General features: G+C 41.8%; 1 non-coding gene and 1 pseudogene across 1 annotated transcript; one reads left to right on the forward strand and one right to left on the reverse strand.

Moving 5' to 3' along the window:
• The first annotated feature begins 13,592 nt into the window (after window positions 1-13,592).
• Window positions 13,593-13,699, forward strand: LOC128595067 (U6 spliceosomal RNA). Its single transcript, XR_008382756.1, has one exon. It is a non-coding gene; the product is annotated as a U6 spliceosomal RNA (small nuclear RNA).
• Window positions 13,700-47,389: 33,690 nt separating this feature from the next.
• On the reverse strand, window positions 47,390-115,035 carry LOC128594802 (protein ZBED8-like; annotated as a pseudogene).
• Window positions 115,036-144,179: the final 29,144 nt, after the last annotated feature.

Genomic DNA, 144,179 nt, shown 5'->3' on the forward strand with positions numbered 1-144,179 from the left:
CACCTAAAACCTGAAAAAGATCGTGTCTACAAGAAACCTACTGATGTTGCCTTACAAAGAAAAAGTCTGACTGTTGTCAGGAACTTTTTTTCTACTTAGAAGAATTTGACTCATTTTTTTCCTCAAACAGTATTCTATAATGTGGCTCCTCTGAGAGTATTCACATTGAATGAGGAAAGAAAAAGATAGAAATTGTTTGTCTGAAACCGTAGTATCTCCTATGCACAAGACAGAAACCTAAATTTTTTACTGACAAAGAAAACACAGATTTTGGCAGCTCTCTTTCACTCCCAAATTCCCAAGATGAGAAAATGAATAACATACTTTTCATTTTTGTTTATGAACGAACGCAAACTTCCCACTTTTGCATCCAGGAATGACTATTTCTGAACAATTTTAAAACTTTAAAATTAGAATTTTGCCATTTTTAATTTTTTGCAACAACTGAAAAGTTGCTCATCACGAAGGCATAGAATTGTACACAGTTCTACCATAGTCACTGGCTTTCAGTTTGTCTTTTAGAAAAGGAAAAAAAAAAAGGCAAGAAAGGAAAGAACAAACAAATAAAAACTAATTGTAAGTGCATAGTCCAGACTTCTGCTCCTGAATCGTCAAGCTGAGGTATTTGTTCAGAGGCCCACACATCAGCCGAGGGCCCACGGTGCCTTTTCTACACTCGGCGCTTAGTTTGAGATCTGCACGTCATCTGTAAATTAGAAGGGACTTCTAAAAAAGTTTAGAGGCAAATTTTCAGATTCAGCTTTTATGGTTGTATTTGTAAGGTATATTTGAAAAGATGAACTCGTCATACTTGCTTTTTAAAATCTGAAGTGGGTTTGAACACATGTGATACCTAGGCTTTTCTTTTATCTGCAGAAATTTCAATTTATTTAAAAGCTTGGCGTTTAATGCACTACATGACCGCATGAATTTTAGAGAAACACTCTTGTATTTCTCCGTAATCGCGTCTAATGAAAACCTGGGATTTTCCATTATTAAAAAAAAGTGAAAATATAATGCATCTTCATTAGGAAAATTGACTGCTGTGCTCACGACAGTTCTTAATTGAAAAGGCAACCTATTTTAATGGTGTGGTTGAGAAGAAGATTACATACTTTATCCAAACACAAAGACAATTAATAATGAGAAGCAGGCTGCTGCCATTAACTCTAATGCAGTTGCATCACTGTCAGCGGAAAGCGCTCCTACCTGAGATGCTCGGTGCACACTCCCTGGCTCCCTCCTTCCCTAATTCACCCACTCTTTAATTTGAATTTCTTAATGGGCGAGCGCCAGGGCTGTGGTCAGGAAGGCTATTTTCCGGCCAGCGCGGCGCGGGCCGGGCGTCCCTGCCCGCGGGTCGCTGCGTCCCAGGCTGCGTCGCCCCTCCCGAGGCGCGGGGCTCCCGGCTCTGGGTAGACCTGGCGCGCTCCCACTTGCACGCGCGGAGCCGGGTGAGGGCGGCCGCTGCCGCTGCGCGGTGAAGGATTTGGAGGCTCAGAGCCACCTGCTACAATTTTGACAAGTTTAACAAACCAGACTGGGCTGCCTCAGAAACTGCGTTCGGTTCTGATACATTTACAGAAAAGTTACAGGGGAAAAATCTTGTCAATTTAAGGGTATGTTTAGTGGGGACAGTCGTGAGCGCCCATGGTCATCCGGAGAGTCAGCCACGTTTTCCAAAGCGCCCCCTCTCCAGCTCTAGGGCCAGGGGAGCGGAGCGTGCATGGTGCGTGTGCGCGCGCGCGCGTGTCGCACTGTGTCGGCGGGCGAGTGTGCTCGCAAGAGTGTGTGTCTGGGGAGGAGGACAGCACGACCTTTCCGAGATCCTAGAACGTCCCAACTCCAGGCTGGGAGGAAGCCGCAGCGGCCTCTGGTCTTCTCCGTGATGGGAGAGACGCAGGCCAGCGGAGACCTCGCGTGGGCACCTCGGACCCGGGGCAGCGAGCTGGGGGACCCGGGGCATCTGCCCCTGGCGCAGAACTGAGCGGCGGCCCTGTGTGCCTGGCCTTTTCGCGCGGCCACCGGCGCTCTGGGGTGGACTCGAAGGCTAGATCTCCCTTTGTAGTTCCGAGGCCCCGGGGGGCGGGTACAGGTTGGGGAAGGGGCAGATTCTCCTTTTGGGTCTTTACAAGATTCTTCGGTGCTCGCGAAGGGCTAGGCTCCTCTTTCTAGGCGTCCCACGGCCCTTGGAACCGGCTCTACCCTTTCCTCCCCCGCACGGTCTCCCAGCAGAGGCTGGGGCAGTTGGGGAAGGGGGCGCTCCCACAGTACCCTCTTCCCTCCGCCCCAGGCTGAGCCCAGGCGCGGCTGCCGGCTCTCAGGAGCCCAGGCCAGGCCATCGTCACTCCCCTTCACCAAGTGCAGCCGTGGAGCGCGCGCCTTCGAGGAGGGCCCGAGGCTTCTCACTTTGACCACTAGCCACTCGCAGCGCCGGGGAGACAAATATTGCTGGGGTCTGAGCACCGCAGAAGGTGTTTGCCAGAGGGGATAGAGGAGCAAGTAGTCAGATTTTGGTCAGATTTCTGAGGCTGCCCAGGACACTTGCTAGCTTCCGCAGGCCTCACGAAGGAAGAGGAAGCAGGGGCCCTGTCCTCCAAGGCCTAGCTGTACACATCTCCCTCCCTCAGGAAAGCTTCCACGAATGCGCAGTTCCTTCTGCAGCCCTTAGCGTCCCAAGGCCAGCTCTGTTGCCCCTCAGTCAACCCTACCCCCTTTTCCTCTCCGATTCCTGTAGACTGGCCACTTCATGACTCTGTCCACGGTTAGGGAGCTCTTCAAAGGCTCCAAAGACAGTCCTGGAGCCCCCTCCCTCCCGCCCCCGCCCCAGGCGCCTTCTCTGACTCCCTTGGGACAGGGGGTTCTCTGGAGCACCCAGAACCTACTTTGGGGAGGCTTCTCTCCTTTCCCACCTTGGTCTATGACCTGCCTCCTGCATGATGCATCTAGAGCTTTTCCTGTTGCTTTCAAATGCGGTTTTCAGATCCAAGTTGAAGGACTGCGTTGCTATCCATCCACCAAGCCCAGCTTTCTGCTTTTGGTGAGGCCATATATGTCAGTTGCCTGCTAATGAGGAACCCAAATCTCCTGGACCAGGGAGAAGTTGCTCTCTTTCGGGCATAGATGGAACCCTAGGTGTCTTGCCCAACAACGTTAAGAGCAACCACAGACTCCCTCCTACTCTGTGTTTGCGAATCCGTTTCTTGGCATTGAACTTACAGATGCTTGCAGGCATCTTCATTAGCTCACGTCTGACTTTGGATAGCCACTCAGTAATGACATTCCTAATCATTTATTGAATACCATTTAAGCTAGTTCAGCAACAGACAGTAACTCTTAGCCTAAATGGCAGTTTTCTGGAAGCTTATTCAACTAATGAACAAGACAAAAGTGAAAGATATAATTGCTTCCAATACTTAGTCCCTGAATATGACAATGAAAATCATTGCTTTAAGGGACACACAAACCACACCAAATATAGATCATTTGTTCTGGGTTATTTTTGAAAACAGAGTTTGTTTGTGATTTTTTTTTTTTTTTTGGTTATGCTCTCTTGTTTTGATAGACAAAATATGTCACAGAAACCCACTAAAGAAGCAGGCGTGGTCCATAGATATTGAGTATCAACAGAGTCATGGGCTTGCGTTTATTTTATCCCGACTTTCTCCTACTGTTTCAACCAAAAAAAAAAAAAAGGAAGTAGCAAAGGCCTGGATGAAGGCTTTCTCTAATTAAAGGAAATTCTGTAAACACTGGATATTCACCAAGAAATAGGTTGCTTCCAGTAAACCTTTCTCTGTGGTAAACAATTGGAGGAAATCAAACAATACTATTATCAAGAAATATTTTTGGGTGTCCTGGTAGTTGGTATTGGGTAAATACAACCTCAGTCAGCTTTAGGTTCCTAATGAAGATACTCTAATAAAAGCAAAAAACATTTTATATTAGACCATATCTTCTTAAATTCGATTACACATTTGGATCAATTTGGTCTGTTAACCATGGTGTGCACACATGGTAAATAAATACATTTATTTTTAAGTGTGAAAATTTTTATTGAAACTCTAATTTATCTAAAGATGTGTGATCATCAATCCAGTAAGTCTCCAGAGCACAAGTACTTTTTAAAAACTTGACTGAAACACGATCTCACGTTTATTATTTTGACAAGCACACTGGGGGCCTGTGATATATTAGGGCATTATCAGGTATTGATTATGTCTACTGACTCATGCTCAGAACTGGAAGCTAAGTTTTTTTTTTTTCATTTAAAAGAATCAAATAGTTGTAACATACATTTGATTTAAAAGTTTATATATCCACTCTCTTCCCTATACAAAGTAAACCTGAATACATCTGTCAGATGCTCCGGGTTGTGAATACATGTTGGTCATTCATAGTGGTACTCCTCGGGAAAGCAGTAGAAGTTATTTGCATGAACTGACAAAACCATATGACTCTTAATGTTCAAATCTGATTTGCTTCTAAAAAATAAAATCAGAAGGCAAGTGAGTATACAATGTATTATTATGTGTTCAAAAAATAATTGTTTTTTTTTTTTTTTTTTTAGAGACAGAGTCTCACTTTGTCACCCTAAGTAGAGTGCTGTGGCATCATACGTCATAGGTGACAGCAACCTCCAATTCCTGGACTCAAGAGATGCTCTTGCCTCAGCCTCCAAAGTAACTGGGACTACAGGCGCCTGTCATAATGCCCAGCTAGTTTTTAGAGACAGGGTCTCCCTCTTGCTCAGGCTGGTCTTAAACTCCTGACCTCAAGAAATCCACCCATCTCAGCCTTCCAGCCTACAATTTGTTTTTAAAACACTCCTTTCTTGAGCTGGGCATGGTGGCACATGTATATAGTCCCAGCTACTCAGGAAGCTGAGGCAGGAAGATGTCTGGAGCCCAGGAGTTTGATGCCAAGTGAGACCTCCATCTCTAAAAGGAAAAAGTAATAATGATGAAAAACTCTTTCTGGGTTAAAAATAGTTACTATTTATTTTGTTTTTGGCCATTTTAGCTTCAACTGGTTGGTTATCCTGGAAGTTGATGGATTGTTTTCCTTTAAATTTAGGATTGCCCAAGTAACAACTTATACTCAAACACATTCTTTCTGGTAAAGATGCTCACTTCCCTCTCTTTTACTTATTTATTTATTTATTTTGAGACTCTGTTGCCCTGGGTAGAGTGCCATGGCATCATCATAGCTCGCAGCAACCTCAGTCTCTTGGGCTCAATTGATTCTGCTCCCTCAGCCTTCCAAGTAGCTGGGACTACAGAAGGTTAGGTTTTTCTTAAATCCTAAAAATCTCTAAAAATTATTCCTTACTTTCCAATATGTTCTTTTTAATTTCTTTCACAGCTAAGAAGATATGAGAGCCCCTTTGTTCTGGAGCTGCTGATTCTAGTATTCAAGGTGTTTGTTACAGGGACTGCACTTAACGATTTTAAAGTGCCATAAATTCTTCAAACTAAGCCCCTGTAGTCCTCATACCACCTTATAGGCTTAGATTGTTCGATCTTAAGAATGACAAAAAAAGTTTCCATGAGATTAAGTAGCTATTCATATTATAAATATGAATTTATTAAATTTGACTGGCAAAGAGATCTATTGCAAGTAAAGAAGGTGAAAACATAGGCTTAAAATATTCAGGGCTGAGAATAGAACATTTAATTTCTGATTCTCTCTGCAGGTGGGGTATGAAATCGAATGCTAGTGTTGCTGATGCCAGAATGCTTGCCTATTTTTATACTTCCATAAGAGATGTGGGTAATGAAAAGGAATACTTATTGAAATACAACAGGGTTTACGTAAAAATCCATCAGGCTTAAGAAGGGCAATATTTGCTGTATGGAAGAAAGTGGGTCTCTCAATGCCCAAAAGGTATATGAGAAAGATGGTGAAATGAAACAGAGATGAGAGTCCAGACGCTCCATCAGCAGCCTTACCCAGTGACAGACCCAGAGGCAACTCCAAAGCCACCAGGGCAACTGCCTGTTCAGTTTGCCAAAGAGCCAGATGCTGTTGCTTGGAAGAATCTCTTCCACAGCTTGATGTCTGGGTCCTGTGATTGCCATCCAAAGAACAGTGGTGGGGCATGCTGGGATGAATGCAATCCCAGCATCCCACCAGAGTGTTTTCTTTTTAAAAAAGGAGTCATTTTAAATTAAATAAGTTTTAAAACTTACGTATCGTCTTTGAAAATTTAAAAAGGAAATTAGAGGATAATAGTACAAATCAAGGTACAAATCAATAGTACAAATCTATATTTGAAAAAATTCTTCTGCAAACTCAATTTTGCTTATGGGTCATATTTAATTATCTTATGAGGACTGGGACCTTTCAATGAGATGGTCTTTTGACCATCTATCATTCACAAGAATGAAATAAAAATCAACACAGTCTAGAAGAATGATGATAAATGATATTTATTATTTAAGTTATAACTTTCATTATTTATAGTCAATGTAGGTTTTGGAATAAGATTTTGATTGTGGGTGACAGTGAATTAAATTTAAATTTAAAAAAATAAGAAAAATGATTAATGACATTTAAGGGGGAAAATCATGCCTAACAGCGTCTCTGATAAGTCATTAACATCTCTTCTTAAATATTATCAATATTGTTACATGAAGCCACATCCTTGGTTTTCAAAATGTGTGTTAATATTTGCTGTGTTGTAGCTAAGTGAGTAATAGCTGCTATATGATTTGGAGTCATTCAGACTACTTCAACAAATGAATGTAATTTGATCCCAGTGTAAAACCAAAATCTTTGCTCTTTTTATGTAATCTTTTATATTTTGTAATTTTAGGAATTTTTCCCCCCATCATAAGCACCTGAGTACCTTAGTAAATCTATAATTTCTTTAATCATTGTGATCAATTTAATCATGGAATGATTAATGCAGCCAGGGCAATAGGTAACAGTTAAAAGGATAATCAAAATATTTGGATAATAACTTCATAATAACTTACTATAGAATGATGTTTCTCAACCCAGGGTCATTTTGCCCTCCCAGGAGACTTTTGGCAGTGTCTGGAGACATTTTTAGTTGTCACAACTGTCATCTACTGAGTAGAGACCAGGAAAGGCACCAAACATCCTGTGTTGTAGAAAACAGCTCCCACAAGGAAGAATTATTTGGCCCCAGATGTCAGTAATGCCAAGGATGAAAAGTCCTGGTATAGAGAAATGAATAACATGTATAATGACATTGACACTTTTAAATGTTTAGAGATTACCAAAAATATAATTAACTAGATGGAAAGTAAAAAAAAAAACAAAAAACAGGGCGGCGCCTGTGGCTCAGTGAGTAGGGCGCTGGCCCCATATGCTGAGGGTGGCGGGTTCAAACCCAGCCCCGGCCAAACTGCAACAAAAAAATAGCTGGGCGTTGTGGCGGGCGCCTGTAGTCCCAGCTGCTTGGGAGGCTGAGGCAAGAGAATCGCGTAAGCCCAAGAGTTAGAGGTTGTTGTGAGCCGTGTGACGCCACGGCACTCTACCTGAGGGCGGTACAGTGAGACTCTGTCTCTACAAAAAAAAACAAAAAACAAACAAAACTAGTTGCTCAAACATTTTCAAATCGCTTCATATTTGGGAGCATACGGACAGGGCATAAAGCATAATATTATGGTATTCCTCATTCTCACTTCAATTATTATGTAAGCACATCTTGGTGAAATCAACAGGAACTTGAGTTACTGTGCTTCAGTTTCCAAAACAGGATATTAATTCAGTGGGAAAAAAATATATATTAAAGAGTTTTTAGTTTTTAACTTTTTTTCAATTCTAAAGGTTCTTTCCCCCCACATTGGAAAATGAAAGGAATCTTTAATCTTAACATCTTAAGTTTTTGGTTTCTTCAAACTCAAACTTGTGCATATGACATTTCTTAATATAGGACAAAATACCGTTCAAAAAATATTTCATTTTAGTCACATTTTCATGATGTTCATTCCTCCATTGAGTGAAATTTGTAGTAGTTTTCGAAGTTTTTCTGTCAATACCAGTTTCCTGTCCCCCCTTTTGAGTGTGCAATCATTGGAGTATTTTGTTCCCTTTTTCCTTTCCTTCCTTTTTTTATAGTACAATGTGTAGTTGTACTAAATGAAAAGTCTTTCCCTATGGAGAGACTTGCTTGACCCACACACCATCATCTCGCCTCATCTGTTTGTATCTCAGGTGCTGCTATTCTTTAACCCTATGTATTACTTTGTCTACTGGTAATTTTTTCTTAACCCAAATGTTTATGCTGCAGGGCTGAACTTGTTGAACAGGTAATACTTTTGCCTCTGTTGAGACCAGAAATGAAGAGACCATTACCAGGAAAGACGAGGGTGGGGGGTACAGTCATGGTTACCAGGGGGGCTGCGCGGGGAGCACAGGCACAGGGCGTGAAGCCCCGTGTGGACAAATTACAGAAGCAAGGGGACAAATGGAAGTCAGTGGGATAAAGGACAGCCTTTAAACAATAAATTGAGCAACAATAAGTTTGTGCTAGCATTTGGGCCAAGTATGTTTGTATCCCTCTAAAATCCGTATGTTAAAATCCTAACCCCTAATGTGATGGTATTAAGAGGTGGGGACCCAGAGACCCCCACCTTGTAATTAGATCATCATTTACACCTCTTAATTAGGTCATGAGTGGGGAGTCTTCATGAATGGGATTAGTGCCCTAATACTACATGAAAGAGGTTCTAGAGAGACCCTGGCTCTTTCCATCTCTCTTGTGAGAGGAAGAGAGAGGAGGTGCCCTCTACAAGTCAGAAACAGCCTCTCACCAGACAGTGGATCTGCCCTGATCTGGCTTCCCCAGCATCCAGAATGGTAACAAATAAATTGCTACTGTTTTTGAGATACCCAGTTCATGGTATATCGTTATAGCCACACATGTGGACTAGGATAGGCAGTTACATAAGACAAAACTTTTTTTTTCCTGAGAAAGTCTTACTTTGTCGCCCTCAGTAGAGTTTTGTGGTGTCACAGCTCACAGCAACCTCAAACTCTTGGGCTCAAGCAATTCTCTTGCCTCAGCCTCTCAAGTAGCTGGAACTACTAGGCACCCAGCACATTACCCAGCTATTTTTAGAGATGAGGTCTCACTCTGGCTCAGGCTGGTCTGGAACCTGTGAGCTCAGGGCAATCCACCTGCCTTGGCCTCCCAGAGTTCTGGGATTACAGGCCTGAGCCACTGCACCCCGCCCCATAAGACAAAACTTTTTCTTTATTTAAACTATTGATCTTTGGTCTCCTCCTTAGCTTCACATTACCTCTTGCTAAGGAAGCAGAGGAAAGATTTAAAGTGACCCATAACTTTCAGTATTAACTTTTCTGGCATTTTTTTTTTTTTTTTAATAACAATAGAGGCAGTCTTGCCTAGGTTGGAGTAGAGCAGCTACTCACAGGTGTGAGCCCTCTACTGACCAGCACTGGAGTTGTGATCTACTCTGTTTCCAAGCTGAGCTTAGGCAACCTTGGGGGTCCCCAGCATTCCAGGAGATCACCATATTGATGCCAAACTTAGTGCAGACACCTGATCAGCATAACACACTACAGTTTACAACTCCTGGGCTAAGTGATCCTCCTGCCTCAGCCTCCCAGGCCCAGGCCTAAGTCACTAAGTCATTTGCCTTTTCCAGGTTTTTAAAATGGGGACTAGTTTTCAAGCTCCCTCAAGTTCTGTCTTGCACAGTTGATAATGGCAATTTTATGGGACACCCCACCCTTGATATAAAACAAAACTTTCACCGAACAGTTTCTAGAGCAGACCCTATCTCCTTCACAGAATAGGTCTCATTCTTGAGTAATGAATAAGTGGCACATTCAAATAGTAAGAGGCCTGTCTGGGGATGCTCCTTATTAATACTTCATTTCATTTCATTTTTACATATTCTGAACAATAGGATTTAGAAGAAGCCCATCCTCTCATGCCCACCAAGTTCAGGCACGTAAAAGGGAACATAGAGTGGGCTTTTTGTTTGTTTGTTTTTGTTTCTTAGCAAATACCATATTAGGAGTGCATAAAGTAGGAGTTTATTAAGGATGTAAAAGGTTCAGTTGAAAGAGAAATGAAAAATAATGTGAAATTAATATATGTCCAGCTAGTAAAAAATAATATGAAGGTGCAATAGAAGTGTGGACCTTTTCCCCAGCAATGAACGGTCAAACCCTTTAGTCAGTAAGGCTATAGAATTATTTCTTCTGGTTCTGTTTTGGGTTTTCTTCCTCACCATCTGCTAGGTCTTGTCCTGGCCATATCTAAAGTTGGCCATGGTAATCTGGACACTTTTTGAATCAGGGTTGATTTAGGAATTATAGAGAAATCCAGTCTCTGGGTATTACTCAGAGTTTGAAAGTTAATGTCAAGTGTCTTCATCAACTTTATATCCACATCCCTAGCTATTTCTGTTCTTATTTATTACGCAAATGTCAGAGATGGCTGCTTAGTTAGTTCTGTGGCTGTCTATAAATTTCTATGATACTAATCTGCTCAGAGGATGCGGTCTACACATCCACCCAAATGTTGATAAGAGAATGGCAGCTGCCAGGGGCACCAGCTAGAGGAGTTTGCTTTTCTTCCAATCATGTATATGTTCTCAACTTATAAAACTACTTCTTTTTATATTCTTACACGCACTTTTATAATTTTCTTTTTATTGTTTGGGATTCATTGAGGGTATAAAGAATCAGGTTATACTGATTGCATTTGGTAGATAAAGTCCTTCTTATAATTGTGTCTACCCCCAAGAAGTGTGCCAGACTCCCTGGCCCCCCATCCCCTCCTTCTTCCCCTCTCCCTGCTCCCTCAAGAACTATGTGCCTTTTTACTGGAGTTTTGCATTTTACACAAGGCCCATTTGTATGTGGTTTCTATACATAATGCCTTTAGAAAGAAAGAGAAAGAAAGAGAGAGAGAGAGAAAGAAGAAAGAAAGAAAGAAAGAAAGAAAGAAAGAAAGAAAGAAAGAAAGAAAGAAAGAAAGAAAGAAAGAAAGAAAGAAAGAAAGAAAGAAAGAAAGAAAGAAAGAAAGACATTCCTAGACCAGGAAACAGTCTAGTACTCTCAGGACTGTGGTTTTGTTTGTGACAGGATCTTGCTCTGTCAACTCTACTGGAGTACAGTGGCATCATCATAGCTCACTGCAGCCTCTAACTCCTGGGCTCAAAGGATCCTCCTGCCTAAGCCAGGCCAGCCTAATTTTTTTTTTTTTTTCAGTAGAGATGAGATCTCGCTGTTCTTGCCCAGACTGGTCTCAAACTCCTGGCCGCACATAATCTTCCCACCTTGGCTCTCAAAGTGCTGAGAGTACAGGCTTGAGCCACCATGCCTGCTCAGCCAGGACTGAGTATTGATAAGAGTATATGACGTAGGCCATGTGTGGTGGTTCACCACTGTGATCCCAGCACTCTGGGAAGCTGTGGAGGGAGAATCCCTCGAGCTCAAGAGTTTGAGAACAGCCTGAGCAAAAGCAAGAGCCTGTCTGTACTAAAAATAGAAAAATTAGCTGGGCATTTTGGAGGGTGGAGCGCCTATTGTCCCAGCTACTTAGAAGACTGAGGCAGAAGGATCATTTGAACCCAGGAGTGTGTGGTTGCTATGAGGTAGGCTGATGTCATGGCACTCTAGCCTGGGGCAACAGAGTGAAAAAGAAGAAGAAAAAGGAGGAAAAGGAGAGGGGAGGGGAGGGGAGGGGAGGGGTAGGGAGGGGAGAGGAGAGGGGAGGGGAGGGGAGGGGAGGGGAGGAGAGGAGTACAGTACCCACCTTGGTCACAGTTCTCTAAAATACAAAGGGTATGAAAACCCCAAAGTAAAAAGAAAAGGCTATTATGATAGAAATGTTTTATGGACGTCTCCACAAGCCTAGCACATTAGTAAGGGGCAGCTTATTAAACTTGAAGAATGGATAAATTCATGGTCCCATTAACGTCTTAGGAAGCACGTATGTTTTTTACAAGAGGAACTTTGGTAGTAGTTCTCCATGGCTAGAGAGGTCAAAGATGATGAGAGAACTTACCATAGGAGCTATTTAAGCTGGACACATAGATTCACACCCCCAACTTAACCATTCCAGTGGTGAAACACAGGAATATCATTGTTGGCAAATTTATTGTGGAATCTCTGTTTGCAGATCATTAAGAAGGCATGTGTAAGCTCTGGCTAAGTACCTACCCCCCAGAGGTGCGCCACATACCCTGACCCCCACCCCCTCCTTCTCCTCCCCTCCCTGCTCCCTCATTTATACCTGCCTGAAGATAATCAAACAATTTCTTACAGTCCCTTCCAGATCTTATTCTACGGTGCAAATATAATTTTAAAATTATTTTTTATGAATAGCTGAGGGAAATATTTATTCCTAACCAGTACATCCTGGGAAGGCCTTCTCATGTTTTGAGGCAGTAAGGAGTTGATGTTGGGAAGATTTACTAGCCTTGAAATTCTCCCTTGAGAAAGCTCAGAGTCCCAGAATGCATAGTTCTTGAATATTTATTAGTATGTGCTTTAAAATATTTTTTCTTGTTCCTTACTTTCTTAGCATTATTTGTAATTTATTTACAAACTTTTCCTACATGCCATAGGTTACATTTTATCCTTTAAGCCAAAGACAAACATTAAAAAACTAAACCATTTATTACATCCAGAACTCTTTTTAAAAATGAATTTTGGCCGGCTGTGCAAAAATGGAAGGATCTCTGGAGGGTAGGTAGGAGTTGAAGAGTAGCCTAGGCATATAGTGAGAGCTGGACTGAAAATAACAAAACCAAAACCAAAAAACATTAATTTATTGTTTGAATTATCTTGAACTCCTAGCCTCAAGGGATCCTCCCACCTCTGCTTTTCCCAAAGTGCTAAGATTACAGGCATGAGCCACCACGCCTGGCTGGTTTGAATTATCATACAGTAAAATTGACTTTTTTGGGTGTACAGTTCTGTGAAATTTTAACATACATATAGATTAATGTAACCACCACTGCAATTTGGATACACCAAACTCTTTTAATGTAAAATACCCTCCATGTTTTAACAACTTGCCACTGAAATCCATTCTTTAATGTAAGTGGCCAATGAGCAAAACACACAGTGGAATATATTTACTAGAAAAACGTAAAGTGGTAAGTATCTATGCACAATATAGTGCTTTGCTCAGGATGTTCTTAAAAGAGCCAAGTTGCTGAGGCACACCCATTGAGTCCAAAGGAATTTTATGCAATTCTTTAGTATCACAAGGGCTGTCATTGTTAACAGGCAATGGTGTGTGTACATAGACATATCAATATGAATATCAATTCTCCATACTTTTATGGTGAGTCTCATAAGGTTTTTAACTTTTTTTTCATTTTTCCCAAGATCTAATTTAAATTATGACATGGATTTACAGTCAGATTGTTATTGGTTTAAACAGAGTACTTTCACTTTTATCCTTGATACAGAATCTACCCTGATTGTTTTGTTTAACTCTTTCTCTAAAAGTTGCTTAAGACAGAATGCAGAAAATATGACTTCTGTCATAAGCCATCAAAACAAAGCAGGCTCTTTACCACACCAGACTGATGTATCCTAAAAACTCTGCACTCAAGATGAAAGAAGCAGTGCTCAATTCAGCAGCACATACACTAAAATTGGAACAATACCGAGAAAATTAGCATAGCCCCTGCCCAGGGATGACACACAGATGCGTGAAGCATTCCATATTTGTGAACAAATGATGCTGGGGGTAATTTATCAGAAACAAAACAGAAAGAAATAAGATTCTACTCATATTTTAATGGCTGACTTAGATACCATAAAAAGTTTTATAAGAGGAATTAATATTACTATGCAGAGCCTTTTTGAGAGGCCGCAATGAGTCAGATTATTTACGAGGTCAAATTTGCCTACCTGTTTGTAGATAGATGGTACATTAACAATTTGCTATAACCCAAGTTTGTACATATCCAGAGAAATAATAATGTTGATAAGATGGCATTGATTTTTGATTATGTTGTTTCTATAGACAGATGAAAAAATGTGTTTGTAATTTTTAAATAGCCAAGTTGAAAAAGCCAAGGATTTGTACTGCAATAATTACAGTCAACGCACAGAATTGTATTCTGTTAAACACATCCCTTTCTTTCCATCTTTTCTCCAGAGAAAGAGGTTATTATAAAACAGTAAACATAATAGAGTTGAAAAATACTTGGAAGTTTAGTACCTAGTGTCAGAGAAGATACCACAGTAGTCTTGTAATGAGGTTAGATTGTACGTATTCCAATTTTAATCATTTGCTTTCAAAGCTATTATTTCACTCTTACTGATAAACTCTCTTCGGTTTTTTTTTTAAAAATTACCATTAACATTCACTCACTTTCTGCAGGTTTTGAACAATTTTTTTAATCCAACAAGCTATTTTACCTTACACAATAGATGTGGTCTTAGCCAATAATCTTTATTGTTAACAGCATCCAATGGCTTTTTAACAATTATATGACATCCATTGTGTTCCATTTTCTTTCTGTGGCACTAATGCCCTCTAAAGCATTCCAACTAGTAAGGTACACACGATATCGCTTTCATAAAGCTGTGCTGGCTGTCTCTAATTCAATTATTCAACTCAGAGACTTCCTTCAAGGCTGCAAAACTGTCCTGATACTTCCCTGTTTCTGATGTTAACTTGAGCTCTTTGTGGTTGCTTGGATTGTAAAATGTTTCTTTCTCTATTTCGCTGGTTTTCACTTGTCATGAAGAAATGGCGTCAGATTTTTTTTAATCCTTAAGAATGACCATAGAAGTTATAGGTAGTTGTCGTTTGTATAAGTATAAAGAAGAACATCTTAGAGGTAAAAAAGAATACATGTGAGCATCTCTACTCGTGAAGAAACCGTACCACTCATGCTGGTGCTCACCACATCCTTATTTCTAGGAGTAAGTCTTATTTGTGCCACTGATTATTTACTTAGTATCTCTAGAGAGTTGGCAGGCTAAGTGAACTCCAAATACACTTAAAATGCAATAAAGATCAGAAACTGTAGTAGTCCACTTTACCCATGGGAGAGACGTTCTCAGACCCCCAGTGGATACCTGAAATCTTGGATAACACGTGTCTTCTCCTTACGTACATACCTATAGTAAAGTTTAATTTATAAATTAGGAACATTAAGGAATTAAAAACAGCTAGTAGTCAAATGGAATGATTACAATATACTGTAATAAAAGTTATATAAATGGGATCTCTCTTTTTCCTTCTGAATTTTGCATTTAAGATTTTCGGGCCTTGTTGGATCTTGAGTAACTGGAACACATAAAGGGGGAACCACTGCAGAGAAGGTTAAACTCCTCCATATTTTATGGCATTTACCTTTTGGAAAGTCACCTGGCTTTACTCCACAATTTTATCCTGGGAAAAAGTAGAAATAATATTGAATACATTATGAGGAAAGAGAAAAAAGAATGTAGTTCTTTGCTACTAATTAATCATAACGCATTTCTTTTCTTATAAAATAAAAGTTTGGAGTTAGTTGTGATAGTTTTCTTCTCTTTCTCTCTGAATTTTTAGCTTTAGAAAACACAGATGCCAGAATATCTCCCACTGACATAGTTCTACAGTGACTGAAGTGATGAATCATTTGGTTGAAATGATTTTGCCTTTTTTTATCCTCAAGGTGAATGGTTGTAACTCTCAATTGGACTACAACATTGCTAAGATTTAGAACAGTATAACCTGGCAATCTCACCACAATCAACCTGCTGTTCACAGACCTAGCAAAGTACCCAACAGTAGTTCTTCATGAAATATTGGCTGTAAATTCACTACCTGTAACGTCATTCCTGGTGAGCAATAACAGTTATGCCAAAAGGATGCCAATCAGATGGTGCTGGAAAAGCAAGCAGATTCAAAGAGTGTGTATTCTGTGGTCAACAGCATCCTCTGACTCTAAAGGACAAGGCAAAAGGGCCTGAGTGTCGTAAGGAAGCCCACGGAGGAAGGACGGCCAGAAGGGCCAGTCTCCGCCTTTTAGAACGATTCCTGCTCAGGGAGTCACCTCAGCTGCCCTTGAGGTTCTCTGTGCACATCTGTCTTTTCTCCTCAGCTTCACTGAGCTAATGCACTTGTTTCCTTACCCACGTGTGATTTGCATATGTCAGGTGCCACATTGGACATTCAGTAGAACAAGGAGTAGAAAATCAAGTGAAAAGGCTGGGACTTTCTTTTTTTTTTTTTTTTTGGCCGGGGCTGGGTTTGAACCCACCACCTCCGGCATATGGGACTGGCGCCCTACTCCTTGAGCCACAGGCGCCGCCCAAGGCTGGGACTTTCTGAAGGTCTATTTAATTTTTATCACTCAGATTGAGGTATGAAAAAATAGGTCTAGATTGCCAGATGTGGTCGTGCACGTCTGTAGTTCTAGCCGCTCTGGGAGGCTGAGGCAGGAGGATCACGTAAGCCTGGAGTTGGAGGTTGCAGTGAACTAAAATGATACCACTGCACTCTAACCTGGGCAACAGAGGGAGACTCTGTCTCACACACACGAGAAAAACGTTCAGAAAAAGGATTGAATGTGGGGAGGGTCAGAGTCTGGAATGACTGGGCCATCAGTACAGAAACTCCTTAAACAATAAGTGAAAAAGAGAAAAAGGAGAAAAGAATAGAAATTTCAGTTCAACTAACCCAATTTATCTGAGTCCAACCAATTTGTTTCCTGGAAGAATAAGTGAGGTTTATCACATGAACTGTTTGGTATAGATTAACGTTATAAATACAGATTTAGGTGAAGCACTTTAAGAGCAAGACTGTGGTAAGTGCTATATGTGTTCCTATGAAAATACCAGGTGAAGAGGAACCTTGAAGAACCATGTAGTGTAGAGATTACTTTTTCTTCTGTGATTATAAAATGCTAATTTGGGCTTGATAGTCCTTCCTTGATTTTATTCCTTCCTTCACCAAATGCTTACTAAGCACCCAGTGGGGCCGCATCAAGGCGCAGCCCATGGGCTCCACAGTAGCTGCCTGCACTTGGTAGTGTCCTGGTGCTCAAGCACAGGAGATGTTTAATGAAGGGACTGCTTATAGACATGTTGGCAAGGGTTCTGGAAACTACAAGGGATGGTGAGATACACGGGACCGGCAATATCTGGGTGACATTACCACTCCTAACCCTAAAGAGGTGAGGGGAAGGGGCAGGCATGGGACCCAGGTCAAGCTGTAATTGTAGGAGAGGGCGCCTGATGGGAGCTGTGGTCTGTAGGAGGTGAACACACTCCATCCTGCTGGGCAACAAATGCAGCTTGCTCTCCTGCCCCTGTGAGTTCCTGCTGGCAGCTTCCATTGGTCTAACTCAACCCCAAAGCAGGACCCATTGACATAATCCACAACGGTCAGCATCCTGCTTTGCAGATCAGGGTGCAGAAGGGTAAAGGATGTTTCCAGAAGGAAAAACAGCATTTCTAGCATGATGCCTTGAGACATGCCTGGAAAGAAACACAGCCACAACAACACAGGGCAACAATACAGAAGATGTCACAAGACGTCAAATGGTGAGTGGCACATACAATAGGTCTTGGAGGGGGATGTAACTCAGGGAAGACTCCTAGAAAGCAAAGGGTACTTTCTATGGTTGGCCTTTAAGAATAAATATGAATTAGGATAATAGAGGGGCACAGGGGAGGTTAGGGAGGACAGTCAGGGAGAACAGTGGAGCAGAGGGGCTGGGGACACGATCAGATGTGGAGCTGGCCCAAGCACAGAAGAGACTGATGCAGGAATGAAAATGCTGGAGACCTTCTGTGAGAATGGTGACCCACCTCCACTTATGACACTCTTCACACAGTGTTTTTAATAAGTGACTACTGTTTGTACTCTGCAAAGATGAGAGAGTATTTTTAGCCCCAGGAACGTTCGCTTGCACTTGTTCAGATGAAATGGTGAACTAGTCAAACACAAGATAGCCAAAATGCCAAATGGTACTCGGGGTTCAAGAAAGGGGTTGTCTAGAATATGTAACTCAAGTGTGTTTATTCTTTTAAAAAAATTATTCGGCAATCATTTTTGGAGAGTTTACCATGTTCCAGAAACTAGACACTAAAGATATAGCGTCTTGGCGTCATCCAGTCCCAGGAGGCAACAATTGCAAGTTGACTCAGCCTGAAGCTCACCTGGTTACACAAGCCCTAACGAAGTGTGCTCTTCCAAAGTATGTTCTAGTGAGTCTGCAACAGGTGCTCTCTAAATACCCATCAACCAAATGATGAGAGAAGTGACCGAAATGAAGAAGCACTGTAAATGTCAACGACGGATCAAAGCAGTGCATGAGATGGTCGCTTATGCTAATTTCTAAAATCTAATCACCACACAGACTTACTATGAAAGCAGGGACCTGGTCTGCCTTGTTCACTTAAATAAGCCCAGCTCCTAGCACAGAACCTGGTTCAGAGCTACGGCACCATCTGTATCTTGGGAGTAAGTCCTAAAATAGATTAATGAATAGACGCTTGTGTGCCTTCACAGCAAGGTTGCCTGGGTGGTGACCCTCTCCACTCTTGGTAGGCTTAGTGCAGTGTTGGGGTGCACTAAGCGGTCCCTCAGACTGTCACCAAGTGCTTGCTGTAAGTGCTTCCCAGCTTTTCCTCACTTTATATAAATATAAATAAATAAATATATTCTATATATATATATATTTTTTGAGACAGAGTCTCACTCTGCTACTCTGGATAGAGTGCCATGGCATCATAGCTCACAGCAACCTCAAACTCATGGGCTCAAGAGATCCTCTTGCCCAAACCTCCTGAGTAGCTGGGACTATAGGTGCTCACCACAATGCCCAGCTAGTTTTTCTAGTACAGATGGGGTCTCACTCTTGCTCAGACTGGCCTTGAACTCCTGATCTCAAGTGATCCACCTGCCTTGGCCTCCCAGAATGCTAGGGTCACAGGTATAAGCCACCACACCTGACCCCCTTTCCCCACTTTAATTTCTTGTGAGTCCCAAATGTGCAGTTGTTTAAATAGTTTAAATATAAGGATGGGGTGGGGGTGGGGGGAGTGGATTGTGCTCTGCTTCACCTTTGAATGGCAATTCAGGAAAGCAGCACCTTGTAGCTGCCAAGCTTCAGCCTCCAGCCTCCTGCCCAGCTGGTGTGTCCCTGCGGTGGCCTTGGTGCCACTCATGGCAGTGTAGGCTTCTGAGCCCCTTTTACCTTTGTTCCTTTTTTCAAGCATTCCAACTTCTGTTCCCACCGCCATTAAAATCAAATTAAGTCATTCTGAAGTGCTTCCCATAAACACGAAATGAGAAGCACAACCGTGAGAACGATTATCTACCAGTGTAGAATAGGTTATTATTTTAATTCGTAATCTGAGTGACATTCATTTTAGAGAAGAGAGTATTGGGGTGTGCACCCTCCCCACATGCCCCATTTACTCAACAAAGAGTATCACATTTTTTTCCCCTCTTAATAGGTAGCGTTAAGCTCACTGCCTTGTTAATTATGATACCTGAGGGTAAATTCCTATTTACTAGCTTTTAAATATTACATTTTTTATTGCCATTGGACACAAAGAGAGATCTAAGTTCAAACTTATATTATGGCTCATAGAAGCTGACAATCAGATGAGATTAATGTCGTTCAGTGATGATGAATATGCAGTGATTTTCACTTTAAAGCAGGCAGGTCCCCTCACACAGTGCGTTGCATTTATACAACCAGATTTCTCACCTGCTTGGTGATCAGTTCACAGTCCTGCCTCTGTGAGGAGACCCCAGGCTCTCAGGTGTGTGGAATACCTACTGCAAGCCAGTTGTGTGTGAAGTGCGCTGTACAGCAGACCCTTATGTTTATATTTAGAAAGAAACAGAAAATGATTGTTCATACTGATGGCACCCTGCTGACTTGAGAGAATTCTCAGCATCTTGGGCCTGAGATACATGAATTCTTTTCACTTGAACAAAAGATTATTTATGATGAAAATCTTAACCCATAAATACCCTCCCTGTAAGTCAGACTGAAACACAAAAAAGGTGAAAGAACTCTGAGACACATGGATAAAAAAAATGTTTTAAACATGAATAGAATTATGAATGTGCTTCCTTCAGTTCTGAGGATTGTCCAAATTTGTGAAGTTCTTTTTTGTTGTAAAGATTTTTTTTCCTCTGCTAAATATACCTAGACATCAATACATACACATACCTTTGCCCCCATTCAGTTTTTTTTTCTTTTTCTTTTTTTTTTGGTAGAGACAGAGTCTCACTTTATGGCCCTCAGTAGAGTGCCATGGCATCATACAGCTCACAGCAACCTCCAACTCCTGGGCTTAAGCGATTCTCCTGCCTCAGCCTCCCGAGTAGCTGGGACTACAGGCGCCTGCCACAATGCCCAGCTATTTTTTTGTTGCAGTTTGGCCGGGGCCGGGTTTGAACCCGCCACCCTCGGTATATGGGGCCGGTGCCTTACCGACTGAGCCACAGGAGCCGCCCACCCCATTCAGTTTCTAATTGTAAATGTAATATTCTCAGAGAGGTTTTACTGCACAGGATGAAATAAGGCGCTACATAAATTAAAGGTATAGACTTGTTTGTTTATTTATTTGTTCATTCATTTTTGACAGTATTTACTAAAAACACTCTGTTGCCCAGGCTAGAGTGTTGTAGCATCATAGCTCACAGCAACCTCAATCTCCTGGGCTCAAGTGATCCTCCTGCCTCAGCCTCTCAAGCAGCTGAGACTACAGGCACCCTCTACCACACTCGGCTAGTTTTTCTACTTTTGGTAGAGACAGGGTCTTGCTCTTGCCCAGGCTGGTCTTGAACTCTTGAGCTCACGCAGTCCTCCTGCCTTGAAGCTCCCAAAGTGCTAGGATTACAAGAGCCACCATGCATGGCCTAAAAGTACATGTGTTGAACGTAGATGACACCACTGTAGCATTCCAATTTGTGGGAAAACATTTTTTCCTTTCGGAAATTTGTACAGAGGAAAAAATATGTTTTGGACTGAAATACGAGATAAGGAACTTCAATGCAGAAATGTAATTTGGAATTATTTAAACATTATAGAAAGTGTTCTGAACCCAAAGAAAGTACAACTTTATAAACAATAGAATTAACCAGGTTTTTGTTATTTCTCATCACCTTTATCAATAAGTAAGAAACAGAGATGGTCTATTCTTTTCACTTTTATTGGGCAAGCTGCAGGTATTTTTCCAAATAAGAACAAAAAAAGATGGCTTGGTATGATAATTAGCCCTTTAAATTTAATTGAGGGTATGTAACAATTTCAAGTAAAACATGTTTTTAAATTACTTCAAAAATTATCTCTAATTCTGGTTGGGGGGGGGCAAGGCTGTAGTATCGAGTAGCCCCAACAAGTAATGGCTGAAAACAATGTGAGTTCAGTTCTGGCTCCCATCAGAGTCCTGGGAAGATAACCGGATAGATCCGTAGGGCTCCTTTGCGCCCCCATTGGGGGATCGCGCTGTAAGAGGCTCCGCGGTCTTCGGACTGTGGCTTCCACAGTCTCACGGTCATGGTGGAAGGGAGCGAGCGCAGGGCTGCGGGGAGGAGAGCGCAGGGCCGGCTGGTCTCGGAGCGCGCCCAGACCTCTCTTGTTATCCCATTGGCTGGAACCCAGTCCCGTGGCCACCTCGCCGCCAGCGCCATCTAGCTGTGGGTCTAAGCAGAAGCGAATGCCAACTTGGGTGAACCACGTCTAGCATCCTCCCGGCCTCGCCAAGTGTGTGATGCACAGTATTTCCTCCATTAATAGTTCTTGAATCGAGTATGTGCACATTTTCCAAAAGTGTATCTATTTTTACAATGTAGCAAGAGGACAGTCACACTATTTCCTGTCTTACTACTACGACTTCACAATGGATTATTTGTTTGGGTATTACTTACATCACGAATTAAAGATCCAGGCTCCCAGCGCCGCTAGCTCAGTGAGTAGGGCGCCAGCCACATACACGGAGGCTTGGGGTTCGAGCCCAGCCCGGGCCTGCTAAACAAAGAGAACTGCAACCAAAAAATAGCCAAGTGTTGTGGTGGGCACCTGTACTCCCAGCTACTTGGGAGGCTGAGTCAAGAGAATTGCTTAAGCCCAAGAGTTTGAGGTTGCTGTGAGCTGTGACACTACAGCACTCTACCCAGGACGACATAGTGAGACTCTGTCTCAAGAAAAAAAAAAACAAAAAAGAATTAAAGATACAATAATGTGGCAAGATAAAATAATTTGTCACTAACTAATAAATATTTTTCTATGGTTCTGAACATGTTTCATAATTGCAACACTGCAATTAAATTTATCCCTACTATTGACATATTTTTGCTTTTATACATATGACTACAAGTGAATATTTTTGTGCACAAAGCTATTCATTTGGTTGAGAAAATTCCTTAAGCTCTAATTGAAAATATGGGATCAGGTGGGTGTGCTGGCTCACAACTGTAATCCTAGCAGCTGGGAGGCTGAGGTAGGAGAATCACTGGAGCCCAAGAATTTGAAGTCTCTGTGATCCATAATGATGCCACCCAGTTTAGTCTGGGCGACAGAGTGAGACTCTGTCTTAGGAAAAAGAAAAGAAAAGAAAAAAAGAAAACATTGGATCAAAAGGAATAAACAGTCACATGATTTTTGTGAGGTATTCATCATTTGGACCAAAATGAGTGCAGAGTTGATTCAACAAGGCTGTGACCTCATCAACCTAAATGCTGTTTGAAATGAGTCTCTCTCCCTAAAATGTGCTAAGTAGTATGGATTGTTTTTATTTCTATTTCTGTCATTGTTAGGACATTTCCTTTGCTTACTACTTTTAACCTCTTTGGGGAAGTAGTTCCTACCTATTTGGATTTGATGGCTTGTTAAATGCTATCATTAAATATGATACTTATAAACAAAATTTTTATTAAAAAAATTTTAAGGAAAATACAAACCCAGGTTTTTTCATCTGGAATCTGGATATTTTTAAGAGTCCACAGACTCTTCAAGATGCTCCAAGTCATCATGGTACTCCCTGAATTGTGGAAAAAGTATTGTGACTAGATAGTTATATACATCTTTCTGGGTACAGAGTACATATTTTTAAAAATCAGATTCTCCTATTTCCAATCTACTTCATTTTAATGAGAAACATAAAAAAATGGGTCTTTCAGAAACAAAATATACATATTAAGTCTTGGATTCCATTGAATGCTAATGGCACATCAGAAGTGCCTGATTTCTGGGGATTAAAAAGCAGAATTAAGTAAACAGAAAAAGAAACAATCAACAAAATGAAAAGGCAACCTATAGAATGAAAGAAAATATCTGCAAATCTGATAAGGGATGATATTCAAAATACATAAAGAAATCATACAACTCAATAGCAACAATAACCCCCCCCAAGACCAAATTTGAAAATGGATAAAGTACCTGAATTGATGCTTTTCCAAAGAAGACACGCACATGGCCAGTAGGTGTATGAAAAAGCGTTCGACATCATTAATCACCTGGGAGACGGAAATCAAAACCTATGAGATATCACATCTGTTAGGATGGTTATTATAAAAAAAGATAAGAGATAACAAGTGTTGGCAAGAGTATAGGGAAATGGGAACCTTTGTATGCTAGTGGTGGGACTGTAGATTGGTACAGTCATTATGAAAAACAGTATGGAAGTCCCTCAAAAAAACTAAAAATAGAACAACCCTAGGACCCAACAATCCGACTTCTGTATATCTAAGGGAAATGAACTCAGTATATTGAAGAAAAAGTGGCCCACCTGTGGTTACTGCAGCATTACTCACAATAGCCAAAATATGAAAGCAAGCTGAGTGGCCATCAATGAATTAATCTGTAAAGAAAATGTGGAATTCTTCAACCATAAAAAAAAAAAAGAAAGAAATCCTGCCATTTGCAAAACTGTAGATGAAACTGGGAGATGTTATGTTAAGTGAAATAAGCCAGGTGCAGGAAGACAAATACTGTAGCCTCACTTACTATGTGGAATCTCACTCACAGAAGCAGGGACTGCTCACCAGGTGCTGGAAGGGGGAGGAGATGGGAGGTATTGTCAAAGGGCACAGGTATTGAGTTCTAACCTAAGAAGACTAAGTTCTGGGGATCTAATGTGCAATATGATGACTGTAGTTAATATTGTATTGTACACTCAGAGTTTTGTAAGACAGCAGATCTTAAGTATCCTCACTACACACACACACAGAGTTGACCCTGTGGGGATAAGTAAGAATTTTCTGGTGGCAATTGTCATACAATGTGTAAGTATATGAATCATCACATACAACTTGAGAATATACAATTTTTATTTGTCAATTATACTTCAGTAAAGCAAGAAAAAGTAATTTGTTTTCAATGGGGTTTAAATAAACTCCGTATGTTTTGCTTTGTTGAAAACAAAGCACCAGTTCAGAGGAAACCCTTCCTTTTAATTTTATATTAAAATTCTATGGTTCTTTGTACCCTCATGATTCTCCAACAATACAAAATAAAAGATTCTATGGCTCTATGCCCATATGTGACTGTTTCTAAGTTTTAGGAATTGTACATAAAATTTTGTTTAATAATAATACACTGTTATTTTTTTGAAGGATATTTCAAACATCAACACATAGAACCAAATAGTGGAAAAATAAACAATAGAACCAACAAGAGAGAGACTGGGAGTGGTAGCTCATGCCTGAAATCCCAGCACTTGGGGAGGCCCAGATGGGAGAATCCCTTGAGCTCAGGAGTTTGAGATCAGCCTGAGTAAGAGGAGATCCCATCTCTACTAAAAATTGAAAAATTAGCCACCCGTCCAATAGTTATTATGGAGAATAGCAAATGTTAGGAGCCCTACGAAACACTTAGGTGAAGTATGATGAACATTTGGAAAAAGGAATGTTTGCTCCTATCAGTCAGTATCTTTGGTTGCAAACATAGAAATTGGTAGTGGCTAGTTTTGCAAAGGACTTCACCAGAAAGATTGCAGAGTTTTTAATAAAATCGTACAATAGGTCAAAAAACCCAACAGAGACAAGGACTGGAGTCTAGCAGCTACAGAGTTCTGTGAGCAGCAGCAATGGATGGGCTTTTTCCTTGCTCACAATATTCCAGAATCAAACTGGAGAGAGAGAGCGCGCTAGCAAGTACAACTCTGATCGGCCCAGTGAATCTTACATCTCTATCCGCCCCCCATCCCCCGCCAGGAACACTGGAGCATTCTAAGTTAGAGTTCCATCAAAATTGTATGCAGCCTCAAGAATTGATTATATCCTCAAAGCAAAAGGTATCCTAGAAGTGTTAGAATCATTCCAGAGGAATGGTGAATGAATGATGCCAGATAAGAGAAAAGCCATAGCAGTGCACAATGTTTGCTGGGCTTGGAATACAGGAGCAAGAAAAATCACCATGGAAGAGTGAATATTGGAATTAGACTTTAAAAATAAATGACATTTGAATGTATAGGAATGTGGGGACGAGTTAAGTTCAGAGACACGAGATCACAGATGGATCAGATGATGGACCAGAAAACAGATGATGGCCCACCCTACAAAGGTATATAGTGACGGGAGAATGGGTCTGTTTGCATAGAGTATGGAGTGAGAACAAACCATAGGAATCATGAACACAAACCTAAGGAGCTTGGATTTTATTTTGTAAGCAATGAATGGACTGAAATTTTTGAGAGGGGAGATGTAGCTATGTAATTAGATCTTGAAATTAACTGCTAAAATCACTAATTTTACTATCTAATTACCAGTAATTTAGTAATTACTCACTACTAAAATCAGTGATTTTTTTTTTTTAAAGAAAGGTCTCTTTGGTGACGGGGATGAATAGGAAGAGACTGGATGCAGGAAGACCAGTTATGGCAAAAGTTTGGTCTAGAATCATTCAGGAGCTGAGCCAGTATAATGGCTGGGGAATGGAGTTGAGGAGAAAGGCATGAGAAAAATTATAAAGGCAACAGTGAGCAACAGGACTGGCTCTCACCCAGTATGGCGTGAATTGACACCAGACATGGGGCAGAAGATTCAGTCATCAAATTCCAGGAAATACTGTTCTCAGAAATACTAACAAATGCAATTTAACCAAGTTCTTTATAATTTAATAAATATTCTTCCTGGTTAAAATCAAGCTATTTGAGAAAATACTTAAATGCGTGATACGATCTTGAAACCTCACAGCTGTTATTGCCCAGGAGTCTCTCAAAGACCACACCACCAGACAAGTCAAATTTAAAGAGGAGTCCTTTTATTGAAGAGCCGCGGGTGACTACCTCAGTGTCCCAACCTGAGGTTTCTGAGAGCAGCCCCGAGTTGTCTGTGGCTTTGGTTTTTATAGGGCAAAACTTTTCTGGGGGGCAAGCAAGCATTATTACACAAGCAAAGATAGCAGTTAAAGGGGTAGGGGGAATAACGAGGGTAGGGCGGTTAGTTATTTTCTACAATGCTATGATATGAGAGGGATTAGTGATTTTTCTTCCTTACAAAATAGGTACAAACCACAATATCCTAGGGGGAGATGCAGGGAGGGGAACTTATAGGTAAGGGTTGTAAAGGGCATGATCATAAAAAAGCTATTATCACTAGGGCCACAATCACAAGCAAATGCAATTGCAGTTACACAATGGGAGGGCAAACAAGAGGAACTAGTTTTGAAGGTAAAAGGGAGTAAATAGTAAATGGAGTGGAGCTTGTGCTTTTAACATTTCAATATCCTATGCGGATGGTATGAAGACCACCTTAACAGGATGATATGAGGATGGTATGAATGCCACCTTAACATAATCATGAGGGTTGTTGTCACAAAGGTAGTTAGTGACTTTCTATACAGTACTAATAATTCTAACAGTTCTAACCAGGTACACTTAAAATACCATGCAATGGGTGGGGAGGCAAGCGGAACTGTTTTTTTTTTTTAGCAATAAAATGTAACAAAACAACAGAATGGAGTAACGCTTGCTTTGCCTCCCCACTGATTCTCAGGAATAAGAGTTACAACAAAATGGAGTTAGGCCTGCTTTTCTTTCACCCTAACATAGCAAAGTTAATCAATTAAAATAATATGTATCTACCTTCTGGCAAACGTTTTATGTAAAATGTCATATAATTAACATTTTAGGCTTTGTGGGCCTCTGTTGTAGCTTCTTAATTCTTTGCAAGTGCAGCCATGACTAATATTAAACAAATGAATGTGGCTAAGTTAATAAACCTTAATAAAATTTTACTTATAAACATGTAATTTGAATTTTATATGATTTTCACATGCCATGAAATATTCTTCTTTTGATTTTTTTCTTCCATTTCAAAATACAAAAACTTATTTCACTTGCCATAAAAAAAAGTGAGGCAATAGACCTTGATGAGTCATGCCTATAATCCTAGCACTCTGGAAAGCCAAAGCAGTAGTATTGCTTGAGACCAGGAGTACAAGACCAGCCTGAGCAACAGTGGGACACCATCTCTACTTAAAAAATAGAAAAATATGCGGGGCTCAGTGGCTCATACCTGTTATCCTAGCACTTTGGTAGGCTGAGGCAGGTAGATCACTTGAGCTCAGGAGTTTGAGACCAGCTTGAGCAAGAGTGAGACCCTATCACTAAAAATAGACAGGTGTTGTGGAGGGTGCCTGTAGTCCCAGCTACTTGGGAGGCTGAGGCAAGAGAATGGTTTGAGCCCAGGAATTTGAGGTTGCTGTGAATCTATGATGCCTTGGGACTCGACCATGGGCAACAAAGTGAGTCTCTGTCTCAAAAGATAAATAAATAAATAAATAAATAAATAATTTTACAAAATAGAAAAATTAGCCAGATATGGTGGCATATACCTGTAATCCCAGCTACTTGGGCAACTGAGGCTGAAGGATCACTTGAGTCCAAGAGTCTGAGGCTGCTGTGAGCCAGGCTGATGTCACAGAACTCTAGCCTGGGGCAACAGAGTAAAACTACACCTCAAGCAAATGAACTAAAAATTGAAATTAGCCAGCTTTGGTAGCAGGCACCTGTAGTCCCAGTTACTCTTGAGGCTGAGGCAGGAGGATTAGGCCATTGCCCTCCAGCCTGGATGACAGAGAAAGACAGTGTTTGAAAAACAAAACACGGGGCGGCGCCTGTGGCTCAGTCGGTAAGGCGCCGGCCCCATATGCCGAGGGTGGTGGGTTCAAACCCAGCCCCGGCCAAACTGCAACAACAACAAAAAAAAAAGCCGGGCGTTGTGGCGGGCGCCTGTAGTCCCAGCTACTCGGGAGGCTGAGGCAAGAGAATCGCTTAAGCCCAGGAGTTGGAGGTTGCTGTGAGCTGTGTGAGTGTAGTCCCAGCTACTCGGGAGGCTGAGGCAAGAGAATCGCTTAAGCCCAGGAGTTGGAGGTTGCTGTGAGCTGTGTGAGGCCACGGCACTCTACCGACGGCCATAAAGTGAGACTCTGTCTCTACAAAAAAAAAAAAAAAGAAAAACAAAACACGAATAGCAACAACACAGGCAAACTGGATTTGGCACTGGGTACAGCGTCCTTGTCTGCTAGCAGAGCACTAGCAACCAGGACCAACATATGTCCTGAGTCAGCAACAACATGAACCTATTTTGAAAGTCGTAGTTGAAGAAGGAGAAGGAAATTATGAAAAGAAATTAAAATCTCAACAATTTATTCTGTTTTACTTGTCGTTTTTTTTTTTTTTCTCACATGAATGAAGTCTTCCTTTAAGCTGTCCTTTCTAATATAGCATGGTGTTAACATTTGTTAAAATGCAAGTTAGGCTAAAGTAACGGGGCACTCTAAAATATAATGGTTTAAACAAGATAGAAATTTAGTTCTCTCTCATGTAGTATTTTGAATATAAGTAGTCTAGGGCTCACAAGAGGCTTGGTGATGTCAGAGGTACAGACCACTTCTATTTTTTTCTCTATTATCTTTAACCCACAGCTTTGAACTCTGAGTCTGAAATGGCTGCTCCAGCACCTACCATGACATTTACTCCCAGCCAGTGGGAAGGGGAGGAAGAGAAGAACAAAGGCCACACCTCTTTCCTTTAAGTGCCAGACTTGAGATTTGTATATATGACTTCTTTTCATATCCCATTGGTCAGAACTTGGTGATATAACTACCACTAGCTGCAAAGGAGGTAGGGGTTGGGAAATATAATCTTTATCTGGGAAGCCATAGACCTAACAAAAACTAGGCGCTCTATTTTTAAAGGAAGAGGGATAGAATCGACATTGTTAGAAATAGTGCAAGGCAGCAGGCAATCTCTGCTAATTGTTGTATATTACTAAACAGTTCTTTTTTTTTTTTTTTTTTTGCAGTGTTTGGCCGGGGCTGGGTTTGAACCTGCCACCTCATGTATATGGGGCCGGCGCCCCACTCCTCTGAGCCACAGGCGCCACCCCAATTCTATACAGAGATCACTTTTTTGCTTAATTAGGGGAAGGAAATCATTCTAGATAACTTTGATGATTAACTTAAATCCTAAACATAGAAATTGATCGTTCTGGTGGCAGCTTCTTTTCCAATATTTTTACCTTAGTAGTTTCCATAAAATCAGAAATGCATTTAATAATTATTTTTGAGCATGGGTTGTGCCAGCAGTCTTTCTAGGCAAATAAATGCCCATTCGTTAACAACTTTTGCTCTGACATACCACCTCTGTTGAAGACGTTACCTTTAGCATGTAGTATAAGCCTCCTAAAAGCATGAGGAATGGAAATCGGGGGACTGCTGTTAGAATACAAAATGAAGGGTCTGGAGGTGCTGGATGGGGTTGTCCAGCCCTTCAAGAGTCCCATCAGCCCCACAAATCCTTCTAGTGAACACGGACACACACAGTGTGCTGTTTTCTGTGCAAACACAGTTTCAAGGGAAGTCCTCCGTCTCCCTTTCCCATCAGATTGCCTCACTTGCGCCTGTCCTTTCTCGAAATTCCAGATTCACTCCTGGTGGAGGAACTGGGTATTTAGGTTCGAGCTCCCTCCCAAGCCTCCCAATGGGAAGATAATAGCAGATCCTTCATGTGTCGGTATCTTTCCCAAGTTGTGTTTTCTAAAAAGAAAAGAAAGCAAGCTGGCAAACGCCAGGCACTCCGCTGGCAGGACTTCAGAATGCTGCTGATTAAGATATTGTGCGTTCTGTTAGTCAGAGATCGAGGCCTGCCTTGTTCCACACAATCAGGGGCTCTGTTTCTCAGCCGCCTGCGCATCCTCTTACACGTCCTCGGGGTGCTAGAACCGCAGGACTTCGCTACATGGTTCTTAGACTCCAAGAAAAAAGTGAGAGTGAAGTGAGTCATTGCGCGCGGCTGTTCCGGGCTAACGCCCAGGGTAAAGGCGGCGGCGGCAGGTGCGCGCGGAGAGTGAGTGTGTGCGGCGCTGTGCACCGCGCGGTCCTCGCCCACTCCCTGGGACTTCAACTGGTGGGGATTCAAGGATCGCGGAGCAGGAGGGAAGCGTGGTGCGGCTGTGCAGGGTAGAAGGAAGAAGTATTTGTCTGGGGATCAGTCGTTTGTCAGGAGGTTGGAGAAGATACAGATTTAAAAAATAAAACTCTTTAGCGTATATCAGAACAATTAAGTACCAATAAATAACAAGCTGAGTGCAGGGAAGCCCGTAGTTCCAGCACGCTGGGAGGCAGAGGCGCGTGGATGGTCTGAGCTCAGGGGTTTTAGACCAGCCTGAGCAAGCGAGACCTCATCTCTGCTAAAAACAGAATACAGGTGTTGTGGCAGGCACCTGTAGTCCCAGCCTCTCAGAGGCTGAGGCAAGAGGATCACTTGAGCCCAGGAGTTTGAGGTTGTTGGGAGTTAGGTTGAGGTCATGGTACTCTACCCAGGGCAACATAGGAAGACTGTGCCCCCCCCCCAAAAAAATAGCAATGACACCTAACACTTACTGAGTGAGCCCTGATATGTGCCATCACCATGCTAAGATTCTTACAATAATTCTCAGTGGTAGGTGCTCTTATTATTTCCATCTACAGCTGTTGAAACTGAGGCTGGGAGAGGTTGAGTCTTTAAGCAGGGGTCCAGAATTCTCCCCTGGGCATCCGACCTCGTCCGTGTTCTGCACTGTCTCAGAGATGGCAAATGCCTGGCCATCGAGTTTCAGATTTACACTTTCAATTTTTGTCACAGGTGATGGCATAGATTTGTATTTCCTAATGAAAGAGGAAATGATGTTAAATCTTAAAGAAGAGACTCCTTGAAAACTACAATGTTCAAATGACTGCAGAGAGTTGTGCCTTTTCCCCGCTGACTGCCTGTGAGCACATTTCCTCTATAGGGAAGTACAGTACAGTATAGATTATATGTAAAGCAATATATTATTTATGTGAAAAGTGATAATGGCCTTGTTTTCATCTTAAGGGTTGAGCGTGGCAGAAGACTGCTAGTACTCTAAGAAGCGTGCACTCAGCAAGATTCCCTAACTAGTTCTTCCCCCTCCAGTCCTGACCCAGTAGCCTCTGGGCATTCTATTCCCTGGGATCTGCTGTATAGGGCCCTGAAGAGCCTGCTGATGCCTGCAACTTCCTTTTAGGATGTGAAGACCTGTAGACAAATGGCTCCTAGGGACAGGGAACATATCAAAACGTAATCCTCACTCATAACAGAAATGAGTTTGGTTTGAACCCTGCAATCAAGGAATGAAAGGTGAGTGCATTAACCTACCATGTTATCTGTATAGGAGTTTTATATCTTAAATGGAACAGACATCCCTGCAAAACAATAATGGACTGAGATTAATGAGTTACAGGTGACCCTCAGACTCGGGAAGGCTGACTTTGGATAAGGTCAAGTGCTTATCTGAATTCACCACAAGTCTTGGATCTGGGGTAAAAATAAAGGACAAGAAATACCCCAGGGAGAGGCTTTCTTCACCCTGAGTTTTGTGCTCTTTCTTACCTTCTGCTGAATTCTGCATCGGATTGGACGAGCCCTTTTCTTGTGGCATTTCCAGCCAGCTCTCTGGCCTTCACTAGATCTCAGCATTGTGGGAATAGTATGAAAGCCCAGTGCAATGCTTTTCAGACTTCTAGAGTTTGAGGATGTGTGTCGTAGACCAATTATTTTTATAAACATGGCATTGAGTCCTTTGACAGAGCATTTTGCTTGGTACTGACTGCATTTGCCTCATCCTACAGAGTACAAATCTGTGATGGTCACAAGGACTGTGTTTATTACTCTTTGTCCTTGGGCGAGTTTTAATATTTCTATTTAAAACAATGATTCATCCCCAGAGCAGTGCTTTATTTTGCTGTTATTGAAAACCACCCTTGGCCACCTACCTCCATTAATGAGGTGGCATCACATGCCTACCTACTGTATGTCCATAGAAGCACTGTGAGGCCCTAACTCAAGACCCTGCCAGGACGGTGAATAGATTGGGAGGGAGGAGGATACACTGGGACAGACCCAGCTCAGACTTTAGGAGTAGCTCCATTCAGAAAATGGAGCGATCCCTTGGAAAGATCACCTAAATACAAAACACTAGGGTGTCCCCAGTGGCAGATAGAGTCGGAGTCCAGGTGTGCTGTCAATAATAGAGGGATACAATGGGACAACCTTCATGCACCCCGCCCTGACAGAATTTGGAAATGATTGGGGGAAAGATGCCCACTGAGAGCAAGACTTTAAAAACTTATGGGGCCAAGCGGAGCATAGACATGCAAAGTTTTCTTTGGGCCCTAGAAGGGTCCTAAGAAACCTGATTAAATGTATTAACATATGCAAAGAAGGAATGTGTTAATCAGAAAGGGGTTGGTCAACCCTGGGAGGTCCAAAACAGAGAGTCCTCCAGGGAAAAGGTAGCAGGGCGCTGAGCTAGGCTGTGCTCTTGGAAGGCCGGGCCTGGACCTGGACCTGGCAAAGGCTTTCCAGACTAAGTTAAGCACCAACTAAAGATTTTATTCAGACAAATGGCTGTGGAACGCCTGCACTGTGTCCAGCACTTGTCAGGTTCTGGGAGAAAGGGCCCAGCATGGAGATGACCTCTAGGAGTTGAAGACTGACCGGAGCCAGGCATGCATGGGAAGGAGAACATGGCCATGTAACAGAGGGAGACTCAGGCTGAGGACTTGCCGGTCCCTGGAGAAGACTTTGCTGAGGAAAGGAGACCTGAGACTCCAGGTCTAAGAGAGAGGATGTGTAGGAGTTGAATGGAGCCAGGTGATGGGTATAAGGGAATCAGGTTGGAAAGATCATGGTTGGCAGTGGATGTGAGTGATGGAAAGAAGGCTGGTGTGGCTGGACCCAGGTTGGTTTTAGATGACATAGTAGGTAACATTCATTGAGTTCTCTCAGCAGGTGCTAGACACTTAGGAAATGTGGCACAATATAAGTAAATAAATTCCCTGAGCTGGGAATGAAAAGAACAGGGATTTGAACCATAGAAGTACTGCCCCACACTTACCCTGAAGACAGAGGCCAAAGTAGCCGGACCATGGTCAGGCTGATACGTTGAGGATTTTGTCTTCTCCTAATAACAATACAGAATTTTAAAGGAGTGACCTGCTCAGATGTATGCTTTGAAAAAAAATCATTCCAGCTACAATGTGGTGAAAGACTCACCTAGCTACTGTTTTCCCAAAATCTGATTATGATTTTGCTTCCTATGTAAGTCTTCTGAGAAAGAGGGAATACACAAATCATCCAGATTTCAGGAATTTGCTCTGGCTTATGTGCTTTGGAGTGTGATAGGGCCTTTCAAGTCTCTTGGCTGTTGGCTTGGCACCTGTAGCTCGTGGTTAAGGCATCAGCCACATACATCAGGACTGGTGGTTTCGAACCCGGGCTGGGCCTGCTAAGCAATGATGACAACTACAACCAAAGAATAGCCAGGCATTGTGGCAGACACCCGTAGTCCTAGCTACTCAGGAGGCTGAGGCAAGAGAATTGCTTAAGCCTAAGAGTTTGAGGTTGCTGTGAGCTGTGACATCATGGCACTCTACCAAGGGTGACATAAAGAAACTGTCTCAAAAAAAAAAAAAGACTGCTGGCAGTTGGGAGAGAATGTGCCACTCATAGTTTTGGATGTTTTAGTTTTTGTGGCATTTATCTCTCGGTGTGAATTAGTAAGTGTGCTCTGGTTTGACATATCAGACGTATAAGATAAACTAGGCAGTCTTCCCTACTGGGAAGATTGATTTACATTCTAAAAACATAGGGTTTATGAGGCCGAGAACAATGGCTCATGCCTGTAATCCCAGCACTCTGGGAGGCCAAGATAGCTGGATCGCCTGAGTTTACAAGTTCCAGACCAGCCAGAGCCAGAGCAAGACCCCCATCTCTAAAAATAGCCGGGTGTTGTGGCAGGTGCCTATGGTCCCAGCTACTTGGGAGGCTGAGGCAAGAGAATCACTTAAGCCCAAGAGTTTGAGGTTGCTGTGAGCTGTGACACTACAGCACTTTACCGGGGGCAACAAAGTGGGAGACTCTGTCTCAAGAAAATACATAAAAAATAAATAAAATAAGAATATAAGGTTTCTGGTTTACAATAGTAAGAATTGGGCTTTGTCTAGACCACAGAAAATTCTCCAAAGCAATGACTATTCCATGGCTGCTCAGGAGGTGACCTGTCACCTTTTCCCCATAGCACTCGGCCTCACTGGGGCTGTGCACAGCAGCCACAAGTCATCCTTGTCTTCTTGTTCTTCCTTCCTCTTTCTCCTTCTCCCTCCCTCCTCCTCCATAGAAGGTTTTTGGAGACCAAGGCATGTGGGCAGCACCAGGAAAGTCTGTCAGCAGGTGTCAGGTGCAGAGCACTTTGATAGGAACAGCGAGGGCGTCAGGCCTCAAGGAACTGTGTTATTAGCACATTAGAGAAGTAAGAGAGAAATCTACTGAACCAGGGAGCACAAGGGAACCTAGATTTTGGTTTCACAACAGGAGCCATGTAGACAGAAGAATCTGAACAGCAGTGTAGAGAGAGTATTTAAAGCCACGTGACTGGTGAGAGCCCCTAGGAATTGAATGTAGCTGGAGAAAAGAAGAGGTCTGAGCCCTAACTTCTGGGTGACCCCAACTCTTAGAGGCAGGGAGATGAAGAGGCTCCAGCTAAAGAGACTGACAAAGAAATAGCCTAACTCTAGGAATGAACTGCCTTGGGAAGCAGGTTAAAGGTGCTGGGAGGGGTGTGGAGGAGGAAAGAGCTAAGCTACATGAAATGTTTAAAGTACTAGTAAGATGAGGACTGAGAATTGACTGCTGGATTTGCCAATGTGACTTAAATAAGGGCAGTTTTGAAGGAACGCCTGCATGGGGCCTGGAGGAGGGGGTGCTGAGGGATGAGGTGGGGGAGGGCGTTAACTGAATTGGGTTCAAGAGAGAATGGGAGGAGGGAAATTACCAGAGAGTATACACAAATTTTATGAGGAGTTTTGTTGTCAATAGGAGCAGAGAAATGGAGCTGGATGGGGATATGATATTAGGAGATTTTTGTTTTTATCTTTAATGAAAGAAACAAGAGCCTGCTTCTATGTTATAACAGTGTTGCAGCAAAGGGAGAGAAACTGATGATGCAGGAGTAAGGGGGTGTCTAGAACACAAGGAGGGGGCCTTGGCTGGTGGCCCCATCCAAAGTCAGAAGGAAGGCGGGGTATACAGGCTCTGATGCCTCAGGTAGGGATGAGCTGATGCTGCCTAGAGGTCTTTCTGGGTGCTTCTGTTTTCTTGGTGACGTAGGAAGCAAGAGGACGATGAGAAATGAGCAGCTGTGGAGGACACATGAGAGAAGGAAGGACAGCTGTTGAGGAGAATGGGAGAGGGGCTGGCCCAGGATGAGCGACAGCTAGACAGCATTCCCGGCCAGGGAGGTCATACTGACCACGGACACAGACCAGCCAGCATGGCTGTGCACTTTACTCCAGCAAGTGTGGTTGTGGGATTCAGGCATGGAGTGGGGGGAAAGCTGAACTGAGTCCAGGGAGAGGACTGGCCAGGGCAGGGCAGTGAGGGAGGAGCAAGGGAGCTGAGGGAGTTCTTTTTTTTTTTTTTTTTTTTTTTTTTTTTGGCTGGGGCTGGGTTTGAACCCGCCACCTCTGGCATATGGGACCGGCGCCCTACTCCTTGAGCCACAGGCGCCGCCCTTGAGGGAGTTCTTAAGAGAATAATGAGACACGGAGTTTAAGCAAGGTAAGGAGAAGGGGTGAGGACAGGGACAAGGTGGTAGGATCCACCTCATAGATTGTTAGTCCCCATGGAGTCAAAAAATACATGCTCCAAATGCTGTTTCTGGCCTTTGTACTAATAAATCTAGATGTTCAGGTTTCTTTGAATTATGATGGAGGAAAGAACAGGGAATGCACACGCTTTCCTCCTTACAGGAGTTAGGACGCTGTCCCATGCCCAGGAATGTGGTCTGCCAATGGTTCTTTGGAGGCCTTTAGAGAATAAAAGGAGGGCCATAGAGAAGTGAAGATGACGTGGGAAGTCAGGAGAGGAGAAGGTGGGAGGAAAAGCCCCATGCAGACAACGATTTATCTGAGAATTTAGTTTATGGATGAGATCAAGAAAGGTCATTGTGGGGCATATGCAGTGGAGAGCCGGTAATCACTTCTTTAGGGAATGCATGTTCTGCCATGAAGGTAGATGTCATTGTGCAGTGACCAGTGCCTAGGTAGATACTTGTACTTTAAACATTTCAGTAGCTTGTCCTGAAGAGATTCTCCTGTTCATAGATTATGGCAGCTTCCTTCCCCTTGCTCTCTGGTCATCAGCCAAACGTTACTGGGTGTTTAGACTTTTAAATCAAAAATGGACCTTTTAAATCATTCAGACCAACCCTTTCAGTTTATAGTTGATTTAACTGAGGCCTAGCAAGAGGAAGTCTGTGCTGTCCCCTTCTGTGGTGACTCAGGAGCCACCTTCCAGCCTCTAGTTGTGATCAGAGTGTCCCTTCCTTCCATGCTTCTGTGGGAGACGTGCTTCTCTCATGGCTGCCCCTGTCTGGTGCTGACAATGTGATTTGCCTTTGGGATTGAGACAGCCTCCTCATGACTCAGGAAGCAGGGAGTCCCCAGCACAAACTCACTGCTTTCTGCACTGGTATTCATGGGATGGAACAAGAAGTTTTTGTTTTTCAAATTGGGTATAACTGGGTTCTCAACCTGTACTTCATGGCCCCTTTGTAACAATCAAAATTATCCTGCATATAGATATTTACAGTGTGATTCATAACAGTAGCAAAATTACAATTATGAAGTAACAACGAAAATAATTTTATGGTTGGAGTCACCACAACATGAGGAACTGTATTAAAGGGTCGCGGCATTAGGAGGCATTAGGAAGGTTGAGAACCACTGGAAATTTTTTTCATGAGAACAAACACACATGTGATGAGGGGAGAACAATGTTTTCATCTCTCTTTAGAATAAATTTTATTTTTATTTATTTATTTATTTTTTTGATATTTTTGGTTTAAACTTTTTTTTTTTTTGTAGAGACAGAGTCTCACTGTACCGCCCTCTGGTAGAGTGCCGTGGCGTCACACTGCTCACAGCAACCTCTAACTCTTGGGCTTACGCGATTCTCCTGCCTCAGCCTCCCGAGCAGCTGGGACCACAGGCGCCCGCCACGTTTTTTGATATTTTTTTGACAGTCTCACTCTGTCATCCTGGATAGAGTGCCATGACATTGTCACTGGGATTTCTTTCTTCAGTAGGTCTGGGGGATTTGAAGAATGAACCCACAGACCACAGATCAGTGATAAGATAGGATTTATTGGACAGAAAGGAATACAGAAGGAGTTAACATGCACCAGAGCTTCTGGCAGAAGGAAAGACCCAAGTGGAAAGTCTCTATGTGGGTCCTTTGCCTAGGGGCATAAGGTCTTGAGAATTACATTTGTCCAGGACCTGGTAGATGGAAACACTTTTTTAATGTTAATGAGTGTTATTGACAAATGAATACAGTCCCTCCAGCTTAGGGCAAAAGGTCAGGGTGTTCTCTTCAAGAAATTGTCCAGGCCTAAGAAAACTGGGGTCCCCTTCCCAACCTTGAATGGGTGAACTCTGTATTGGCATCATAGCTCACAGCAACATCAAAGTCCTGAGCTCAAGCCATCCTCTTGCTGGGGCTACAGGTGCCTACCACCATGCTAGACTAGTTTTTCTATTTTTAGTAGAGATGAGGTCTTGCTCTTGCTCAGACTGGTCTTGAACTTCTGAACTCAGATGATCCACCCACCTTAGCCTCCCATAGTGCTGGGATTATAAGCAGGAGCTACCACACCTGGCCTATAATAAATTTTATATAAGAAAAATAAAAATAATGGAAAGAATGTGGGTTTAGAGTCCAGCAGTAACAGTGACTAGGTGTGCCAAATGTTACCCTTTGAAGGACACTCCTCTCTCAGGTCTTGGCATCACTAGGTACCAGCAATGTGGTCTTTGGCAGGTTCCCTAATTTCTATGAACTTTTTCTTTTTTTTAAACAAAAATATAAGAATAGTAATGCTTTTTTGCTTGGACAGCAAAGAAGAAAGGAGAAAGAGTTAAATTAAATTTTATTATTGTAAAATATTAAATTTGATAGGCATGTGAAAGTATATGGCATATAACTGGTGCTCAATAAATGTTAATTATTCTTTCCACCCTTCCCTTCAAGATTCCTAAGGTAAAAACCACCTTTCTGGGTTTTGAGGCTGTGCAAAAATTTTAACAGCAAGGCTAGAATAGTAATGATTGTGCCCATTTGATATTGTGTATTCAATTTGCAAATGTAACCTGATATCAACAGCCAAGATCTTTGTCCTGAAGGGAATTTCAATCTTCAGCAAAAAGGGGCTGATTTAATAGCCATTAATTCTGAGGGTATGTTCAAGTTCAAAGTCCGTCTGTTTTAAATGTAAATTGCTCTTTTTCATGTATTTTGTATTGGAATTTAGGAACAAATGCTGTCACTTTTCTTTTTCTTTGCATGGGATTGCAGGCGCCTTTATTATCACAGAACCCCTATTATTGTGATACCTCACACAGGAAATGCACACTCTGACATTAGGCACCAAATTACTGAAATATCCTGCGTTTTCTATTCATTAAAGCCCTAAAGCACTATGTGCACATTTCCTTACTTTAATTACACACCTCAGGGATGTACGCGCCAAAAAAAGGAGCCAGTCAGACAAAAAGGCAGATCTTTGCCAAAAAAACCCAGCCCCCTAAACTGGTAAACATTTATTTTCAGCTGGGAAATCTGCTATTAATTCATATAGTGACTTTCCCAGCTGAAATAATGAGCCAAGCCAAGTGAACCAAATGTTCGCAGTGAGCAAACAAGAACAGTAGGGAATCAGCCCATCTCTTACTTACACGTGTGCTCCTTCAGCAGTTAAGAAGCATTTGTGTATTTCCCTCATACCTGGGGCATACCAATGTTGACGCTGCAAGCATTTTAGTTTTCAAACAGAGTTTGTAGATTCTACTGTAGATGGGTGCTTTAAGAATTAAAAGAGGAGGAAAAATCACCAAATCAAATTATTTATTTGGCTGTAAAGCAGTCTTTCCACCAACCTCTCTGACTTGGCTCTTTTACTGAAGAAGGCCTTACAAAATCAGAATTACAGGATCATGAGATTTTGAGAAAAATTTTGTGGAATTAAAAAAAATTAACAAAAATTCTCAACTTGTAAATAAAAAAATTTACTGTTCCATTAGGCAAACTAGGGATTAAAATAGGAAAGATTTTTTAAATCTTCGGAGATTCTTTTTTCATTTCCATTTAATCACAAGCTGTGGAATGTGGAAAATAAGAAAGGAACTATCTACACACACTCCATGCATGTGAAAGGTAAAGTATTATTTACACTTCCCTTTTTAGGTCTGAACACTCACAAAATGCACTCCTAGAACAGCAAGTTGCCCTATGTGTGTAAAACTTAGAATAAAAAGTAGTTTGCAAAGAAGATCACGCACGAAGGCTTCTTGGACAGCAAAGAAGAAAGGAGAATGAATTGAATTAACACGGAGAATAACGAAATAGAAGGGCCAGGAGATCGCTATATCGATTAGTTCCCATGACGATGCAGAATACCCACTCAACGGTCAATTAACTGCTTAACACATTTCTTGTTATAAAGGAAGTTTTAAAAACCTCCCAAATTCATATAAAGCCATCATCAATAATCGGAGTTTTAATGCCTTTCAAGATAAACTTGGATGCAGAGTTATGGTCTACTGTCGAAGAAAAAAAATGCCTTACATTGTAATGAAGGTGTGGTTTTGATTATAGCAAACATGAGAAAAAGTGGCTCTTAATTCGCAGCACTTTAAAATCAAGGTTAAACTACCCTCGAACCCTGTTTCTAGATGAAATTTTTAGCAGATACATGATTTTTTAGCAATGAATAAATGCATAAAATGGATGAGAATATTTCTTTGTTCTATAAGAAGCAGCAATGCCCTATTAATTTTGACAGACAACTTGGCTTTAGCCATTTTAAAATCCAACATGGGATAAAGTTATGCATTACTAGTCTCTACATTTTTGTCATGAGATGAACATTTTGCCAGATTTTTAATAATATGCCAAGAGCGTTGTCAGCCCGTTTATTTAGCCCTGCGTGGTCATGCCAGTTTTGTCCCCCACCCCACCGGGCGTGACACTCCCGCCACACTCACAGAGCTCCTCCCCCGCGATTAGACAAAGTCAACACAGCGCCCGCTCCCGCCCCGGAGGCACCTGCACCCTCTGCAGCGCGGATTCCGAGGCTTGAACCAGCTTCGCTTTGTCACTGCTTCCCTACCTCAATTAGGACTTTTTTTTTTTTTTTTTTTGCAGCCCAGGCAATTTAGCAACAACACCGGGGGTGGACCAGATAACTCTTTTAAAAAGCGGGTTTCAGTCATTCTGCTGCCCTTCCCCCACCCCCAGCCCAACCCAACCAATTCTTTCTCCACCCCCGGTCACCGCTTCCTCCACCGCCACCCTCTGCCTGCCCCCCCACCGGCCCCTGGGAGGAAGCGCCCCCGAGCGCGGCCGAGCCCCGCCGAGCCCCGCCGAGCCGCGCCGAGTCTCCAGGCCGACGCGGGCCGAGCGCAGGAATGCGGCGGCCGCGGGCGGCGGGGCGGAGACTGAGCGCGGTGCAGGCGGCCTGGGCTGGCTGCGGCGCCGGGGCGGGAGACCGGCTGCGGGCCTGGACCGGTCTCTCTGCGTGCAATCGGCTAACATGCCAACTCAATAACACGCATAGGCCCTGGGTGGAATCTAGGGGTCTTGGGCTGGAGAGGAATCAGAGAACTGGATGGGGGGGATCTGCTTCGCCATACAAGGCTTGCCAAGCCTTAGAGGATGTGATTTATTAATTTAAATAAGGATCTGTGCGACCGGCTAACCGAGATTTGACTTTTCATCCGTCTGCCCTTCTGAGTCCAGCCAGTCGACCTTCTTAGTATATCTGCTCCTTACTTTTGACTGACCTTAAAGAAAATCTGACGTCTGTCTTAAAAGTCAGTAGGAGAGTGCATGACACCTAGGGTTGTATTGCTGGGAGCTCTGATAGAGTTTTAAATCACAAAAATACTTCACCAGCGGTTGAGTTTTGTGTGGGGAAACGTGGAGGCAGAAGGCGTGGCCGAGGGTCAGAGTCCCAGACTGGGACGCTCCGTGGCCTGTCCCCGAGACCCAGGGGCCAGGGGTCCCGGTCAGTCGGGAGCGCTGGCCCAGTGCTGCCAATTCTCGGTTTAGACGTGGCTTTGGGACACTGAGGACAGATACAGACCAGCCTGGGGTCCGCTTCAACACGTTTCTTATACAGAGCCGCTCTTCCTGCCCCACGTCCATGGGAACCAGAGGCCGCCAGGGATTTACTGGATGGAGTAAGTGGGAAGGATTTTCCAAAGTGAGAATAAGTCAGATCACTACTCACACCTCTCATTCAGATTTGTAAAATGTATTTCTTGCCTTTTCAGTCTTCCACATCAATTGATTCCAAACTGTCCTGCACATCGCTGGCAAACCGTTTCCGGTGCTTGCCAACTCGACCCTGCCTTTTCATTGCCCACGGCCTCCCTATGGCTCCGCATTGCCATGGCAACCACATGTCCTGGATTTTTCAGGACATTTTTTATTTGAAATATTCTGTCATGTGGTCAAACCATGTGTCAGATCATATGCCAAAAGATATGTCCTGATTTGCGTTTTGAAAATATGGTCACTATATCCATTGCTCCCAAGACAGGACTGCTGTTTGTCCTTCCCTTTTGCATTCTTCTAAAGCAAACACAGTGTCGTCTCTTTAATATATTTTTTTGAGACAGAGTCTCACTTTATCACCCTCGGTAGAGTGCTGTGGTGTCACAGCTCACAGCAACCTCCAGCTCTTGGGCTTAGGCCATCCTCTTGCCTCAGCCTCCCAGTAGCTGAGACTACAGGCGCCCACCACAACGCCTGGCTATTTTTTTGTTGCAGTTTGGCCGCGGCTGGGTTTGAACCTGCTACCCTTGGTATAGGGGGCCAGCACCCTACTCACTGAGCCACCGGCACCACCCCAAATAATACAATAATATTTTTTACTTAAATAATACCTAATGTTTTGTAGAGTACTTTCACATAATCATTTTAATGGATCCTTTCCTACTTGTGGACCCTTTTCATAGATGAGAAAATTGAGGCACAGGGTTAAATAATCGACTTTCTGTCATTCCCACAATGGCAAGATGACAAGGATCCCAGTTCTTCTTATCCAGCATGCTGCTTACAAATACTCTGTGTCTGCTTGCCACTTACATTTCTAAAAGACCGTCTTCCCTGGAATGTAGGCACCATCTCTTTCCTGATTTATGCTTCACATCCCCTCTTGAAGTTGAGCAAGGGTTGAGGCGAGAGGCTTTAAGATGGAAGAAATCGGGGGAGGGTGCTGAAATGTTAAAATGTCAATGTCATACATAATTTTAAAAGAAAGAAGAGAAAAATGGGGAGGAGGAGGAGAAAGGGAAAAAAAAGAAAAGAAAAGAATTTCAGTCCAGTAGTTACACCAGTGATATTTCTCAATGACAGTGTTAGCTAGCACACGTCTAGCAAGGCTTGCAGCTGTCTGCTTCGTAATATTATTATTGCCCCCAAACAGCATTATTACGTTAAATTCTTCCTAGCTTATGTGTGCTAGGCACTATATAAGAGAAAAAAGAAAAAAATGGATATTAGCTTAATCATTCATGCATGTCTTTAATAGTTTAGACACCACAGATGGAGTGGTGAGATCTCAGAGCTTACGGTCAGTGATAAGTAGTGATTGTAATAAGTGCTACAAAGAAGGCAACAGGGTGACGTGATAAAGAGAACTGCAGAAGGCCAGGAGGTAGGAAAGAGAGTCACTTCAGACAGAGTGGTCAGGGGAAGCCTCTCTGTGAAGGTGGTGGTTAAACTGACACTTGAGAGATGATAGCAGACTCTTGTCACTGCCTCCCCACCTGAGAGATGACAGCAGTCAGACTCTGTCGCTGCCTCGCTACTGCACAGAGCTACGGAGAGAATATACCAGAAAGAGGCGGCAAGAGGCTCATGGTCCTGTGCCTGTTTGTTCTGTGCGTTTACAGTGGAGGGACCAAGTTATTGGGGTTGGGACTGGGATGAGCTGAGGCTGCAGCGTTTTCCTGGCCTTGGAGACCCTGGAAAAGGGGGGGACTATATTCCTTTGCTTTTTTTTATTCCCAAAGGCACCACTGTTCCAATTTATTGTTCTGTGTAGTCAGAGTTAGCAATCATGAGACCAGTAATAACAACTGATGTTTATTGTTTTGCATAATAAATACCAGCTACTTCATATGCCTTGTCACATTCAATATGTACAGATGACTTTCAAATGATTATTATTATGCCTTTTTTAAAGATAAAGATACTGAGGCTTTTAGAAGATAAGTGGCTGCTGATGGTCACATGGCTAGGAAGTCTGGAGGCAGAATCCAAACCCAGGGCTGGCATGGCATTAGGACTGATGTCTCTGTGTGTTGTTTTAACAGTGAGTATCAAATATGGTTATATTGTTTTTGTTGATTAGAGATTAAATAATTTTGTTTAAATATCATTTGAAATTCTTCATATACAATCTAGGACTCAGAAATATCTTCTTTTTATATACATATAAGGTGTACAACATGATGTTTTTACAGACTTGTCTTGATATGCACAATGAATTGATAACTGCAGCCAAACAAATTAGCATCCTCTTTCTCTCCTACCCTTTGTGTGTGGGGTTGAGGGAGAGTCCTCTCTTGGAAAATGACATGTATCCCACTCTGGTCCCTCCACCCCGCACCCCTCCACTTTTGTGCCTTCTCATCTGCGCCTCCCTGCACCCCCAAACCACAGTTTTTTATTCTCTGTTTCTATGTATGTAATTTTTCTTTTTAAGCTTAGAGGGTATTATGCTAAGTGAAATAGGCCAGACACAGAAAGAACCCTAGTTGGGACTTAATTCTAAGAACAGGAAGAGAGACTTTTAGATGAGATTCTTTAAGGAAAAAACTAAAATATTTTTCTTAAACCCAATTCTCATCATAAGAGCCCAACTCTACAGGAAAGCAATGCTATAGGTAAATATCAGAATTCCCAGGGACTATTTGTGCAGCAATATAAAGTTCTTTACCCATAAAAAAATGTTCAAAACAGAAATTTTGTGCTAAATTTCAAAACATAGGCAAGCTGCTCACTCATCAGCACCCCCTGCATTGTCTAAGCATCTTAACTCAAGATCAATAAAATCATCCAGAAATGGGACCACAACCAAGGTTAATTTGAGAGGAGGATATGGAAATAGGAATAAGCAGGCAGATTATTTCTGGCTAGACAGGGATGGAGAGGATTTGTTATTAGGCAAAGATAAGTTTAAATTCTAATTGTTATTGGTATCTTCAGTTACCAGAAAATGGACAGGAGGCAATGGTATGACCAGGAGTTTTTCTTTGTCACAGTTTACTATGGGATCGACTCACCAGTTTGGAATTTTAATTTGGCTGTGACTGTAGTCAGGACAGACCATGTGTGATGTGTAAACCATGGTTATGTCTGCACAAAAGCCGTTACAGGGAAAGGGGAAAACTTTTAGCCAAATGCAGATGCTTTGCAATGGTCAGATATTATATATATTTATATACACACACACACACAATATAGTACATGACTCATGGATTTTGGTTTTCAGCTGGCTGTGTTGCCATTAAGTTGTAAGTGTTTGTTAAGGATAGTCACAGATGTATATGTGACCCTCAGAGGGAGATTGCATAGCACGAAGCCAAGAGTCTCTATCTATGTATTTTTTTAATGAAATGTTATGACTCATTCTATATTCTTTATTTGTTGGGAATAAAGTATCAAGTCAATTTTAGAAGAAGAGTGATTATTGGAAGATTTATATTTAATTTGTTACACTGTTGGAGTGAAAAAGATTCAAAGCTGGTTGTAGCTTACAGTCAGTTTCTCTCATTCTTGAAAGTATATTTAAGAGCAGACATACAGCTAATCAGATATACCATAGCTAGTAAAAAATCCCTATTCAAGAGTATTTCCTAATGCAAAAAGTCAGAGAACTGGTTAAGTGGAGTAAAGGTAGCTCACCTTCATGCAATTTCCAGAATAAGCCTTAGACCTGTGTTAATAGTCTTTCAGTGACGCTGGATTCCCATATGACAAAGTCAACCTTGCATCGTAAACCAGTACTGTCAGGTTGGCCTTAAGACTTGTTTATGGGGAGGCGCCTATGGCTCAGTGAGTAGGGCGCTGGCCCCATATGCCAAGGGTGGCGGGTTCAAACCCAGCCCCGGCCAAACTGCAACCAAAAAATAGCCGGGCGTTGTGGCGGCTCCTGTAGTCCCAGCTGCTCGGGGGGCTGAGGCAAGAGAATCGCATAAGCCCAAGAGTTAGAGGTTGCTGTGAGCCGTGTGACGCCATGGCACTCTACCTGAGGGCAGTACAGTGAGACTCTGTCTCTACAAAAAAAAAAAAAAAAAAAAAAGACTTGTTTATGTAGCAATCATAGGCTCAAATATCTACCCACTCACTCTCTAAACACACAACAAAAATAAATTGTCCTTTAAAAACACTGCTTTTCCCATTTTGCTCTTTGGGTTTAAATCTTTCAGATTTTATAACATAAAGCAAACATTTAAAGGCTAAAATATAAATAAGCTAGGGTGGATGCAGTGGCTCATACCTATGATCCCAGGTAACTCTGGAAGGCCAAGGCAGGAGGATCATTTGAGCTCAGGAGTTCAAAACCAGCCTGAACAAGAGCAAGACCTAAAAACAAGCAGGGCATTGTGGCGGGTGACTTTAGTCCCAGCTACTTGGGAGGCCGAGGTAGAAGGATTATTTGAACCCAGAAGTTTCCTCTGAGCTAGGCTGAGTGCACAGCACTCTAGCGGGGGGCAGCAGAGTGAGCAGCTGTCTCAAAACCCCAAATACATGCATATATGTATATACACACACATTATAACTTGCATATATGTATTTATGTAAGCTACTTCACCCTATCTTTTGTTGCTTTCTAATTTGTCAAATTAAAGCTTAAACTCTGTTGCACGGTTAATACTAAGAGCACAGCATTTAAAAAAGGGGCATAGCAATATTCTCTAGCTATTGTTCTGTACCCTTAAATTACCAGTTCTTAAAATAAAAAAACATTTAAAAATATTTTTGTAACGGGTCACTTAGGTTTTCTTTCTTTATTTGTTAATGAATAGCTTTGTGTGCCGTACTGCATGCAAGGCATAGGACTCAGCTGTAGGGATACGGCTGGAAAAGCAACCCGGTTCATTTTTGCTTTGTTTGGAGACAGAGTCTCACTCAGTCACCCTAGGGTTGGGTACTGTGGCATCATAGCTCACAGCAGCCTCAAACTCTTGGGCCCAGGTGATTCTCTTGTCTTAGCTTCCGGAGCAGCTGGGACTACAAGCACCCACCACAATGCCCCACTATTTTTTAGAGACTCACTCTGGCTCAGGCTGGTCTCAAACTCCTCAGCTCAAGCAATCCACCTGCCTCAGCCTCCCAGAGTGCTGGGATTACAGCATGAGCCACCATGCCTGGCCTACCAGTTCATTGTTGAAGGGCATTTGATGGGCACAGGCATAAGATGGGAGGTGAGCCAGAAAGGCACAGCCTTCACAGCAACCCGGCTGGGGGATATTCCTGCCAGTGACTTTAAGCATCCGGTATGTCCGTGGCTATAGTGCTCTGTTATTAAAGGGACTTTTCCAAAGTTGTCCTATTACAGGCTGCACAACAGACAACATTCAGTCTTTGAGTCAGCAACTAGCCCTAGGCTTCTCCTTTCTTTCAACTAGGAAAATTTTCTTCTGTCCTAATGTTTTGGCCTGTTTGCATACTGCTCAGAGTACAGCTTCCTGTGAGAACACTCTATGCCTGAAAGCTTTTGGGGCACATGTGGGTGGTGGTGAGGAGGAGGAGAGGAGGGGAGGCCTTAAATTTTTTGGAAAGTAACTTCTTTCCATGAATGCATTTTCTCCCCTTACTCTAGATTCCCTTGAATCTGTTCTATTTCTGCCCTGGTGAAAGCATCACAGAAGATGCTGGGGGCCTCTGCGGGAGAAAGGAGGGTTTTTGTGACTCAGAAAGTAACCATATGGCATGCAAGCTTCTTTATTTTGTGCGAAGAGAGCTCACAATAATTTGATCATGAAGTTCATATACTGAGAGAAATATCTCTACATCTGTGAAGTAGATGTAGATTTGCCTTTTGTTTCCTATCCAAATGAATGCGATAGAGGTTCTTTCAATAACATTCTCAACTCTCCCATTTTGGGTGATTCCTTTGCCAAGTGACTTGGATCCCTTAAAGAAGGATGCCCGGGAAGGGGGCCCATTAAATACTGGATGCTCAGTTAAACTTAAATTTCAGATCAACAGCAAATAGTTTTTTTTTTTTTTTTAGTATGAATATGTCCATTCAATGGTTGGGACATGCTCAAACTAAAAAGTAAAATTGGGCGGCTCCTGTGGCTCAATGGGTAGGGCGCCGGTCCCATATGCCGGAGGTGGCGGGTTCAAGCCCATCCCCGGCCAAAAATAAAAAAAAAAAAAAAAAACTAGAAAGTAAAATTATTTGCACCATTCTGTATTTGTATTTGCTAAGTCTGGCAACATTGTAGGTGGACAATGGGCACCAGAATCTTCATATTATGGATGACTAGATTGATCAGGTTATGATTTTACAGCACTAATGTCAGTATAATTTTGGTGCCCCCAAAAGCTGCTCCACAAAAATAATTCTTTAATCCCAGCACTCTGAGAGGCCAAGGCATGTAGATTGCTTGTGCTCAGGAGTTGGAGACCAGTCTGAGCACGAGCAAGACTCTGTCTCTACTAGAAACAGAAGAACTATAGCTGGGCCTCATGGTAGGCATCTGTGGTCCCAGCTACTTAGGAGGCTGAGCCAATAGGCTCCCTTGAGCCCCAGAGTCTGTGGTTACTGAGAGCTGTGACTCCATGGCATTCTACCCAGGGTAACAGAATGACACTCTGTCTCAGAAAAAAGAAAGAAAGAAAAAAGTCCATCAAGTAGCCACATGCTCCCCAGCGCTGCACTGGCTGCCATGCCAAGCTAGTTCAGCAGGCTGGGTCTGTTCAGTCTAGGACAACAATAAGAACAGAACAGTGTCAACAGTGAGAAACCAGACGAAAAGAAAAGGAAACCTAAAAAACTTGACGGACATCAAAGGAGTTTATACAACAAGGAAAGCAGGTCTATTATGTGGACAACTCATTGCTAGGAGCTGACACAAGACCACAAACATTTCGGAGAGGTTGCTGGGCAAGTGTTGACATCTTCTGTTTGAAGGCAAAACAGTGACTCGGGAGTGAAGGAATCTCTACTTCATTTAACTGCCGGAATCACACCATTTCTAGAATCATCTCAATAAGACATTTCATGGAATTAAAAAATTATATGGATATATAAAAAGGATGTATAGATAAGGGAAAATGAGACCACTGATGTAATCAGAAAACTCTCACATATTTGTTCATAACTGATCTTATCAATGAATGGGATTGATAACTGTATCCAAATAAATAGTGCAGAAGCTGCTTTCATAACCAAGAAGACTGAAATGATCCAGTCCGTTGTGCCACAGCCCAGGAATACGGTGAGTTCTCACTAACAGATAAGATTAAAAAAATAAGCAACTCTAATCTCAGATCTCCAAATTACTCTTTAAAATGTCTAGTAATGATACATTTTAGACACTGCAAGAGAACAGGAAACAATTTATCAAACTCTAGTCATCACCAACAAAAACGTATCTTATTATTATTTGGTTTAAATTTCTAATTTTACACATAAAGGCATTTTCTACATTTAAAAAGAATGAAATATAACATACTGCTAAAAACCCATCTCTTTCTCTTCTTCTCAATCCTTCCCTTTCCAGGTGCCCTGCAATTATTGCGTCATTCCGTGAATGGTTTTATAATGTTACAATATATTATGGATGTATAAACTATTGTTTTGTGAGCTAAAAAAAAAAAGACGAACACTGCCCATTCCTTGGGATTGATTTTTCACTTATCGCTATGTTTTTGTGATTATTCATGTTAATGCATGCAGAGCTAATGCATTCATTTTAACTGCTGTAAATTTATCTATTCTTGTGCTAAGGGACAGTTAGAAAGTTCCTACGTTTTTCTTTCATACAGTGTAGCAGTGGGTGCCTTCAAGGGCACATAGTCAAGAATTTTTTTAGGAAGAACACCTGAAATTATAATTACTCGTAAATATGAAAATATTCACTTTTCTAAATTTTGAAATTGGTTTTCGAAGGGATGACACCAGTTTACATTTCCACTAGAAACGGGAATGTATAATAGTTAATTGCCCCACATCTTTAAAAACACTTGGTGTTGTGAGACGTGAAGGCTGAGTAGGAAGTAGTATCTCATGTCAGTATAATTTTGGTGCCCCCAAAAGCTGCTTGTATTTTCCTAATTGTTAAGTACGTTGAGGATATTTTTCATGTACATGTTTATTTACCATTCGAGTTTCTTCCTCTGTCCATTACTTATTCATACCTTTTGCTTTGAATTTTTCACACTCTTTTAAAGCATTATTTATATGGCTTGGATACAGATCCACTGCCGCATCATTTGCAAATATTTTCTTCCAATCCGTGGCTTGTATTTTATTATGCTATCATATCAAATATTTGAATTTAAGGTAGCTAAACATACTTACATTTTTAAATTTTATTTAAGACAGCCTTCTCTAGCATGATGTCATAAAAATATTCTCCTATATTTTCCTCTAGAAAAATATTTTCCTATATTTTCCTCTGTTGCCCTGGGTAGAATGCAGTGGCAACATAGCTCACAGCAACCTCAAACTCTTGGGCTCAAGTGATCCTCTTGCCTCAGCCTCCCAAGTAATTGGGAGGTGTCTGCCAAAACACTGGGATAGTGTTTCTATTATTAGTAGAAATGGGGGTCTCACTCTCGCTCAGGCTGGTCTGAGCTCAAGCAATTCACCCACATTGACCTCCCAGGGTGCTAGGATTACAGGTGTGAGCCACTGTACCTGATCCTTCTCGAACAAGCTTTATAATTTTTCTTTTTTCACACTTAGGTTTGTAGTCAATCTGGAATCCTGTAAGTTTCTTTTTTTTTTTTTCTATGAATTTGCAATTGTCCTAGTACTGTTTGTTGAGTGACACATTCTTTTCCCCTGAATTTGGAATATCTTCTCTGTTTAATACCAAGCACTATGTGAATGAGGTCTATTTCTGGGTTCTCTATTTGGCTACTGATTCTCTAACATCACCCAGTTTGGAAAAAGCTGCTTCTTCCCAATCATACCTCCTCCTCCTTCTCAGGGATTGTCTGGCCTCTCCTTAGCTTTCTATTATAGGATAATGGTTGCCACAGTCTATGAAAAATCATGTTGAGATTGGGTGGTGCCTGTGGCTCAAAGGAGTAGGGTGCCGGCCCCATATGCTGGAGGTGGCGGGTTCAAACCCAGCCCTGGCCAGATACTGGAAAAAAAAACAAAAAAAGAACCAAATTCATTTTTGATATTTTATTGGCATTGCATATAATTTTTAGATTAATTTGGAGAGATGCAATTTTTATTATATTGAGTCTTTTCATCCATTAACTTGGTATATCTGTCTTTGTTTTACTTCTATCATGTTCTTTATCAAGTTTTATGTTCATGTGGCTAAAGGAAAACTTTAAATGACATTTTCCAATTGTTCTATAGAAATGCAATTAATTGGCATATATTAATATTTAGCAACCTTGTAAACGTTTATATTTGTCTTAGGTTTTCTTTTAACTAGTCTTATTGTCTTTGAATAATGACAGCTGCATTTCTTTCTTTTCAATGTTTATAGTATGCTTTCATTTTTCTCTTCCTGTCTTACCATGCTAACTAGAGCAGTCAGTGCGATGCTGAACAGAGATGGCGATGGTGGATGTCCTTGCATTATTCCTTATTTTAAAGGAAATGCTTAAAATGTTTTACCATTATATATGATATTTATGGTGGGTTCATGAAGTCAAGGAAGTTAGCTAATTCTCCCAATACATTAAGAGTTTTTGGTTTTATTTTGTTTGGCTTTTAAATAATGAGGGATTGAATTTTATCAGATACTTTCTTTTTTTTGAGACAGAGCCTCAAACTGTCACCCTGGGTAGAATGCAGTGGCATCACAGTTCACAGCAACCTCCAACTCCTGGGCTCAAGCGATTCTCCTGCCTCCACCTCCCAAGTAGCTGGGACTACAGGCACCCGCCACAATGCCCAGCTATTTTTTGGTTACAGCCATCATTGTTGTTTGGTGGCCAGGGCTGGATTCCAATCTGCCAGCTCAGATGTATGTGGCTGGCGCCTTAGCTGCTTGAGCCACGGGCACCGAGCCATATCAGATACTTTTTTTGTACATCTGTTGAGTTAATCACATTTGTTTTTCTTGTCATGTCATCTTTGTCTGGTTTTGACATTAAAGCTAATGGGAAGCCCAGTGTACAGTGGCTGTCACCTGTAATCCCAGCACTCTGAAAAGGCTGAGGGGGTGGATTGCCTGAGCTTAGGAGTTTGAGACCAATCTAAGTAAGAGTAAGACCTCATCTCTACTAGGGACAAAAAACTCTATTAGAAACAGAAAAATAAACCTAGCCAGGAGTTGTGGCAGGCGCCTGTAGTCCCAGCTACTTGGGAGGCTGAGGCAAGAGGATCTCTTGAGCACCAGAGTTTGAGGTTGCTATGAGCTAGGAGATAGAGTCTTTTTTCTGTCTCAAGGAAACAAACAAAAAAGTAAAGGGAATACTAGTTTCAAAAATAAGTTGGGAAGCTTCTCTTTTTTTCCCTCTTTTTTGGAACAGTTTGTATATTTTAAAAGCTGGGTAGAATTTTGTAAAAATGTCTAAACCTGGTGTGTGTGTGGTCTTTTTTTTTTATGTGTGTGTGTGAATAGATTTTCACAACAGATCCAATTTTTAAAAAATGTTCTACTTCTTGAATCAGCTTGAATAAATTTTGTTTTTAAAGCAAAGTTTCTATTTTACCTCTGTTTCTAAATTTGTTAGCATGAAGATTCTCATAGAATCCACTCATGATTTGTAAAATCTCTTTTTTGTGTGTGCTCATATTTATGTTCTTACTAGATTTTTTTAAAATGACTTCTTAGTTTTTCTTAAATAAAGATGTTTGTCTTATATATAAAAACAAGACACAACAGCTTTTATTTTTAAAAAACACCTTTTAGTTTTTTAACTCTCTACATTTTAAAATTTATTAAAAATTTCTTAATTTCTACTCTTACAGTTTTTAGGATGCTTTAAGTTGCCATTCTAATCACAAAAAATCTTTCAAATTGTTTAGTTTGCTTGATAATTGAGGAATTGATTAGTGGTTAAATCTTCCTCTATGATGGTGGATTGGTCAATTCTTTTGCAATTTAATTTTTGCTTCAGCTGGAGGCTATGTTATTGGGAAAAACAACTTATACTTGTTATATTTCCCTGATAATATTTTCCTTTTACATCAGTTAGGGACTTCCTTTATTCCCAACAGTGTTTTTTTGCTTAAGGCCAACTTTATCTGATATTAACATGGGTATACTGGCTTTCTTTGAGTTGTTATTTGATATATATTTCCTTTTACTTTTACAACTTTCTGGTTATGTTTATAAAACAATATCTAGCAGGATTTAAAAATAATCCAGTTTGGAGAAATTCTTTAAGTGATAAGTTTGGCTTCTTTACATTTTTCATAATATCCTTTTATTTTGTATTTTCTCTTTATGATGGTTTTTCTTTATATTACCTTTCTCCTTTCCAGTTTTCTGTTGAGGTAGGGCGATTTAAAATTTTTTTTCCTTTCCCTCTAATGGTTTGAAAGCTATATAGTCTCACTTCATTCTCTTCTTAGTTATTGTACTAGTTATCTAAGATCACCATGCAACAAACTACCCTAAAACAGGCAGCTTAAAACAGCAATGAACATCACCCACAGAGCTTCCGCGGGTCGGGATTTGGGGAGTGGTGTAACTGGGTTATTCTGGGCTGATTTTCTCAAGAGCACACTCAGGATTCAGCTGGGGCTGTGTCTCCTGAGGCTCCGCCGGGCTGGGGGACTTGCCTACAACACGGCTGTGGGTAGGAGGCCTCAGTTCCTGCTCCCCAGGGCGCTGCTGTGTGTTCTCACAACGTGACAGCTAGCTTTCCTCAGGGAGAGTTGTCTGAGAGCAGGGGAGGCAGAAGCTGAGATGTCCCTTATGACCTGCTCTCAGAAGGGATGTGCCACGTCTTTCATGGTATTTTGTCAGTTTTGAAGACTAACCCGGAAGGGGCTTTGTGAAGGCCTGAAGACGAGCAGGTGAGGCTTCCTGGGGGCTATCTTGAAGGCTGGCAATCACAGTTACCTTTAAAATTTTAACAAGCATACACACTTTACCAAAGTCTGAAGTTTATTAATATCCCTAACTCCTATTGAACAATATAAGGATCTTAGAAGAATTCTGCTCACCTACACCAGTGTTATCCGTCACTGTCGTTGCTCTTGTGGGTGCTCTCACACACGTTGAACAGTCAACGTTTGAGTTACTCATACTTACCAATTTATTTGTTCTCCTTTGTTTCTTGAATCTAACTTCCCTCTAGACTGATTTTCTTTTTCTTCATCTAAAGTCTATCTCTTGAAAGTTCTTTCAGTAAAAATCTTTTGGGCGATCAATTCTTACAATCTTTGTCTGAAAATGTTTAAATTTTACTTTCATTCCCAAATGTTAGTTGAGCTGTGTATGGAATTCTAGATTGGTAATTATTTTACCTTAGTACTGTAAAGACGCTCTTCTGTTTTCTTCTGGTCTTTTTTGTTGATAATCCGTCCTTCCTGTGCAAAAGTGGTATTCTCTTTCTCTCTTCTCTTTTTCACGCTTTCTTTGCATTTCATTACAGTGTCTTTGGGTCTAGATTTATTTGTACTTACGCTACTTGGGATTCACTGTAGTTCTTGAATCTGAGGGTACATGCCTTTTCGTACTTCATCTATCCTTTTGGAATTCCTATTGATATAAAGGTGGAAAATATGACAAAGTTACAGAAGTTAGTGAGAAGGTCTAAAATTCATCTATCTGTGCTCCATTCTAAAAGTTCCCTTGGATTCCTTTTTTAGCTGAGTGATTCTTAATTCATCTAACCTACTATTTAACAAATTCGTCGATTTTTTAAAATAAGTGAAAATTTCATTTCCAGAAGCTTTATTCATTTTTTCTCACCTTTGCCTATACTTTCAAAAATGGTGTCCTGCTTTTGTGATTTCAGTTACTTCTTTATTTGATTAGAAAAATACATACTGGTGTCATTTTTTTTTCTTTCAGCCTAGGTACCAAAGCTCAGAACATTGTCATTTCTATTATATGAATTTCTTGGGGACTGAATACTAAGAATTTTTTTAAAAATCCTATTTTCCAGGCAGCACCTGTGGCTCAAAGGGGTAGGGCACTGGCCCCATATGCTGGAGGTGGGGGGGTTCAAACCCAGCCCCAGCTAAAAAAAATTTATATTTTCCCGACTTGCTTACATAGTCCTGTTTATGATGTACCTTGTGACTTCCTCTCCACTTTTCTGTGGGAAACCCATGGGGCCTGGCTTAAGGTGTGTCCCTCTGAGGCAGGTGCTTTTGACAGGGATCTGGGTGGGCGCTCAGAGTTTGGCTCCCACTGGCCTGGAACCACTTTTCATGTTGTTTTCTACATTTATGAGTTCCCCTGGCCTTGTGGTGGGAACCCCAGAGGAGGCTACTTCCCCATCATCTCTCTGTGTCATCAGGTAGATTTCTTTTGTAGTCTTTCCTTCACTGAGGGTCAGAGTCCTGGCTCTACACCAGAATCTTAGCTCCAAAGTCCCACTTCATGTTAGCTCAGAGTGTTGTCTTCTGCTCCTATCTTGTCTTAAAACTCCAGCGTCTGTTACAAAGGCCTGTATTCTCCGTTAGATGGTTACAAACATGCATGTGTTTATGTAGCTTCTCTAGGAGTTTCTAGGGGAAGGATTGCAGATTATCTGCTTTTCCATTGACCAGGCCTTGTCTTTGCCCACATTACAGTTTTAAGAAACAGGGGTCAAATAATCTGCCTGTGCCTGAGCTGCCTCGTGTGCCTCCTATCCCTCCAGCCGGGAGCAGTGGGGACTCCTGGGCAATGCCTGAAAATGGCCAAGTTCATCTTTAACACGCTGCCACTCAGAGCCTCCCTCTGTCCCTATGTCCCCGAAAGCACCTTGCCTGTCCTTCCTCCTTGCACCCTGCCCTTCCAGGATGCTTCAAAGTCCTTCTGGGACTTGTCATTGCTGTGTTTTCCCCTCTGCTTTTTGTGGAAACGTGCCTCACCAGAATCTCTACACTGTCCAAAGTGTCCAGGTGACAATTAGCTAATCTGATAAGCTCATTCATGCTAATGTGCTAATGAAAGAGGACTGTAGAAGATGGCTGTCCTTCCCTATCTCCTAAACAGGGCCTCCTCTTCTCCTGCCAGGTAACATATGTGCATAGCAGCAGTGAGCTTCTAGGGACCACGACCCGGCTTTAGTGGTCTAACCTGGAGGATTGACGTTAATGGAATGAGATTTTTAAGTCAAGTAGGAGGGACAGTGGAGTTGAGGCAGGCCGAGAGGGTTGGAGTCAGGCAATGATGACCCTCAGATCACAACGTGGGAGTGTCTAAATGGGGGTTGTGTTAACCCTTTCATTCCTAAGCTGTAGAGAATGAAGAGCACATCTTAGAACGTCCCTTTGCTCCATCAAAACTGTTCTTATTGGAAACCCCTCTACAAGGCAAGAATCAGAACTCAGCGGAACCACAAACATCCTGGGTTCATCATTACACATTCTGATGTTTTCATTTTGCTGATTCCACATAGGGTCCTTTGTGGGGCTGGGAGGGAAAAAGATGAATGGATGCTGACATTGGAGACCAGAGCTTACAAGGTTGATTTTAGACAGAACAGAAGACGGTCACTATTTCCCCCACTATGTCTAGGGCTTGTTCTACTGGGTCTCCATCTCTAAGCGCATCTGGTGGCTCAAAGGAGTAGGGTGCCAGCCCCATATGCCGGAGGTGGCGGGTTCAAACCCAACCCTGGCCAAAAACTGCAAAAAAAAAAAAAAAAAAGAGTTAGAGGTCAGCTCCTAGGGGAGGTGCAGAAGTGATAGAGGTTCATGGGGAGCTTCAGTGGACCTGTGCACCTTTCATCCCTAGAGAACAAGCTGTGTCTTATAAGGAAGAGCATCCAGGTCTGAGCGAGTTTTGTTTGTTTGTTTCTCTATTTTCACAAAGTGAGTATTCTGGGCTAGTTGTTACTGTGCTATAGGGTTTAATGAGATGGTAGACTTCGGTGACGGGGTATTTGTTACGGCTAACGGGTAGATGTAACTGCTTTAAGGACATTTTTCTTTCCCGTTTCCTTTTCTACTCCTTTTTTTTTTTTTAAGGACATAATATTAAGTAGAATACTGTGGCCATGGCTGACGTCTTCCTTTGGAACACCCCCTGTGCACCCCCTGTCCCCCATTAACCTACGTGGACACCAACAGCTTCTCTGCCCCTTTGGCTCCTGCTTTGGTTTGAGCACTGGGGACACTGGTGGGCAGGGAGGGGTGGAGATTTGGGGCCCTTTCCCGCAGCATGTAGCTGGCTGGCTCTCCCTCACCAGCCGTGTGTCCTCCTGAAGCCACCTGCCTGCAGGTCGGCCTCCTCTTCCTCTGGCTTCTGGACGCCCCCCTCTCTCATGGTTTCCTCTTGTTCTGCCCAGACCTTTGTAAAGGGTCCTTTCATTAACTCCCCTCAAATCGTCCTGATCTGAGCCATCTGTTTCATGCTGGGAAGCCAACTGGAAAACCCCTAAATTCTTTTTATTTATATTTTTTCCCTTAAAGTGAAAGGGTTTTTTAAATGTAATAAAAATATACATAACATAAAATTTACCAGCTTAATCACTCTTAGAAGTCCATTAAGTACATTCACAATATAGTACAAACCATTCCACATCCGTCTCCTCTGACACATTAGACAGGGACTGCCCGTGGCCTCCCTCTCCCCAGCTCCTGGCAATCATCATGATACTTTCTGTTTTTATGAATTTTACCATTCTGGGTTACCATTCTTTGGCTTATTTCACAATGTATATTTACTACATAAGGTTTTCAAGCTTCATAAGAGGCAATCATTGGACCGACAATATTGGTTCACCTTTCTAAGCTTACAAATCTTTGACATATTTGTAGACAACTTCCCTTGTAAGGCTGCTGTGATAGAATCAATCTCTTGATTGATTAGTGGTTAAAAATCATCAATTCCTTAAGTGGTAAAAATTTAGATTCTTCCTGAGAGAATTCTGTGGTGTAAAACCACACTTTGACCAATAATGACTTCAAATGATATCAGCTATACAGTTGTATTGAAGAATGTACTCTCAATTTTGATAATCCGTGAAAGGTCCTTTGAAAACAGGACTGCAGTCATAGTCACTTCTCAATATTGGTGTCAATGCTGCAGAATCCAGAAGTATCTTGTCCTGGACCTTCTCAACATTACTTAATTCCTAAGCTACACTGTCACGTGAATAATATAGGGTGTCTACAAAGACCTTACAAAAGGGTGGGCAGTGTGCAGAGAATATCTTGTAAAATTTTTGTAAGTAAAGGTACGTTTAGCTACAATTTCCCATTTTGCTGTATGTACAACGATTTTGGGGACACCCTGTAAAGATCACTTTTGTGACATGATGCGGACTGCTACAGCATTTTAAGGATTGTACTCTAGTGCACTTAGAATGATAGCCATACTTTATGGAATTTCTGAGCAGACCAAGTACATAACTCCCAGCAACTGGAAAAATACTTGTTCTGGCTGGATATGGTGGCTCACACCTGTAATCCCAGCACTTCCAGAGGTTGAGGCTGGTAGATCGCTTGAGCTCAGGAATTCAAGATCAGCCCAGCAAGAGGGAGACCTCGTCTTTACTAAAAATAGAAAAATTAGGCATTGGAGTGGGCATCTGTAGTCCCAGCTACTTGGGAGGCTAAGGCAAGAGAATTGCTTGAGCCCAGAAATTTGAGGTTGCTGTGAATTATGAGGCCACAGCACTCAGCACTCTACAGAGGATGACAGAGTGAGACTGTCTCACAAAAATGAAAAAAAGAATGTTTGTTCTAGTCTAGGTTTGACTTTCGTGTTTTGCATTTTATTAACGCTGTGGATAAAGGCATTGAGTCATGGGATGTTTTCATATCTATCATTGCTTAACAAACTGTCCCAAAATTTGGTGGTTTAAAACCAATTTTAACTATATTGGCTGGGCTTGACTAGATGGTTCTAGCCTGGGGTCTCTTACATGGCCACAGTCAAATGGTGGCTAGGGCTAGAGTTCTTGGGGGCTTTTTCACTCCTATGTCTGGTGTCTTGGGCGGGGGCAGGAAGGTAGAACAGCTGGGAGCTGATTAGGCATCTGTCTCTTCCTGCCATCGTTCCACTGGCTGGGCTGGGCTTTTCCATGGCCTGGCAGCTTCTGGGGTGTCGGTCTTCTTATTTCCAGCCTCTTCTGGGGTGGGCATTCCAAGAGGTCCTAGCAGAGGTTTTGTGTGATCTAGCTGCATACACTACAGAACATCATTGTAGTCATATCCTAGTGGCCAAAAAAGTCACTAAAGTCAGGCCAGATTCAAGGGGTAAGGAGAATTAGACACCATGTTCTCAAGGGGAAGAGTACAAAACATCTCTTCCAGGGAATGCGGGTCTTAATCTGAATTCTGCATGTCCCAGACTCTGGGAGCTTGGGCCCATCCATCACCTGCTCTTTTTGAAAGTCAGTTTCTCCATCTGTACAGTGCCAAAAATTCAGTGAGTGATCTTAAAGACTCTTCCACTTCAAGATTATGAGAGCTCTCTGTCTTCAAATACAGACATCATTTATAATGGAAGCTTTTCTTCAGAGTTATCTGGCATAAATGCCTACTATTTTAGCATTTAGGATCTTTTCTATACGAATATAAAACTTGGGTCAGTCAAAAGACACCAAGGTTTCATCACAAATTCTTCACGCTTCTTGGTGTTGACAAGTAGTTTACAAAATCGAAATGTTGACTAGACGGTGTATTTCTGAACCCTCAGAGGCGAGGCCTTCACGGGGCCATGGAGTACCCCTGTAAGCTCCAGTCCTCCAGACAGTGGCTCTCACAGGAGTGCTCTTCCCGAATCTGACGCTCATTCACAGCTGTCTAGTGTTCGATGAGGCAGGGAAAGGGACAGAATCCAGGTGAATGTCTGAGTCTGCTAGATGGTCAGAGCACACTACTTTATAGGTTCTCTGCTTTGTCTGATGTGCTTGTTTCAAGGTAGGATGAAGCCTCTCGGTATAGAAATCTCAGGAATATTTCACTGACACTAAAACGTCCCTTTTAAGTAGAGGCTCTCCTCAGGCTCCAATGAAAAGCCCTCGGTCAATTGTATACTAATTACACCTGAGAGTTGAATTTCATCGTCTGCACTGCTCAGATTTTGAAAACTAGAATCTCAAGAATGTTAATATTTGGTGAAAAAAAGTGTGTGTGTGTAATTATAATAAAACGAGAAGTGTCTGATGAAAAACTTTACTTAGTCCAACTGAGACTGTCTTCTTCCCTACTTTTTCTAAAATTAACCACTGGGACAAGTGGCACTGAAATGTAAAAATGCCAAGGATTCTCTGAGCAGCCCTGCTGGCTGCCTGCCCAGCAGCCCCACCCCCTTGCTTTCTTGCTTATGGAACCTTGACCTTGTTCCAGAATCCACACCATTCCTAACTTAAAGTAGATTTGGTTAGTGTGAATCAATCATAGCCATCACACCGATAGTCACTACTCTAAGGATGGGTCTGTGGACAAAATCTGGCCAAAAGGTATAAAGGGAAATCTGCTTTGGGCCTCTGCAAAAGACAATTTCCTTCTCAAAACAATACATGAGAGGCGTCTCTCTCTGACCTGTGACCGTGGTTATGTCAGACCGTAGTTAGCGCGGCCATCTTGTAACTAACCGTGATACCCTTGCCTGCAGTCCAAGCAGACACAGGGAAGCTGACAAAGCGGGAAATGGGAATGAGTCTGGGTCCTTCCTGCCGTTGGGGGGACAGTTCAACCAGGGCAATGCCTCGTACCTCTGGACTTCCTCTGGGGTGACGGAGGCGGGACAGCTCAGTCAGAGGGAGGCCTTTACTACTTGAAGTCTAGACTGTCTGAATGTATTCCTTTTTCACATCTACAAAGAAATACTGGCATGTCCAACATCTCCACTTCACCTATGCCTGGGATAACCCTGAAACCTCCTGAGACTGTAATGACACAGCTCCGTGGGATCGCATTCCGGGGTTGGAGCCTGGCTTTGTCCTGACATAGCCCTAAACCCTGAGAGAAGAGTGATGTTTTCAATAAAACGACGGGAGGAGACACTTTCTGCATGTTTTCTCCAGACACTGTTTTAAGTGCGTTATTTGTGGAGGTCATCTGGCCTGCACAGAGGCCTGTGAGCTTGGTGCTCACGCAGGAGGAAAATGAGGTGCAGAGAGGTGCACCATGTGCCCACAGCCACATCTCTCGTAAGTGCTGGGAATGAGTTTCAAAGTCAGAACGCCTATGTGAAAACTCAAAACCTCGATTGCTGTATTGTCTGGCCTTTCCACTCCCGAGGAAGGACGGCGCTTTGCCATGAGTGGCCCGGGGAGGCAGAGAGCTTTTCCTGTTCTCAAGGGAGCTGGGTGAATAACCAGGACTGATTTCCAGAACCCATTAGTTGATGTCATTTATTAAGCTGCTTATTCAACACAAATTATATTGTGGGCCTAAATATTTAAAGGTAAAAACAAAAGCCTTGTTTCTGTGCTCAAGTAATGTAATCTAGCAGGGGCTAGACTCTAAAATATTTATCAGAGAGCTCACTCAACACTTTGCCAGGCTGTGACACCCTCAAGTGCCAAGGATGTGTTGGAGAGCTTTAAGGATGCAACAAAGTTAACCAATTTATCTTTACACAACTCCTATTTTTTTCAATCACATTTATTTCAGTGTTTAATATTAGATGTGTTTTAGTCTTTACGGTGATGTTTTCATGATTGGAACTATGCTGTGGGAACTTCACTCCTATTCATGGTAGAAGGGGTTTCCTCACCCACCGTTTCTGCTTGAAACTGCAGTTTCCAGGAGCCCACTGATGACGCTGAAATAAATGTCTTGGGGAGAAGAGTGCGCTAGGCAGGAGGAGAGTGCTGCCCAGGCCCCCAAGGCGCTGCTCTCCCCAAGACATCAGCACCTTTGCTCCTTGTTCTAAGTCTTCATTCAAACGTCACCACCCTTTTCTAAACAGCACACACCCACCAGCCCCAGATTCCTTCCACACTTTTGGTGTCCCAGTGACTCTCACGTGCTCATATCCTATTTCATAATGACCTTACTTAACTAATTCTCTGCCTCCTCCTGTTGGAATGTGAGCTTCCTGGGGACTGGAAGATGCTGTGTTTGTGTGAATGACAGCTACTGCCATGCGTAGCAGTCCTCCATCCCTGTTAGCGGGGGCAGCCCCAAAGGTTGGGCCGTGTGTTTTACGTGCAGTTGGTGCCTCTGACTCTGCCTGCCCAGCAGTGCCAGCTCCAGCAAGGTTTGGGGGCAGTGGAAGAGCAGGCACCAGCATCCACTCCTTGACCCCCTCTGTCCATAAGGGTTTCCACCCCACCCATCTTGATAGCCATCTTGTTAAATGTCAACATCTGAGAAAACAGGCACAGCAAAGCTTCAGGACGGCACAAAACTCACTCACAGTCTTTAGAACTGGCTTAGCAACCCAAGAAAGAAAATTAGTGTATGCACAGTAATGCTGTTCTTTTGACAATAAATTAGTATTAAAATGGGATGGAAACTGTCTGATATTGGGCTCCTATGGAGACGGACAAAGCAATATAAGAGAAAAAGAAGCTGCCCTCAGCAGTGGGCTCAGAAATGTCAGTTTTAATGAAAACATTTATTTTCAAAAACATCTCATGGTTCATATGTAGTGTGTACTTCACGCAAATATTCAAACCTCTGGGCTGAGGAACTTGGAGAAGGGCATTTTGATAAGGAGCATTAACAGCACCATCAAATCAAGGAAGTGCAAAGAGAAGAAACTCCGCCTCATGCTCCAGTTTTGCTGAGTTCACATGTCACAGAGGCCGGTGCCCCACGGTGGAAATCTGGGGGCTCGTGGGTCATCGTGGGCATTGGGGGGCCATGTCCCCTCACCTGTGTGAGATCTGCTTTGTGTCTAGAACCCCATTTATTGATGTAGACAGGCCCCTCTTTGTGTTTTTAGATCTTAGCTGGAAGAAAACAACCCAAATGGCCAACATTCAATTCAGAATTCTCCCAAACACCACCTTTCCCTGAGTACTATTTTGGGATGGAGTTATTAAAGCTGCAGAAAGGTGTCCAACATTTCACAATTGCCTTCCGAGCTGCCCTGTCCTCTTGCTCTCTGCCCTGCGGAGCTCATGCACCTGCCAAACTTCTGTTGACTCCCCAGGGAAACTGGTCTTGACTTCCACACGGACAAAAATCATGGAAGTAAAAATGTGGCCAACTTAAATAAGCAGCAATTTGGGCTAGGAATTACTGAAAATTTTGCTCAAGTTTCTATAAAGATTTCTATGAATACATTTGGATTTACCTGAATTTAGCATTGGAATATTAACACCATCTGTGCGCAATGCTACAAAATAATCATTGTCATTAGGTCAAAATCAAAGACAACTAGCAGTATTTGATAGTGTGATGAGCCCTTTATCTTGTAATCTGGTGAATGTGTTTCTGATTAAGGTGCATCTTAATATTTGAGAAAATCAGGACACATACAGGTGCACCGACTGCTGCTCTCAATTTGCTTTTAACCTCTTTAAAGGAGCCGTTAGCCTCAGAGTCAGAGACATCGTCAAGCCCAAAGAGTGAGCAGGGACGGCAGTTGGCTGTGCACCATGCTAAGCACTTTTACAAATTATTGAATGTCCCAGTTTATGAAGGTTTGCTTTTGTATTTAATGATGCTGATAGCACACTTTCATTTTGTTTTGATTTCTGAGCTCCTTTTAAAATGCTGTTGAGTTTTTCACTTTTATTTTAAAAGTATACTATGTTACAATCCATGCTGTATTAAATGCAAGCGTTTTTCCTCTCCTTAGAGTAACACATACACCGTGTACACGCATGCACACACATGCGCACACAGCATTTTGATCAAGAGCTCTGATGAAGGAAAGGAGACCTTGGTATTTCCCTTCAGATTGTGAGTGGAAGGGTTGCTTGTTCATGGGCTGTCTGGTGACAGCACACCCACGTCCTGGCAGAGGGAACCGAGTGGGCATCAATGCCACAGAAAAGTATGTGGATAAAGCTTAAGAAAGTCAGCCCTGGGATACTCGCCAACAAAAGGAAACAAGTGCTTCCTGAGTGCTGTCCCCATGGAGTCAGGGTTGGAGTGTTCCAGCTCATCTAATTCCACTGACATTGTTATTGTTCCCAGTTTTCAGATGAGCAAACTATCACAGAAAGGTTCCGTGGCCCCGCATTATATAACTAGAACCAGAGCAGTCTGCTTTTTGGCTCCACCCATACCTCAGGGGTTAGGGCACCAGCCACATATACCGGGGCTGGCGGTTCGAACTGGCCCGGGTCGGATAAACAACAATGACAACAACAACAACAACAAAAAATAGCTGGGTGTTGAGGCAGGTGCCTGTAGTCCCAGCTACTTGGGAGGCTGAGGCAAGAGAATCACTGAAGCCCAAGAGTTTGAGGTTGCTGTGAGCTGTGATGCCGTGGCACTCTACCAAGGGCAACACTGAGACTCTGTCTCAAAACCCACCCCCCAAACAAAAAACAAAGCAGTCCCCTTTTAAACCCTCATATTTAATGGAAACAAAGAATGTGCAATTCTGGGACAGTGCTTATGGCATAGCGGCTAGAAGGTCAGGCTTTCCAGCCAACTGGTAGGTTCAAGTCTTAGCTGTTCCAACTCTAGCTGTGTGACCTTCACCAAGGTACTTGACCTCTCTGTGCCTCAGTTTTCTTCTGGGTAAAATCGGGATGATATGAAGAGTGAATGAGTTGGCATACAGCAAGGGTCCATAGAGGTTATTGTTACTGTTTCAGTTACTGTCTCCCTGAGAAACAGAGCACATTAAAGGTTTTATTGGCTGCTCTAAGTCCAAAGATATTTTCACAGCATTTTTCAGTAATGAAAAATTAGAAGAATAGTTAAATAATGTGGCTCTTCTCTTTTTTAAAGAAGGAATTATTATTTTTTTTTTCTTTAGCATCTGATTTTGGTACAGATCTGGCATCCATTTTGCTGTAGCCTACCAGTTACTATTAACTTCAGCCTTCCATTTCTTTGTTCCTTTATCCTCATTTTTGTGTTAGTTTTCTTCTCCTAATATCATCTGAGATCAGTCAGGGTTAGGTTCAACAAAACCAGGTACAACAGTAAAGGACCCACTTACTAAGGCTGCCCAGAAGCAGAGCTGCATTTATGGAGGAGAGACTGTGGAAGTCACGAGTACTGTGTCAGCTTCTGCCCTGGGAAGCCTCCCCTGAGAGCTGCCAAGTGCAAATGTGTTGTGTGCTCCGTGGCCACTCAGTTAAGCAAAGAAGAGACCAAATCTTCAGAACGAAAGGATGCAGAAATGAACAGCTTCTTTTCTCAGGTATCAGGGTAGAAGGTGTTTACGCCAACACGGTGGCTATGATCATACACACACCAGTAGAAGTCTTTACACCTTGTAGAAGGGGTACTATGTGAGGTAAGCAATTTAACCATGACACAGCCACGGAGAAGGAGGCATCAGCAGAGAGAGGGATCCACCCAGCCAGCTCCTGACTTGTATCAGAAGAAGAAATACAATGAATTGTTGGGGAGAAGTCGAAAACTATAAACATATTTACTTGCTTTTTTTTTTCTTTTTTTGCTAGTGGAGGATAAATTTTGCTTTCTGAAGCATTTGATTGATTTAAAGTAGTTCTTGTCATCAAGTAATCTTTAAATTAACCCTCAGTCATGTATCAGCAGCTGTGCAACGGGAGCAAATGCATTATGTATCACTGTTTTGGACGTCAGTTGTACAAAACCCAACTATCATTCTCAACATCAGAGCGCTCCCCTTATCAAGGGCTTGGCTGAGAGGATGAAGCACTGGCTATTTACCTTAGGACCTTGGTCCTAGTCCAGACTGTATTGCCAAAGAAAGGAGTTTGGTGATCTGAGCCCTGCACAGGTAGACAGCAGCCTGTATCACTAATAACACAGATTGGCAAAACCGGATTTTCCTTTTAGGAGAGGCCTTAGGCTGAAAAGTCCAGAAACATGGAAGTGACAAAGTGCCCCGCTCATAGGCCATCCTGGAGACGGCAGTCTTCTCAACCGGACCAGGAGGCTCAGAATAGCAATTTGGGGATGCGCTCCAATCTGGCTGGCAGATAAAGAAATTTGTTGTCAGAACTTGCAACTCATCCAAGTCTATTTTTCAAGCCAACACCACCTCTCTCCAAGTTCTCCCCTCCCCCACCTCTCTCCTTCCAGAAACAAAAAGCAGAAAGTTAAAGGGAAGGGTCTCTGGGACCTCCATTGTAGAACTGGGGCTGATTGCAATTGACCTGATTGTTTCAGACTCTACTTTTAAACGTGAAGATAAAAATAGATATTACATTCAAAAGCTTTTTAGATAACTATTATTACGCTGTGGGCAGGTTCTCAGGAAGGAGACACACTGTAGGAAAACTACACAAGATAGGAAACTTTACTGGCCTCATGAGTAGTTTCAAAATTGTAAAAATGTATTTTAAAGTCAAGTTAGTAAAAGTTAATGCAGTTTGTATTTGGAATTTGCATTTATTTGATAACAGATATATATTACGAATGTACACTATCTCATTTTAGACAACCTCTCTTGTTTACATACATTTGACCACTCCTTTTATTTTTCATTCTGTGAGTTGCCTAATGTAGTCATCCAAGGTCTTTTCAAGAAACTTTTTAGTGATTGTAAAGTAAAATAGCTCATAAATATTACAAACATGCTCACCTGACATAGCAAGAGAGGAGCATTCCAACAACGGGTATGCACCACGTCCTTTATTTCCAAACAGAGATAGAAAAGAATGTTCTGTCTTTAGCTGGAAGTTAGGATACTCAGCCAGGCAAATAATGTGAACGTCTATGATGCTATAATTAGAAACATTTTTAAGAGCCTATTCTACACATGATTAAACAATAGCAGCTGTTTTAAAAGCAAATGCACACTTCTTGAGAGGGGGAAGGGGTCACTAGAGGAAAACATCCTTTCCCTGTAAGAATCAAAGATGACTAGAAGCACCCACACGAAGGGAAGTCTCTCGCTCGATGCAGGTGCAAAATGCACAGCACTGGAGCTTCAGTCTAGCCCAACTTGCTCGAGTGGCTGAGACAGAGGGTATGAAGGACATGGAGAACTGGGGGAGCCTGGGCATTCCAGTGGTCCTGCCCGGGAAGCAGCTCCCGTGATGCTCCATGAGGCTGCTGGCCCTTGCTGCCCGGCATTCCCGTAGCATCCATTAAGCTAAATTGGCTTCCGTCACATGCACGCCGGGGAGAGCAGATGAAAGGATACAAATGCAACAGACTTTTATTGTCAGCAAACAAAAAGGGGCACACATGTGCCAGTTCATAAATTACTGTTTTCATTGAAAAGGAGTTAAAAAATCGGGTTCCACTTATCATTGTTAAAACCTTAAATTCTTTTTTTAGCTGTATGATTTCATTACATGAATTACAGAACAGTAATAGAGTAATATTATTCTTAAGCCAGCTCACTTAAATTTAAGACATTCAAGACCCAATCATACATTGGGTTCTTTAGTTCACGTTATGCAAATAATACACGTTTTTTTTTATTCGGCTTCCCACCAGGTTATACATGTATTATAAACACAACAAAGGCCTCTTTCTTGTACAATATATTACTCAGAAGCTGGTGGAAAATGGAAGCCAAAATATTGTGAATGACATGCTTAGAATGGTTTGGCTTTGTACTACTGCCTGCCATATTTTAAATGCTAAAGGGAAGCTGAGCCAGGAAAGAAAGAAGTATGGACCACTGTCCCCACCACTGTTGTCATTCGAACTGATGTTCCTCAATGTCTAAATCAGATTATTTGTTTTCTTTAGAGTGGAGCTAGTAGATCCAGCTTGGCTACAGTTGGGAAACCAGCAGGGGGAACGGTCATCTCAAAAAGACAAAAATAAAAGAAGGGACCAAAACTTAACATAAATTACCATGGCTGTCCCTGAACTCAGAACTAGAGAGAACCTTTTTATTCTTTTCCACAAAGCTCATGATTAAAATCAATATGGATTATTTTACAAGCATCGTTTCCTAAGTTTCCTGAATATTTAGTATAGTTGCTCAATGTAATTCATACGTTTTAGAAATACAAGCGCTGACATCCTAATTCCACTTAAGCATAAAAAGAAAAAAAAAACCCTGAAGTTTAGAAAATTAGAAATACTGGATTTTGTCTTAGGACAAAAACAATATTCGCAGACTCAGCCCTCAAATTTATATGCTAAATAGTGAGATGGCTCTGTGTCCTTTTCAAGGGGTCTGTGTTTTCATTTATGTCAACCGTATTCATTTGGTAACTAGTTCAACTGAATAAAAGAAAACTAAAAATGTTTTGGATTTTCCTAAGAAGCGGACAGAAATATGCTTATATGTGTCTCTGAAATAGATAGTTTAGTCCAATTGTAATCTCATAACTTAAAAAAAAAGTCCCTTGCTAAGGGAGCTTTACTTGTTTATGCTGGACAAATTGAAAACAAAAATAAGAAAAGTGGAAAATAAGCAATTCAGTCCTTGGGTTTCATGACGTAACATGAGCTTTGTGGGAACGAAAGAGCATTCCTTTATACTTGTATGCAATCTGAGCTCAGCAGCTCTGAAAGCTCTGAAGTCCTCCACAAAACTCTTTCCTCCTTTTTCTCCCTTAAAAAAAAAAAAAAAAAAAAAACCCATCTCAGCTAATTTATATAATCTCATCAGCATTTCTAATAGAAATTCTCACCTCAAATTCCTTCCTGTGATAGAGTGAGTAGGACTGGCCTCTGGAGTACTTGGCAAAACACTCCCAGCCTCTTGTTTAATTCAACAAGTGTCAGTCCTGCTTCTCCTGAAAGCAGACAGTTCTTCATACGTGGCAGAAAGAGCCACTGCCTGGCACGCTCATGGTTCAGGGCCACGCACTGTCTGGAGACTGCCAGTCTCCTCCTGGGTCTGTAGATGGCTTCGTTCTGAACGAAATGTAGGTACAAAATCACGTTTATTGTTGCAAAACATAAATAGTAATGATGTGAAAGATTAAAAATCACTCCCCCCCGACCCCATCAAATTGTGAATAAGAAACAAAAGACTGTGAGGTCAGAATTGTTTCTTGATTGCCTTTCACACCTGGATAAGACATGTGCGCAGCTGCAAGGAGATGGGAGGCGCGGCTGATCTGGAAAGAGAGCAGACAGAGACGGGAGGCCAGAGCAAGGCACTGGTGGAGGGAGGCAGGATTCACTTTTGGGGGCACTCATTTCTTGCCTGCCGGCATTTGAAGAAGAGGAAGGAGGTCTCAATGTTGACCGCATGTCCCCCCAACACAGTCTCGCTGTGAACAGCAGATACTTTAGATGCAGGCTTCCATGCGCCGTGCACAACAGCTGGGAAGAGTTTCCAAAGTTTTTGTTTTGTTTTTTAAAATTTGAGTAGAATACTAAAGAAATAAAATATCCTGACAATTTCTGGTGTTGTCTTGTGACTTTAAAAAAACCCCAGCCTGTGAAGTATCACTGCTCTGTTTTAGTCTAATGCTACTTCTATCTTTTATCCTTTTTAATTAGAAGGCAAATTCTCAGACCGCCAGGCCTAATCCCTACACAGTGGAACAAAGCCCAGCAAAGCCTTTGAACACTGTTCAGCCGGGCAGCACAAACCCTAGTAACTGTTGGCAGAGAGGGCAGGACTCTGACCCTCATCTCAGCCATTCTCCTGCAACTCCTGAGGCTCCCCTGCCCTTCAGAACCCTATCTGTTGTTCTTCTGTTTAGACTGAAAAGACAAAAGAGGAGACAATGTGGGAAACCTAGAGGATTGGCTAGGTAGGACGCGGAGCCAGTGGTGGGCAGACGCAAGTCAATGGAGTTTCACGGGAATGGACACAGTGGGGAGAATTGGATCACCAGATTAGGTCTTTAGGTTCAAGAAATTTCTTCATCCCTCACTAAATCTTTTCATGGACAATGCCACTTTTTAAACAATTGTTGCATTTCCAATTACTCCAGGAGTGTTCAAACAAATGCCCCAAACCCTCCATGAAAAGTTTGCTCATATTTTAAACTTGCCAGATGAAAATCAATAAAACAAATACCCCTCAATCAGTGGCAGACACTTACATCCCCAAAGTATTTACGCTTGTATAATATTTGACTCAAGAGCATAATTTGAGCTCACTCAAGCAAAACATGCAACTAGACAGAAACATGAATTTTCAAAGCTAATCGGGACAATCATGAATCAAAAAGCCAAATTCCAAGTATGCAAATATGAAAAAGGATTGTTTGCATTTCCTACTTTGGCTAACTGTGAATTATTGAGGAGTGAAACAACAGGTGCTACTACTGGGCTGCAAACTCTTCCAAATTGTTCTTAGATTGAGCTGCATGTGTGGGACTTACTGTCTGAGGTCAGAATGTTTGAGAATTGTAATGGGATTTCTGAAGAAGATACACATTTTTTGGTTTCTGAGATATCCGGGGTAGACATTTAAAGAAAAAACGGGGAACAAAACCAAAAACCTCTTACTGGAAACATTTTTAGCCATCTCTTAAGCTCTTAAGCACAGCGGGTTTCATAACGCCACTTTCACTTTTTCCTCTTCTGATGTCTGCAGAGGCACCAATATCGGAGTGCAATGCGTATGCTTAACCCAGTCGTTAGGGCCGTCTTTGTGACCAGATGTAACGTGTGGTACGGACCTGGCTTTAGGTGATGAAGAGGTTAATGTGGATCCCAGGGAAGTATTCATGCAAGGGTTTGGATGACTGATATCCAATAAGTGTGTGCATTTTATTATGGAACCATAAATTCAAAGTTAGAGCTAAGGAAGCTCCTGTTTTTAAAGCTCTCAGTAAGGATATCACAAGCTTTATGTCCAAATAAAATATGATCTTGAAATTAGTAAAGTATATGAGTTTTATATTTATTTCTAGCACATGTATTTGAGATCAGATGCTTACCTTATTAAAGAGGACAGCAATATATATGATTATAGTCTATTATTCAAATGAGAAAATCTGGCATCTTCACCATTCTCTGTCTCTGTGTTATATAAGCAAATCCTTTCTCCAGGTCCAAAGTGGTAAACTAGGTGAAATGTACAAACACAGCTAAATGCAACTAATTATTGAAATATTTTATTAAGAGTGGTGTGGCATCACTGACCATTTTAGCTGGCTTTTGTGTTTATTTTTACCTTTGATCTCATCAAAAAAAATATAAAATATAGCTACTCACATTGATGCTTTTTAAATACACCTATGTTCATTCTCTCTCTCTCTCTCTCTTTCTTTTTTTTTTTTTTTTAATAAAAACTATCTGAAAAATTATGCAGTAATTATGTCAGGGCTCCAAGCATCTATGACCACTTACAAATAAAAACACTTCAAAAATTTCTGAACACAAGATATTTAAAGATAGAAACTATTTAAAGAAATTGTCTAAATGTTTGCACGCATTTCACTGTCTAATGCTTCAATGGAAATGATCAATAAAAATTTACATAAAAAAGCAAATTCATTATGTGAGTGTGTTTTAATAATAATTGGAAATCTTTAGCTAGTGGAAAATTATCTCTAGTTGCCCTGCATGCATATACCATGTTTTGCAAGTGGGTTATGAAATCTTGCAGGCAACATGCTGTAGTGACATTTAATACCATTAAGTTGCAAAGACCCTAGAGTTAATCCTGGGAAGCTCCACAGTCCATGCTCCACATATGAAAGCTGGCGTCACTCCCACTGTCAGGAAATGGCTTTTGTATTTGTTTCTGTCCCCATCACTGTCATCTACCTACTCACCTTACTCATGTGTATGGAATAATTTTATTAGAATGGAATAGAAAAGATTCTTGATCAGAGGAATCCAAAGCTTTTGAAGACAGTTTTTTTTAAGACTTGTATGAACATTGACAATACAGTGTACTTACTTATTAAACATCGTTGAATATACTCATTAATACTGATACAAATGTAAACATTAAAATAACTGCTATGTATTCGATTTTTTCTTTCTTAGAATGCATGTAATTTAAGTATATATAATAGGTTTGAGACGTCAGGTCAAAGTTAAAATATTTTTTGTGGAGATTAGTTTTTGTTATTGTTATTCTGTTTCTTCCCCTGAATGAAGCTTTCTTTCTAAAATAAAATCTTAAAGGGTTTCTGAAGCCCATAATGTAAATGACCACAAATACTAAGTTCAATCAAAACAAATACTTTAAAGAAAAGAAAAAGGAAGAAAAAAGCCCGGCCTTAATTCTGTATTCTGCTCCATCAGTGACTGTATAACTATATCATTAACGACGCTCTGTAACTGGGAAGTCCCTACCCTAGAGTGTAAAGGATCAAAGAAAACATTCTTTTCTGTCTGGTATACTTAGTAGTCCTGCCTCCCAACAGTGGGATAAAAGGAACTTGCTAAACTGTTGCCATTTTGCAACATCTGCTATAATTCCCCTAAATCCAGATTTGTCTGACACAGAGAGGCCTGTTCTTACATCACTGCCATGTGACAGTGTAACGCCAGTCACATCAAGCTGGAAGATTGCAGCTTCAGGCTATGATAATATGAAGAAAACCTTTTTGCCTAGGGCAAAACACTTGTAACAAAGTATTATTCATCTGGCCAATTTAAATCTTCTCTCAAAAAGGTACCCAGAAACATATGCAGTATGCCTTTGTAAAAGGCTGGAGCAGCTCATAGGCAAATGACCTGAACCAAGGGTACAAAACCTAATGTCCTGGTTAATTACTGCTAAGCAGCTCTGATACACAGAAAGGAGAATGCTGGTACTAATCCTTAACCCTGTCCTACATTCTCAAAATAGCCCAAACATTGCTGACAGTTATAAAAACAAACCTGTTCGTGTTAAAAAATAAATAAAGAAAGAAAGAAAAAGAAAAAGTTGGACAGTATCACTCAGTTGGTACCTCCACCTTATACCCAGGATGCAGCTTCACCTCAGTAGACAGATTAGGGAGTTACTAGTCCTGGGTCCTTTCTGGGACAAGGCTATGCATGGGCTTATATAAAGAAAATTATCTGAATAACAATAACATCCAACACCACATACAAAACTCAAACACAAATAGGTTGTATAGTCTTCTTTTCAGGGATTAGTTAGCAAGAGATTGAGCTTTTCTGAAAATTGTTCCTTAAGCATTGGGCAACCTCAACACAGCAGTTCTTTCCTGATTAACCCAGAGCAGAGAGATTGCTGTATACAGACTTTAACGAGGATAAGATGCTAATATCTGCATTACCTAGGAAAATAAGGGATACTCATATTTCACTATAATAGACATTTTAGAATTTCAAACTATTTGAATTCTGAGTTATTTTGGCTTCATCAGCCACTCAAATTGCAGGCCCCTTTATTATTATAATAAAGCTGACATCTGGAGTTCCTCTCACTTTTGCTGAGCAAGAGATCAATAACTAAAGAACAAAGTCCTGCATCAGGGAAAAAGAAGTTGCTTGTCTTGATAAATTTCTTTCAGTTTTTATGAGAATCAGAATGTCACATTTAGTGAATTCAGCCACTCCCCTTACCAGTTGTAATGCTGTTATCTCATAGTCAACCACATTAAAATAGTTCTCTTGGGCTTTACATATAAAACGTGGAACTTCTGGAGCACTAATTCAAAACAAATAATGAACCTCATCTATTTTGAAGACTGTCCTTAATTTAACATTTCAGTTCTAGGAAATTGTAAGACACAGGAAGTTACCCCACCTATTGCAGGGTGGTTTAAAGGGAAAGAGACAGATTTTCATGAGAGACTAAGTCTAATTTCCTTTTAGATTTTCAAGAATATTTCTATGTGTAAGAAATATTTCAAGAATATTTTAAGAATATTAGATTTCAAGAATATTTCTTATGTGTAAGCACATTATTTGTAGGCACATAAACTGTCATGTGGCGCTGCAACCCATCCGGTGTTTGACCCCACTAAACAGGAAGCGTATTTTCCACCTGTCCCGACCAACAAAACTCTGGCAGCCTGAGAAGGTGATGGTGCTGCTTCCACAAAGCAGCCTGAGTTTGGTGATCTGACCTTGCCTCTCCTTGCCTCAGCTGGTCCCCACGTTATTCCTTACACCTCTACTCTTGGAATTAGGGAGTCTTACCTTCTCATTAATGGGGTGGTATATAACTTTGGAGTCAAGTCACCTTGGTTAGTGACATCTCCACAATTCTGAGCAACGTCAGTTCCAGGGCATGATGACCCTTGATGGAGATTGTGCCTTGCACCGTATTTGGAGGCAGAGTGAAGAACTAGGCTGCTGTTTTTCGGGTCCCACATCCAACTTGACAGCCCCACGGAGGAGAGACAGTTGCTTTACTTTCTGCCAACATTGGCATCATTTAGGGAGAAATTTCTCCTCGCTGGTTTGTTGAAGATTTTTTGCAGTTTGCAAAAGAAAGTTGAGAAGTTTGAAAATCATTGCCATTCCTAGAGTTAGAACTGAATGTTATTAAGAACTGGTAATACAAAAGCATTTCCATCAGATAATCCCCCCAAAAGGCATAGGGAGTGCAGTATGGAGCACACAAATTCGGGGCTGGAGAGGGGTCTCGCTTATCAGCTACACTGTCTTGAGGGAATCATTTGACCTTTCTGAACCTCAGTTTCCTCAGCTATAAAATGGGGGCAAATAAGGCCTATTTCACCCAGTTGTTGGGAGGATTAAAATGAGATAATGAATGTTAGGCAACTTCTTTAGCCAACCACAACAATCTCTTTAGGCTTTATAATCTCCATTTCACAGAGCAGGGGCAAAAGGCTCAGGAGGTTTAAAACACATGTCACAGCCATATCGTGGTTGTTCAGTAAGTGGGGTATCCTGGAGTCAACCCCCAAAGCACGGATTCTTACTTACCTCAAAATCATGTCTTACCATGGGGGAAGGCCACTGGTCTTGGGGTGAAACAGTCATGCTGACTTTTTGAGTACTCTTGGGAGGGTCTTTTGGGGAAGACCAAAGGGAGGGTCTCCCCTTTAATGAGGTCCCCCTGCTGCATAGAGTGCCACCCTTCTAATCACAGAGCAGGATCCAGAGCCCGAGAAATATTCAATCACTTTACCAAAAGACTCAGGCTGTTTTTTTTTTGAGATAGCATCTTATTCTGTCACCCTCGGTACAGTGCTGTGGCATCATAGCCCACAGCAGCCTCAGACTGCTGGGCTCAAGCCATCTTCTTGCCTCAGCCTCCAAAGTAGGTGGGACTATAGACATCCACCACAACGCCTGGCTAGCTTCTCAATTTTTAGTAGAGATGGGGTCTCGCTCTTGCTCAGGCTTGTCTCCAACTCCTGAGCTCCACGGATCCTCCTGCCTTGGCCTCCCAGAGTGCTGGGATTACAGGAGTGGTGCCTGCTGTGTTCACAGGCATTTTTTATGTGTGAACCAGGTTTGTAAATCCAAGTCTTCATGCCCTTGAAGACCATGCTCACAGGTCTTCGGGGTGGGAACACTCTGGCTTGTCACCGCTGGTCACTGCCCCTCTGCATGGCTGGTGGTCAGAGCGGGAGGAAGCATGGCTAAGCCTTTGCCACTGTAGCAGGTGCTGGGAACATCCCTTCAGAAGCTCCTCTTTGAGCAGAGCAAAACCATCAAGTTTTCTAGAATGAAACGTGCATAGAAACCAATCTTAAGTAAAAAATAGAAATAGGGTTAAACTCCTAAATCAATAAACCAAGAAGGGCAGTGCAGCAGCCCCGTGGGTCTTGCATTTCCAGGTGTTTTGGCAAAATTAAGAAGAGGAGAGTCAGCAATAGCCTCTGAATACAGACCAGACCCTGATTGCCTTAAAGCCTAATTTCCTGCTCCAAATTTAAATTTAGAGGGTGAACAACTGGCTGTTAATAGTACAGAAGTCAGGGTGTGGAGCTCGAGTGACGCAGCAGACGCGGTGGGCCTTCCCCTCTTCCTCTCCCATTAAGGTGATTTTTCTGGCTCCTGATAAAGTGAAAGAGAGTCAAGTGGGTGAATTACAAAACTGACCAATGCATAGAGACATGAATTCCACTGGAGGGGCCAGAAAGAATCAGAAGGAGGGGAAGGTGGCCAGAGGAGGATAAAGCAGGCTTGGGGGTGCTGCTTCTACCACCAGGCCTGAAAACTTCATCTGACTTCCAAAATTCACATTTTTTTTTGAGAACCTACTAATTCCCAGCAGTGGGGGCCATATATTGTCTTATATAGAACACCCAGTAACAGATTCAGGTTGACACCAAGTTGAGAATGTGATCAAGAACTCCCAGAATTGGGCTATCATCCCCTGTTCCCTGGGAAGGTTGAGCTCCATAAGACTTAAACCTGGGAGACCAAGGTGGGCGGATTGCCAGAGATTAGGAGTTCCAGACCAGCTTGAGCAAGAGCAAGACCCCATCATCACTAAAAATATTAAAATTAGCTGGGGTGTTATGGTGAGCACCTGTAGTCCCAGCTCCTTGGAAGGCTGAGGCTCCTTGAACCCAGGAGTTTGAAGTTGCCGTGAGCTATGATGACATGACAACACTTAGTGTGGGCTATAGAGTGAGACTCTGTCTCAAAAAACAAAACGAAACAAAACAAAAGCCCAATCATTAAAACCCAGTTGCACCCTGCCCTTGCGTTCCCCATATCAGATGAGTAGAAACACTCAGCTTTTCTACTGGTGACTCTGACTTAACATTTCTCCAGACAGGAGAAGAACTTAACAAGGTCACTGCTCAAGGGACTCCGGGTGCCCTGTGGGCATTTAAGAGGAGGACAGCAGCGCCTGGGTTCCTCAGAACTTGCAGCAAGATTGTTTCTCGAATACATTTTTAAGAAGTGCAGATGGGGGCATGAGGCTATGAGAAAGCACTGTCTTCAAAGATGTGCTTAATTTTTAACAATTGCTTTGGATTCTTGAAGAGAAAAGGGCAATCAATTCAACGGCTGCTGGCGGGCGGGCGGTGGGCCTGCCTCCTGTGTTCAGGAGCTGGACAGAGCCGTGGCAGTTTGTCCCACTGAGACCAGCGATCATTTCACGTCACTAAAACCTCCTTGAATCTGTTAACACTTTTTTTTTTTCCCCTGAAAAACTTTCTTAGTGGATGTGAGAAAAAAGAGAGGTGGGAGGGATAAAGGCTGCTGTCAAACTGATTAAGTGACGCTCATTAGAGGAAGGACCAAGAGGTGAAATCTGCATATGCCTTGCAGAAAGGGTCTGATCTCCCCAAGTTGCTAAAGAGGAAACAGCCTGAAAACCTCCCTGGCTGGAGCGGCTGGAGGAGGCCTGGGGAGGGGGTTCTCTGCTGCAGCTTCCCAGGCTGCAGCCTGTGAGACTTTGCTATACATTTGGAGACTTGTTTTCTAAGAACCTGTGCTACTATTATCAAGAAATTAACCTGGCTGTTCCTAGAATGCCCCAGCCACATCCTTCTTTTCTTTCAATATGCTCTTTACTTTCTCCGTTCCCTTCTCTTCCTTCACAACCCCCCTCCTCCATCCCCACACAGCCAGTCCATGGAGCCTGCAAACCTAAAACCGCTGGTTTTCTGTGAGGGGCGTCTGCTGTTATTGTGCAGTAGAACAGATTTGTTTTTCCTTCCTCAGTCTCAGAAGATAAAGCTTTAATCAACCGCTTTCATCTTATTTTTGTGGGGTTTTTTTAGAGTTACCTGTAGAAATACTGAGCATTGATCACAGGAAAGGATGAGCGTGAACATTGTTGTCAAAGTGGCAGCAAGGCCTCCGGGCTCACTGGCCCAGACCCAGATTTCAGGTGACAGTGTTGATTTTGGAGCAGCTGCTTCTTATAAAATGGTCAGCTGGCAATTACTGTCATTAAGCTGGCAACTTGGGGAGCTCTTTTAAGAGGATAGCAGCATTTCCAAATGTCCATTCTGGGAGAGGGTTCTAACTTTGCAGACTTTGGATAACCCTGAAGACCCTTTTTTGTTGGTTTGCATTTTTAAGGACAGACGCTTCATAAACAATGTCAAATATGAAGGTGCCATTAACGTTCACGCTATCCTTTCCTGGGATTAATGCTCAGCTTTTCTCTTGGTGACTCTAACTTACATTTCTCTTCTCCTGAAACCTACCCAGACGGTTCCTCACTGGCAGAAATGCTGGTGTGGCCCTTAACCAGACTCTCAATGGCTTAGTCTGAAAAGGTGACCAGCACAAGGGCAGCAAAGGTACCTCAATTTTGGCACAGACCTTTGATTTTAAAAAGTTAAAAATAAGAACAGGAGCCTGACATTTCTTGGGTTCAGAAAGAAGACAGCATTTGTACTTAAGATATGGAGCAAACTGTCTTGAAGATTTGAGAGGAATTTAATGACAATAATATTGCTGTGCCAAAAGATGCCCTGCGAGTTTTCCGCAGACTGTGACACAAAGCAGCTTGCACACATCACGTTGTCGGGGCTGTTTTGCCCCATTATGTGCTTTGGAGATCCTTGTAATTACAAATTTAAGACTTAAATCCTCAGTTTTTCTTTATATTCCTAACTACCCCCATAGGTACATTTACTCCCTTCCTTTGTCAAGCTTAAACATTTCCAATTATCTCAGACTCTAAAAGGAAAAGTGATAGTTAAATTCCTGCACTTGTAATGACATTTATTAATCTAGCTCTGGTGAGAAATGTTGAACCTCTTGCCTTCCCAAATCACACATTTTAATTCTGAACATACCTCCAAGGAACATTGACATTGTTTAATTAAAACGAGGGTGCACATTAATAAGAAAGGATATCATTTTGTTATTCATATGTAATTTATTTTGTTAAAAAAATGAACAGAGGCTGGTAAGTTCCATAATTGCCCTCCATGGTGAAGAAATAAGTGTAGGAGAGAAGAAAGGCACAGTAAGCCATGAATGTTAGCAGCACACTCCTTAATACTACACAAGCTGTCGAAAATGCTATTTTGCATTTGGTCCTCAACGTGGCTAACTACAAGGCATTGAGCAAAAAGTGCATCTTTTAAACTAATTCCTTGGTCAGATGATAGAGCCACCTCCAGAAGCCTTCTCATTAATATGCTATAATGGTCAAATAAGAGATTAATAGCAAAGTCACCTGCTAAAGCAAACTGGAACCTGTTGATTAACAATAAGCCTCCAAAAATAAGATACCAGATTGCAAAGTAAAATCAAGTCCCAGGGCAACAAGTGCTTCTGTAATTTATTCCTTCTTTATATGAGGGCATAAAGCTCCCTTTATAAACGTGTTTTCCAGGCCCTGCTGTGAGCTGTAGGTGTGAGCTTTTCAGCTGATTTATTAATTTTAGTTTCAATCAACGTGTCACCTGCAGACACAAAAATGTAGGCCTCACCACAGAAAATACAATTAAAAAAAAAAAAAGGAAAAGAAAAAAACAGGGCTTTAATTCAAAAAACTCTGCCAGGATTTTTTTTTTTTTTTTTTAAGATGAACACTGGTCCGCCTATTCTTTGAGTTCTAAAATAATTCCCAGCAACATAATTAAAAAAAAATCAAAATTAAACATTTTTGTCATACTTCGAAAGTCATTCTTAGACCCAGGGAAGAGTAACATGAGGCTGCCAAAACAATCAGCTACTCTTGTCAGTAGGGGCACATTCTCCCCGAAGAATCGAATGAACAACAAGTCCCCTGGGCAAAATGTGTAAAAAATTCTCAATTAGTTGTCTTTATTTAGTGAACACTATGGGGTCCTCAACCACACTATAGAATTATGGCAAGAAAGCTGAGCTCTTCACTAGCTTATTAGCATTCTCAGAGGGTTGGAGAGCTGCTGATAGCAGGCTGTTGCCTCCAAGAGCTGTTGGTGGGACCCCTACACTCCCAGGCTTTGTCCTTTTGTCCTTCCGAGCCAGCAGGAAGTACTGCCCCATGTTCCGGGCATTCTGGGATACCTTCGTCCCATTCACAGTTTGCATTACCAACAGGGCCCAAAGTCTTTGTTACTGACTATGACCATCACTGTTGCAGATTTAAATGAAAAGCAAAAACAATCTGTATCAGTCAAGTCTAAATGAAGGTTTAGGAAGTAGCCCCCTTCCAAATGAACATCCTAGTGGGGCTGGAGTGGCCTTACATGGCCAAAGCCCCACAGGAAATCCAGGACCTGGTTATAATCTGGCTGCTGCCTTCTTTTCTCCCTGAAACTGCAGCGTTAGCCAGGGAACCTAAAGGAGAGTGGGCTGATGAATATTCCAGACTGACCCTTCAGATGTGTGTTTTTATAACACTCCCTGGCCTTGTGATTCCCCACCCCTGCAAACCCACCTTCCCCTAACTATCCCCTCGCCTCCCCAGAAAAAGGAAAGAAAACCAGAAAGATGAAAACAATGAAAAGGAACTGGCAGCAAGTATTAGAAATGCCTTTTCTAAAGAAGAGGGTATTTGCTGCTTTAGGGAAAACACTATCATTGACTAAATTAACAAGTTGTCTTATCAACTGCCATAAGCCTTGGAGTCTAATTAATTTAGTGCTGATCAATAGTCCTGAATGAGGCATTGATTTCTGCCTGCTTGACAGGGCTGGGGCTGAAATCACTTTCTCTGTATGCCACACAGACACGGGCACCCAAAGCTTATGTGTTATCACATTAAGATTTTATTTCACTTATCCCATATGGACATGCATTTCATGAACCAACTCTAAATGAGGAAATGAAATTAAAAAAAAAAACAACCCTTCGGAAGTAAGAACAGTTTTACTAGCAGGTGCAAACAGAGCTTGAACACTCCCTCCAAAGTTTTCCTTTCTTAGAAAATGTCCTTTGAAAGAGATAAAATATTTAAAAGGGAAAAAAGAACCTGAAGTAGTTTACTTAAAATACATAGTAAATGCTCTGATTGATCATAAAACTTGTAAAGAGGGCTTGAGTTATTCAAAGACTAATATTCTTCTGTCTCTGACTTTTAAAATGCCAAAGACGCTTTATTAAAAATACTCTGACCCAAAGTAATAAACACAGTCGTGCAACCTGACCAAGGGCAGAAGCAGATGGGGAGCCTCTGAGAGAACAAAGCCACGTGAGTGAGTGATCTACCTCAGATTTGTCTTGTCCAGCAGGTGTTGACGAGCTAGGGGTGGAGCCAGAATGAAGAGGACACCCCGCGCCTGTGGCTCAAGGAGTAGGGCGCCGGTCCCATCTGCCGGAGGTGGTGGGTTCAAACCCAGCCCCAGCCAAAAAAAAAAAAAAAATCAATGACAATAGTACTGGGACAGTGTTGAATGGAAACAATTTAAGCATTTGGCGCTTTAATTTTTATCTGGGCTGATAAGATGTAAGACATATATTCCAGAAAAGGGCTAGGTCCAAACCAATGTCTTCACATTCTCCTGTGACACAACCCTGCATTTTCTTTTGGGCCCTCCCTTTTGGTGTGGTAGTTCCTGCTCGCTGTGACGCCCTCACGCCCAGAAGTCCTGGGATTGTCCCTGTCGGCTGGGCCACTGGAGCCATTTTTCCTCCCACTGCTTAAACATGACTTGAAATGAGAAGTCCAGCAAAACTTTTCAAATGTTTTAAAGATGATGCTTCAGTTTCAAAGAGGGAAGGAAGTTGACTAGGGAGCTCGTGTATCTCAGAATGATTTTCTGTTGAAGAAAATGCACCTCCCCGCCCCAAGAAAAGAAAAGGGAGGGAACTGAAGACATCCACTGCCTTCTTTCACAGGGTTGGAGAAACGATCGAAAAAGATTAGACACAAAGAATTCATATTCTGTCTTGTGCATTTATTTGATACCATTTGGCTTTTTAAAAATTAAAAAAAAAAAACAAAAACAAAATTTTTTTTTAACTCCCAGGAAAGTCTCACCCTTAATCTCTTTCAGGGCTCCGTGAGTTTCCACAGCACTTTACAAAAGATCTTTATTGAGGAAAGGATTGGACAAACTTTCCTTATATGTGTGGCCCACACCGTTAATTGCCCCATCCCCTTTGGTAAGGCCTTATTCCTATGTAAATGCCCCTGCATAATGTTACGGGCTATTGTTAGGCCTGCGCCAGCCAGTCGCCACTTATATGCATTTTTACTTCAATCTGCTGCTCAGAGAATGAAAAGATGTCTGGACTTAAGCTGTTTACCAACTGGGCCAGGGCTGCAGAGCGGCCAAAATGAAGAAAGCCCCCAGCCACGGCAGGGACACGCTCTCACAATGCCAGCAGCCATTTCCAGTTGCGTTATTAGCCCACCCTGAAACTCTTCTAAGCTATGCCTTTTTTAAAGAACAAATGTGCTGAATCAAACACAAATGAGCCAGAACTATGAAGAGAGAAATCCTCTAAAGAACTAGTGAACACAGCATAGGTTTGTAATCATTTTGTCTCCGTTGCCTGCTACCAACATCATCAAGGATGGTAATGCTGGCTCCGTGCAGGCAATTGTCCTATCATTAAACAATAGTCCTGGGCGGTGGGAGCATACACGCAAGCCGTGTGCCCTCTGAGTCAGAAAGTGTGCAGGACATGAGAAGCTTGAGTTAATGGCTCACCACGAGGGCCTTACATTAATCTGGTCTCTAAAACACAGCACTCTCTAATGAGAACATTGGAAAATGCTTCCAAACCCAAATCTTTCTGACTGTCTAATTCTCTCGATCTCTGTGGCTTCATCCGTCTTAAATTGAAAAAATAAAATCACTTTTACTTAATAGTTGTAATGATCCCCTGGCATGACACACCATGAAAATAAAGGAGCGAAATTCTACCAAAGGGAGCTGGCTTTTTCTCTGCAAAGTGTGCTGCGGGCAGAGATCAGTGTGTTCATTTGACGGCACCACAATCTGAGTAGCACGGTATTAGCCTAAAGAAACTCTTGACTATTTTGCATGCTTATTAGGATGCAATGAGTATTTAATAAGTGCATATATGACAAGGAAGCATCTCCTTGCATAGTTCGTTCTGGACGAAACAAGGTAACACACACACGGGGAGAAAGCCATTTTGAGTTAATTACCATCACAATGCAATCAAGTACGGCAGTCATAGCTGAAAACCATTTCTATTAAAACTGTCAGACTCAACCTTGCCTCTGCAGGTCAGCTATGGCACTGATAACCTTTCTAGCAGACAAATACGTGTAACATTGCCTCATCTAATTAAAAGCTGAGGGAGGTATAGAAAAATGCCAGCACATTGAATCTAAGCAAAGGCGTGCTGCCTTCAGCTGAGGAAGCTACCATACACTGTCGCTGTTTACTCTGGAAGGAAACTGAGTCACTTAACATTTCAATAGGTTAATCAATTGACAATTAAATGGAGAAATTAGTTAAGTCTGAAAACAATTAACATGACACCCCCATTAAGTACACTTTCTAATTGCCACAGCAGAGAGCAGAAATTAGCGTGCGTGTTAAAGCATCTAACCGGGGTGGCACTGTTTTTCTGTATTTGAAAAAATGGAATTAGCTGAAAACTCAGGTTTTATTTTTATAGATTAGACAGTAGGAATTCTATCATCAACTGCAGTTTTAGCAGAGGGGAGCTGTATATATTTTTTCATTCCCTTAAGGGCTCACTTCAAGTTGTTAAAATATTTAATTTGCCATAATTAATTAAAATAGCCCAAACCCCTCCCACCAAATTATGGGTTGGTGAACTAAATGAGTGAGAAATCTCTTTCTTTGCCCATTTTGTGGACAGAATTACTTTGCGGGATCAGGTGTATTTTAAGATTTCCTTTCTAATTCAACAATGCAATGTGCACATGTTAAAATCAGAATTTTTGGCTTTGTGTTGTTGGTTGTATCCTGAATCTCACTGTAAAATGACAACAGTGTTGTTTTTAGTAACAATTTTAATGGGGAGGCCACAAGTTGGGGCTTTTACAGACTAATTCATAGGTCTGTACAGCTTATCAGTAAGATGGAGAATATTCATACAGACATACATCTGTGTAACTGTCTAGTCGGCACCTGTGTCTGGATGCTGATATACGAGGCAAATCATGAATTCTGGTATATGTTAAGAGCTAAATAAATATTTTTGAATGAATGAATAGCTTTAAGAGCTGATTATCAAAATGCCCTGGGTAGAGTGCCATGGCATCACAAGCTCACAGCAACCTCAAACTCTTGGGCTCAAGCGATTCTGCTGCCTCGGCCTCCTGAGTAGCTGGGACTACAGGTGCCCACCACAACACCTGATATATCAAAATTATCTTACATAATCTCCTTACTCCCCTACATTTTGGGGGTAACTTTGCTATCCATAGATATATGAACATGAACAGGATAAATCCTACGTTAGGGAACCGAGGTCTGGCAGTGGGGAGAAGGGCATTTGAGAGTAAGAGCACCCTGGCTCCGGGAAGACTTTTCTAATTTAGGCACTTGGTTGGGTACTGAAGTCATCACCACAATAATAAGGGGCATAGGTACTAAGTTTTAATTTAGGGTGTCCAGATGCAGAGGCTGACCAGATGGTTGAACATACATGTGCCTGTGAACTGTGGACCAGTGACACCCAGGAGCTGTCCAGTGGGTGAGATTGCTATGGAGAATGACAGGAGGGTGGAGGGCAAGGTCCTGGTGACACTGGTACAGACAGGGTGGACGGAGGAGGCAGTTAGCAAAGGAGACTGAAAGAAGATGGCAGAGGAAAGGAGGAGAATGAGGAGAGAGTTGCCCCCCAGTAAGATGAGGACTATTTGGAATCTGGGGGCCAGGCATGGTGGCTCGTGCCTTTAATTCCAGCACTCTAGGAGGCTGAGGTGGGAAGCTCCTTTGAGCTCAGAAGTTCAAGACCAGCCTGAGCAAGGTAGAGACCCCATCTCTACTAAAAATAGAAAAACAAGCAGGGTGTGGCAGGCACACATAATCCCAGCTACTTGGGAGGCTGAGGCGGGAGGATTGTTTGAGTCCAGGAATTTGAGGTTGTTGTGAGCTATGATGCCATGGCCTTCTACCCAGGGAGACAGACTGAGACTCTGTCTCCCCTCCCCCCCATTTTTTTTTTTTTGTTTTTTGAAATATGGCAATTTGGGAGTCCGCATGGGTGAGCAGTTAAGGTGGGGATGAGGAAGGAAAGATGTTGCCCTACTGTGAGACGCTTGCTTGTGAAGGAGAGGAGGGGGAGGGCGATGGCTTGGGGACTGGAGGATGAGAAGAAAGTTTTGTTTACCTCTCAATTCAGAGTAACGAAGGATAAGGCTGTATTTGCATGGTCCAGGAGGACCTGGAGAAGTTCTGGCTTCTGTGTGTGTGTGTGTGTGTGTAGTGTGTATATGTGTGGGTAGAGTATGTGTGTGTACATGTATAGGTGTGTTAACCTGTGTGTGTAGTGTGCGTCTGTGTGTGTATGTGTGGGTAGTGTATGCGTGTGTATGTGTATATGTGTGTTTACGTGTGTGTATGTATCTACATTTACACACACACACACACACATATGTATATTTAAGAACTGAAAGATGAATCTGGGTGTGTCAAGGGGAAGGAATGGTTTGGAATGGCTGCTGAGAGGCCCAGAGAGGGACATGGCTGAGATGGACACAGAGGATTATCTCTGAAAGTCTGGCTGGAATTAGAAACAGTATCTTGTGGTCACAGTCATCTGCATTGCAACGGGCTTTTTCTCTAGGGGGTTTCCTTCATTCAGTCAACAAATACTAATGAACGCTTGCCATGTGCTGGGCACTATTCTAGCTCTCCAGGACACAGGGATGAGGAAGACCGACAACGTCCCTGACCTCAAGGAGCTACAGAGTTCCAGGAAGGAACTCTGTGAGGTGGTTTCACTCTTAGGAGGTGACATTTGAGCTCTTTCCATGAAATACCTCGCCATCAAGAATCCGGGGGAAGGGATTCTAGGAGTTAGAGAGTACGCGGTTTCTATCGCATGAGGTCTTATGTTGTAACTTCCGTGTGAAATAAATTATGTGCTACTTTGAATTTATCTTTAGTGATTCACGGTTGTCTCCTCAGGCAGTGGGGAAACTCCTTGAGTATAGGGACAGCTAGTGTCCTAGATCAGTGTGGTGTAGAGCCTTCAGGGCAATTGGTGGTGCTTAGACACAGACACAGAAGCCAGAACCTCTCCATGTTCTCCTTCTGGACCATGCTCTTATAGAGCAGACACTGGAAACACTTGTTTCCCTTCCTTAATCAGTGAAAAAAATGAGTTTTGGTTTTTCTTAGTTTGCTCTTGGGATCATAGAGTGATCTTTCAGAACCCCATGCTGTTGCACAAAGGCCAGTTGTCCTGTGCAGTCCCTTTCTGGGTACTAGCCCTGGGTTTTTATCTGTATACAAGCTAGATTATCCCAGAAGAAAGCAAAATTTCAGTTTCCCTTACAGTTCTAGTTAGTTTTATAACCAGGTTTTGAACAATGACATATGAAAGAAACCCATGTGCAACTTCTGGGAAGTGACATTAAAGGAAGAGGGGACTCCTTCTCTCCCTCCTCCCTTGACTCTTTTCCTGGGACCAGTTCTTAGAAGAAGATGTGATGGTGGAATTGAGAGCGAGCCTCACATGAGAGTTAGTGGCTGGAAAGTGAGAACAGCCAGTGTCTCACATGACAAGGAGTCGCCACACCAGGATACACTGCCTACACCTTGACTTTTATATGAAAAGAAATAAACTTCTACCTTTTTTTTTTTTTCTTGGACAGAGCCTCACTTTGTCGCCCTCGGTAGAGTGCTCTGGCATTGAAGTTCACAGCAGCAACCTTGCACTCTGAGGCTCAACCTTGCCCTCTTGCCTCAGCCTCCCAGCTGGTACTACAGGCGCCAGCCACAAAGCCCAGCTGTTTTTAGAGACCAGATCTTGCTCTTACTCAGGCTGGTCTTGAACTTCTGAGTTCAAGGATCCACCTGCCTCAGCCTCCCAGAGTGCTAGGATTAGAGGCGTGAGCCACTGTGCCTAGCCCTAAACTTCTATCTTGGTATAAGGCATGTTTATAAAACACGGGCCGATCATTATTCTAACTATGCTATGATGTGCTGTCTACGCTCTGCTCAAATATGTATATAGCCAGTGTCTATTCAGTGGCAATTTTTTTGGTGGGGGGTGTTGTTACATTGTGTGATAAATTTCCTTGACCTATATTTTACAAATAAACTGGTTCTGAGCGTGGCGGGTTCAAACCCAGCCCTGGCCAAACTGCAACCAAAAAATAGCCGGGCGTTGTGGCGGGCGCCTGTAGTCCCAGCTGCTCGGGAGGCTGAGGCAAGAGAATCGCGTAAGCCCAAGAGTTAGAGGTTGCTGTGAGCCATGTGACGCCATGGCACTCTACCCGAGGGCGGTACAGTGAGACTCTGTCTCTACAAAAAAAAAAATAAAAAAAAATAAATAAATAAACTGGTTCCGAATGATCACTTAAATTTAGATCCCAATACAATAACTGTTACTTTATGAAACAAAACTGTTTCCATATCTCAATAGATGACTGTAACAAGTCACATTTTACTGCATACATACGGCATATTGGTGTCCATTTTCTTTGTTATCATTTATATGGATAATGGAAAAACCATTATCCGATCATTATTCTGATAATGGAAAAACCATTATCCATATAAATATGGAAAATATTACCCTGATTAATCTTTTTTTGTGGGAATGAGTCATCAAAAACATGAATTTTGCTGTATTTTCCTGTTGACAAACATTGAGAAGGATTAAAATTTTTATATATATATTTTATTAAATCATAGCTGTGTATGAAATGCAATTATAGGGTACAATGTGCTGGTTTTACATACAATTTGAAATAGTGTCATCAAATTGGTTAACATAGCCTTCACCGCATTTTTTTAGTTATTGTGTTAAGACATTTATATTCTACACTTAGTAGATTTTACATGTATCCTTGTAAAATGCACCATAGGTGTGGTCCCACCAATTTCCCTTCCTCCACTCATCCTCTCTCCCCTCCCCCTCCTCTTTCCCCTTCATCTTGGGCTATAGTCGGGTTATAGCTTTCATATGGAAGTGTGAGAGCTTATATATTAGCTTCATAGTAGAGCTGAGTACATTGGATACTTTTTCTTCCATTCTTGAGATACTTTGCTAAGAAGAATATGTTCCAGCTCCATCCATGTGAACATAACAGAGATAAAGTCTCCATCTTTTTTTTAAAGGCTGCATAATATTCCATGGTGTACATGTACCACAATTTATTAATCCATTCGTGGGTTGATGGGCACTTGGGCTTCTGCCATGACTTAGCAATTATGAATAGGGCTGCAATAAACATTCTGGTGCAAATATCTTTGTTATAAAGTGATTTTTGGTTTTCTGGATATATACCTAGTAGAGGAATTGCAGGATCGAATGGCAGGTCTATTTTTAGATCCTTAAGTGATCTTCAAACATATTTCCAAAAGGAGCGTATTAGTTTGCATTCACACCAGCAGTGCAGAAGTGTTCTCTTCTCTCCGCATCCACACCAACATCTACGGTTTGGGGATTTTGTGATATGGGCTAATCTTACTGGAGTTAGATGATATCTTAAAGTGGTTTTGATTTGTATTTCTCTGATGGTTAAGGATGATGAGCATTTTTTCATGTGTCTGTAGGTCATGTGCCTGTTTTCTTCAGGGAAGTTTCTCTTCAAGTCTCTTGCCCACCCTGAGATGGGATCGCTTGTTCTTTTCTTGCTAATACGTTTGAGTTCTCTGTGGATTCTGTTTATTAAACCTTTATCTGAGACATAACCTGCAAATATCTTCTCCCATTCTGAGGGCTGTCTACTTGCTTTACTTAGTGTGCGCTTGGCTGTGCAGAAGCTTTTTAGTTTGATCGGGTCCCAGTAGTTTATTTTTGATGTTGCTTCAATTGCCCTCGGGGTCCTCCTCATAAAATATTCTCCCAGGCCGATTTCTTCAAGTGTTTTCCCTGCACTTTCTTCTAGTATTTTTATAGTTTCGTGTCTTAAGTTTAAATTTTTTATCCAGTGAGAGTCTACCTTTGTTATGGTGAAAGATGTGGGTCCAATTTCAGTCTTCTACAGGTTGCCAGCCAGTTTCCCCAGCACCGTTTGTTAAATACGGAGTATTTTCCCCACGGAATGTTTTTGTTTGGCTTATCGAAGATTAAATTATGGTAAGTATCTGGGTTCATCTCTTGTTTCTCTATTCTGTTCCATACATCTACCTCTGTTTTTGTGCCAGTACCATGCTGTTTTGCTATTGATTTATAGTATAGTCTGAGGTCTGGTAGAGTGATTCCTCCTGATTTGTTTTTATTTCTGAGTAATGTCTTGGTTAATCGAGATTTTTTTCTGATTCCATATACAACAAAGTATAAAGACCTCGAAAAAATTATTTTTTCTTTTTAGAAAAAATAAAGAAAATTATATTTTCTTTTCTTTTTTTCTTTATCTTTTATAAAGACCTCGAAATTATTTTTTCGAGGTCTTTAAAGTATGACATGGAATTTTAATAGGGATTGCATTAAAATTGTATACTGCTTTGGGCAGTATGGACATTTTAACAATGTTGATTCTTCCCAGCCATAAGCATTGTATGCTTTTCCATTTGTTAACATCTTCAGCTATTTCTTTTCTTAGAGTTTCATAGTTCTCTTTATAGAGATCTTTCACGTCTTTTGTCATGTGAACTCCCAAATATTTCATCTTCTTTGGCACTACTGTGAATGGAATAGAGTCCTTGACTGTTTTTTCAGCTTGACTATTGTTGGTATATATAAAGGCTACAGATTTGTGAGTATTGATGTTGTAACCTGAGATGCTGCTGTATTCCTTGATCACTTCTAAGAGTTTTGTACTTGAATCCCTGGGGTTTACCAGATATACAATCATATCATCTGTGAAGAGTGAAAGTTTGATCTCATCTGTTCTTTTTTTTTTTTTTTTTGTGATTTTTGGCCGGGGCTGGGTTTGAACCCACCACCTCTGGCATATGGGACTGGCACCCTACTCCTTGAGCCACAGGCACCGCCCTCATCTGTTCTTATTTGGATGTCCTTGATCACCTTTTCTTGCCTGATTGCGAAGGCTAAGACTTCCATTACAATGTTAAAAAGCAGTGGAGACAATGGGCAACCTTACCTGGTTCCTGATCTGAGTGGAAATGATCTCAATTTAACTCCATTCAATATGATATTGGCTATGTGTTATTTTAAGAAATGTCCCTTCTATACCTATTTTCTCAAGTGTTCTGATCATAAAAGAATGCTGGATATTATCAAAAGATTTTTCTTCATTGGGTGGCGCCTGTGGCTCAAAGGAGTAGGGCACCGGCCCCATAAGCCAGAGGTGGTGGGTTCAAGCCTAGCCCTGGCCAAAAACTGAAAAAAAAAAAAAAAGATTTTTCTGCATTGATTGAGAGAATCATATGGTCTATGTGTTTTTAGTTTGTTTATGTGATGTATTATATTCATAGATTTATGTATATTGAACCATCCTTGAGATCCAAAATCAACTTGGTCATGGTGTATAATTTGTTTGATGTGATGCTGGGTTCTGTTTGCTAATCTTATTAAATATTTTTGCATCAATATTCATTAAAGATATTGGTCTATAATTTTCTTTTTTTTGGTTGGGTCTTTTCCTGATTTGGGGATCAGGGTGATCTTTGCTTCATAGAATGTGTTGGGAAGTATTCCTTCTTTTTCTATGCTTTGGAAAAGGTTAGTAATTTAGGTACTAGTTCCTATATGTAATATGGGTACTAGTTCCTCCTTAAAGGTTTGGTAGAATTCTGGTCCCGGACGCTTATTTTTTGGGAGATTTCATATAGTTGATGCTATTTCAGTACTTGATATAGGTCTGTTCAACATTTCTAATTCCTTCTGGGTAAGTCTAGGAAGGTGGTGTGCTTCTAAGTATTGGTCAATTTCTTTCAGATTTTTGTATTTCTGACAATAGAGTTTTTGTAGTATTCATTACAAATTTTTTGAATTTTGACGTGTCTATTGTTATTTTGCCTTTGTCATTTCTGATTGATGAAATTAGGGATTTTAATTTTCTATTTCTGGTTAGGCTAGCCAAGGGTTTATCAATTTTGTTAAACTTTTCAAAAAACCAACTTTTTGATTCATTGATCTTTTTTATAATTCTTTTGTTTTTGATTACATTTAATTCAGCTCTAATTTTAGTTATTTACTTTCTTCTGTTGGGTTTGGAGTGTTCTTCCTTTTCCAGTTGCTTGAGATGTCCCATTAAGTTGTTGACTTCCTTTATTTCAATTCTCTTAAGAAAAGCCTGCAGTGCTATAAATTTACCTCTTAGGATTGCCTTTGCAGTATCCCAGAAGTTCTGACAATTCATGTCTTCATTATCATTCTGTTCCACCAAGTTGGTAATTTCCTTATTAATCTCATCTTTGGCCCACCTATCTTTCAGCATAAGGTTATTTACTTTTCATGTTTTTCTATGAGTATGCAGATTCCTGTTATTGGTGAGTTCAACTTTTATTCCATGATGATCTGAGAAAATACAAGGAATAATTTCTATTCTTTTAAATGTGCTGAGGTTAGACTTGTGACCTAAGATGTGATCAATTTTGGAGGATGTTCCATGGGCTGATGATATGAATGTGTATTCAATATTGTTAGGATGAAATGTTCTGTAGATGTCTATTAAATTCAATTGTTGTATGGTGAAGTTTAAGTCCAAAATTTCTTTGCTTTGTTTCTTTTTGGAAGACCTATCCAACACTGCCAAAGGGGTGTTAAAATCTCTGACTATTATGGTGCTGGAAGATATCAAATTTTTCATGTCTGTTAGGGTCTTGCTTATAAATTGAGGAGCATTTTGGTTGGGCGCATAAATGTTAATAATAATTGATATGTTATCATGTTGAGGGTTTCCTTTAACAAATATGAAGTGACCATCCTGTCTTTCCTTACTTTTGTTAGTTTAAAGCCTAATGTATCTGCAAATAAAATTGCACCCCCTGCTTTTTTCTGTTTACTGTTTGCCTGGATTACAGATGTCCATCCCTTCACCCTGAGTCTATATTTATCCTTTAAGATAAGATGAGATTCTTGTATGCAGCAGATATCTGGCCTGAGTTTTTGTATCCAGTCAGCCAAGCTGTGCCTCTTTAAGGGACAATTTTAGCCATTCACATTAATTGAGAGTATTGATAAGCCTGGTAGTATTTTGGGTGTCAAGTTTTTTGAAAAACCAGAGGACATTTTTAATCCTTTCTCCACTGTGGTATTTGGGTTTTGATGAATAATTTCTGAGTGAGTTTACTTTGGTGATAGACCATTGTGGTGGTCATTATGGAGGATGGGTCTGAGAATATCTTGAGGAGTTGGGTTTAGTTATGGCAAATTTCTCCAAAATGTGGGCGTCATTAAAGTATTTGATGTACATCATAAATGAAACTCAGTTTAGCTGGATACAGGATCCTGGGCTGAAAATTGTTTTGTTTTAGGAGATTAGATTTAGGTTGATGACCATTCTCTTCTGGTTTGAAAAGTTTCAGCAGAAAGATCTGTAGTAATCCTAATATTCTTCCTCTTGTAGGTTATGATTTTCTTATGTCTGGCTGTTTGGAGGATTTTTCTCTTTCATATTAACTTTGGTGAAGTTAATTACAATGTGTCTAGGGGATGTTCTATTTGGATGGAGTTGTGCTGGGGTTCCAAAACTGTCTGCTCTTTGAATTTCAGAATCTCTTGCCATGTTTGGAAAGTTTTCCTCTAAAATCTCTTGGAGTAGAGCATCTGTGCCTTTCAGATCATTCTCATCACGTTCGGGAATTCCAATAAGGCAAGCGTTTGCTTTCTTGGAGTGGTCCCACATCTCTCTCAGGGAATGATCCATCTTTGCTCTCCATTTCTCTTCATCTTTGAGCATTTGGGAGTGTTGAAAAGCTTTGTCTTCAATGTCTGAGATCCTTTCTTCTGCCTGCTCTATCCTATTACTGAGGGCTTCCACTGTATTTTTCAGGTCTTTGAGGGATGCAAATTCTTGCCTCAATTTGTCAAAATCTTTGGTGATTTTATCTTTGAATCCTTTGAATTCTTGAGACAACTTTTAAATTACTTCTTAAACTTCTACTTCCAATTTTACTTCAATCCTGTTAATTTTATTTGCTATCCAAATTCTGAACTCAATTTCTGACATATCAGCCATTTGTTTACAAATGGGATCTTCTGTTGCGTCTCCTTTGTTGTATCTTGGGGGAGTTGATCTACTCTGATTATTCATGTCGCCTGAGTTTTTCTGCTGATTCTGCCCCATGGTTATTTTTCACCATTTGTTTAGTGAGGCTGGTAAGGTGGAATTAAATTGAGGGCTCCTGAGATGTAACTAACCAGCCCTTTACCAGTGTGCTGGGATTGGTGACTGTGGCTTTTCCCCTATGGCTTTACCAAGGTCCCATTCAGTACTCCAGCCTGAGACTTTGGGGACCTGGTTGGTATGATGGGGCTAGGTGGGTCTGTCTTGTATTTAGCTAGACTCTGACCAATCATAGTGGATCAGTGACTTTGGGTTGAAATTTCAGCTGTGGAGGAATACAAGCAATTAAGACAATCTGCCCCCCACTGGCAATAACTGGAAGAGGAGAATCAGACCCTCCCTCTATAATACAACCAGGGTATAACCTTGGACAGTCCCTGGGTGATCAGCCCAGATCAAGAGTTTCAAACCAATTGTCCCAGTCAGCATAAAAACAGATCATGTGGGAGAGTTCAAAAAGTCTCCAAAAACTGGAAAGGAGAGGTCCACTGGTAGCTCAAGTGTGACTAGCTCTGGTGGTCCATGGAGTCAGAAAGGCCTGCCCACCAAAAGAATTATTCCAGGGGGCTGGTGTCTCTATTCCCACTTTGCCTCACCATCACCCCCAGTCACTGGTTACCCCGCAGGGCTGCAGCTCAGCTCTCTCTAATACTCAAGTACACCTGGGATTTGAACCTAAGTCAAAGAGGAGACAATGCCTCCACCACTAGGCCATCTCACTGTGCTACCTGCAGGCGGGAGTATTTCAGGCCTGATTCCCTCCAGTGATCATTGGAAACTGGGGAGTATTCCACCTGTGTCTGTACCCAGCTGGGGGTTACCACAGAGGAGTGTGGTTCTCTCCCTCAGAGACCATGTCTCAGCCTTGGCCACACTCCACCTCTGGAACCCCTGCAGGTCAGGTCAGGTCCCTTCTGTATTCCACAGAATTGAGGAGGTGTCTCTCCCAAATTTGACCCCAGTGGGAGAGACCGTGGACCCGTCACCACTGTCAGGGGTGGTGCCACCAGTCTGGGGTACTGCTGTGGGCAGGTTGCAGAAGGCAGGTGGGAAGCTGGAAGGCAGAGCTGCCAGGCATGGGCCATTGGACACACAGGTCGCAGGACCCTACTGGGGAGCCAGGGAGCTGGAGGGTGGTGCCTCTCAGGTAGCAGAAGTGGGCGGGGTGCTGGGGGTCGCTGCCGTGGTCCTCAGTGGTCAGTAGCATGAATCCGTGCTATGCTCTTTCCAACATGGGGCAAGTCTTCTCCTCTTGGGACTCCCCAGCTCTATTAAAGTTATCATTTCAGCTGCCCTACAGCCCATGAAATGCCCCGCCTTAGAAAAAATCTGCCAGACATTCCAGATTCTGCAGGGGTTGTCCTTCAGACTTCCAGGAGAGGAGGGAGGGATGGATTGGGAGTTCAGGAAGGTAGGGAGAATATTAGCTCAACTTTTGTTCCAGGCAAGAGACTGCCTGGGCTTGCAGTGGTATCTCTCTGTGGAGGGAGTCCCGGCCCTCAGTCACTTTCTCCCCTTTGGTGAAACAAATGGTCCTCTGTTCACTACTCACCTCAAGCCACTCTCCTGAGGAGGAAATCCTTCCCCTCCTCTTTGGGATGGGTTTTGTACCGAAATTTGTTTCCTTGGAGTCCCAGCTTGCCTCAGCAGGGGTGATGTGAACCCATCAATCCTCTCTCTCAGCTCATCTCCCGATCTTCCACTTTATTGGGTTGGTTCTGGCCATTAATTCTCCCTCTGGATGGGAGTGTCTGCTGAAAGCAGGCTTCAGTTGGCCATCTTGCCTGTCCGCCCAAGAAGCGTTAAGATTTTAATTCTTTTGGTGTTTTGTAGCAAGATCTTTTGACTCAAGGTGTTTCAGACCAAATTTGTGGGCCTCGCTAGCTGTGCTTGGCTTGAGTGCCCACTAGGCCTCCTCTGCCCACTCACTGTGTACTCGGCCTCCTCCCCTGTAGCCTCACCTCTGATAACTAGTAGGGCATCTAAAACTTCCACAGTTCTCACCCATCCTGGCCCACAGGGGCCATAGCAGCTCTAGCACCAAGATCCAACCCAGCCTACAGAGGTTGTGGCCTCTCCCAGCACTTTGGAACCCAAATGGGTCATCACATCTTGGCAGATGGGTTTTGGCTTCTCTAGCAGATGGCAGAGGAACTGGTGATGTATCTCGGGACCCATGGGGCCAACTCTGGCCCATGAGCAATGAGGAACACAGGGAGTTCCAGGTAGCCTGCCTTGGTGATGCTGCATCTAAGCCCTGGCTGTGTTTTCTCATGAAGCTGTGGTTGACTCACAATGTACCATGTTTATCTCCTTTTCTTTCTTCTCTGCCTCACTTCTTCCTGAGATTACACCTTTCAGTAAAGCCTGAGGTTTATAACTTTTGCCTCAGAACAATGATCATGGAAGCTAACGTACCAGAAACACATGAAGACAGCGCAGCAGTCTTGTCACTGAGGCTTCACCACGTCCCTTCCAGAGAGAACAGTGTGTGGGAGAAGGGCTGGGGAGTGCAGTGAGGGCCACTGCTAGCCATGCAAACTATTGCAGAAATAAGGAAAACCAGACTCTTCTGGGTGTATGCAGCTCACGCTCATATTACATAGAGTTTATACTGGATTTGAGCTCTCTGTTATTCCCTGAGCGTTGGGCCGTTGTGCAATGAACAGCCACTACCAGATCGTTTTGACTATTTTTATCTCATGGCACAAGTGAATCTATAGTTAAATTTCCATAGCACACTTAAATTCTGTTGATCAAAAAAAAAAAGGTAAAGAAAAGAATATACTGTGCTTTGAACTTGTTTTGAAAATAATTTAATTAATGATCTTTATAAACTTGCATGGCACACTGATTGAAAATCACTGGCCTCTACAAACATAAATGCAGTCTTGAGTATAATAAAGTCTTATACAACTTCTAAAGGAATGATTCAGGAAGCTCCATTCTCAAAGCATTTCTCACAGTGCTTGTTGAAGTGGTCACGTCTAGTTCTGGACAGGTAAAGTTTTACATTTACTATTTACAGTTTCTGTTTATATGACAGTTTACCTTTCTCAGGAAAGAGTATAAATGGGTCTTTTCCTTTGTAGGTGGGTAGAAGAGAGATGAGTTGGGATTATTTTAATTCACATTAAAATCAATGTTTAAAATGTTCCATGCCCCATACCACATGTGGAACAACCAAGGGGAGTCAGCGTGGCTGGGCACGGCAGCTCATGCCTATAATCCCAGCACTTGGGAGGCCAAGGTGGGTGGACTGCCTAAGCTAAGAAGTTTGAAACCAGCCTGAGCAAGAATGAGAATCTATCTCTAAAAATAGCCGGGTGTTGTGGTAGGAGCTGTAGTCCCAACTACTCAGGAGGCTGAGGCAAGAGGATCACCCCAAGAGTTTGAGGTTGTTATGAGCACACCAGGACATTCTACCAAGGATGACAAAGTGAGACTCTGTCTCTGTGAAAAAAGAAAAAAAAAAAAAAGAATCACTCCCTTTGAGAAACACCACCAGAAATAATGTTTAATCACATATCTGGGCACCATGTGACCCAAACAATTTGACACATCAAAGTGGCATCACATCATCTCAGACCTACTGGATCAGAAACTCAGGCTGGGAGGGTGGTAAGAGTGGTAAGAAATTCAGTTTAGCAAGCTCTCCAGGTGATCGTGATGCTGAACATCAGTGCTGAGTTTAGTCTAAGCAATTCTGAAGAGGATACCATGTCACGTAGCTTCCAAATGGCCCTGCAAACCTACCACACAAACAGACCCCGCTGTTGGTGTCTGTGCAAGGCATTGGTGGTTCTCTGACCGGTGGCTTCCGGTGGGTTCAGTCAATGGGGAGCAAGGGAGAACAGGGAGGAGAGGTATTTGTAACCCTGGACTTCTCCCTTACAAGTCACCTTGGGAAGACTGTGGCCCTCAAGGCCTATCATAGTCAAAGCCACTGCTCCTCCAAAGGAGGCCATCTGTCTCATGAGTCTGTCTCCAGCCTCTGGTAATAGTTCCCTGTCCTCCTCCCCAGGCCTGGGTGGTCAGGGCTGTCTTCTTCAGCTCAGTGCATCATGGCTGTGCTGACCCTCCCATGGGAAGTCCTGAGTGTCCTTTCTGTCTCCAGTTGGAACCCCAGCCGATGCACTGATTCCTATCACCGAGTGGCTCAGACACTGCCATCTCCTATCTGGTCTTCTGCAGACCAGGACCACACACAGTAGGCACAGTGCTTAGGGCCATGCTATTTTTAGAGGTTCATGGAAATGTTTGGTTTCTTTTAAAATCAGAAGAAAAAAATTGATATAATATAGCCTGGATTTTGTCTTTATACTAATGTAATGACCAAGTTATTTATTTATTTAGAAGAAGCTCCACAAAGGCAGAAGTGTCAGGGCCTATGAAAGTCACAATGTGATCCTGCCATTGCCTCTTCCTAATCGACTTCCTTAATTCCATATTACCTGCCCCACTAACTTCTTTATTCTTTGCACAAAACTGCATGTAGGCACATACACATAAATTGGTCCCTCTTGATTGGCTCTCTGCATTTCTCTCTGTTTTCATGACACACTTGGGAGGGAGCTGGGGCTGCTTTTTTTTTTTTTTTGAGACAGTGTCTCAAGCTGTTGCCCTGGATAGAGTGCTGTGACATCACAGCTCACAGCAACCTCCAACTATTGGGCTTAAGCAATTCTCTTGCCTCAGCCTCCCAAGTAGCTGGGATGACAGGTACCCGCCACAACACTTGGCTATTTTTTTGTTGCAGTTGTCATTGTTGTTTTAGCTGGCCCAGGTCAGGTTTGAACATGCTAACCTTGGTGTATGTGGCCAGTGTCGTGACCACTATGCCATGGGTACCACCCTGGGGCTGCTTTGTTGACTGCAGTATTCAGGCTTCCTTGCTGGGTAAGGTTTTTGGGGGGATCATCAGGGGGCATTAGCAAGAGGTCGGGGGGTCAGAGGTGGGGAAAGAGAGGGTGACTATTCCCTGCTGGTGGAGAGTCTGCATGACCCTGCCAATGGCACAGCTCCTACCAGACCATTTCTTTCTACAACTCTTCTGGTCTCCCCACAATCACTCCCTCCTACAGCCCCTCCAGGTCTAGGGAGGTCTGACCTTCACTGGTGCTAGCCCAGGGGTCCCTCGCCTTTGTAAATAGCTTTTTAAAAAAATTAACATGCATATGGACCTATTTTTAGGTGATAATAGAGAACCCTGGTAGTTTTGACTTGTTCATTTAACATGATACGACCAGCATTTCCTGAGGTTTCCACAAAGTCTGCACAATGATTTTTCCATAGCAATGCAATATCCTACCTTACCATGTACAATAATTTCCTAACATACTTTCCCTTTCCACTCCTTTCCTTCCTCTTCACTCCCACATTTCCCATTATGGACTCTCGAGGTACATGTTTTTACGGTCAGGATTTTCTTTTTCGTTAGCCCCAGATGCCATCTGTCTCTTTAGCCACATTTCCAACCCTTATTCTGAATTCTTTTATAGGCAAACAATTACATTCACTCAGATCAAAATGTAGCATTTAAACTTACCTGTCAACAGACATTTGTTCAAACTGTTCTCTTCACTTGAAATATTCTCTTCTCCCCAGTTTTTTTTTTTTTTTTGTAGAGACAGAGTCTCACCGTACCGCCCTCGGGTAGAGTGCTGTGGCGTCACACGGCTCACAGCAACCTCTAACTCTTGGGCTTACACGATTCTCTTGCCTCAGCCTCCCGAGCAGCTGGGACTACAGGCGCCCGCCACAACGCCCGGCTATTTTTTTGTTGCAGTTTGGCCCGGGTTGGGCCTGAACCCGCCACCCTCGGCATATGGGGCCAGCGCCCTACTCACTGAGCCACAGGCGCCGCCCATTCTCCCCAGTTTTTTAAAGCATCAACTTCCCTGGCTATCCCAACTGATAGTTATTCTCTCTTTTGAATTGGCCTATTCAAATGATGTATTTCGTAATTAGTAATTTTTATCATTATTTTGACAAACACTTTATATGTTAGTTTATTTCACTTTAAATATATCACTATCTCTTCTCCTCCAACTAGATGATTAATTTCTTGACAACAGGAATTATTTTCTTATATCACTTTATGTACAATGATTTGATTGTACATCACTTACATCACTTGTATATCACTTTATATCACTTTAAGTAATTGCTTCATAAACGTGTTAATTTGAAAGATGTTGTAGTATCATATGTAAGAGGTTGACTTTCTTTCTTTTTTTTTTTTTTATTGTTGCAGTTTGGCCAGGGCTGGGTTTGAACCCACCACCCTCGGCATATGGGACCAGCGCCCTACTCACTGAGCCATAGGCGCTGCCTGTAAGAGGTTGACTTTCAACAGCCTAGATCAGTGGTTCTCAACCTTCCTATGCCATGACTCTTTAATACAGTTCCTCATGTTGTGGTGACCCGAACCATAAAATTATTTTCATTGCTACTTCATAACTGTAATTTTGCTACTGTTATGAATCATAATGTAAATATCTGATATGCAGGATGTATTTTCATTGTTACAAATCGAACATAATTAAAGCATAGTGATTAATCACAAAACAATATGTAATTGTATCTTGTGAAATATTTATTTCTAATTACAAATAAATGAAATTTTGTCTTGAAGCATGGGATAGCATGGGTAACAGTCTTAATATAACAACAGTAAACTACATTGCTACATTTTGCAACAGTGTGCATAAAAAGCCAACATCTGTATGAAGGTCGAGACTGCTTCTTTCTCGCCAGATCAGAAATTCTTGGGGCAGTCTTTGCAAGAGCATAATGAAGATCATCCTCCACGCAAGTCTACTTCTGTATTTAGACTTGATAACCAACAAGCTGGAAAATCCTGTTTCACAAAAATGGAAGAAGAAGGTGCAACACAGTCTCAGACAAAACAGGATATGACTGCAGACACTTGATCCAGAATTTTGTGACTGGCATCGTAGAGAAGGAATATCTTCAACTTTGTGAATGGGCTTCTGGCAAGTGCAAATGGGGTGTCAGGTAGATTTGGAAAGTACGATGAAATTTCATCTGCAAGCATGTGCAAGTGTTTTTTCACAGAAATTGTCATTGTAATCCTTTTGTCTGGTTCAATGTCATGTTCCTCAAAGAAAGCAGATAAGGTAGACAACATGTAAATTTTATTTTCATCCAATTTTTTTTTTGGCCAAAGCTGAAGTTTCATTTGGAATGATCAGATCTTTTCAGACAAATTGAGACATGTTGCATTTGGTCCTTGCAGTGATAAATTTAACTCATTCAAGATGGCAAAGATGTCAATCAAGTAAGTTATTTTCTGCAGTTCACTTTTATCACTGAAAAGTGCTTCAAACTGCGGTCTTGCTTTCTGATTAAAAAATGTTTTGAGTTCATCATGAAGTTCAAAAACATGTTTTAAAACTCTTCTTCTCGATAACCATCTCACTTCCGTGTGAAATAGAGCATTGTTCGGCACATCCAACTCATTGCACAGTTGTGAAAATAGTCGACTGTTTAAAGCGCTCGCCTTTACAAAATTGACAGAACTTAGGACGCTTTTCATTACTTCTTGTAACTCTTGTGGCAGTGTCTTCATTGCTAATATTTGCCAATGAATCATACAGTGAGTTCCGATGACTTTCGGTGACTCATTCGGTACTAAACGTTGAAATCCACATCGACATCGTCGCATAGCTGGAGCACCATCTGTGCAAACACCACAAACCTTTTCCCAAGAGATCCTATGCTCTTTCAGAAATGAACCAACTGTGTCAAATACATCACATGCAGTAGTTGTCATGTTAAGAGGTTTGCAAAAAAGAAACTCATCTTTGAAGTCGCCATCATTAATGTATCTCATGTAAACCAGTAACTGTGAACAGTTTGCAAGGTCTGTAGTTCATCAAGCTGGATACTAAATATTGGAAGTGGAGCAGATTCAGTTTCCTGGATCACCTGATCAAGAACATCAGCAGACATGTCGTCTGTTCTTCTGCCGACAGTGTCATTAGATAAGGAAGTTGCACTCAATTTCATAACAAATTCGTCTCCGATCGTAACTCGAACAATGTCTTTGGCCGCTGGCAACAGTAAATCCTCAGCAGCGGTGTGAGGTCTCATAGCTCTGGAGATTCTGAGTGCCACCAAATAGGAAACTTCAATGGCTGCTACGTTTTGTTTGTGGTACTTGCCACCAGTGTCAAGGCTGGCTTTCTTGAGTCCATCAGCTTTGCTTCTAAAATAGTTGGTATCCTTGCCGGCAAAGCTCAGATGCTTGCCATCAAAATGGCGTTTTGGTTTGTTCGGCTTCATAGATTTGGCTGATAGAACTTCACGACAAATAACACATTGAAGTTTCTCAATTCCTACTGTAATTATTGAGGTAAAATCAAACCGTAAAAAATCCTCACTATATTTTCTTTTCTTAACGTCCTTCTCTACACGATCCATTGTCACGGGATGGTTCGCTAATGAAAATAATATATAACAATAGCTTTAATAATACAAAAGGTGACACATGGCATAGTTCAGTCAGTGCAGTTCATCAAAGTTTCCTATGATTTACCATTCTCCCTGTTTTATTTTTTTACGTAGCTGTTACTATCACAAGGGGGCAGTATTCACATCAACCACAACTGAATATAAAAAGACCAATCAGTATCCAGATTAAGTTCCCATGGTACAGATCTTTTTTTCAGTAGTTGATGATTTTACAGTACACGATTTTACATTTACCCAGTGATTATAATTTATGAAGTGTCATTTTACCTCCAATACTGCTGCCTTCAACACAGTAGCTGCTTTTAACAGAGTAGCTGCTTTCTACACGGCTGCTGCTCTCTACACATGTGTGACTGGGCCGCATGAGTACATTATGGCGCCAACTCCGTCACATACACCTGTATTTGTACAGGGTGTGTGTGATGGGGGTTGGCGCAATGATAACATCACTTGGGTACTCTGCATGTGGGCGGATCGCCTGGAGACGGGTAGAGGAGCTGTGTCTTGGTTCTTAAGACCATTGGAAATGCGTGTTTTCCGATGGTCTTAGGTGATCCCCCTTTGGGGGTTGAACGACCCACAGGTTGAGAACCGCTGGCCTAGATAGATAGATAGATGTAAGTGTGGTTAAACTGAGTTCTCTGTCCATTTCGGTGACTACACACATGGCTTCATGATGGGATGCTTGGATTCCCAATACTATGTGAGAGTATTATGGTTCTTCTGTGTCAGTAGGAGAGGAGGTGTCTTAACAGGCTTCACATCTGAGCCAAGGTGGAGCCCACACATGAGAAAGAAGCACCTTAAAGGTGTAGATTTAGAAGAGAGTAGCTGTGTTAATGACATGCATCTGATTGCTGCCAATGGAGATGCTGAGCTAGTCTGCCCTGTTTTATTTTTATGATGGAACATTGTCACCTCCAGATATGTTTCTCACTGATTTTATTATTTACAATAACAATAAAACCTTCTTTGCTACAGCTAAGATATGTTGTACTACATGAGAGTGAGGACTTTTACTAGATCAGATTCTATACCGTATTCCCAGTCCTAAAGTAAGGCTGCCACAGAGTAGGGACTGTTGGTATTTGTTGAATAAATTAATGAATAAATGAACATTTATTGCACAGTCGTGTATCACTCAGCACAAGTGGTATGTTTTTTTTTTTTTTAATTTATAAACAACACAGATTTATTGCTTACAGTTCTGGAGGCTGGGAAGTCCAAGATCAAGGTGCCAGCAGATTCAGTGTCTGCTGAAGGCTCATTCTTTGCTTCCTAGATGGCACCTTGCTGCTGTGTCCTCACATGACAGAGGGACAAACAGTCTCCTTCGAGCCTCTTTTATAAGGGCAGGAATTCCATTTGTGAGGCTTCATTTCTCTTTTATTTATTTATTATTTATTTATTTTATTAAATCATAGTTGTGTACATTAATGTGATCATGAGGCACCATACACTGGGTTGTATAGACCGTTTGAAACATTTTCATCACACTGGTTAACATAGCCTTCCTGGCATTTTCTTAGTTATTGTGTTAAGACATTTATATTCTACATTTACTAAGTTTCACATGTACCCTTGTAAGATGCACTGCAGGTGTAATCCCACCAACCCCCCACCGTCCACTCATCCTCCCCCCTCCCTCCCCTCCCTCTCCCTCTTCCCCCTATTCTTAGGTTATAACTGGGTTATAGCTTTCATATGAAAGCCATAAATTAGTTTCATAGTAGGGCGGAGTACATTTGATACTTTTTCTTCCATTCTTGAGATACTTTACTAAAAAGAATATGTTCCAGCTCCATCCATGTAAACACGAAAGAGGTAAAGTCTCCATCTTTAAGGTTGCATAATATTCCATGGTGTACATATACCACAATTTATTTTTTTTTTTTTTTTTTTTTTTTTTTTTTGTGGTTTTTGGCCGGGGCTGGGTTTGAACCCGCCACCTCCGGCATATGGGACCGGCGCCCTACTCCTTGAGCCACAGGGGCCGCCCATATACCACAATTTATTAATCCATTCATGCATCGATGGGCACTTGGGCTTTTTCCATGACTTAGCAATTATGAATTGGGCTGCAATAAACATTCTGGTACAAATATCTTTCTTATAATGTGATTTTTGGTCTTCTGGGTATATACCTAGTAGAGGAATTACAGGATTGAATGGCAGATCTATTTTTAGATCACTAAGTGTTCTCCAAACATCTTTCCAAAAGGAATGTATTAATTTGCATTCCCACCAGCAGTGTAGAAGTGATCTCTTTTCTCCACATCCACGCCAACATCTCTGGTCTTGGGATTTTGTGATATGGGCTAATCTTACTGGAGTTAGATGATATCTCAAAGTAGTTTTGATTTGCATTTCTCTGATGATTAAGGATGATGAGCATTTTTTCATATGTCTGTAGGCCGTGTGCCTGTCTTCTTCAGAGAAGTTTCTCTTCAAGTCCCTTGCCCAGCCTGAGATGGGATCACTTGTTCTTCTCTTGCTTATACGTTTGAGTTCTCTGTGGATTCTGGTTATTAAACCTTTGTCAGAGACATAACCTGCAAATATCTTCTCCCATTCTGAGGGCTGTCTGCTTGCTTTACTTACTGTGTTCGTGGCTGTGCAGAACCTTTTTAGTTTGATCAGGTCCCAGTAGTGTATTTTTGAAGCTGCTTCAATTCCCCGGGGGGTTCTCCTCATAAAATACTCACCAGACCGATTTCTTCAAGGGTTTTCCCTACACTCTCTTCTAGTATTTTTATAGTCTCATCTCTTAAGTTTAAATCTTTAATCCAGTGAGAGTCTATCTTAGTTAATGGTGAAAGGTGTGGGTCCTGTTTCAGTTTTTTACAGATTACCAGCCAGTTCACCCAGCACCATTTGTTAAATAGGGAATCTTTTCCCCACTGAATGTTTTTAATTGGCTTGTCAAAGATCAAACAACAGTAAGTAGCTGGGTTAATCTCTTGGTTCTCTATTCTGTTCTATACATCCACCTCTCTGTTTTTGTGCCAGTTCCATGCTGTTTTGATCACTATCGATTTATAGTAAAGTCTGAGGTTCATTAGCATAATTCCTCCTGTTTTGTTTTTATTTCTGAGTAATGTCTTGGCTATTCGAGGTTTTTTCTGATTCCATATAAAATGAAGTATTATTTTTTCAAGATCTTTAAAGTATGACAGTGGAGCTTAAGTAGGGATCTCATTAAATTGCGTATTGCTTTGGGTAGTATGGACATTTTAACAATGTTGATTCTTCCCAGCCATGAGCATGGTATGTTTTTCCATTTGTTAACATTTTCAGATATTTCTTTTCTTAGAGTTTCATAGTTCTCTTATAGAGATCTTTCACATCTTTTGTTAGATAAACTCCCAAATATTTCATCTTCTTTGGCACTACCATGAATGGAATAGAGGCCTTAACTGTTTTTTCAGCTTGACTATTGTTGGTATATATAAAGGCTAACAATTTATGAATGCTGATTTTGTAACCTGAGACGCTGCTGTATTCCTTGATCACTTCTAAGAGTTTTGTAGTAGAATCCCTGGTGTTTTCCAGATATTCAATCATATCATCTGTGAAGAGCAAAAGTTTGATCTCTTCTGACCCTGTATGGATACCCTTGATCTTCCCTAATCCTATATGGATTCCCTTTTCTTCCCTAATTGCGGTGGCTAAAACTTCCATTACAATGTTAAGGAGCAGTGGGGACAATGGGCAGCCTTGTCCGGTTCCTGATCTGAGTGGAAATGATTTCAATTTAACTCCATTCAATACGATATTGGCTGTGAGTTTGCTGTAGATGGCCTCTATCAGTTTAAGAAATGTCCCTTCTATACCAATTTTCTTAAGTGTTCTGATCATGAAGGGATGCTGGATATTATCAAAAGCTTTTTCTGCATCAATTGAGAGAATCATATGGTCTTTGTTTTTTAATTTGTTTATGTGCTGAATTACATTTATAGATTTACGTATATTGAACCAGCCTTGAGACCCTGGGATAAAACCAACTTGGTCATGATGTATAATTTGTTTGATGTGTTGCTGGATTCTGTTTGTTAGGATCTTGTTGAATATTTTTGCATCTATATTCATTAGTGATATTGGTTTATAATTTTCTTTTCTTGTTGGGTCTTTTCCTGGTTTGGGGATCAGGGTGATGTTTGCTTCATAGAATGTGTTGGGTAGTCTTTCTTTTTGTACATTTTGGAACAGGTTGAGTAATATAGGTACTAGTTCCTCTTTAAAGGTTTGGTAGAATTCTGATGTGAAGCCATCTGGTCCTGCACTTTTTTTTTTAGGGAGATTTTGTATAGTTGATGCTATTTCAGAACTTGATATTGGCCTGTTCAACATTTCCACTTGATTCTGGCTAAGTCTTGGAAGGTGATGTGCTTCCAAGTATTGGTCAATTTCCTTCAGATTTTCATATTTCTGAGAATAAAGTTTCTTGTAATATTCATTAAGGATTTTTTGAATTTCTGAGGAGTCTGTTGTTATTTCATCTTTGTCATTTCTGATTGATGAAATTAGAGATTTTACTCTGTTTTTCCTGGTTAGGTTAGCCAAAGGTTTATCTATTTTATTGACCTTTTCAAAAACCCAACTTTTTGATTTATTGTCTGTTGTATAATTCTTTTGTTTTCAATTTCATTTAATTCTGCTCTAATTTTGGTTATTTCTTTTCTTCTACTGGGTTTGGGGTTGTAAAGTTCTTCCTTTTCCAGTTGCTTGAGATGTCCCATTAAGTTGTTAACTTCCTCTCTTTCTGTTCTCTTGAGGAAGGCTTGCAGTGCTATAAATTTCCCTCTTAGGATTGCCTTTGCAGTATCTCAGAGGTTCTGATAATTCGTGTCTTCATTGTCATTTTGTTCCAAAAATTTGGCAATTTCCTTCTTAATCTCATCTCTGATCCAGCTATTATTCAGCATAAGGTTATTTAGCTTCCATGTTTTTGTATGAGTATGCAGATTCTTGTTTTTACTGAGTTCAAGTTTTATTCCATGGTGGTCTGAGAAGATGCAAGGTATAATTTTTATTCCTTTAAATTTGCTGAGGTTAGACTTGTGACCTAAGTTGTGATCGATTTTGGAGTATGTTCCGTGGGCTGATGAGAAATATGTGTATTCAGTTTTGTTGGGATGAAATGTTCTGTAGATGTCTGCAAAATCCAAATGTTGGATGATTAGGTTTAAATCTAAATTTTCTTTGCTCAGCTTCTTAGGATCTATCCAACACTGCCAAAGGAATGTTGAAATCTCCGACTATTATTGAGCTGGAGGAAATCAAGTTGCTCATGTCAGAGTTTCTCTTATAAATTGAGGTGCATTCTGGTTGGGTGCCTAAATACTAATAATTGAAATTTCATCATATTGAGTATTACCCTTAATAAATATGAAGTGACCATTCTTATCCTTCCTTACTTTTGTTGTTTTAAAGCCTATTGTATCTGCAAATAGAATTGCAACACCTGCTTTTTTTCTGATTACCATTTGCCTGAAATATGAACGATCATCCTTTTACCTTGAGTGTATATTTATCTTTTAGGGTAAGATGTGATTCTTGTGTGCAGCAAATATCTGGCCTGAGTTTTCGTATCCAGTCAGCCAACCTGTGCCTCTTTAGAGGACAGCTTAAGCTGTTCACATTAATGGAGAATATTGATAAGTCTGGTAAAATTTTGAGCATTGAGTTTTTCAAAAGTCCAGTGGACATTTTTAATCCTTTCGTCACTGTGGAAGTTGGAGTTTGATCAAAAGTTTCTGAGTGAGTTTACTTTTGTGGTAGAGGATTGGGCTGGTCATTATGGAGGATAGGTCTGAGAATATCCTAAAGAGCTGGTTTGGTTATGGCAAATTTCTTCAACTTATAAACGTCATTAAAATATTTAATTTCTCCATCATAAATGAACTCAGTTTAGCTGGATACAGGGTCTGGGGTTGAAAGTTATTTTGTTTTAGGAGATTAAAAGTCAGTCACCCTCTTCTGGCTTGAAAAGTTTCAGCAGAGAGATCTGCAGTCATTCTAATATTCTTCCCTTTGTATGTAATGGATTTCTTACGTCTGGCTGCTTTCAGAATTTTCTCCTTCATATTAACTTTTTTTTGTTTTGTTTTTGAGACAGAGTCTTACTGTGTCGCCCTTGGTAGAGTGCCATGGCATCACAACTTACATCACAGCTCAAATTCTTGGGCTTAAGAAAGTCTCTTGCCTCAGTCTCCCAAATTGCTGGGATTACAGTCACCCACCATAATGCCTGGCTATTTTTTTGTTGCAGTTGTCATTTTTGTTTGGCAGGCCCATGCTAGGTTCAAACCCGCCAGCCTCTGTGTATGTAGCTGGTGCTGTAACCGCTGAGCTATAGGTGCCGAGCCCAGTGGTGTGTTCTTTGAAAGCATCGTTAGGTGGGTGTGTTGCTGGGCAGACGTCAAGGAGGGCATGCACACAGGCTGACCATGCTCAGCCTGTAGCACATCTGGGCAAGATGGCATGGCCTGTTGCTCCTGGATGGCACGGCTGCAAACATGTGACCGTGTTGAGTGCTATAGTTGAATTATTCATATATAGATAAGGTACAGTAAAAATACAATCTAAAAGTTGAAAATGGCACAGCTGTGTAAGGCACTTGCTATGAATGGTGCCTGCAGGACTGGGAGTTGCCTGGGTGAGGCAACGAGTGAGTGCAGAATGACAGTGAAGGCCTGGGATGGTACTGTGCCCTGCTGGACACTCTGACTACACTAAATTTATTAAAAACTTTTCCTTTCTGCAGTTCATTTCTCCATCATCCAGGATGGCAGTGCTGAAGTGGGCACACCCATCAAGGACAGAAACTCCCAGGGCTTGCAGCACTCCAACCCCAGCAGCGTGGCTGCCTGGCAATGTGCCTATGGCTTCGTATTGGTGGGGCATTCATGGTATCCTGGGGCTTTCTGTAAATTTGCTGTGGCTGAACAATGAAAGAAGGCATGTGCTGATTTCTACAGAATTATGATTCCATGAAGGATTTTGAGGCGATAAGGAAGGCTGTATCTTTCAGAGTGCAAGTGATTTTGGAATAGGAAGAATTTCTTTGGGTTGAATTACATAAAAGTTTGTCACTGACCCCTGCCCTTGAGCTACGAATATGAGTTCTCAGGAAGAGTTTCTTTTGATAAATAAAGAACTAGCAAATAAAAAGAAAAAAATTTCCTTTCTTTAATAATAAATGAATGTTATCATACTATAATTTTTTTACTTTATAAACTTTAAAAATTTTAAAATCTTTTTATCTCTTCTAATATCACTTCACTTAAAATACAAACACATTATGCAGCTGACCAAAAAGATTTAATTTCTATCCTTTTTGTTTAAGCTCTTTTTCTTTAAAAAGAATTTTTTTTTTTTTTTTACTTTTAAAAATTTTTGTTAAAAACTAAGGCATGAACACACACTCACTCACACACACACACACTAGCCTGGGCCTGCTTGGGGTCAGGATCATCAGTATCACTGTCTGCCACCTCCACGTCTTGTCCCACTGCAAGGTCTTCAGGAGCAAAAACAGACTCGGAGCTGTCATCCCCTCTGACAACACTGCCTTCTTCTAGACTCCTCCTGGAGGACTTGCCCGAGGCTGTCTTACAGTTAATTTTTGTTGCTTAAGTAGAAGGAGTGTACTCTAAAATAACAATAAAAAGTGTAGTGTAATAAACATCAACCAGTGACACGGTCATTTGCCATTATGGTTAATAGACTTTCATGTGACCGGCAGCACAGTGGGTTTACACCAGCGTCACCAAACACATGTGAATGATGTAATCTGTTATGATGTCATGACAGCCAAGATGTCACTAGGCAATAGAAAACTTTCAGCTCCATTTTAATCTTATGGGACCACTAGTATCTACTAAAATGTTGCTATGCGATGCATGACCGTGCTTTACATTTTATTTATTTATTTTTTTGAGACAAAATCTCACTCTGTCACCCTAGGTAGAGTACTGTAGCATCATAGCTCACAGCATCCTTAAACTCTTAGTCTCAAAAAATCCTCTTGCCTCAGCCTCCTGAGTAGCTGGGACTATAGGTGCCTGCCACAACGACTGGCTATTTTTTAGAGACAGGGTCTCACTTTTGCTCAGGCTGGTTTTGAACTCCTTACCTCAGGCAGTCCACCTGTCTCTCAGAGTTCTGGGATTACAGACATGATCCACCACGCCCAGCCTTGTGTGTTACAGTTTTAAAGACACTGCTCTAAGCGCTTCCTATGGCTTAGCTCATTTAGGCCTCACTATTCACTACTCCCTTTTTACAGAGGAGGAAACTTAGTTTTAGAGAAGTTGAAAGACTTCTAATCCAAGGTCACATATCTAGTAACTGGGGAAGAAAGGAAAGGCTTAAATCCCAGCAGTCTGACTTTGGAAAACACAGCCTTAGCTACTGTGCTAACTTTCAGTCAATAAAATATAGTGAAATAATAACAACAGCTAGCATTTGCTATGTGCTTCTAAAATGTATGAACTATTTTAACACTTATTTCCTCCTTTAATTTAACATTTAAGATCAGGGTATGGTGACTTACCCTTGCAATCTCAGCTCTTCTGGACACTGAGGTGGGAGTGTTACTTGAGGCCCAGGGTTCAAGACCAGCCTGGGCAAAATAGCAGAAATCTGGTAGCTAAATAACAAAACCCTTCAATGACCTGAGATAATGTCATCATTATCCCTATTTTACAGGTGGGAAAACTGAGGAATGAAATGACTTTTCAAATCTTTGTCCAATTTCCATCTCTCCTTGACCCTTAGCTCTTGGCATCTACCATGCTGCTGATTAAATACAGACAGGAGTCCCAATGCACAGCATTAGACATACATGAGAAGAAGTTCTAATAAAACAACTGTATTTAATAGTTACCATAAGATGTAATCTGGGCGGTCTTGGAGGCCAAGGAGGGTGGACTGCTTGAGCTCAGGAGTTCAAAACAACCTGAGCAAAAGTGAGACCTCATTTTTACTAAAAATAGAAAAATTAGCTGGGTGTTGTAGTGGACGCCTATAGTCCCAGCTACTGAGGAGGCTGGGGCCAGAGGATCGTTTGAGCCCAGGAGTCTGAGGTTGCTGTGAGCTATGTCACCATGGCACTCTACCTCTGGTAACAGAGTAAGCCTCTGTCTCAAGAAAAAAAAAAGAAAGATGGCAGAGACCTCACAAGTATGACAAGGTGGGTAATGGTCAGGAGTGAATGAGGAGTAAAGATTTTGGCAAGCTTCTCTGCAGGGTAATGGGTGCAGAGGTATTCTATACCTGTGGAAGGTGAAAAGGGAAGATTGTCACGTATGTCAAGGTAAAATGGCAGAGTAACCATTCTTTAGCCCTATGATAGGAGAGCCAAAGCAAGCTCAAATGACTTGTCAATCTTAAGGGATCAGAAACTGTCTATGATTTAATGTAGATTATCATGAAATAAAAAGGTTTTTTTCTTTGATGTTATAAGGAGATACTGATATTGTTATTCAAAAGTTTTCTGTTTTTTCATATTTTTATACTTAGGTTTGAAAAAGTTTTACTTTTAATAAAGCTTTTATAGTTTGTAAACATATAGAAGGGTCAATTTGATGTTCAAATTAATCCAAGACTCACCTTAGAACTTACTGATCTGCCCACCTGCCCCCCTCAACATACAGAGATTTCTCTCTTTATGAACACATCTAGCACTTATTTTCTATACAACTCACATGAAATTTGTTTTTTGTTTTTCTTTTTGAGACAGAGTCTTACTTTATCACCCTCATTAGAGTACCATTGGTGTCACTGCTCACAGCAACCTCAAACTCTTGGGCTTAAGCAAGAGTTGAAGGTAGCCTTAAGCCTCAGCCTCCCAAGTAGCTGGGACTACAGGCACCAACCAACACACCTGGCTGTTTTTTGTTTTTTTAGAGATGAGGTCTTGCTCTAGCTCAGCCTGGTTTTAAACTCTTGAGCTCAGGCCAACCACTCACCTCAGCCTCCCAGACTTCTAGGATTATGGGCATGAGTCACCACACCCAGCTCCATACTTAGATTTTTAATAGTCATTTTATTCTTTACAAATACACACATGAACCTCACTGTCAGTTTATTCACAGTGACCTGTCTTCAGGGCACCTGCCAGGAGCTTCTTCCTACAACTGCAGTGCTGAGTTCCAGGCTTGCCCTCCTTGTTACTCAGTTACTCATGGCCAGTGATTATTTTAGCTTTAATTTAAGCAGTTGTCTTTTCACTGCAGCAGAAGTTGCAGTGAAAATCCTGCTGTGTAACTGATGGAAATTTGTGAACTGCAATTCATTCATATTTTCACTTGATGGAATGCAATAAGCATCCCTTTAACTGAAAACTGTGATGAAGACTGGGTTTTTTGAAAGCATCTTCTCCCCCAAAGAGTAAGCTTCCTTTCTGAAAGAGCCCCTGGGGGCCAAGGTTGCTAAGGCAAACCTTTGCATATACAAATTTGGGTCAATGCATTGACAGGATGTGAGGTTTATGTGGCCAGTGGAGCTTCAGCATGAATGTTTAGCTGTGTGCCTCTCCACTGATGCCCAAATCAACCTGTAAGTGCCTCTTTGTGCCTGAGGCTATTGGAGTGGAAAATAGAAGCCCTTCTCCTGAAAACTGGACTCAGGTCCATAACCCAGCCTTGACTAGCAGTAATTGGTTTTTAGCAACAGCTGAAAAGTAAATTCAAAGACATCTGAAGGCCAGAGCACAGTTGTGGGTCCATCAAACACACTAAACTGCCTCTTGCAGTTACTTTGCTGCATACACTCATGCCCGGAAGCACTTCAGAGCTCTTGGCCGTGGCGTGATCAACTAAGTTGAGTAATGAAGAACTAATCAAAATACCACAAATGGAAAACACAAATCTCAGTAGGAAGAATGAGAGACAGGAGAATTTTTTTTTATAAATGTATTTTTGAGATTATATTTCAGGGCTATGAAAGTTTTGAGACTCAACACAATAAACTCTAGATGACGTTTTCACTCTCTGAGAAGAAAGTGTAGATTAAATAGTATTCACTGTAAGCCCTCGCTGTAACTTCTTAAATGTTCTGCTACCTGGTATTTTGTGATGCAGCACTTCCCCCGATGGGTATTTCTGTACGTGTGCCCATCACACTGACAAGTGACAGTGTCATTCACCACAATTCTGACTCACTGAGAGATCCTCTTAATTACCAGAGAAAGACTCTACTTGTCAAAAATCCAGTTATGTTTGATAATAGCTTTTATTTAATTTATTTGTTTATTTATTTGAGACAGAGTCTCACTTCGTTGCCCTTGGTAGAGTGCCAGAACATCATAGCTCACAGCAACCTCAAACTTTGGGGCTCAAGCGATTCTCTTGCCTCAACCTCCTGAGTAGCTGGGACAGAGGTGCCCACCACAACTGCCCGGCTATTTTTTAGAGACAGGGTCTCGCTCTCGCTCAGGTCTCGAACTTGTGAGCTTGGGGAATCCACTCGCCTTGGCTTCCCAGAATGTTAGGATTACAGGCGTGAACCACCACGCCCAGCTGATAATATCTTTTTATTATAACTTTATGGGAATTGACGACCCATTAGACAAGTCTTAGTAACATTTGATTAAGCAGAAGATCCTATCGTGTAATCCTGGAGATGGTGCAATTCATCTTTTGCTTCAGCAGAGCACTGAGTGCATTTGAGCAGGTCATCTTTAACACTTCTTTTTTTTATTTCTTTTTATTAAATCATAGCTGTGTACATTAATGTGATCATGGGGCACCATACACTGGTTTTATGGACCGTTTGACACATTTTCATCACACTGGTTAACATAGCCTTCCTGGCATTTTCTTAGTTATTGTGTTAAGACATTTTCATTCCACATTTACTAAGTTTCACATATACCCTTGTAAGATGCACTGTAGGTGTAATCCCACTAATCACCCTCCCTCTACCCACGTCCCCCCTCCCTCCCCTCCCTTTCTCCCTTCCCCCTATTCTTGGGTTATAACTGGGTTATAGCTTTCATGTGAAAGCCATAAATTAGTTTCATAGTAGGGCTGAGTACATTGGATACTTTTTCTTCCATTCTTGAGATACTTTACTAAGAAGAATATGTTCCAGCTCCATCCATGTAAACATGAAAGAGGTAAAGTCTCCATCTTTCTCTAAGGCTGCATAATATTCCATGGTGTACATATACCACAATTTATTAATCCATTCGTGGATCGATGGGCACTTGGGCTTTTTCCATGACTTAGCAATTATGAATTGGGCTCCAATAAACATTCTGGTACAAATATCTTTGTTATGATGTGATTTTTGGTCTTCTGGGTATATGCCTAGTATTTAACACTTCTTTTTGTCTTCTACAACCAAATTATCCTCCATAAAATTTAAGAAATAAACTAACAGTAATGTCTTTAAAAGAAATGTAAGTACTGAATATTTTTTTACTGATCTTTGAATTTGTTTGGATTGCTCAAGTAAAGGAAAAATAATTATAAATAGGGATTATAGTACAAAATGGAAAACATGGGTTAATTTTCTGTGTTTTTTGGGAAAGGAGAAAAATATTATACCTACATATTTGTCTGTTACAGTAATGAATAATAATATTGGTTTTTGCTTTTGAGCTTGAGTTGCAACTTCTTCAAATTTGTCACCCATCTGTATTTGATAAAAATGTAGTTAGACGTGCCAATCTATTTTTTCCCTTTAAAGAGCATTTTAAATTAATTTTAATTATGAAATATTTCTTTTACATGAAGCAAAATACACCAACAGGAAAAATATTACACATAGGTTTAGCAGAAATTCATAAAAATTCCATTTTACAATAAATTCCATGTCTTTGTCCATTCACGATTGATTCTAACAGCTTTTTAAAATATTTCTGCAGTGGAAAAAAGTTAATCATAAGTAAAAATTTCAAGTGAGCACTTGGGATGGCAAACTTGAAGAATCTCACATTCTATTTCTTTGTCTTTATAATTGCTGAGAGTTGAATGTGTTTCCCAAATTTCGTGTATTGGGAAACCAACCTCCAAATCAATATGCTGATATAGTTCCCAAACTATTTCTTTGGGAAATAGTTAGTTTTAGATAAAGTCATCAAGGTTGAGATGGTGGCTTTATACGAAGAGAGAGACATGAGCCACCTGGCTTGGGCCTTCTCGATGTGACGCTTTCTGGCCTGTTACGACTCAGGAGAAAGACCCCCACCAGGTGCTGGTGGGACCTTGGACTTCCCCATATCTCTAACTATAAGAAATACATTTATATTCTTTATGAATTACCCAGTCTGTGGCATTCTTTTATAATGCCAGAAAGTAGGCTAAAACAGAAAGTTAATTCTGCAAGTTATTGTAACAAATATGTAAAAATGTGGGCATGGCTTTGGGATTGGGTAACGGGTAGAGGCTAGAAGAACTTGGAGGGACAAGCTGGCTTAAAGAAAAAAACCCCAAAAAAACCTACCTAGTGTTGCCATGAATGAAGCAAGGCGGGTGATATTGATGAGAGCCTGGAAGGAGAGGTGAGGGCAAGTCTGGGCCTGCTCAGCGAGGCCTGCGCAGCTGTGAGCAGAACACTGATAGAAAAGCTCTGAGGAACGTGGCCTGGGAAGCCAGAGCAAGGCCATCCTTGTTGGGAAGTAGCAGACACCTTGCTGAACTGTTCCCGGCAGTTTTGTGGAAGGCAGAGTTTCAATGGTGAGTTAGGTGCCTGGCTACTTTTAACCGCTCATGCTGCTGCCCAGCCAAGTCCATCTGGCCACTGTCCAATGTCCAGAGACAGCAGGGTTCACAGCAGAGAGTGAGTTTATTCTGCACAGTACTAAGTGGGGAGATGAGAAATCTCTCAAATCTGCCTCCCTGAGAATTGGCCAAGCAGGGTTTTTAAAGATAGTTTGGTACGCAGAGGGTTAGGCAATCGGGGTCTGCTAATTGGCTGGTTTCAGGACAGAACCATTTGTCCTTTTGTGTGGGCCACCATCTGGGTGGGTCAAGTACTAGACCCAGCAGCACCTTGGGTGGGGGGTTCAAGGGCCTGGGTGGGCCATCACTGCATCACTGGAACACAGGACCTGGAAGTTCCAAACAGGTGATGTTCTAAATGGAGAAAGTTAAAAATCCTTATAAGTGACAACTATGCATGACTCTTGGGTAAAGAAGCAAACAGAAGGGCCGCGCCTGTGGCTCAGTCAGTAGGGCACCAGCCCCATAGACCGAGGATGGCAGGTTCAAACCCGGCCCCGGCCAAACTGCAACAAAAAAAATAGCCGGGTGTTGTGTCAGGTACCTGTGGTCCCAGCTACTTGGAGGCTGAGGCAAGAGAATCACCTAAGTCCAGGAGTTGGAGGTTGCTGTGAGCTGTGATGCCACAGCACTCTATTGAGGGTAACAAAGTGAGACTCTGTCTCTTAAAAAAAAAGAAAAGAACAGAAAAAAAAGAAGCAAACAGAGGAACAGTGATTATTATCAAGCAAATCATGGGACAGTGGCTGATTATTATCATTTTAGCTAAGTTTATAGAATTTGGGAGACCTCACTCTAGCTTTTTTTGCACCCCTTCACCAATTTGTAAGAGTGGTTCCACTTACAGTAAAATAAGAGAGGAAAGAAATGATTTAAAGGAAGAATTTTTAATTAAAAGGAAAGCAAAGTAGACAGATTTGGAAAATTCACAGCATGGCCATGTGTAGAGAATAAAAAGGCATTTTCAGCAGAGGAAACCAAGGTTGTGACCAAGTCTTGAGCTGAGAAGGACCTTGGATGGATGGAATGAAGCCCAAGGTTATTTATCAGAACAGTGGGACAATGAGGGAAAGCTCCTGGAGGCGTCAGACACTTCTTCTTTCATACCTTTCCTTTTGTTTCCTTCCCTCCCTCCCTCCCTTCCTTCCTTCCTTCCTCTTTCTCTTTCTCTCTTTCCTTCCCTGCCCTCCTGGAGGCGTCAGACACTTCTTCTTTCATACCTTTCCTTTTGTTTCCTTCCCTCCCTCCCTCCCTCCCTCCCTTCCTTCCTTCCTTCCTTCCTTCCTTCCTTCCTCTTTCTCTTTCTCTCTTTCCTTCCCTGCCCCCCACTCCCTTCCTTCCTTCTGGAGACAAGGTCTCCCTTTGTTGCCCTGGGTAGAGTGCAGTGGCATCACCTGACCCTCCTGCCACAGTCTCCCAAGTAGCTGGGACTGCAGGAGTGAACCAGCACACCCGGCTCCACTTTAGAAGTTTCAGATTGTGGACTCTGTGGTGTCCATGTGCTGCTAATTCTGCAGGTCACAGAATGAAGGGTTGTGGGGGTGTGGCTTCTTCAGCATAGATTTTAACGGATGTCATGAACAGTCTAGGGTCCTAGGCAGAGACATGTCACAGGGAAGGAACCACCACAGAAAACCTCTGCTAGGGCAATGCCACGCTGAAATGTGGGGTTGGAGCCAGAGAGCCCCCACTAGGAAATGCCTAGAGGGACTGAGGGGCAGGGCCACCCCCAAGACCTCAAAACTGTAAAGAGAGCCAGCGAGCAGCACCAGCCTGGGAGAACTGCTGTGTGGGCTGAGCCCAGGAAAACCACAGGGGCTTTGCTGCGGAGGCTTTGTGGGTCCACACCCCCTAGCATGGGCAGGAGGAGGCACATGCAGTGAAAGATCATTCTAGAGCCTTAAGGTTTATTGCTGTCTTTCCTGTTGGGTTTTGTGCTTACTTTGGACCAATTGCTCTCTTTCTCACTTCTTTTCCCTTCTGGGAATAGGAGCATCCGTCCTGTGCTTGCTCCGCCCTGCACTTTGAAAGCATGTAACTTGCTTGGATTTTGCAGGGTCACAGCAGAAGTGCATTTGTCAGCTGGTGAATCATGCCGTGAGTGTCACCCATAACTGAGACTGCGGACTTTGGACTTTTAAGTTGATGCTACAACAAGTTAAGACTTTGGGTTATTGGGATGGAATGAATGTATTTTGCATGTGAGAAGGACAAAGATTTGAGGGCTAGAGACAGAATGCTATAGTTTGAAAGTGTTCCCTAAATTTTATGTATTAGAAACTTAATCCTCAAATTTATGGGACTTGGAGGTGGGACATTGGGAAGGTAATGAAGATTAAAGAGGGTCATCATGGTGGGCCCCCATGATGGGACTGGTGGGTTGGAAAGCAGAGGATGAGGGACCCCACGGTGGAGGGACCGGGGGTGCCCTCTACCATGTTATGACCCTGGCCACATGCCAGCACCTCAGTATTGGACTTCTCAGCCTGCTGAACGGTAAGACTAAGTTTCTTTTATTAATATATTACTCATTCTATGGAATCTGTTACAGCAATAAAAATAGACACAATCATTGCTCTAGCATTGTTTGTTTAAAACCTGTTGTTTACATGCAAGAGTATATAAGGTTGGAGAGAAGATGAACTACACACCTGAAGCAAACTCAATGGTTCTCAATTATTATCGACTGTCTTTCAAATTGAGCATGGTGGTTCAGTCCATGTGTGTTGGGGACAGTGTACCTGGCAGTTTTTTTTTTTAACTAACTGTCACATAGAATAAAATGTTTATAAAGCCAAGAAATACAATGTGCAAACTTGAAGTATATAACTGTATCACTAAAAGTTGACAGTTAACCACAGACATGGTTTAGAATTTAGACAAGCACTATTTTGTAGGGAGGGGAGTTTTATTCCTGACTCTGTTTAGAATGGTCAGCACCTGATGATGACGCAAAGTGGGCAGACTGGCTGTTTGCTGGCTCTAACACTGACTTTCCAGGCTCCGAAGACAAGGCCTTATTTCTTGTAAGGGTGGGAGTGACTGTTCCCCAGCCCACCCTCTCCCCTAAATTCACCACTGCTTTGCTTTATAAATATTTCTATTTTCTACTAGATGCTTTAAAGTATGGTTTCCAGAAATTATTTTTTTCTTCAGTGTATTTCTTCTTTCTACCGTGCCACTTCTCAGTATATCAGAAATCTTACTTTTATTTAATATTTCCAAATTATTAACTGTCATTCAGAAAGCGGAATACTGTTTGGTGGGAACAAGACCTGTAGATAAATACTGATTTGTTTCTAGCGTGTGTTTGTACATTAGTTTAAAAGGAATAATGCCTTAAAAAAAAAGAATGGAAGAGATTAAATAGAAGACTGGGGCACCATTCCCAACATCTTTTTTGTTTGTGTTTGTATTTGCCAATCATAGAAACCGTGCTTATCATCTCCTCTTTTGTGGAGGCAGAAGTAAGAATCCTTCACAGGAGAGCTCTCTTTTTCTTGTTCCTTCATCCTCGTAAATAATTATGCATGGATATTTTTTCATATATTTATCAGTTATTTTTTCTAGCTGGGACCCCGGACAGTGCCCAGGCAGCATGATACTATACATGGCTCTGGTTTTATTTGACACTATTGTATTTTGTTCCCCTCTATAAAATTAATTCCTCTGTAGCGTCTGAATGGGTTTCTTTTTTTAATCAATTAGCTTTTGCTGGGAAAATCTTTTCCTGTCTTATATAGAATAATGATTTTTTTTCATCTGTCAAGGGGGTTATTAATAAATGCCACCAGTGGGGTTAGAACATTCTCTAGTGTTTGCTTTAGGGGAACAAGGGGATTGTCGGAAATCCTAGCCAAACGGAACCGTAATTAGAGAGAAAATGTTAGCAATTAGAACTATACGTTAGGCTTTAATTTACTACCATGGAAAAGTCAAGGGTGGCATTGCTATTCCATTTTTAGGTGCAGCCAGATGGATTGCTCATTACAGGATAATTTCCACCGACCCTCTGCATTTCTCAGGGTAAAAAAGCTGCTGAGAACATTGCAGCCCAGTGGCTCAGATTTTATTTTTTTGTGGGGGTGGGACGTGGGGTAGGAGGTGGTACAGTTATCAATTTCCCACATAGTCATTGACATTATTGGGAATCTTTTTACGTGCTGAATAATTTTAGGCCAAGAAAGCGGCTTGGGAACATGAGCGCTAATGTGACCGCCTTTGCTGCTCCCTGTGCGTGCCAGGCTGGGGCACTTCAGCAATCTTCAGGCTGCACAGGTCCCTTCTCAGGGTTTACTTTGGGCTTTTCCTAGTAGCCAGAATTGTGTAGCCTAGTAGCCACCTTAGTGATTGTTAAAAAAAATTTCTCAGACAGAACAATATAGCTACAATCTAACTCCCAACCAATTCCAGTAAAGCTTCAGGGGCCATGAGGTGACATATGTATACTTTCAAAGACATGAGACACATTTTGTCATTTCTCCTTGTCATCTCACTATCAAATGCCATTTCTTTGTTAAATGTCCTGTCTCAGTTCCTCTTTATTAAATGACTTTTGGACCAAAATATAAATGACCACTTAAAACAAATAGAGTTATTTGAGGTTTAGCAATATTTTCAGGGGGAGAAATATTTTCTAGTTACTTTATTTCATTATGAGTCCATATCAGGTACAGTTTCTTTTGCTTACAAAAATATAGTTGAAGGTATCTTTGTTTTATTTTTTTCATGTGGTTAAAATAGTACACCACCCACAGGACTGTAACAGACTGGTGGACATAGAGAGCGGTCAGCACCAGGCACTAGGTCTGCGGTGCTGAAATGCAGTGTGTGTCCAGGCTATGAAAGTTGGGTCAACTTAAGGAGGTGGTCAGTGTAGGGAGAGGGTCCGCTATGGAAGTTCTCCTGTAATTTTACTTGTGAATCATATGATAGATACCTATAAAAATATTTTAAAATTAAAAAATTCATTTTCCATAATTCTTCCCGTAGGAGCTAAAGGGTTTACTTTGTGTTCTAAGGCTGCAACATCTTTTTTTTTCACTGTGTACGCTTTCACACATTTATGTTTTTTTCTTTCTTTAGCTGTATGATTCCATTCATATAAAGGATAAAAATACGCAAAACGAAACTGTGCTGTTATAAAATAGAATGAGATGCCTCTTAGTGACGGGATGGGCCTCCGAGCTGCTGGTGACGTCCTATTCCCTGACCTGTGTGTTCAGTTGAACAAAATTCATCTAGCTGTGCACTTTGAAGTGCATATGCATATTAGACTTCTTCCATTAAAAAGTTTTAGATTATTTACTAAAATCGGGAAACCTTAAGAATTATTATGTATCTTTCTTTTATAAACTGTGGGTAAACAATTCTCACTCAGTGCTGGTAGGAATTAAAAATAGTACAGCCTTGATGGAGGGAATTTGGCAAACTCATCAAAATTATAAACCCATTTGCCATTTACCCTTTGACCCAGCAATACCAATTGTGAAAATGTTCCTAAAGATATACAATAGGACTTCCATAGCTGACCACCTCTCTGCACTGACCAGCTCCTCACATTGACCTAATTTTCATAGACCACACAGGCATCACAGGTGTGTGTCAGCACAGTAGGCCTCTGTCCTTATGTGACCACTTTGTCACCATCCCTTGGGTGGCCAACTTACAGAGGTTCTCCTTTGTATAGAACTGGCACCCATTTAAGGTGTGCATAGCAACAATGTTTATAATAGCAGAATATTGGGAACAAACTACAGCATATATTCATTACACTCCCATGGTGCCTCCACCGGGAGAGTATGAGGCAACTGTTAAAAACAGCGCAACAGCTCTCTGTGTGTTGATGCAGGAAGATCTTTTGGATATATTGGTTTTTTGTTTGTTTGGTTGTTTTTTTTTGAGACAGAGTGTCACTTTGTTGCCCCAGTAGAGTGCTGTGGTGTCACAGCTTATAGCAACCTCAAATTCTTGACTCAAGTGATCCTCTTGCCTCAGCTTCCCCAGTAGCTGGGACTACAGGTGCCCACCACAACTCCTGGCTATTGTTTAGAGACGGGGTCTTGCTGTTGCTCAGGCTGGTCTCGAACTCCTGAGCTCAAGCAACCCGTGTATATAGGCCTCCCAAAGTGGTAGGATTACAGGCATGAGCCACCGTGCCTGGCCTTGGGCATATATCGTGAAAGTTTAAAAAAAGTAAGGTACCAAACAATGTATATAGTGTGCCCATTTTATGAGAGAAAGTAAAAACAATAATACCTATGTTGCTTTACTTTTATAAAGAAATTTTAAAAAGTTAATAATAATGGTGCCTGAAAGAGGTAATTGTAGGGTAACCAAACATCCTGGTTTGCCTAGAACCATCTCAGGTATTTCTTAGGAAACAGGTCTTGCTATGTTGCCCAGGCAAGAGTGCAGTGGCTCACATTGCAGTCACAGCTCATTGCAGCCTCCGTTCCTGGCTCCGCTGATCCTCCGCCTCAGCCCCGGTGTAGCTGGAACTGCAGGGGCCTGTTGCTGTTCTCAGCATTAGTCCCAGTTTCAGCACTGAAAGTCCTGCATCCCCAGCAAATCAGGAGAGTCGGTTACCACGGCAAGACAGACAGACACAGGGATGGGAATAACGTCTCTGAATGTACACTTCTTTTTTTTTCTGTCTCACTCTGTCACCCTGAAAAAGTGCCCTGGCGTCACAGCTCACAGCAACCTCAGACTCTTGGGCTCAAATTAATTCTCTTGTCTCAGCCTCCTGAGTAGCTGGGACTACAGGTGCCCTCCACAATACCTGGATAGTTTTTCTATTTTTTTTTTTTTAGTAGAGACTGGGTCTTGCTCTTGATTAAGCTGATCTCAAACTCCTGAGCTCCAGCAATCCATCTGTCTTGGCTCCTAGAGTGCTAGGATTATAGGCGTGAGCCACCATGTCTAGCTTGGAATACTTTGAAAAAAAGGAATGCTCCTTACAGTACACTGTTTGGCTGACCAGTGGAACAGCGTGTGTGGGAAAGCCAGGATAAATGCTGGTTTCATTTGCTTTCTCTACCAGTTCTTAAATAATGGGTCAGTTGACCAGCATCCTCTTAACAGTGGATTTAAACCACATTCAATGGGTTGCAAACCATATCTTTATTGATGCTCAAATTATTACATCCTGGGGATGGGGAGTATTTTGATCTTCTCGACATGTCCCTAATAATCTTCATCTAGATCTTCTCGACATGTCCCTAATAATCTTGGATGTTTTCATTGCTATCTGGTAAAATGACAAGATATTCCAAGTTAACATTGTACGTTTCTGCTTCAGAATTAAAACCAGCCATTTTCCTGTGAAGTTGTCCCTTCTCCTTTAAATGGAATTTCAAGTTTACCGTCTGGACACTGTGGACGCCTGTTATCCCGTAAGGCTGTTCTAATCCTTTTCAGTGGACAGAGCCAAGAAATTTTTTTTTAAAGATAGACTATACCATTTGTTCATCAGTATTTCTAATTCAAATTCAAAACCATTAGTTTTGTTATTCAAACCCTTTTATCTTACAATGGTATTTTCTTTCTGTTTTTTTTTTTTTTTTTTAGAAAGAGGCTCAAGCTGTCACCCTGGGTAGAGTGCCTTGGCGTCACAGCTCACAACAACCTCCAACTCCTGGGCTTAAGCGATTCTTTTGCCTCAGCCTCCCAAGCAGCTGGGACCACAGGTGCCCACCACAACACCCAGCTATTTTTTGGTTGTAGTCGTCATTGTTGTTTGTCAGGCCTGGGCTAGATTCGAACCCGCCAGTCTGGTGTATGTGGCTGGTGCCTTAGCCGCTTGAGCTACAGGTGCCAAGCCGGTATTTTCTTTTTTTATTTTTCACTAGGAATTCCCCTTATTAAGGACAACACAGATGATCAGAATTTTTATTTTACATTACACAGAATAGAACTAAAGTTCCTACCCACAATATAATTATTGTAAAGTGTTTACTATTCTCTTTGGTTGTTCTTTTTGTCCCAGTAAAGAGTGGATATACATTTAAATTCATTCGTGTTACTTTATATCTTTAGCATTAGCTTTTAAATTTGAAATTTGTGTACTCCCCAAAACATATCTATATGACAGAGTGTATTCAAAGTCTAGTTATTATTTCTGTTATTCCCATCCTATTTTTCCTTCCCCTATTATATAATCATTTAAATAATTTTGTAGTTAATGCTTCCATTGATTTTTTGTTACTATAAGCAGATTACATCCACACAAGCACATACTCCTTTCTTTGAGAAATATAAGCATACTATAATTTCTCCATCTGAAGAATATAGATGTTTACATTTATATTTATATTCATTATAAATTATATATTAAATTAAAATAAATATGTAAATTCAAATAAACATCAAAGTAAATATATAATTGTGTTAATTTGCATTTTTTTAAACAAAAAATATATCCTGGAGCTGAATCCAGGGGAATAGTGGTGCATAAGTCTGTTCCTCATTCCTCTCCATAGTACTTTATTGGATGGATGTACCATGGTTTATTGATGAAGAATGCTGCTTTTTATTGTAGAACTTCTGTAAATTGACCATTCAAGGACTGTAGCAAACAGTTGGTCAACATAAGGAACTAGTTCTTAGTACATGTGGTGTATGTCTGGTCAACTTGAGATGCAAGGAGGTGGTCAACTATGGAGGTTCGACTGTCATTTTATTTGTGAATCATATGATTTACACCTATTGAGATATTTTAAAATCAAAAAATGTATTCATCGTCTGTAATTCTTTCTATGGGAGCTACTGGTTTACTTTGTGTTCTAAGCTGAAACTTTTTTTTTCACTGTCTGTCTGGATCTCTTCCATAGTTTTTATTCCATGTCTTTGCAGGGTGATCTGGCCACCCTTCCACCTTGAGGCTGCCTGTGTAAATCCACGGGTCAGCAGGAGTGGCCTTGCCCCAGTTCCTGTGGAGCACGTGCTCTGTGCTTGGCTCTGCCCTGAGACACGGAGCTGAGGCAGCATCTGTGTTCTCCCCTGTCTTGGTCTTATCTCACCACTCCCCTGTGGATGGAGTGCTTTTCTTGGAAGTTCATTTTTAAAGTCTTTATAAATAAAAACAAATTAGATTTCAAATTATTATCACAGGTGGTTTCCTTTTTCATTTAGCTTTTGGCAATTTCTCTCTCATTAGGAAGAATGTGATGAAGAAAATCCCGACTTGACTTCTTTGTCATCACACTAGATAGCTGTCCTTGAACTTCTCAAAATCTATCTGGTTGCAAATTCAGGACTCTTAAAATGTAATGTGTCCACACTACTTAGACTAACTCTAATATCCTGATAACTGGAAAATTTGTATGTTGTTCATCATACATAACATGGTATCGACCATCTCTGGGAAGTGAAGCCCTAACCAAGGTTTTGACCTCAATAGGATCTTAGTGTCATCTCTTAAGACATTACAAAAACCTTCTGAATGTCATCATTTGAACTCTAACAGAGCAGCTCTAGCTTGGGTGTGGCCCAGCAGCTTTAGCCCAGCAGAGTCCTGCTCAGTAAGGCGGCTGCTAGCTACAGGTGGCTACTGAAGTTTCATTTCAAGTAAAATAAAATAAAATAATTTAGCTTCTCCGTCACACTAACCAAGTTTCAGCCATCATATGTGACTAGTGGCTACTGTATTGAAGAGTGTATAGTACAGGACACTCATCGTTGCAGAAAGCTCTGGGAGACAGAACTAGTCCAGAGGCACAAATACTATTGGACGGCAAGGCAAGACGCTCCTGACGAACCTTACTGCAGATAAAGAGTTACAAGAATAATAAAAGCCTGTGGCACTGGTTTTCACAATGCTCCCGGCCTTGCCTGGCGTCTCATTTTCTCCTCAACTCTGTGCATATGGATGGTTCTCACTTTACAGTGGTGGAGAATGAAGGTCTGTGGGTGTCCAAGGTCACACAGTTAGTATGTACTGGAGTTGGGGTTCAAAGCAAATCTGTCTGACCCCTACATTTTAAATCACTACCATACGCTCTCTCTTACTAGATATTAGAGATGACATACATTATGGAAGATGGAGTTATGGATACGTAATATAAAATCTCTCCAGCCTGCAACTGTTTTATGCTAAAACAGCTTGAGATAAAGTAATGCAAACCTTACATCTTGAACATACAGGAGTATCTTAAAAGTCATACTGATATAAAGATGCATTTTTATTTATTTATTTATTTTTTTGTAGAGACAGAGTCTCACTGTACCACCCTCGGTAGAGTGCCATGACGTCACAGGACTCACAGCAACCTCTAGCTCTTGGGCTTACGTGATTCTCCTGCCTCAGCCTCCCAAGCAGCTGGGACTACAGGCGCCCGCCACAGTGCCTGGCTTTTTTTTTGGTTGCAGTTTGGCCCAAAACTGGGTTTGAACCCGCGACCCTCAGTACATGGGGCACCCTACTCACTGAGCCACAGGCGCCGCCCGCATTTTTATTTTTTGAAAGCTTCTAAGCTGGTTCTGAAAATGCAGCTGGCCTGAGCAGCTCCTCATCTGCCTCAGTAGCCTTCGACTATGTAGCGCGGTGACCAGAGTCATGTTCTGGGGTCAGCTGGGGCCACCTCTGCCTGACTCAGACTTTGTGCTCTTTGAGTTATCTGTAAAGTGGAAATAAAAGTGGTATACCATGTTGTATCCCTGATGAACTTTTGAAAAATAATCTCTAGACCAGTTAAATCTGAATCTCTGGGTAGGGAACCCAGCATCAATATGTTTTTCAAAAATATCTCCAAATGATTTCAGTGTGCAGTTAGGATTGAGGGGGACTCTGTGTCTGCCTTCGTAGCATGATGCTTTCAAGGTTCATGCCTGTTATCAGGTGTGCCAGCGCTTCATCTTCCTATGGCTGAGTAATATTCCAGGGACGCTTATACTACATTTTGTTTGTCCATTAATTTGTTGATGGGTGTGTGGGTTGTTTCCATCTTTTGGCTATTGCAGACAGAGCTGCTATGAACATTCATATAGGGCTGGGTGCAGTGGCTCATGCCTGTAATCCTAGTACTCTGGGATTGCCTGAGCTCAGGAGTTTGAGACCAGCTTGAGCAAGAGCGAGACTCTCTCTCTCTAAGAAAAATAGAACTAGCTGGGCATTGTGGCAGGTGCCTGTATTTCCAGCTACTTGGGAGGCTGAGGCAAGAGGATCTCCTGAGTCCAAGAGTTTGAGGTTGCTGTGAGCTATGATTCACCCTGTCACTTTACCAAGGGCAATAGAATAAAACTCTGTCTCACAGGAAAAAAAAAAGAACATTCATGTCTTAATACGAGCTTCTGTTATCAATCCTATTGGACCTATTTCTAGGAGTTGGTGGCTGGGTCTCCTACTGGGGAACTGCCCAACCGTTTTTCCCAGAAGCTGCAGTATTTTACATTCCTGCCAGCCAGATACGGGGTCCTGATTTCTTTGCATTCTTGTCCACTCTCGTTACTGTTTTTTTATCGTCTTTTGCTCAGGACTGTCCTAGCAGAGGTGTACAGCGATATCTTATTTATCTTATTGTTGTTTTGGTTTGCGACTCCGTAATTTCTAATGAATGATGTTGAGCATCTTTTCACGTATCTCTTCTTAATGGTCAATGTATCTCTTCTTTGGGTAAAGGGCTATTTGTTAACTTTTTTTTTCCTTTTTTTTTTCTGTAGACAGGATCTCATCCATCACTCAGGCTAGAAACCTTCACTGAAACCTTGAATTGCTGGGCTCAAGTGATCTTCCTGTCCCAGCCTTGAGGACTACAGGTGTAGTCCATGAACCTAGCTCATTTAAAAAACCAATTTTTGTAGAGATGAGTCTTGTTGTGCCATGAAACCTAGCTAGTTTAAAAAATCTATTTTTTGTAGAGATGAGTCTTGCTGTGTTGCCCAGGCTGGTCTCAAATTTTGGGCCTCAAGTGATCCTCCCATCTCCACCTCCCACGGTGCAGGGATCACAGGTGTGAGCCCCTGTACCCAGCCACTTGCCTATGTTTCAATTGAGTTGTTTGTCTTTTTGTTGCTGAGTTTCTCGTTCTGTGTTAAATCTGTTCTGTGTTAAATCTGTTTTTATCTCGTTCTGTGTTAAATCTGTTTTTATCTAATGCTTTTTATATTGCAAAAGAAATAAACGCTTGCTAAATGTAAAGTGACACAGGGGTGTAATTAGCATACCCGTCCCCGGGGTTTTCCATGGGGCCGCTGCTTCTTGCCCTGCTTCCTGCTTCTCTGAGCCAGTGTCCCCTGACTTCTCTGAAGGTTCTAGTTCCTCTTCCTGACCTGTAAATGGTGGGCGTCTGCAAGATTCTCTGTTCTGTCCTTTTCTTCTCTTACTATAGACCTCTGGTACTCACGTGCAAAGCTTCCATCATGCCCCTAGCTCGGTTTCTTTTTCTAGGGAGAAAAGTCTAGCTTACCAGATATCTGCACTTGGATATTGCAAGAGGGTCTCAAGCTCCAAATGTCCCCAAATCACTACCTACTTCCTCCACTTGCTGCTTCTCCCATTTTCCTTATTATAAAGAGTGGCATCACTCCATTGCCCAAGCAAGATGTTCTCTCTTCCTGCTATTCGCATCCAATCAGCCACTGCTGTTGACTCTATTTCCTAATCCATCTTATATCTTTCCCCTCTATTCTAACCGCACTATCCATGTTAAGGTTCAGATTTCCAGCACCCCTTGCCTGGAATATTGCAGTAGCTCGCTGACGGCTATTTCTGCTTCTGAGATGTTCCCTCTTAATTTATTTTGCATACTTTCTAATCAAAGCTGAGCATATTACTTGAACCTCATCAGTGACTCCCCCAGGCCTACAGTAAAACCTGCATTCTTAAGACGGCAGATTCCTGATCACACCTCATCTCCTATGCTACTCTCCCCTTGTACGTTCCAGCAACAATAAACCACTTGTGGCTCCTTAAGCAGGCCAAATTGTATCACACCTTCTTGTCTTGGCATGTCGGTCTCTCTTCCCTGAGCAGCAATCTTCCTCATCTCTCTTTGTTCTTGCCCACTCCAAATTCCATCTGAAAGCCACCTTTCTACGAAGCCTTTGCAGATTTCCAAGAACCTAAATTCCCCTCTTACATTGCAATCACACACTGCACACCCTAGCACATGGAGGTTCCCTTGTCATAATTAAATTATTTAAATGGATGTTTTCTCATGAGATGGTGAGACCCTTGAGGACAGGAGTGGTGAAGGTCCAGCTCCAGGTGCACAGCGCGCTGTTAAGGGAGCAGGTGCTCACTGCTATTTGTTGGATGTTGAGTGAGCTCTAACACTGATCCTTCCACTAGGACAAACGGCATGATAGCTGTGCAGAATCACAAAAAGCCTTGAAGAAAATAACTGATGGTTATATGCAAATCCTTCCCCACCAGAAAATAGCATGTTTTGTCGGTCATCATGAGGACAATTCCTAAAATTAGAAATAAAAACAACATAAAGCTTCATTAATCTCTCATCTTTTGTAAGCAAGCTCTGGGTATTAAATTACCTTTCCAGAGACAGATTTCTTTTTCCCTTTACTGTTAGTGATCACGAATATCTATTTAGAAAATGTTGGGCAAAGTTTTTATGTAAGACGTATATATCTTACAAGAACTTTTGTATTAATCTTCTTAGAGTCATCCCTTAAACCAGGGAATTTTGATAACTATAAATAGCTATTTTAAAACTTCAAATCAAAACATTTTTATAGTATCAGGTTCCCTAAGGAAATATGCAATGAATTTCTTTTATTTATTTAAGATCTATCTGTGGCTCAGGCTGCCCCTGAAGCATAGTGCCTTTATTTTATAAGCAAGAGTTACCCCATCTGACTTGACTTTAATACCATTGTCTCTCGTTTGTAAGCCGTCTTTCTTGGTAATGCTCATGGTTGATGGATAAAGTTATTTGGGAAAGAGATTTCATGCTACTCTGAGGAAATGTCAGAGTTGAAAAATCAGCCAGAAGTAAAGACAATAATACCCCCAACCTAAAAATCTGGTCACTCTATCACACTGTTAGCGCCTGAACTTCCTGGGCCTTCAAGAATCTGAAATGGGAGTGAGAAACTGAGCCACCTTCTTAGCTCTCACAGTTGGTGTGAGGATTAGGGAGATAACAGTTAGCTTGTAGAGCTCACGGGTAAGCAGACTGGAGTTTTTCTCCTTTAATGGCGAATGCAGAATATTTTGGGAAAATCAGTGTTATTTGTTATCAGATGACTAAGACTTTGTCTTCTGCTGAAACTTGGAGATCACAGAGAAGAAGCAGTTCTCCCCAAAGCAGACCAAAATCACTGTCACGAGCTTCACACTTGTTTCCACAGTACTGGTAAAGAAACAGAAACTTTTTTTTTTTTTTTCCCCTACTGAATTAATCCACATATTGGGACACATTTGGAGAGAGAAAAAGAGTGAAAAACATGAGAGAGAAAGGAGAAATGACAAAAGAATAAAGAGAATTCTGTGGAGAGAATGGAGAAGGAGAGGGGAGAATCAGAGGGCCCAGAGAAAATGGGGACAGGAAATGAGCAGAGAAAGAAGAAAAAGTGTGTGTGTGTGTGAGAGAGAGAGAGACAGGGGGAGAAATGGGGGGAGAGGACAGGGAGGGTACAGGCGGCTGTGGGAAAGGGGACAAAGGAAGAGCAAAGAGAGAGAGAGAAAAGGAAACATCTAGTGGATTCCCTAGCAGATTTTGCTTACTCAAAATAAGTGGGGACTGGCTTGGTGCCCGTAGCACAGTGACTACAGCACCAGCCACAAACACCAAAGCTGGCAGGTCGAACCCAGCCTGGGCCAGCTAACCTACATTGACAACTGCAACAAAAAAAATAGCCGGGTGTTGTGGTGGGCGCCTATAGTCCCAGCTACTTGGGAGGCTGAGGCAAGAGAATCGTTTGAGCCCAAGAGTTTCAGGTCGCTGTGAGCTGTGATGCAACGGTTCACATAGTGAGACTCTGTCTCAAAAAAAAAAAAAAAAGTAATAATAAGTGGGGACAAATGACAATCTTCTCCCTAAAGTTCTCTCAAGTTATTTTTCCTTGAACATGAGATAAAATGTCAACATTTCTACGAGAAAACTTAATACTTAAGGCAATATATGTTGCCACTTATCCATAATGATTTCAAAAGTGTGCGGTAGAAACAATTTTATTAAAAATGCTAACTCTATAAGACCATAACACTATCCCCTGAGAAGAACAAACACAAAAGCAAAGCTCATTTTTATTTCCAGATAGAAGAACCCCACGCCTGTTTCTTTTCTCTCTCTGATCTGAGTGACTGATCCCATTGCCTGAGAGAGAGGCTCCGTGGGCTGAGGCTGACCAAGACCCCTGTATCCAGCATCAGATAGACGTGCTGCCACCACTCATTTACTTCTCCCTGCTTCCCAACAGTTTCCTGTTTCCTTCTGGGAGATCCAGTAATTGTGTGGAAGCCGACCTTACCACCTCCCATTTGGGGGAAGAATAGAGGACCATGGCCAAGCCAACCACCACATCCCGTTGCCTTGACGGCAGCAATAGAATCAAAGGTACAGGCACAGGGACTGAGCAGACCACACGGCGATTTCAGGGGCTTCTGGGAATGCTGAGCAACAAAGATGCTCTCTCTGACAGGAAAACAGAAAGCACATGGTTCCAGGAGCCCAGAGCCGCGTCTCTGGACCAGGAATGGAGCCAGCATCAGCGTGACGCCAATGTGGAGAGATGTAAAGAACTTGGGTCTTTTGGATACCTTGAGGCCATGGAGCAAGCTCCATCTCCTAAAACATCCTGGTCTTTGGATTTTTTTTCATCTATGTGAGCTCATAGCTTTTCTTTACTGCATTGTTTACGTTCAATCTTGGTGTAACTTGAATGTTTTCCTTTCAGTAAAGGGATTGTATTACCGGAAAGAGCCGTCCACATGCTCTCTGTTATAAGGACCGATGACCACTGATTCTGACAAGATCATGGAAAGAGCAGCTGCAGGGTCTTATGTTGGGGAAGTACCGTCAAATGTGGCAGAAAAGAGAGTATCTTCAGATGTTCTAGAGGTTTCAGTCTGGGGTTCCTCTAAGAATCCCTCTTGACATAGGATGTTAAACCTTTTCCATGATTAAAATTCTGTTTTAACTTGCTTCTGATTGATTCATTATCTATAACACGTGAAAGAAATTAACGTATGAGAGAACTAGCCTAATGTAAATATTAGAGAGGTTCATGTTAAGACGTCAAAGAGCATAGCGTTTATTTCTGGGCCACAGACATCCCTGGAACCCTTAGTTTTGTTACAGGAACCTGCTAGATAATAGAGGTACAACAGGGGTGGGTAAGACATCTTTATCCTCAAGAAGTATGTAGTCCAGATGACAAAGATTAGACAAGGGCCTAAATTACCTAGATGAGGGTAGCTAATATTAGCTGCCATTAAGGTGGAGTAAGACACATGTTGCTGGGGGAGCGACCCAGGCACTGTGGCTCACACCTATAATAATAATAATATATTAATAATATATATAATCCCAGCACTTAGAGATGCCAAACAGGCAGGGCTGCTTGAGGTCAGGAGTTTGACACCAGGCTGGGCAACACAGGACCATCTCAGTGCTACAAAAATAAAAAATACTAGCTGGATGCGCTGGTCACTAGGGAGGCTGAGGCAGGAGGATCCTTTGAGCTCTGGAGTTCCAGGTTGCAGTGAGCTATAATCATGTCACTGCACTCCAGCCTGAGGAACTGAGTGAGACCCCGTCATTAAAAAGACAATAAAATAAAATAAAATAAAATGTAAGTGGTTTAGGGTTTGAATTAAGGGGGCTTCATTGGGGGCAAATAGGAAGGAACAGAAAAAGATTTTGCGCAACTCTTGGCATCTGAGTTGGGTCACAAAGAACAGCTGTTTCCTTAAGTCCCTAACTTTTTTTTGCTCCTTCCAATAGTGTATTATCCTTCTCTTTTTTAGCACTTCCTCACTGTTAGTGAATAAGATGTTTATCGGCGTGTGTATTTACCTACTGGCCAACCTCACGAGGCTGTAGATTCCAGGAGGCCTGCCCCTTGGTCCCCTCTGGTTGGTGCCATGTGTCCCCAGCACGTGGCTCAGTGTCTGTTACATGGTAGGTAGTCGATGAAAGTCTGTTGAGTGAACAGGGAAATGATGAACAATGAAGAGCCATAGATGCTGCTCCTGAGTGCTGTTGGGGAACACACACTGTGGTGGGCACATAGACGGTCACATTGAGCATACTTAGCAATACCTCGTGCATTTTATTATTATCTGTTTATAGAGGAATAAATGGAGCCCCAGAAAAGTTAAATAACTTGTCTAGTGACATCCAATGAATACACGCCTAAAACCAAACCCAAGCAGGGCTAACTCCAAAGTTCCTGCAGTGATTCACTCCACCATGTTGCCTCCCATTCATTTGGTATTTGCTGTGTACTAGTTTTTTGACACACGTTATCTTATTTTATTTTCTCATGTTTTTCAGCAACAACTGTGAATTAGACATTGTTAATCACATTTCATAGATAAGAAAATAGATTCAGAGAAGTATATTCATTCACTCAACAAATATGTACCTGTCTACCAAGCGCTAGGCACTATGCTACCCCTGGAGAAAAAATGGTGAGGTGAACTAGACTGTCCCTGTGCCCGTGCGTATGTGTGGTCTAGTCAGGGAGGCAGGTAGTGATCAGATGTGTAATAATGAGCTGTGAGAAGGGGGGTGAGGGCAGGTCAGAGGGTGTCATCTGGGTGTAGTGACTGGGGACCCAGCAGCAACCAGCTAGGACTTCCAGCCTTGCCCCCTTGACCCCCAAACCCTCCTCTTTAAAAACCTGGTTGGTAAGACTTGTGCAGGCAAAGAGGAAGGACAAGGACGGACCAGAGAGGCAGGGAGATGTGTATGGCAGAGCAACGGAGTGTGGAATGATTCTCAGTGCCAGGTCCATTTTAGGAAGAGTAATTTAAAAAGCAGAAACTGCTAGTATTCACAGATAACAAGAGAGAGAGACTCATTAACTCGTTCAGTGAGGCAAGGGAGTATGAGGTTTGCATTTATTTTACATCCACTGTGCAGCGCATCATCCCAGACACGGGTTCACTGTGCAGTGTGCAACACTCCGGACACGGGTTCCCCGTGCAGCGTGCGTCACTCAGGACAAGGGTTCACTGTGCAGCGCGTCACTCTGGACACGGGTTCATTGTGTGACGCGTCACTCCGGACACGGGTTCACTGTGCAGTGCGTCACTCCGGACGCAGGTTCACTGTGCAGCGAGTCATTCCAGACATGGGTCCGCTGTGCAGCGCGCGTCACTCCAGACACAGGTTTAGCTGAAACACAGCTAATAAGGTGGCTTGAACAAGGCAGGCGCTCCGTTCTTTCTTCTGAAGACTGAGCGGGATGGCAGCTTCCTCCGGGAAGGCTCATTTTAATGGGAAGAGGGACAGAGGAGGGATGACTTGCCTTCTGAGGACACAACCAGGAGTTTGCACGCACACCTCACCCCGTCTTACGGTCAGCAGTCAGGGCGGCCTGGGTGTGCCCCCTGCGCTGGCTGGCTGTGGGCCCCACGGAAACGTCTCTGACTGCAGGAGGGGAGAGCGCCAGGGAGGCCCCGCTTACAAAGGCCTCTCCCGAAAGGGGCGAGCTGGGCAGCTCATTTACCCCTATTGGGGGAAATTCCAAATTTTGAAAGAATGTTGATGGTGACTATCAGTGGAGTTTTTTAAAATTGTTTTTCACAAACTACAGAAAGCCAGGCAAAGTTTGACAGTTTTATGCTCTATTAAGAACCCAAACCCCAAATCTCTCCTGTACCCATAAATAACTACCTAGAGAAACTATATTTAAAAATAAATTACCAAGAAGATGATAAACTGTGTTGTACATGATCCATTTTTATATTTCTAGGACAGAAGAAGATGCTTTGTGATACTTTGATATTAATATTATTATTGATATTTTGTATTAATATTCTATATATTTTCATCTCCCCTTAATTTCCCATTAAAAAACGACAACTCATTCCTAACTTGAAGACTTATAATTGTTTTTACCGAACTTAAATAACCAGCAATTGAGAGCTTCCAATTGTGAATGGGGGTGTCTGCCCCTCCCCGCAGACCCAATAACCTAATTGACTTGTGACAGAAAGGACACTCCGAGAGGATTGGGGTGGGCTGCCACTCTTCCCACGCCATGGCTAACAGTAACTCACAACCCCATGGAAAAGGTTCTGGAGAGGTACAGGCCTGGCCATGCTCGGGCCCAGCTGGCACATTGGGCAGGTAGTGAATGGTAGCCCAGCCAGACCAACAAGGGCACGGCCAGCGGCCAGGGCGCACGGGCCTGTCTGGCCAGCTCAGCCACCAGGGCCGCCCAGGTGAGATTGTTTCCCCTGACAGTCACTCTTCTCTCAGAGAGCAGAGCTTCTCTCTCAGAGCCACAGATTAAAGCACTTTTGCTGTCCTGGCAGCCCTTAATTTCAGTTCATTTTCCTGTATCTGTTTATTTGATAGCTCATTAATTGCCTCAGAGCAGAGAAAACGTTTCTTTAAGAAGGTTAAACCAAGAGACATAAGTTAATCGGTTGCAGAAAACATTAAGTAAAAGGCACTTATTTAAACACCAAATTAATCATTTAAAGGCAAATTAGAGGTCATATCTCCTCCTAAATAAATAATGCGAACCAGTAATGAGATATCCATTCTAGATTACAGCAGGCGTCCGGGGTTCGGGTGGGCAGCCATGCGCCTCAGCTTCCCAAGTTTATTCGGGTCCACGGTTACATCAATGCTTCGAAACGCCAATGTTTTAAACTATGGTATGTCTATGTCATCCATAATATGTCATTTTTCATTATGTGATTTTTAAAAACAATTAGAGCTTTCCTTTTATCCCAGAAGAAGAGAAGCTCTGCTCTCTGAGAGAAGAGTGACTGTCAGGGGAAACAATCTCACCTGGGAGGCCCTGGTGGCTGAGCTGGCCAGACAGGCCCGTGCTCCCTGGCCGCTGGCCGTGCCCTTGTTGGTCTGGCTGGGCTACCATTCACTACCTGCCCAATGTGCCAGCTGGGCCCGAGCATGGCCAGGCCTGTACCTCTCCAGAACCTTTTCCGTAGGCTTTGGGGGCTTCGGAGAAACACAGCACAGTTTTGTTGCAGTGGAAGCATGGTGCTACCGGGGTGTCGGTGTTCTGGCTTCGTGCTTCTCCCTCCGGTGGGAAGGTATCCCAGCCACCACCCACATTCAGGCACACACCTTTCCCAGCTGGCACACGGCCCATCCGATGCACTGCCCATAGCTGGGTTCGTGTCAACTGGACTCCCAAGCTCGATGAGGACCGAGCTGTTGACAGGTGCCAGAGGCTCAGGCTCCAGGCCTTTCCACGGTGGGACTGGCGCTGATGCCCTGGCTTTGTTCTCACTGCTCTGTGGTTTTGTGTTCAGCCAGACGGGAGTCGGGAAGTTTAGGGTCAGTTAATCACATCTGACTTTAGCCCACCCCTGATGCTGTGGTCCTCCAATGCCCCAGCACATTCTCTCCTTGTTCTCAAAATGTTTTGCTGTGCATTTGTTGAGGGGGTGGATGAAAAGATTCCCAATGGATGATAACTTGAACTGATGTATGTGTGTTTTGAGTGCCAGTTCCCATCTGATTTTTTAAGTCTGTTTAAATCAATTATTCTTGCTGTTAGAATAATCGTTTTGATTTTGTATGTTTATCAACAAATACTGCCCAGCCACCTCATCCCTACCCTTGTTTGGGCAATCTTTGTTTCTGGAAGGCCTAAGTCTAAATTCAGGTAGTGCGAAGGTAACTATGATAATGCCATCCAACAAGCCTCCCTGTTCACACCGCATCCTAACCAAAATCATAGCGTCCTGCCAGTTATATGACTTCTTTCTTTTTATCAACAAAAACCAGAGAAATCTGCTTATGACAAATTGCAGGTAGGAAAAAATCCCACGCCTCTGACGTGGGTGGGCAGCATCACAGAAGATTCTGCAGGCTTACGGTCAACTCGTTATTTTAAATCTGGGAAATTAAAAAGGAAAAGTTGGTCCAAGCCATCCTGACACTGCTCATTAACGGGGAGACAGAAAGGAATAAAATAGGACTTTTCTGATTATTTCAGGTCCTGCCTCCACTGCCCACTCCACAACCCTCCTCCATCACATATGTAGCCTAGAAAGAAAAGCACTTTGTATTTAAGGTTAATCAAGTTGCAGTACAATTTTTTTTTCACAAACTAGACTTACACACTAATCTTTTTTTTTCTTGCTCTAATGTGTGGCTGTTGAAATCCTCAGCTGTGATAAATTAAGCTACTTATTAATCTAATTATCGTACATTCATGCTAGAAACTTTCATGTGACTTGAAAAGGCTATTCAACCTTTCCCTCCCCTCCTAGAAAGGGCTCAACCTTGCACCAATTAAGATCATTCTGAAGTAAGCTTTAAAAAAGCTTTCTCTAATCACCCAATGGAACATGGACCAGTGGAAACCAAACTCAGAGCTCTGGGAAAAAGTTTAGCATTCCTCTCTGTCTGCCAACTTCATGGTCTCATTGCGCAAGGGAGGAAGACTTCATTTTCCTATTTAGTTGTTCTCTCTCTGACCTCCAAATAAAGTCCATGTAATTACTGGGCAAATAAAGTTGCAGCGTGTGTTTTAAAAATCAATTGCCATTCTCGGACTATAGAAATGTAACAATGCACAGATTTGCCGGAAAATGCCCAGCACCAACCGTATGAACTGAACTCTGTACTGAATCTCTACAATGGAGTAGTTTTGACCCCTAAAGCACATATTTACTATGCAGATTTTTAAAAAGGGCTTCTTTTATGACTTATCTATTGATATTAAAATGTCCCTATCCTAACATAGGTTCAATTTGGGATTAAAAATATGTTGCAAATGTATCATATCTTAAACTTCCATTCATTGCCAAACGCCTTACTTCTTTTTTAAAAACATGATGGCCTAAATGGAGCTATTTTACATTCAAATTAAACTAGCTATTAATTTGAATGCAAAGCAGCTCAATGTACAGAATGCGATTTCAATGACAGGTTTACCCCTAGACAGAAAGCAGGGGAGCGTCAACATGGGTGAGTCCAGGCAGTCCGTCGTCCCCTGCTCTTGGTGCCTGGCAAACTTGCTTACTGTGAAGAGTTTTTGAAGTGAAGATTAAAAGAGTGGAATTATAAAGTATAATTACATTTTATTGAAACTCTAGAAATCAGAAAAAATTCAGCAGGCAACTTTTAGTGAAACATGATGTGTTGTCATTATCATTAAAAGATAAAAGTTCCATACTGTTTTTATCTGTTTATTTGGAAGAAATCCAGCCTTTACAGTTATGCAGGAAACAAAAAACGGGAATGCAGGAGTAATTATTAAAACTGTGTGATTTGTTATCTGCGCCACTGTCTTTCCAAATGGTAATGCGATATCAGCAGCTGCAGCCGGCCACCGATTTCCTCTATTAGTAAACAAGTGCTTTGGAGACCTGTGTGAGGCACTTTAAGCTCGCTACTCCCCGAAGTGCTGTCAGGCTTAACTACTAATCCATGGTATTTCAGAGCACTGGAAATTCATCTTTATAAAACCTGAACAAAAAAGGAAAAAAAGCCTGGAGGGCATGAGCTCCCTCTGGTGAGACAAATGACATGTTCATTTATTAATGAAACAATAACCCTGGAAAGAGGATCAAAGCACAGTCCATCCTCACTTTACAATCCCCAATTTTCTCAGGCCAAACCATTTAATTGAGCCGTGACAATGGAATACTTAATTGTTGCCTGAAAGTTTTGAAGAAGGGACTTCTTTAGCATCAATGTGCATTTTAGGATTATTATCTGAATATAGTGTAGCCAGACGGAAGATGGTGGGGTCTGACCCATCCTTCTCAGGGAGCCGTGAGCCAGCAGAAAAGGTGGTTTCTTGGATATGCTAGCTGTGCTCACCGCAAACGCCTCTTGCCTGGTCACTGGCCTTCACAGGTTGGTACCTCACCGTGAAATAGACGGCCTTGTTAGCGGCTGACTTGGTAGGACTCGGGTTCTTTTTGACACGCCTCCTGCATCTGGGCCATAAATGAGGAACAAGAATGAGCCAAATCCCAAAACCCAGAAGTTAAAGGTTTGCAACTGTTCCTGCCTGAGGCCCTGGGGAAGTCTTGAAGGGCCCATCGGTAAACCACCTACTCTCCCTGTGGGTTATTCACCAACTGTGTTTGAGAGCGATTCCATCCACCAAAAACAAACACACGTATGAAACTTAAATAACTTCTGTTTGATTTCTACTTATTAACCCTGGAGTTCTCAGCATAGCATTCTCAGTTTGATATTTTTTGTTCATTGCTCGAACAATAACTTTTCCGGGATTTACTTAAGTATGCTATTTTTTAAATTAAACCAAACATTCAGGAGAGTTTGAGGACATAGAAGTGGAGGATTCAGAAAATGCTTGCTGATTTATGGGGCAAAGAAGGCTGCAAAGGTCTTCTATATTAATCACCCAGACGCATCAGTCTCGCACCCAAACCTTCTGGGCCAGCCGGACTGCACGTGCCATCTCCTACCACGGGCATCACTTAGGGTTTAGATAGAGTGTTCCCTCACATTGCATCCACTCATACTCTTTCCTTAGGTGATTCAGTAAACCAATGAAAAGTAATAGAAATGAAGCCTGCAAGCCATAAGAATGCTCGTATTTCTAAGTTCTTGAACATCATCCCTGTTAGTAAGCTTCACTGTGAAACAAAGAGCGTATTTGAGATGATTCCCATTATCTATACCTTGGATCATACTTTCTGATCTGCTTTTGAATACTAGGTTGATAAAAAGTCTTTCTTTTTGCCCTAGGTTATTAGATTTATGAGTAAATATTAGGCTTATGAGTAATTTTTATTTTTATTTTTATTTATTTATTTTTTTTTTTATTTTTTCTTTTTTTCAATTTTTTTTTTTTTTTTTTTTTTTTGGCTGGGGCTGGGTTTGAACCCGCCACCTCCGGTGTATGGGGCCAGGGCCCTACTCCTTGAGCCACAGGCTCCATCCCCTATGAGTAATTTTTATATTAAACTTTAGTAAAGTACCAAAAATAAAAGGTGAAGAAAACCTTTATACAAATTTTTATAATGAGACCATCACTTTGAAAAGCTCCATTTAGGCTGCCCTCTTCCTAGTAAAGCTCTCTGCAATGTAATTATTGGGGCTGCTACAGGAGAGTGATGGTGATTCCAAGAGTGTAATGCAGCCCTTCTTGAGTCCTTTGGGAAAACACAGAGCCCTCCAAATCAACAGCCATGGTGTGGATGGGCCTCGGGGCCCAGGGAGCTTACAAGGAGGAGCCACAGCTGTGGCGGAAACGACTGTGTTTCTCATCTGTCCATGGGTTGTCCCCATCCCCAAATATAGGGCATTTATTTTCAAAAATACACACCTATGTAGAGTTCACGGGCTTGTTATGTAAGTGTTCAAATTGCCATGACACTGTTAGCTGCACCACAAGTTCCACACAAGCCATTACCACTGCTAAAACATGCATGTGCACATCTCTGAGCACATTCAGCTAATGTTCACATTATTCATGCATTCAGTTAGTTATTTAATGACTATTGATCGACCACATCATAAATAACTATTGATTGGTATATATTTTAAATAACAACAGATCAGCTGGGGTTGTATGTAAGATATACAGAAACGAACACTGTATGTAGGAAAGGGAAGCAGAGCAGGACAGGAGATGAATAATATGCAAAACAGGAACATTTCCTTCAACACTAATTTTATTTATTTTTTAAACTTGTATTTATTTATTTATTTCAGGTGGATGTGAGGGTACAAACAATCAGGTCACAGTATTTGAGTCTGTTAGGTTAAGTCTCTCTCCACATTAATTTTTTTTTTTTTTTGTAGAGACGGAGTCTCACTGTACCGCCCTTGGTAGAGTGCCGTGGCGTCACACGGCTCACAGCAACCTCTAACTCTTGGGCTTAAGCGATTCTCTTGCCTCAGCCTCCTGAGCAGCTGGGACTACAGGCGCCCGCCACAACGCCCGGCCATTTTTTGGTTGCAGTTTGGCCGGGGCCGGGTTTGAACCCGCCACCCTCGGTATATGGGGCCGGCGCCCTACTCACTGAGCCACAGGCGCCGCCCTCTCCACATTAATTTTAAAGGGAGCAAAGACACTTTGGTGTGCATCTGATGGAAGTGTTCATTCGACAGTATTTGTCAAGCAACTGTCACGTCCCAAGCACCACCTGGAGAACTTACCCAGAAAAAGACACGGTCCCTGCACCCTGGCTGGGTGCACGGTTTGTGACCAGGCTCCAGACTGAAGGGTATGGAGAACAATGACAGATGACGTGTACATTTTGAATAATTATGGTTTTTATGACATGGTCAAAGAGGATTGTCTGAAAGTTGGGCTTGGTCTTTCTACTTCCCTCTATGCTGAGAAGTGTGTGCTTTAGGAAGGAGGGATGACAGGAACAGGTGCACGTGCCCACCTGGCGGCCTTCTTATCTCCCACCCTCATGAACTTGGTTCCTGGAAGAGAGAATTAAGCTCATTATTAAGAGTTAGTGTGATGTTTGATCACTTTTACTATCTGTCATAGCAGGTACATAAACTGACATTCCTGCGGTAACGGTGAAGAGTTGTAAGACAGATTACCGACATGCTTAAAAGGAATTTCAGTTAGATAAACACTTGTATATATGGTCACATGACAATCTTTAAGAAGCACTACAAGCCGCAGAAAACCCGGGGTGCTCCCTGCGTCCTCCACCGCCCACTAAAAATGAAAATGATATTGAATGTAAGGAGGAATAAGGATATGATTTTTTTCCCATCATGACTACTTAGAATTAATTTGGAATTATTAGGATTCCTTCAAATATCAATTATAAAATCGAAAATATGTTTTTCTGACTTTTGCTGTTGTCTCCGGTTGTGCTAGTAAGGGTGGGTAATCAGCACTGTATTTTCATCAGAGTTTATGAATATGACTTTTTCATTTCTGCCTTTTCCTAATAAATTAGCTATCTGAACCGCCCTGCTATGAATTTGAGTTCTATGTTCTTTCTATTTCCCCAAATTCTGTTTCTAGCATTCAGGGTCTCTAAGGACATACGGACCAGCTTCACTTAAGGGCAATTACTTCTTTTAGTATTCTAAACTCGGGTTAAATTCTTCTAAATGTATCAAAGGGGTAAGGAATGTATATTTCCTCCCTAGGTTCTCTTTGGTCCATTTTCATTTTATCACAGGCCAAAGGGAGCTTCCAGTGTAGAGTATTTAAAAAACATCTACATAATCCTGGATAAACTGTTCAAAATAAGGCCATGGCTCTTTATTAAAATTGCACAGAATAAGATGCTGTGCTTACTGACTACTATTTCTTTCTTGAACTTAATAAAGAAATGAATGACAAATCAGTAACTACTAAAAACATTCATTGTCAAAATTCAATAAAGTCAAATGACAAAGCCTAACCTAAATCATTTATTTTCTTACTCTCTAATGTTGAGATTTATATTTAATAATATTTAAAAATTATGCAATATATAACAAAAAGAAAAATCTTAGTATTTAGGTAATATCACATTATTTGATATTAAATACACTTTAAATAAAATAAATTTTGATTAGTAATTCAATACATTTGTTTCTACCTAAGATTTATTCTTCTCTAGTATCTAAGATGTTGTATGTAATAAGTTTTAAACTTAATATCACATTTTTAGAGAGAGCAGTAACCAATAAACAAATACTGCTCTCACTAATTACCTTTGTGCTGTCTATTCCCACTGGACATGTGATTTTATTATACAAAATGAATTAATTTTGTTGACTATATACATAATAGCACAATAGTATGAATATATCAAGTTGTACCACTTAAACAGAAAATAATTTATAGCCCCTGCTGAAATAATTTCTGATTGCATTACTCCGTGCCCTTCTAGAAGCCGCAGGCTGTGATGTGACAGGCGGGCACAGGCACCACCAGGCTCTCAGCTTGGGGGAAACAAAATGGCCCCCACATTCTGTTCGGGGGGTTGAGGGGGGAAGGCAGAGAATGGCCCACATCCCTTACGTGGCTTCAATGTCAAAGGTGTTGACCATTTTGAAATCTGTTGTATTTCTAACATGCAGGCGGCTTTTCTAACATAACTAGTGAATGTTATTTATTTGCACATTTAGGTCTATCTTAATGACAAAGGAGTGAAAGTGTTAGAATGTCTTAAAAAAAAGAGACTATATATATTTCAGCAGAGAAGCAGACAGAACACGTTTGTGTTACCAAACACAGATCTGGCCATGGAGACAGGCAGGTCCAGAAGCTGCTTCCCACAGCCGTCTGGAGCTAGGGATGGCCCCTCCAGGGGACCAGCCAGGGGAAGGCCAAGGGTGCCTCAGGGCCATCCCTGTCCAATTCAACAGCAGGAAAAAAAAAGAAAGAAAGAAAGCTTGCAAACAAAATGGAAAATAACTTTCCCAGACCATAGAGAAAACACTTGGCATTCCTGAGGAACAGCTGCTCGCTGGTAGAAGTTTATGATAATAAACTAAACTGGGTGAGCATTTCCTAAGAAGAAATATTTAATTATCCTGCTCACCATTATTGGGAACTTCTGCCACTCTTCATGTTATTATACAGTAAATAACCATTTTTCTAAAGGACAGAGCTGTTTTAATTATATGACAATGAATGCATAATTATTATGTTTGTTAGGGACGAATCACGAGACAACAGACTTGAGGCTGCTGCTCTGGTTAGAGCATCTTAATTACTTTTTCACTTATTTTGCATATAAAAGCTATTTGCTAATTGTCTTTGCTGTAAATATGCAAAATATAATTAGTCATTCATAATTCTTTATGTGTTATCTAACTGTACATTTGTTTCTGAGGAACATATATGAAAGTGTGAATATTTAATGGGCTTTTTTGTGTGACTTCTTTCTTTTTTTAGACAAAGTTTTGAGTAAATATTAGGCATGTAACAGTTTTAACCTTATTCCTAAGGAAACTTGGGAGTGGAGAAAAGTGGAGACCCAAAATATGGAGTTATGGAGTGAATGCCTAATGACGTGGCATTTAAAGAATATTGCAGGTGAAGACGCCAGTGATGACATGAAGTGGCCTTACGGAGCCTTCAAATTAACCTTTCACATACTTACTCAGGTGAACCTTTAAGCTCTGCCAATTTCAAATTAAGTTTTTACATATTTGTGTGGATACTTACCAGAAGAAGAAAAAGAAACCCACGAATATGCTCAAACTTACATTTTTAAGTGCTCCAAATAAGTTGCTTATCTCTCTTTAAAACATTCAGAGACTTTCACATCTTTCCTCGGAGTACCTGACATCTATGCCCGTGACAGGATCTGAGCTGTGCTCCATTTCCGTGCTTCGTGAGAAGTCCCCGCCAGGTTTCTTACAGACATCTTGGCCTCTCAGATGTGAACCATACTGGCCAGGTTTTGGTCTCAGGCAAATTTTCTTTCTTTTCTTTATAGTTGGAACAAGAATTGGATTAGTTTCTTCTATGACTGCCCTTCAACATGAACTAACATTGGGGAGAAGGTCTTGGTGTGCATAGATTCACCACAGTGACCAACTAGTTAAATGGACACGTGTTTTCCACAGAGGACAGATGTCAGGAGCATCGACCAATGATTAAAATTTTTCTTCTCACTTGTCTCCATAAAATCCAGTCAGTCCATTCTGCTGATGCATGTCACATTCCACTGTCTTCACCTCAAACATTTGATTTACTAACGGGTTGTCCTGTTAATCCCATGTCGTGACACTTCTATTCATTTCTGCTTTTCAACTGAAAGCAGCTTCCTATGAAGATAAAGCTAGGTGAAATCTATTGTGAGGAGGAGAATGACTTGAATGCTGCTATCATATCAAAATGAAAACACACTCTGCTCTTCTCACCCACTAGACGCCCTGAATACTTTTCTTAATGATGAAGTCTAATAGGATAGCTGATGAAAATGCAACTGATGATATTTTTTTTTCCT

Source organism: Nycticebus coucang, chromosome 9 (assembly GCF_027406575.1).
Source record: "Nycticebus coucang isolate mNycCou1 chromosome 9, mNycCou1.pri, whole genome shotgun sequence".
In the NCBI taxonomy this organism is placed as follows: Eukaryota; Metazoa; Chordata; class Mammalia; order Primates; family Lorisidae; genus Nycticebus; species Nycticebus coucang.